Genomic DNA, 136,052 nt, shown 5'->3' on the forward strand with positions numbered 1-136,052 from the left:
AAAAGAAGCTGCAGAAGGTTGTAAATTTAGTCAGCTCCATCTTGGGTACTAGCCTACAAAGTACCCAGGACATCTTTAGGGAGCAGTGTCTCAGAAAGGCAGCATCCATTATTAAGGACCTCCAGCACCCAGGGCATCCACTTTTCTCACTGTTACCACCAGGTAGGAGATACAGAAGCCTGAAGGCACACACTCAATGATTCAGGAACAGCTTTTTCCCCTCTGCCATCCGATTCCTAAATGGACATTGAAGCTTTGGACACTACCTCACTTTTTTAATATACAGTATTTCAGTTTTTGCACATTCTTTTAAATCTATTCAATATATGTAATTAATTTACTTGTTTATTATTATGTTTTAATTTTAATTATTATTATTTTTCTCTTTGCTAGATTATGTATTGCATTAAACTGCTGCTGCTAAGTTAACAAATTTCACGTCACATGCTGGTGATATTAAACGTGATTCTGATGCAGTTCCACCTCCTGTTCACTGACACAAGCTTGGCTCTTCCACTCTGGGGCCCTTGTTGCCTGAAGTGTGGCTGGCTGGCAGACTGTGATTTTCTTGAGTGAGTAAAGATGGCCACTAGCAGCAAGGTGGGGGTGTTTGCAATGTTTTATGTGCCACCACTGGGCATACTGTGGGACTTCCTGCCATCAGATTGTGTTCCGCAAACTTCCACAACACACACAGGTGGGGTGGCTCGGTAGCTAGCGGTCACCGTAACGCTACAGGGTTCAGTTTCCACCACCGTCAGGAGCTTGTACATTCTCCCCGTGACCGCGTAGGTCTCCCCCCACGTTCCAAAGGTGTACGGGTTAGGGTTACTGAGCTGTGGGCATGCTATGCTGATGCTGGAAGCCTGGTGACACTTGCTGATTTGAGTTGATGCAAACCATACATTTCACTGTATGCTTCAATGTCCGTGTGACAAACGAAGCTCATCTTTCTCTCTTTTTCGGTGGCACAAATAACCCTGTCCTTCTGATAGAGTTTATCTGTTCTCTATACCCAGCTGTTGGTTTAATTTTCAACCTCACCGACTGTCTAGCTTTGTTATAAAACCCTCGAATAAACTTCTTGTACAATAGAGATGAGCTCTGGATCTCTCAGCCACCTCATTGTGTCCCTTGCACTTCATTGTCTACCTGCACCAGACTTTGTTACTGCAGTGAGATAATCTGCATTGTGCGATTTATCCCATTGAACTACCTCGACATGCTGGTGTTTGGGATGATCTATTTGGATAGCATGCAAACAAAATGATTTCCACTGTTTTAAACTGCGTGTGACAATGAAACCAATTGTCTTGTGTATGAGTGGTGAGGTGTCTAATGTCGGACCTCAGAGGCGAAAGAGCTGGCAAACTGAGCTTTCGTGGTGATGCAGTGGTTATGTGGCCAGGCCTGGGTTCAAGCCCAGCAGTAGAAGCTTTGGAATTTACACTCAGTTAATACTTTGGTGCTTTTATATATTTAAAAAATAAGTAATGATCACAAAGCGATGGGGTGGTCACTAAAAAGCAGCTGACTCACAGATATACTTCAAGACCCAGTCAGACATATTTGTGACTTCATACTCGTCAGCTGGTTTGTTCTTCAAATTACCCAGGTTGCCTCTTTGGTCAATGGGCAGTTAGGGGTGGAAAATAAATGTCAGCAATGCTCAGATTCCAGAAATTAATATATTTAAAAATAAGTTCATTGTGGTTCATTTATCTCCAATTAATCCTACATTTAGTTAAAACAACATACATCAAAGTTGCTGGTGAACGCAGCAGGCCAAGCAGCATCTGTAGGAAGAGGTGCAGTCGACGTTTCAGGCCGAGACCCTTCGTCAGGACTAACTGAAGGAAGAGTGAGTAAGGGATTTGAAAGTTGGAGGGGGAGGGGGAGATCCAAAATGATAGGAGAAGACAGGAGGGGGAGGGATAGAGCCGAGAGCTGGACAGGTGATTGGCAAAAGGGGATACGAGAGGATCATGGGACAGGAGGTCCGGGAAGAAAGACAAGGGGGGGGTGACCCAGAGGATGGGCAAGAGGTATATTCAGAGGGACAGAGGGAGAAAAAGGAGAGTGAGAGAAAGAATGTGTTCATAAAAATGAGTAACAGATTGGGTACGAGGGGGAGGTGGGGCCTTAGCGGAAGTTAGAGAAGTCAATGTTCATGCCATCAGGTTGGAGGCTACCCAGACGGAATATAAGGTGTTGTTCCTCCAACCTGAGTGTGGCTTCATCTTTACAGTAGAGGAGGCCGTGGATAGACATGTCAGAATGGGAATGGGATGTGGAATTAAAATGTGTGGCCACTGGGAGATCCTGCTTTCTCTGGCGGACAGAGCGTAGATGTTCAGCAAAGCGGTCTCCCAGTCTGCGTCGGGTCTCGCCAATATATAAAAGGCCACATCGGGAGCACCGGACGCAGTATATCACCCCAGTCGACTCACAGGTGAAGTGATGCCTCACCTGGAAGGACTGTTTGGGGCCCTGAATGGTGGTAAGGGAGGAAGTGTAAGGGCAGCCTCCAACCTGATGGCATGAACATCGACTTCTCTAACTTCCGCTAAGGCCCCACCTCCCCCTCGTACCCCATCTGTTACTCATTTTTATACACACATTCTTTCTCTCACGCTCCTTTTTCTCCCTCTGTCCCTCTGAATATACCTCTTGCCCATCCTCTGGGTCACCCCCCCCTTGTCTTTCTTCCCGGACCTCCTGTCCCATGATCCTCTCGTATCCCCTTTTGCCTATCACCTGTCCAGCTCTCGGCTCTATCCCTCCCCCTCCTGTCTTCTCCTATCATTTTGGATCTCCCCCTCCCCCTCCAACTTTCAAATCCCTTACTCACTCTTCCTTCAGTTAGTCCTGACGAAGGGTCTCGGCCTGAAACGTTGACTGCACCTCTTCCTACAGATGCTGCTTGGCCTGCTGCGTTCACCAGGAACTTTGATGTATGTTGCTTGAATTTCCAGCATCTGCAGAATTCCTGTTGTTTTAGTTAAAACAAAAAGGTTACCAGGCAACCTCACAGTTCCCTAAGGAAAGGACATCTATCCAACTTCCCTGCATTCTCTGTCTTTTATCCAAGTTCCTAGCTCAGTCCTTTCTTCAAAAGCTTTGACATTTGCAAGTATATCCCTAATTTGCTTTTGTAAATTGCAATCGAATTTATTTCCTACAGGTCCTGCAGTGTCAAAAGCTTCCCCTGTTCTGATGAAGGGTCTCAGCCTTGAACATCGACTATTGACAGCTGCCTGGCCTGCTGAGTTCCTCCAGCATTGTGTGTGTGTGTGTGTGTGTGTGTGTGTGTGTGTTGCTTTGGATTTCCAGCTTCTGCAGATTTCCTTGTGATTGTGCTTCCCACTGTCCTCTGATCAGTACAAGTATACCCCTTCTCCTTCCTTCTCCTCTTCTTCACATTTTAACTTTAAACTAATGAGCAGAGTGGGGCATTTAGCTTCACACAGAATTCCAGTGTACAAATAAAGCAATATACCAATCTGAACTTGGAAGAGATTTGTTCCTCCGCCTTGGTGCTTCTCTCCTTCTTTGAAGAATGTTTAGTTTTTGTTATATTACTCAAAATAAAGTCACTGGCCAACCCATCTGGACCACTCTTTGCATTTCTGTTTAGTGAGTTGGCTTCCACTTGACTGTGGAGGATGTTACAGCCAAACTTCAACATTGTATAGTGATCAGGGATATGATCTCTGCACATTTTAAAATAGTTTGACCACTTACAGTGTTAGTTTTGTAGGAATTCAGTTCAGGAAATCATGGGCCCGTACTGTCCGATCTTCTGAATTAGAATATGACCTGCATTAACAACTGTGACTGTAATTTCAGAAGAAACTAACGGGCTAACGGAAATTACTGAGCTGATCACTGTCAAAGTGGCAATCTTAAGAAGATCTAGGGAGAGGGCAGCACTTGTAAGAGGCAGATCATGTTTGATTTAATTGGATGAATCTCTGTTTGAAATAAAAGGAACACTTACTGTATGTGTGTGAATGGATTTTAAGAGAGCATTTGACAGAATCCCATTAACAAAATGATTCACAAAATCAAGTCTTAGGGTGCAGATATCAGTGTTGGCTTGGGTAAAATACTGGCTGAAAGATGGAAAATAGCCAATTGTGGTAAACTGTTGTTTTCTTGACTGGAGACGTTAGCTTGTGGCATTCTCTAATCGGATCTCTGACCATTGCTTTCTTTGTGTACATTAATGACCCTTGTGATGCTCCTGTGCTGATGGAGATTGCGGAGGAGATGTTTTTGCCAATCTGAACTGACTGAGGTCTGCAAGTGAGAAAATCGAGGATCTAATTGTATAAGGAGGTTTTGAGACCAAGGCCTTGAAGCTTATTGATTAGTTTTGAGGGGATGATAGTATTGAATGCCAGACTGTAGTTGATAAAGAGCATCCTGATGTTTGCATCCTTGCTGTCCAGGTGTTCCAGGGTTGAGTGAAGAGCCAGTGAGATGTCATTGAGGTAGGTCACCACGTTGTTCTTAAGCACCGGTATAACTGAAGCCTGCTTGATGTAGTGAGGGGTTAAAGATCTCCGTAAGCTCTCCGGTCAGTTGATAAGCACAGGTCTTTAGTACTTGGCCACATACCCCATCTGGGCCAGATGCTTTCCGTGTGTTCACCCTTTTGAAGGATGTCCTCATGCCGGCGTCAGAGACTGAAATCACAGGGTCATTGGGGACTGAGGGAGTTTGTGAAGGTTCCTCCATGTTTTGATGGTTGAAGTGAGCAGAAGATTGAGCTCATCTGGAAATGAAGCCCTGTTGTCCCCTATATTGCCTAATTTTACTTTGTAGGAGGTAATAAGAGATACCTTATAAAGATTTCAGCTGAAATTGAGACCTTTGGTGGAACTTGCTGGGATTTCCATTCCATCTTTACAAGAGAGGAGACTAAAGTGGAGAAGAATTATTTTATTATAATTGTTTGGGGAAAGTGTCATTTCAGTCAGACACCACAATGTATTTGAAAAACAAAATGAAAGCCTGCAGATGCTGTCAATCTGGAATAAATACAGAAGACGCTGGAAATACTCTTCAGGTCTGTGGAGACAGAAACAAATTGATGAAGTCAGTGTATGGTAGTGTCTCGCTGGCTGATATATGACGAAATTTATGTCAGGGAGTATTGTCTGAATGACTTATGATTGGTTGAGAAGTTCCTGGAGGCATATTTATTTCATTTTCCAAGCACTGGATTGTGTTATAGAGTCATAGAGCACTACAACATAGAAACAGGCCCTTTGGCCCATCTAGTCTATGCCTGGTCCATCCATCTGCACCCTGACTGCTTCCCCATATCTCCCTCATCCATGTGCCCATCCAAACTTCTCTTAAGTGTTGGGGCAAGTGGTAGTGTGATGCCGTTACAGCACCAGTGACCCGGGTTCAATTCCGCCGCTCTCTGTAAGGAGTTTGTAAAGTCTCCCTGTGGCTGCGTGTGTTTTCCTCCAGGTGCTCTATAATGGGATCCATGGGCCGGAGACAGTTAAAGGCTGCAGACCAGAGCACTTGTGAAGCTTTGACAAGTGGATACAAAGCTGCCAGATTCCATTCTGTTAACTTCTGAGAAACATCTGATTATAATACAAGAAGGCAGATAATTGCTTCCACATGAAGACTGTTAATTTCAAACACCAGCAGCTTCCAAGTGTCATTTCCCAGCAATGGATGGAGCACAGCCTTCCACTGTTGGAGCCAGCGGCTGCCAGGCATTCACTGTGACGTTATCAGTACACTGTCACTCTCTCACTGATCTCTGCTTGAGATCCTTTACTGGAGCTCAGAGTGAAGTGGAGACAAACATTGATAGCCCCACCATGAAGGGAGGAATTGTTCTCGTCTTCTTCATTGCAATAGCTTTGGGTAAGAGTGAAGTTCTCCTCTCGCCAGAGCTGGCCATGTGTAATTTATTGTCAGTTTAGTCGTTTCTGTGTTGTTTAACTATCTCTCTGACTCCAACAGGTATTTCAGCCTATTCATCACCAGAGAACACTGCAACACACCACAGAACCTGTGACCCATGGTGTTATGCCTGTATTTTAACCAGCTCTAAGGTCAATCTAACCCTTCCCTCCAACATCACCCTCTATTTTTCTATCACCCATGTGCCGATCTAAAGTTTCTTAAATGCCCCTAATGTATCTGCCTCTACCATCACACTTAGCAGGGCATTCCACACACCCACCCACTGTGTAAAAAAAACTTACCTTTGACATCCTCCCTATACTTTCCTCCAAATACCTTAAAATGATGCCCTCTCATATTGGTCGTTTCTGCCCTGGGATAAAGGTCTCCGGCTGTGAACTCGAACTGTGCCTCTTATCATCTTGTACACCTCTGTCAATTTGCCACTCATCTTCCTTCGCTCCAAGCAGAAAATTCCTCGCTTGCCCAGCCTTTCCTTGCAAGGCATGCTCTCCAATCCCAGCAGCATCGTAATAAACCTCTGCACCCTCTCTAAAAATTACACTTCATTGTTTACCTTTATAATGGAAATTATAACAGTGACTATGTTTCTAAATATTTATAACTAGGTGGAGACATTTGGATGTTGTGTTATGCAGAATATAAATGCACTATTTGTTTCTTACATTGACCTGAAGGGCTGTCTGTTAGAATGATGCAGGGAAAATGAAGATTAATGTGACAGCTTCCACAGACCAGATGTAGCTGGGGGTGTCTGTCCCATCTAGACAGTTTCTGTGTGGTTCTCCTGTAGAACAGAACAGATCAGGAGTGGCTGGGGTTGTCTGTCCCAGTCTGGATAGTTTCTGTGTGATTCTCCTGTAGAACAGAACAGATCAGGAGTGGCTGGGGGTATCTGTCCCAGTCTGGATAGTTTCTGTGTGCTGTCTCCTGTGGTAGAACAGTGACCTGTTCCTCATCACTGAACAACATTGTTGTGGAGCTGAACTGTTTGACCAATTATGCCAACAATAGCTCTAGGTAAGAGCCTTTGTGGTTGATCTCAGGCCCACCTCACCATTGCTCCTGGTCAGCTTTCCCTTTTCCCAAAAGTAAACCGTTTACTAAGAAAATGTTGATCATTGCTGTGGTAAGTTAGGTCTCACAAATAGGTCCAGATAATACAAATCCTGCAGTCTTCCATCACTACAGGACTCATCTATGTTCAGGGCAGACAAATGGGCAGTAAAACCATTGTGGACGCTACCCACCCTGAAAAATGCCTTTTCCAAAAGCTCCCTTCTCGAAAGTGCTAAAGGGTTATTAAAACAGAAACTTTCCTCCCCAAAGCTGCTAATCTGATCAATCGTTCTATTTACCCTGCCCATCTATTACCCTCATCACAGCACTGCTCTGTAAACACTTAAAACCACTTTTCATAATATTGTTTATATTGCAAATACATGCTGGTATTTTTAGATTATGAGAACACTCAGTCCTCTTTTATTGTCATTTAGAAATGCATACGTGCATTAAGAAATGAAACAATGTTCCTCCAGAGTGATATCGCAGGTGATATTTATGTATTTATGCATATTTCTGTCCATATCCACACTTTATTTTTGTATAATTCTTTATTCTTTATAATCGTTGAATGTTGCTTTTGTTGCATGTTGCACCAACACACCACAGCATATTCCTAATGCCTGTAAATATATATATGGTGAATAGAGTTGATCCTTGATTAGTTATATTTGCACTGAGTGTGTGAGTGTACCTTTGTGTGGGTGTGCTCCCCCAGTGCCTTGTACCCCCACCAGGCAAGCACAAGGCACTAGGGAACACCCTGCACTAGTAGCCCCTGGCCCCCTCCCACTCACATTGCTGGTCCTTCACCACTACTGGGTCTGGAATTCCCTGACCTAACAGCACCTTGAGAACTCCTTCACCTTAGGGACTCCAGCAGTTCATGGAAGTGGCTAACTACCCCGTTTTGCAAGGGTAACTCGGAATGGGCAATAACCGATGACCAGATTCAGATGATAGATTGAAAACAAAACCAAGCGCTGATGTCTTCACTTTGCTTCAAACAAAAATCAGTTTGTCTTCTGTGCAAATGTGGAATGGGGGTTTGGATGAGGAAGTAGGAGATAATGCTGTTAGCATTAGTAAAAATCAGCACATACTCTGCAGTAGCATTGTACAGGACAGATGCAGGCCCTTTGGCCCATCTTCTCCATGCTATCATACAGTATCTATGGTAACCCATTTGTCTGCATTTGGCCTGTATCGCTCTGCTCCTTTTCTGTCAAGAACTGTACCTGTCCAAATGCTGTCTAAACACTGTATTTGTACCTCCGTATAAACCTGATTCTGATTTGAAATATTTATTATTTATTTGGAGATAAAGCGTAGTTACAGGCCCTCCTAGCCCAATGAGTCCGCGCCACCCAATTACACCCATGTGACCAATTAACCCACTAACCCCATGCCTTTGGACTATGGGCGGAAACCGGAATATCCACAGGAAACCCATGCAGCCACAAGGAGAACGTACAAGCACCTTACAGACAGTAGCGGGAATCGAACTTGTGTCACAGGTGCTGTAATAGTACCATGCCAACCACTACGCTACCATGACACCCTCAATACACGCCACCTGCTCTTGGGGGGAAAAATGCCCCTCAGATATTTAAACTTCTCCCGTCTCAACTTAAACTTATGCCCTCCAGTTTTACACTGCGAGGAAGACCTGACTATCTATCCTTTCAATACGCTTCATAATTTTATAAACTGTTCTGTTAATTGGACCCGATCAGATTCTTCCAGAGTTATTCAAAAATGTTGCCGTGTGCTGGATGTCTTCACAATTCCCTCTACAATGAACAGTCATCACTTTGCTCTAAAATACACTTTGTTCATTTTTGCTCTAAATTCGTTTTCTTATAAAACCTGTTTATGATTTGAGTTTAATTGATGCGTTTCTGGTGAATGCTGCTTGTGAGATGCTCTGTGCTTGTGATGTGGCTGCAAGTAAGTTTTTCTTTGCAGCGCGCATAGGGGAGGGGGTTGTGGCACAGCGGTTAACCTCATGCTATGAATCAGAATCAGGTTTAATATCACTGGCATGTGCCGTGAGATTTGTTAACTAGCAGCAGCAGTTCAATGCAATACATAATATAGAAGAAAAAAAACAAAATAAAATAATAATAAATAAATCAAATACAGTGTATGTATATTGAATAGATTAAAAATCATGCAAAAAAACAGAAATAATATATATTCAAAAAAAATGAGGCAGTGTTCACAGGTTCAATGTCCCATTTAGGAATCAGATGGCAGAGGGGAAGAAGCTGTCCCTGAATCACTGAGTGTGTGCCTTCAGGCTTCTGTATCTCCTACCTGATGGTAACAGTGAGAAAAGGGCATGCCCTGGGTGCTGGAGGTCCTTAATAATGGACGCTGCCTCTCTGAGACACGGCTACCTGAAGATGTCTTGGGTACTTTGTAGGCTAGACGGAGCCCACTAAATTTACAACTCTCTGCAGCTTCTTTCGGTCCTGTGCAGTAGCCCCTCCATACCAGACAGTGATGCAGCCTCTCAAAATGCTCTCCACGGTACAACGATAGAAGTTTTTGAGTGCAATTGTTGACATGCCAAATACCTTCAAACTCCTAACGAAGTATAACCGCTGTCTGTCCTTCTTTATGACTACATCGATATGACAGCGTCAGAAACCTGTGTTCAATTCTGCTGACTGCAAGAAGAATGCACATTCTCCCCACGGCCACGGGGGTTTCCTTCCATGTTCCAAAACATATGAGTTAGTAGGTTAACTAATCACATGGGCATAATTGGGTGCTGCGGGCTCGATTGGCTGGAGCTGCCTGTTACTGTGCAGTATCTCGAAATGAAGGGTTTTTAGTTAGATATCCTTTAAAATACAGGAGGAACTCAGTTGGTAAGGCAGCATCTATGGAGGGAAATAGACAGTCAATATTTTGGACTGAGACACTTCATTAGGACTGGAAAAGAAGGGAGCAGAAACCAGAATAAGATGGTGGTGGGAGGGGGAGAAGTACCAGCTAGCAGGAGATAGAAAGATTTTCTTTCCATCATGCACATGTGTGGTTGTGCGAATGACAACAAACTCAACTTTGACTTTACATGATAGAAATTGTGGGCTCGACTGAGTTAGTGTGCAAGGGACTGGAAGGGGATGAAGTTTATTCTGCCAGGTTGGGCTGGGACTGAAAGGGTACGAAGTTTATTTGGGCAGGTTGGGTTGGGCTGGGACTAGAAGGGGATGAAGTTTATTCTACCAGGCTGGGCTGGGACTGGAAAGGGGTGAAGTTTATTCTACCAGCTGGGCTGGGCAGAGCAGAAGATGGCAGAAGTACAGGGTAGTATCTGTGATGAGGAAATGATCTGAGCACTGCCATTTGTGAAGGAATATTCCCTTTGAGAGATATACGCCTGACAAGGACGGGAAAGATGCTGGTGAGTAACATGATCAACACAGATCAGCAATTTGAAAACTCCCCAAGAGTGGGGACTTCAGTTACACCAGAACTGATGCCCTCATTTATTGGAACCCAGGAGACCATTTGGCCCATTGGAGCTGTGCTATTTCTCAGCCCATCAGTCCAGTTGCCCTTCTAAATCCCCTTACCCCTGCACCCAATTCCATCCCACACATCCCCATCAGCTTATCGTTGATTCTCTGTGGCCCCTTGCCTATACATGAGAGACAACTATTCCCCTGCATAATTGCTGCCTGATCTGCGGAGTTCCTCCGGTATTTTGTGTGTGGAGGTACAAGCTGTGATGTGTAAAGGAATCATGTCAACACATACAGAACGTGTTTCTGGGTGGGTTCCCTCTGACGTTGAAGGACCTAAACAATGCAGCTGAAGTGTGGTACGTGTTTGTGGAATAAGGAGCTTTCATTTCAATGTTTAATTGTGACAAAATATATTGACAGGAAACTAAGCCTCAAAGACACACTGGCTATAAAGTAGAATAAAAAGGATTTTATATGGCATATTGAGTATCGCAAAGTAAAAGAAAACAACAAGAAACTGCTGGAAACATTCAGATTAGTTATACAGTTATACAGAGAACGGTGTTATTTTGTGTCAATTCAAATCAACATTTGGATCAAAACACAGCATCTTTTCCCAAATGTCACCAAAACTGGTTTGGATGCATAGATAAAAAGATAGCCAGGGCCTTTTCCCCCAGCACGGGGAAGTTTAGAACTGGACGACCCAGGTTTAAGGTGAGAGGGGAGAAATTTAAAGAAGGTCTGAGTGGTTAATTGGATGAGGTGTTGCTTCACTTCTGGTGTCAATATGGCATGCCACAATTTACCAACCCTAGCCTGTACATCTTTGGAATGTAGGGGGGAAACTGGAGCACTCGGGGAGAATGTACAAACTCCTAACAGACATCAGAAGGAATCAAACCCCACTGGGTGATTGGTAGCATTGAAAAGTGATTGTGCTAACCGTTCACTACGGTGCTGCCTCGCACAACCAGGCAGCATCTGCCATGAGGAACACAGAGAAGGCGTGGGCTCTGGCTTTTCTGACAGTTTCCCAGTGCACCAGTTCCTCCCCGATACACGATGACTCTGAAATAACTGTGTGTGCTGTGGTCAGGAGTGTTATTGGGAGGTAGAGAGGAGGTATTGAAATCAGTCAAGTCCTCCAGCCACCGACACAGCTTCTGGTGGGGCGGGTGGGATTGGACATCATTGAACAGTTCCAGAGCTGTCATATGAGGCGAGGTTAAACAGGTATGCTCTGTATTCACTGGGAGGAGGAGAAGACTTCCCAACATATCCATGCAGCTAGAAAAAAGGCACAACGGCAGCTATATTTCATTAGGAATTTGAGAAGATTTGGTACGTCATCAAAAACACTGGCAAATTTCTACAGATGTACCATGGAGAGCATTCTAACAGATTGCATCTCTGTCTGGTGTGGCGGTGGGGGGGGGGGCACTTCACTAGATTGAAGTAAGCAGCAGAGAGTTGTAAAATTAGTCAGCTCTATCATGGGCACTAGCCTCCACAGTATCCAAGGCAACTTCAAAGAGTGATGCCTCAAAAGGGCTGGGTCAACTCAAAATGCCGAGGGAACTCAGTAGGTCAGGCAGCATCTACAAAAAGGAATAAAGAATGGACATTTCAGGCTCAGGCTCTTCATCAAGACTGGGCGTCTCTGCACAAAATATCGACTGTTTATTCCTTTCCATAGTTGCTGCTGGATTCCTCAAGCATTTTGTGTGTGTTACTCTGGCGTTCCAATATCTGCAGAATCTGTTGTATTTGCACATTAGGTGACCATGTGCACGCACTGGGAACTTGGATCAAACAAGGTCTTCCATCAGTTGCCTTTAACATATCAATATCCACAGAGAAAAGCTCCATGCCCAATGCACCAGATGCATGCAACACATTCAAAATGCCGGAGGAATTCAGCAAGCCAGGCAGCAGCCATGAAGGGGAATAAACAGTCAACTTTTTGGTTTTAAATGTCTTTTAAATGTTCTCATTGTACTTGTCTCAACCACTTTCCCAGGTACCTTGTTCCATTTACCCAGTAATCTGTGTGTGGAAAAAAATTGCCCTTCAGGTCCTTTTTAAATCCTTTCCCTTCTCACCTTAAACCCATCTCCTCCAGATTTTGCTTCCCTTTCCCTGGGAAAAAGACCTTACTAATGCATCTCATGATTATATACACTTCTAGTAAAGTCTTCCCTCTGTCTCTTACATTCCAATAAATAAAGTCCAAACCTACCCAGCTTCTCCCTATCTCAGCCCTTCGAGTCTTGGCAGCATCTTTGTAAATCTTCTCCACAGTTTAGTGATGTCTTTCCTAAACAGGATAATCAAAGCTGTCCACAATACTCCAAGTGCAGTCTTAGTAACGCAATGAAGAGGGGTAATAGAGTGCCCCAGTTTCTATGTTCAATATGAACCAGTGTTCTGACAGAATTTAAAAAAGATAAGTTATTCATGCATAGAAATGACTGTTGGATCTGGAGATGGTATTGTCCAGAAGATCGTTTGGAAGTCTAGACAGAGATGCAAATCTTGTGGTTACAGCTGTTTATTAGGTGTTCATACAAAGGAAAACACTGATCTCAAACCTCTGCTGTCTTGTGGATCTACCCACAAATGGGAAAGACCTTGGGAGTAAATCCCAAGGAAAAACCTGGAGCTGGAGTCCCCAAGGCAGTCCCACATTAAATTCAATGTTGACTGGCCACACTTGTGACGCCACTGGTGGCAAAATGTATCAGTCTCTGCTGTTCCTTTGGATTCATCAACTGCATGGAGAGTAGGAGCCTGCTGCAGGGGCAACAGCTTGCTCCCGTATTGCACTTGCTCCCTATATCGCACTGCCCTGACGTGTATCAGGTGGCTGGGATGCAACATCCATAGTCTATGCTGACCAATTCAGGCCTCCGACATAACAGAATGACAGTAACCAATGCACTCAGTAAGAACCACAAGAAAAAGACAAAGTAGTCATGGTCATCTTATACTGAAAACGCGTTTAAATTAGACAGATAAGGAAATTCTTTGACAAGAACCTCCTTTGAGACAGTTCGATTTAAGGTGTGACGCAGGCTGAAGGCAAAGATGCTACAAAAAAAAACAGAACCAGCTGTACTACAGATTACTAAAATTCCAAGGAATGTTTATAGACGAACAGATTATAAACATAAAAAAATTAAGCTACAAGAAAAATAAGAATTTAGACCCAAATCCAACATGGCTGATGCTGTTTAATTGAGGCTTCCATTTTCTGTGTCCTCTAACTCCATCTCCAGCTGTATCTTTCCAGGTCCCCATTCCATCACTTCTCTTCTCCCCACATCGTCTTTTCTCTGCAACTTAAAACTTCTGCGATTTCTCATTTTTCCCATTTCCGATGCAAGGCCATCAACATGCAACATTAATTCAGTTCCCCTCTCCACAGATGCTGCCTGACCTGCTGAGTACTTCCAGCATTCTCCAAAGTAATTATGCAAATTCAATGTTAATGCTTTTGATTTGCATTGGTCACCATGTGGAAAGGGGGCGTTCAGCCCTTGAACCAGCTGTGACCTAGTTCTTGTCACTCTCCAGTTCCAATGTACTCAGAGAAACTGTGGTTGCAGGGGAATGGTCAGCGGCGATGCGGGGCGGGGATGTAGACTGCAAGTAGCAGAAGGAACAGTTTCTTCAGAAAAGGTGAGGAGAATGTGTCTGGTGGTGGACTTTCAGAGATAGCACTGAATTGTGGCAGCACCGAAATTCAGCTGGTAGAGCTGCACCATTACAACTCCAGGCTCCTGACCTTGGACACCCCGTTTCTGTGGAGTTTGAAAGTTCTTTGTGACTACATAGCTTCCTCCTGGATGCTTCAGTTTCCTCTCACATCCCAAAGACGTCCAGGTAGGTAGCTGGCAGCTTAAAAATGCCCCTCGGTGCAAGTGGGTGATAGGAGAAAGGGCTGGGGTGTGGGGGATGGAGAAATGAGTGGAGAATGAGACAGATAGGATGTTGTGCATTTTGAGCAGAGTTCCCTAGTTACAATCCCCTTTCTGAAATTGCAGCAAAGAAGTTCAGATGGTGTAATATATCAGACATGGAACAGAGGAAGTGTGCCGAACTCTCCAAGGCTCTCCAGACAGTGCTGACTCCCAGAGCAAGGAACTCCCTCACCAAGCTGTCCTGCATCACAGCACATAATGTCGAGGACTGCATCAAGAAGATACGGGTAAGGAAGCAAAGGTCAAGGAAAGGCCCTTGAGCATATTCTGTTAGAGAAATGAACCTGTTTGCATCTGATGCTCCCACTATACCCCTCGTGGTGCTCCATCATTGTAGCAGGCTGTTGATCAGGGCGGCTCACTTGGAGAATTGTGAACGGTTCTGGGCCCCTCATCTATGAAAAGATGTGCTGGCATTGGAGATGGTCCAGAGGAGGTTCACAAGTGCGATCCTGGGTGTGAAAGGGTTAACATACAAGGAACATTTGATGGCTTTGGGCCTGTACTCACTGACGTTTAGAGGAGTGAGGTGGGGAGGGGATTTCATTGAAACATCAAATATTGAAAGGACCAGATAGACCGAACATTGAGAGGATGTTTCCAATAGTGGAGAAGTCTAGGACCACATGGCACAGCCTTGGAGTACAAGGGCGTTCATTTAGAACAGAACTGAGGAGGAATTTCTTTAGCCTGAGGGTGGAAAATCTATGGATTTCATTGCCACCGATGGCTGTGGAGACCAATGACAGGGTAAGTGGAGGCTGATGGGTTCTTGACATAGGTTCAAGGGCATCAAAGGTTACCAGGTAAAGGCAGGAGAATGGGGTCGAGAGGAAAAATAAATCCCATGATAGAATGGACAAGCAGATTAAATGGACCAAATTGCTTAGTTCTATTCCTTTGTCTTAAGATCTTATGGAATGCACAACTGCTGAGGGGGTCCCAGAGAGTGTGGAGGTACTCTGCATTGGGCAGGAGTTTTTTAGTTTGTTCCTTCTCAGGTTGTTGAAGTCACTCAATGGCAGGATTTATTGTCCGCCCCAATTCCTCCTCGAGTAGTCACTGAGATAGATATGGGTGGGCAGGAATCACACATAGACCCCGATTCTCTCTCTGGACCAACAGTCCCTGTTTCTGTGGTCATGCTCACTGAAACTGGCTTCATTTTAGCTACAGGTTACGAGAGTGCAAGTCCACCAGCTGCCTCAGTGAGGTTTGAGCTTGGGTCTCCAGAAACATCGGACAACATCCCGGTTATTATGCCATTAAGATCACACAAAGTGCTGGAGGAACTCAGCAGGTCAGGCAGCATCTCTGGAGGGGAATGAACAGTCAACATTTCAGGCCGAGACCCTTTATCAGGAGTGGAAAGTTAAGGGAAGGAAGCTACCCATTACCCCAGTAACATCCCCACCACACGGCTACGCCCTTTGTACTGGGTGAGAAGTCGGAAAGCACAATGCAGGTGACAAAATTCACCGCTCAAGTTCACCAGAGGAAGCACTTGAAAACAAAGCACCAGAACAGCCTCAAAGAGTTCAGGGTAAAGGCTCACCTTTCAGAATGAGGTTTCTTCACAGTGAATGGGAAGGTCCACAGGAATATTGTAGAGTGGGTGGGGTTGGGAGGGGGTTGGAAACTCAGTGAAATCTATCGAATATTGAAAGGTAGAGCAGACATTACAGGCTGTTTCCTATAGTGCGGGAGTCTAGGACCGGAGGGCACGGCCTCAGAGTACAAGAACGTCCCTGCAGAACAAAGAAGAGGACGAATTTCTTTAGCCAGAAGATGGTGAATGTGAAGAGATCCCTTTATGAGGAAGGTTTGGACACAAGTGCTGGAGTATCTGGGGCTGGAATCAAGACACGGTATAAAGCTGGACCAAGTAACGGGCAAAAACAAAATGCCAGACGAACTTTGGTTCAGGTGCTCTTTAAATACTCAGTTCTTGGCGCCCAAAACCTGACTGCCAATAGCCAGAGTGCGCCAGCTATCCGTACTTCGATGAGTTGGAGCGTCTAAATCCCTGAAGCTGGCACGGTTGGGAGTGTCTTGTAACAGGACCCCCTCCCCTTACGGCCAACTCCTTATGGTCCTGGCTGCTTGGAGAGATGGTGACGATGGCCGTGGGTCAGAGGCAGATCCAAGATGTCCTTTTCAGGCCCCCAGCACTGTCCCTCGCGTCAGAATCCTTCCCAGTCCACGAGGTGTTGCCAAACAGTACGGGGCTCCAAAAATCGCCTCACCATGAAGCCCTGGCCTCCATCGATAAATCTGGGTGATAGATAGTGGGGCTAAGTGGCTGGTGCAGACAGGTTTTAATCTGGTGATGTGGAAGGTGCAATTGAACGAGGGTCTTGGGGAGCTTCAAAGTGCAAGCCTCTGGTTTTACTTTCCTCTGGCTTTTGAAGGGTCCAATAACTTGGGTGCCAATTCTCTAGACTCCACCAAATCGAGTGTGGACAGCCAGGGCTGCAAAGTGGGTCCTTGCCTTATCCTTCGGTTTGCCTTGGTTTCCGTATTCTGGGTAGAGACCAGCAAAATCTCTTGCCCCGGTCCAATTTTGCTTGCAGCGGTGGATGAGATCTTTGACCACAGGGACCCTAACCTTGGTCTCCTGTTCCAGAAAGGGGTGGAACACAACCAAACTGGCACTTGAACAGCAGCATCCTGAGTGCAGAATGCTGCTAGATGTTGTGGGTGGCCTCTGCTCCCATCAGATGGTCGCACCACTCATCAGGCCTTTCTGCCGCCAGGCATCTTAGGATATTCGGTTGGTCCACTCTGTCTGGCTATTAGACTGCAGGTGAAACCCAGAGAAAAGGCTTGCAATTGCTATCAGCTTACAGAACGCTCTCCAGAAATGTGATACAAACTATGGACCATGATCCGAGACAATGTCCACCGGGAATCCATGGATCCTGAAGACCTGATCCAGGACAATTTTGGCTGTCTCTGTCGCAGACGGTAGCTTCTCCAAGGCAATGAACTTGTAGGCTATTGATCAACAATTACCATGATGACAGCCTTTCCCTCGGGTGGTAAAAGACCCGTGACAAAGTCCAAAGTCCACGGAGATGTGTGCCCATGGCCTTTTCGGAACAGGTAGGGTGTGGAGGAGCCCTTGAGGTCTGGTACTGGGCTTTTGCTCCTGGCGCACACCTGCATGTACTGTTGAACCTCTTGTCATTCTGGGCCACCAATACCTTCTGTTGATAAACTCGTCCTAGCAGTCCCTGGGTGGGCTGTCATTCTCGATGAATGGCCTCAAGAATGCATGGGGAACTCAGTGAAATGATGTTGAAAGGACTAGATACGATGGATGTTTCCTATGCTGGGGGTATCCAGAATTAGAGGACACAGCCTCAAAAGTGAGGGGCGACCTTTTAGAACAGAATTAAGGGGGATTTTTTTAAAGTCAGAGAGCAGTGAATCTGTGGAATGCTCTCCCACAGACTGCGGTGAAGGCCAAATCCATGGGTATATTTAAGGCAGAAGTTGATAGTTTCCTGATCGGTCAGGGTATCAAAGCATATGGCAAGAAGGCAGGTGTGTGGGGTTGAATGGGATACGGGATGGGCCATGATGAATGGTGGAGCAGACTCGATGGGCTGAATGGCCTAATTCTGCTCATGTGTCTTATGGAGATAGTCCAAGATTGGCAGAGCAGAACCGCAGTGGTTTGGGGCCAGCCTCATGCTAGTGGCCAAGAGATTCTGTTAACCCGCTGAATCCATGTTGGCTTAATCATACTTTGGTGAGGATGGTTTGAACTCCAAATGCTGAGGTATCTGAGGCTGGAATTGGGACATGGTATAAAGCTGGAATGAGAACTGAGCAAAAACAAAACACTAGTTAGACTTACGATTGAGCACTGAGCCTCAGTTCAGGTGCTAAATACTCAATTCTTGGACTCCCCCCCCACCAACCCCAAACATGATTGCCAGTTAGTGCGACCGTCCTGAACTCTTTAAGAGGCTATGCCAGTTATCGGTACTCTGGACAGTTAGAGGGTCTAAAGCCCGGACGCTGGTGTGGTTGGGAACATCTCATAACAGCGAATCTGTGGAATTCATTGCCACAAACGGCTGTGGAGGCCAAGTCTTCGGCTGTGTGGAATGGGGTTGGGAGAAATAATAAATTAGCCATGATGGAATGGCAGAGCAGACTTGATGGGCTGAATGGCTTAATTCTGTTCCTATGTCTTATGGTCTTATGACCTTGGAGACAAGTACGTGGTTCTCTGAGAGTCGTGTCACAGGTTGACAGGATGGTGATGAAGATGTTGGAAACACCGGCCTGGACGTAGAGCAGGTTAGGACCTTTTTCTCTGGACTGCAGTAGAATGAAAGGTGACCTTATAGAGGAATATAAGATCATGAGGGTCTTAGAGGGTGAGTGTGTACAGTCACAAGAAAAGTGTATAAGGATATGGAACAAAAACGGGCCAGTGCGAGTCACTTAGATTGGCATTTTGCTTAGTAGTGTGGAAAGGCCTGTTTCTGTGCTGTTTGACCCCAGAACTTTGACTCTTAGTGTTTGGTGAATCTGTGGAATTCTCTTCCCCAGAAAGCTGGGAGACTGGTAGAGTTTGACAGATACACTACAGAGGAGCCTGGGTGTGGGGGTGGGGCCTGTACCTTACTGTACTGTGCACATGACAACAAACTTGACTTGAATCTCCAGAATTTTCTTCCTCGGTGGATTGCGGCGGTTAGATCATTATAAGTATTTAAAATGGAGGTAAATAAATTTTCACAAAAAATTTTCTCCTTGGAGTGACGGAGGATAAGATGATGAGAGGCATTGATCTTGTGGATAGCCAGAGGCTCTTTCCCAGGGCTGAAATGGCTGACACTTAGAGGGTCATAGTTTTAAGGTGCTTGGGAGTAGGTACAGAGAGGATGTCAGGGGTGAGTTTTACACACAGAGATTGGTGGGTGCGTGGAATGCACTTCTGGTGACGGTGGTAGAGGGCAGATACAATAGGGTCTTTTAAGAGACTCTTAGATAATTAGAAAAATAGAGGGCTATGCAGTGGGGAAATTCTAGGCAGCTTCTGGAGTAGGTTACATGGTCAGCACAACATTGTGGGCCGAAGGGCCTGTAATGTGATGTAGATTTCTATGTTCTATCAGCAGTAGAGGACAATACGGCACAAGAGTTGAAGCCAGCATCAATCAGCCATGATCATAGAGAATGGTGGCCCAGCCTTGAGAAGCAGAGTGGCTTACTCCTGCTCCTATATAAAGAATGGTTCAGGTCCACTTGGAAACTTAATCCTGATTAATTAGAGCCCACTGTATTACAAAGATGCCCAACTATTTCAAGCAGACTAATTGGATGTTTGCAATGCAGAGTGGCTTAGTTTCCTTCATTTGCCTTTAACTATATAATCAGAATCAGGTTTATTATCATTGACATATGTGGTGAAACTTCTTGTTTTGCAACAGCAGTACAGAGCAATACATAACAAATACTATAAATTATAAGAAAATATATGAAAAATTAAATAAGTAGTGCAAGAAAGAGCAAAAATAGTGAGGTAGTTTTCATGGGTCCATTGTCTATTCAGATATCTGATGGCGGAGGGAAGAAGTTGCTCCTAAAATGTTGAGCGTGTGTCTTCAGGCTCCGGTATCTCCTCCCTGATGGTAGCAATGGGAAAAGGGATCTTCAGGCTCCGGTACCTCCACCCTGATGGTAGCAATGGGAAAAGGACATGTCCTGGATGGTAGGATCCTAATGATGGATGCTGATAATAGTGGACTATGAAGTAACTGGTTGTAAAGTACTTTATGTAAAAAAATAGTTCTGAATCGCTTGGAAATGTTTCCTCGATTGCAAGCTTATCCCTGATTATTTTGAGCCCAGTATAGTCCTGCGTTCTTGCAGTCAGGCGTATCGAGAGAACTAAACAGACTCTTCCTTCTGCAGGGAAATTTGGCAGATGCAATGTCTTTGGATGCCACTGATGCCTACACTGCAGCGACATTTTATGACCTCACTATTGTGGCAAAGGAAATGTATCCAGATGGTGAGTTCCTTATTCATAATCCACTGAGGTTCACACTCTCCCCATAGCAAAGGCCAGTGACCCAGGCACCTCCTGATCCCTGCCATACTCTCGAAAAAAGTCCTCTGGAAGCTTATTTTTTGTGATTTGTGCATTTTCAGGATTCAACAAGAGTATACCCTGGGCGTGACCTTGTTCATTTAGTGCCTCCGAAATGATAATCTTGTTAGAAGTACAGGTGTGGAGAAAGGGGGTTGTCCTGCTGCGTGGTCTGTGGAACCACTGGGATGAAAAGTAAAATTTAAAGACATTGACCAGGAGTTGAATTGAAATGAAAGGCAGGGAGGCACAATGAATTGGAAATTGTGTTATTTTCTTGTAGGAGCACAGAAAATGGGGCAGCAGTAGGCCATTCAGCCCATGAGACCTGCAGTGGGATCATGGCGGATTTTCCAAATTAGTACCCCCTCCCTGTCTTCTCCTTCTATCCCTTGGTCTCTTTAACCATGAATACTACATCCTTCTGAAGGTTTGGCCTTAACTACATTTTGTGTTGGAGAACTGTACAGTTCACCATTTTCTGGGTGAAGAATTTTCTCTTCATATCGGTATCCTGTGCCTGTGACCCCTGACTCCATCCCTTTGCTCCATCAGGAACATCCTTCCTGCATCTCACCTCTCCAGTGGTGTCAGGGGGTTTGGTTATTGTCACATGCATCATGCTGAGATACAGTGAAAAGCTTGTCCTGCCTACAAATCAAATCATTACGCAGTGCATTGAGGTCGAGCAAGGTAAAACAATAACAATGCAGAATAAAGTGTAACAGCTATAGAACAAGTCCAGTGCAGGTAAATGACAAAGTGCAAGATCATAACGAGGTAGATTGAGAGGCCAAGAGGCCATCTAATCGTACAAACGATAAGTTCAGGAGTCTGATAACAAGAAGCCATTCTTGAGCCTTGTGGTATGTGCTTTTGCATCTTCAGCTTGTTGGGAGAGGGAAGGAGGAAGAATGCCCAGGGTGGGTGGAGTCTTTGATTATGCTGGCTGTTTTAGTGCGGCAGCGAGAAGTATAGACAGAGTCCACAGAGACAAGGGTGATTTCCATGATGTGCTGAGCTGCGTCCACACTCTCTGCAGTTTTCGTAGCCTTACCAAGCCACTATGCATCCAGTGCATTGATTAAAATTTGTAAGAATCAACAGAGGCATGCCAACGGTCTTTATCCTCCTAAAGCAGTAAAGGCGTTGTTGAGTTTTCTTGGCTGCGATATCAGTGTGGTTGGATGAGCACAGGCCCTTGATGATGCTCACACCTGGAACCTGGAGCTCTCCATTCTCTCATCCTCATCACTGCCGATGCAGAGAGGAGCGTGTGCACTGTCCCCCTTCCTGAAATCAGTGAACAGCTCTTGTTTTGTTGACATGGAGGGAAAGATTGCTGTTACAGTAAGCTCTCTATCTCCTTCCTATACTCCAATGCATTGTCATTTGTAAGTTTTGATGAGGTCTTATCTCCTGCTTCTCAATGAACAGAAGGTCAAACACAAGTGTCTGACTGCCCTCTCAGAATCAGAACCAGGTTTAATATCACTGGTATATGTCGTGAACTCTGTTGTTTTGCAGCAGCAAGACAGCTCAGTACATCAAAAACCTGTAAATTAACAAATATACATATAAAAATACAAATATATATCTAAAAAATTAAATAAAATTTGTGCAAAAAGAGAGCAAACAAGTGAGGAAATAGGCGGTAATGTGCATGGGTTGGTTCATTGTCCATTCAAAAATCTGATGCCAGAGGGGAAGAAACTGTGGTTTCAGGCTGCTTTACCTTCTCATTGTATAAATTAGTAATGAGAAGGGGGCATGCGCTGGCTTGGGTATTGGACATCCCCATTGATCGATGCTGCCTTCACTCTAGGTTCTTACAATGTGAACGAGGCAAACGTCTGGCTGTGTGTGTTAACCATGCCAACTCAGTAACTAAATAATACCCGTAGCAGGCAAAAAGCTGCAGCTGTTACTCAGAGGCTCCATCTTCCTCTCACCCCAACCCTCCCCTCTCCACTGACACCCTCAGCCTCCCCCTTCCCCCCCTCTGATCCCAGCTCTCATCCGTGCCGGGTCTTTACCATCCCCTCTGACTTTCAGCTGTCTGAGGCAGAACGCTCTGTCCTCAGTAAGGGCCTCACCTTTGTCCCCCTTCGCCCACACCTCAGTGAGTTCTGTGTTCGCCATGATGCAGAACTCTTCTTCCGCCGTCTCCGTCTCCGAGCCTATTTCTTCGGCAAGGAGTCTTCCAACCCCACCGATGACCCCTTCTCCCGTCTTCAACCTTTCTCTTCTTCATGGACACCCCGCTCTGGTCTTCTGCCAGCTCTGGATCTCTTTATTGCCAACTGCCGACGGGATATCAACAGTCTTGACTTTACCGCACCTTGTTTCTATTCCAACCTCACTCCTTCCGAACGCTCTGCTCTGCACTCCCTCCGCACTAATCCTAACCTTACTATTAAACCCGCCAATAAGGGGGGTGCTGTTGTAGTCTGCCGAGGCACAGTGACAACTCGTGGATACCTCCTCTTATTTACCCCTCGATCGTGACCCCACTAAGGAGCACCAGGCCATTGTCTCCCACACCATCACCGACTTTACCTGCTCAGGGGATCTCCCATCCACTTATACCAACCTTATAGTTCCCACACCTCGCACTTCCCCTTTCTACCTCCTACCCAAGATCCACAAACCTCCCTGTCCTGACAGACCTATTGTCTCAGCTTGCTCCTGCCCCACCAAACTCGTTTCTGCATACCTTGACACGGTTTTATCCCCCCTTCTTCAATCCCTTCCTACCTATGTTCGTGACACTGCTCGCGCTCTTAAACATTTCGATGATTTTAAGTTCCCTGGCTCCCACCGCTTTATTTTCACCATGGATGTCCAGTCCCTATATACTTCCATCCTCTATCAGGAAGATCTCAAAGCTCTCCGCTTCTTTTTGGATTCCAGACCTAATCAGTTCCCCTCTACCACCACTCTGATCTGTCTAGCGGAATTAGTCCTTACTCTTAATAATTTCTCCTTTGGCTCCTCCCACTTCCTCCAAACTAAAGTTGTAGCTATGGGCACCCGTATGGGTCCTAGCTATGCCTGCCTTTTTGTTGGTTTTGTGGAACAATCTATGTTCCAAACCTATTCTGGTATCTGTCCCCCACTTTTCCTTCGCTACATCGATGACTGCATTGGCGCTGCTTCCTGCACGCATGCTGAGCTCATTGACTTCATTAACTTTGCCTTCAACTTTCACCCTGCCCTCAAGTTTACCTGGTCCATTTCTGACACCTCCCTCCCCTTTCTAGATCTTTCTGTCTCTATCTCTGGAGACAGCTTATCTACTGATGTCTACTATAAGCCTACTGACTCTCACAGCTATCTGGACTATTCCTCTTCTCACCCTGTCTCTTGTAAAAATGCCATCCCCTTCTCACAATTCCTCCATCTCCGCCACATCTGCTCTCAGGATGAGGCTTTTCATTCCAGGACACGGGAGATGTCCTCCTTTCTTAAAGAAAGGGGCTCCCCTTCCTCCACCATCAACTCTGCTCTCAAACACATCTCCCCCATTTCTCGCACATCTGCTCTCACTCCATCCTCCCACCACCCCACGAGGAATAGGGTTCCCCTGGTCCTCACCTACCACTCCACCAGCCTCCGGGTCCAACATATTATTCTCCGTAACTTCCGCCACCTCCAACGGGTTCCCATCACTAAGCATATCTTTCCCTCCCCCCCGCCCCACTTTCCGCAGGGATCACTCCTACGCGACTCCCTTGTCCATTCGTCCCCCCCATCCCTCCCCACCGATCTCCCTCCTGGCACTTATCCTTGTAAGCAGAACATGTGCTACATATGCCCTTACACTTCCTCCCTTACCACCATTCAGGGCCCCAGACAGTCCTTCCAGGTGAGGCGACACTTCACCTTTGAGTCTGCTGGGGTGGTATACTGTGTCCGGTGCTCCCGATGTGGCCTTCTATATATTGGCGAGACCTGACGCAGACTGGGAGATCATTTTGCTGAACACCTACGCTCTGTCCGCCAGAGAAAGCAGGATCTCCCAGTGGCCACACATTTTAATTCCACATCCCATTCCCATTCTGATATGTCTATCCACAGCCTCCTCTACCATAAAGATGAAGCCACACTCAGGTTGGAGGAACAACGCCTTATATTCCATCTGGGTAGCCTCCAACCTGATGGCATGAACATTGACTTCTCAAACTTCCGCTAATGCCCCACCTCCCCCTCGTACCCCATCCGTTATTTATGTACACACATTCTTTCTCTCTCTGTCCATCTGACTATACCCCTTTCCCATCCTGTGGGTTTTTCCTCCCCCTCCCCCTTTTCCTTCTCTCTGGACCTCCTGTCCCATGATCCTCTCATATCTCCTTTGCCAATCACCTGTCCAGCTCTTGGCTCCATCCCTCCCCTCCTGTCTTCTCCTATCATTTTGAATCTCCCCTCCCCCTCCCACTTTCAAATCTCTTACTAGCTCTTCCTTCAGTTAGTCCTGATGAAGGGTCTCAGCCCGAAACGTCGTCTGTACCTCTTCCTAGAGATGTTGCCTGGCCTGCTGCGTTCACCAGCAACTTTGATGTGTGTTGCTTGAATTTCCAGCATCTGCAGAATTCCTCGTGTTTGAGCTGTTACTTCCATGTATGTCGTATGTTAGCAGACGTGCATGATATAATACACATATGGAGAGCGGTAGGTGCACATCATTACTTGTCCAATGTTTGACTTCCCCCTTTGACAAATGAAGGAACACACAGCCCCCTCAAGTCTATCTCTGCTCTCTAATGAGCTGATTTGTCACCTCAGCTCCATATTTCAGTAACCTTCTGCCCCCAGTTTAAAGATAACCTGTCTACCCTGCTTTGAAAATATACCCGTTGGCCAATTTATTAGGTACCTCTTGTATCTAGTATAGTAGCATTCATGGTCTTCTGCTGCTGTAGCCCACCACTTTGAAATTCAACATGTTGTGCATTCAGAGATGCTCTTCTGAACATTAGGCATTTGAATTACTGTATCCTTCCTACCAACCTTGTCATCTTGAACCAGTCTGGCCATTCTCCTCTGACCTCTCTTGTTAACAAGATGTTTTCTCCCACGGAACTGACAGTCATTGGATGTTTTTTTGTTTTTTGCGCCATTCTCTATAAACTCTAAAACTGTTGTGTGTGAAAGTCCCAGGAGATCAGTAATTTCTGAGATGATCAAACCACCCCATTTGGCATCAACGATCAATCCACAGTCAAAGTCACTTAGGTCACATTTCTTCCCCATTCTGATTTTGGTCTGAACAACAACTGAGCCTCTTGACCATGTCTGCATGCTTTTATACACAGAGGTGCTTCCACATGATTGGCTGATTAGATATTTGCATTAACGTACAGCTGTACCAAATAAAAGTGTAGATTGTGAGGTCAAGAGTCTATCACTTTATTCTGCATTGTTATTGCTTTACCTTGTTCTACCTCAGTGCACTGTGACTGTGTAATGATTTCAACAGTATGTAAGACAATCTTTCCACTGTATCTCAGTACATATTAAACCAGTTCCAATACCAATATTACTTAGACAAGGACTGGGCCTGGAGATGATCTGTCCTAGAGCTGGAGCCTTGTCTGGGTGTGTGGGTGGTTGGCTGGGATGGATAGGGAAGGAGTTTGTTTTGTTTTCATGTTGCTGTTACTGCTTGTGTTGTTTCACCAGACACTGTGGGCTTGCTATGTTAATGCCGGAATGTATGGCAACACTTGTGGGCTGGCCCCAGCACATGTTTGGGTATGCTGGTTATTAATGCAAATGACACATTTCACTGTACGCTTGTTTTATGTACATATGACAAATAAATCTGAAATCTGAGATGACATTATAAATGTAAGGAAGATCATAATAGAAACATAGAAAACGTACAGTACAATACAGGCCCTTCAGCCCACAAAGTTGTGCCGAACATGTCCCTACCTCAGAAATTACCAGGCTTACATATAGCCCCATACATCAAAGTTGCTGGTGAACGCAGCAGGCCAGGCAGCATCTATAGGAAGAGGCGCAGTCGACGTTTCAGGCCGAGACCCTTCATAGCCCTCTATTTTTCTAAGCTCCATGTACCTATCCAAAAGTCTCTTAAAGGACCCTATCGTATCCGCCTCCACCACCGTTGCCGGCAGCCCATTCCACGCACTCACCACTCTCTGCATAAAAAAACTTATCCCTAACATCTCCTCTATACCTATTCCCCAGCACCTTAAACCTGTGTCCTCTTGTGGCAACCATTTCAGCCCTGGGAAAAAGCCTCTGACTATTCACACAATCAATGCCTCTCATCATCTTATGCATCTCTATCAGGTCACCTCTCATCCTCCGCCGCTCCAAGGAGAAAAGGCTGAATTCACTCAACCTGTTTTCATAAGGCATGCTCCCTGATCCAGGCAACATCCTTGTAAATCACCTCTGCACCCTTTCTATGGTTTCCACATCCTTCCTGTAGTGAGGTGACCAGAAATGAGCACAGTACTCCAAGTGGGGTTTGACCAGGGTCCCATATAGCTGCAACATTACCTCTCGGCTCCTAAATTCAATTCCATGATTGGTGAAGGCAAATACACCATATGCTGCCTTAACCACAGAGTCAACCTGCGCAACTGCTTTAAGCGTCCTGTGGACTTGGACCCCAAGATCCCTCTGATCCTCCACACTGCCAAGAGTCTTACCATTAATACTATATTCTGCCATCATATTTGACCTGAACTACTTCACACTTATCTGGGTTGAACTCCATTTGCCACTTCTTAGCCCAGTTTTGAATCCTACCAAAATCCCGCTGTAACCTCTGACAACATCCACACCATCCACAACACCTCCAACCTTTGTGTCATCAGCAAACTTACTAACCCATCCCTCCACTTCCTCATCCAGGTCATTTATAAAAATCACGAGGAGTAAGGGTTCCAAAACAGATCCCTGAGGCACCTGCCTCCATGCAAAATATGACCTGTCTACAACCACATTTTGCCCTCTGTGGGCAAGCCAGTTCTGGATCCACAAAGCATTGTCCCCTTGGATCCCATGCCTCCTTACTTTCTCAATAAGCCTTGTATGGGGTACCTATCAAATGCCTTGATGAAATCCATATACAAACGGTGATTGATAAGTTCGTTGCCTAAGGTACAAGGAGTCAATTTTAGGAAACCTAGCACATTTATTTTTCCTACATTTACACACTTAGTCCAGCGGTGTTGGAGCATTCGCATCCTTTCCTTGTAGAAGTCGGCATCTTGGACCTCCAGAAGTGGTCCACAGCAGGGGTAATTGATAAGTTCGTGGCCTAAAGTAGAAGGAAATGACGACAAACTTCAAACTTTCTGCATTTTCACTCAAAGAGTTGAACTGCACGTGCATGTAACGAGAACTGTATAACTCATCTCCTTCCACTTTAGGCCACAAACTTACCAATCACCCCTGCTGTGGACTACTTCTACAAAGAAGGGACCCGTACGCTCCATGACTGCTGGATGAAGTGTGTATCTGTAGGAGGGGACTATGTTGAAAAATAAATGTGCTATGTTCTCTAAAATTGACTCCTTCCACTTGAGGCCACAAACTTATCAATCACCCCTCATACACTGCTCTTCCTTCATCAACGTGTTTAGTCACATCCTCAAAAAATTCAATCAGGCTCGTAAGGCATCACCTACCCTTGACAAAGCCATGCTAACTATTCCTAATCATATTATACCTCTCCAAATGTTCAAAAATCCTGCCTCTCAGGATCTTCTCCATCAACCACTGAAGCAAGACTCACTGGTCTATAATTTCCTGGGCTATCTCTGCTCCCTTTGTTGAATAAAGGAACAACATCCGCAACCCTCCAATCCTCCGGAACCTCTCCATCCCCATTGATGATACAAAGATCATTGTCAGAGGCTCAGCAATCTCCTCCCTCGCCTCCCACTTTAGCCTGGGGTACAACTCATCTGGTCCCGGTGATTTATCCAACTTGATGCTTTCCAAAAGTTCCAGCACATCCTCTTTCTTAATATCTACATGCTCAAGCTTTTTAGTCTGCTGCAAGTCATCTCTACAATCACCAAGATCCTTTTCCATAGTGAATACAGAAGTAAAGTATTCATTAAATACCTCTGCTATTTTCTCCGGTTCCATACACACTTTTCCACTGTCACACTTGATAGGTCCTATTCTTTCATGTCTTATCCTCTTGCTCTTCACATTCTTGTAGAATGTTTTGGGGTTTTCCTTAATCCTGCCCGCCAAGGCCTTCTCATGGTTCTTTCTGGCTCTCCTAATTTCCTTCTTCAGTTCCTTCCTGTTAGCCTTCTAGATCTCTAACATTACCTAGCTCTCTGAACATTTTGCAAGCTTTTCTTTTCTTTTTGACTAGATTTATTACAGTCTTTGTACACCACGGTTCCCGTACCCTACCATAACTTCCCTGTCTCATTGGAACGTACCTATGCAGAACTCCACACAAATATCCCCTGCACATTTGCCACATTTCTTCCGTACTTTTCCCAGAGAACATCTGTTCCCAATTTTATCTTCCAATTTCCTGCCTAATAGCCTCATAATTCCCCTTACTACAATTAAACACTTTTCTAACTTATCTGTTCCTATCTCTCTCCAATGCTATTGCAAAGGAGATAGAATTATGATCACTATCTCCAAAATGCTCTCCCACTGAGAGATCTGACATCTGACCAGGTTCATTTCCCAACACCAAGTCAAGTACAGCCTCTCCTCTTGTAGAACATAGAACACAGAATAGTACAGCACAGTACAGGCCCTTTGGCCCACGATGTTGTGTCGACCCTCAAACCCTGCACCCCATATAAGCCCCCACCTTAAATTCCTCCATATACCTGTCTAGTAGTCTCTTAAACTTCACTAGTGTATCTGCCTCCACCACTGACTCAGGCAGTGCATTCCACGCACCAACCACTCTCTGAGTAAAAAACTTTCCTCTAATATCCCCCTTGAACTTCCCACCCCTTACCTTAAAGCCATGTCCTCTTGTATTGAGCAGTGATGCCCTGGGGAAGAGGCACTGGCTATCCACTCTATCTATGCCTCTTATTATCTTGTACACCTCTATCATGTCTCCTCTCATCCTCCTTCTCTCCAAAGAGTAAAGCCCTAGCTCCCGTAATCTCTGATCATAATGCATACATTCTAAACCAGGCAGCATCCTGGTAAATCTCCTCTGTACCCTTTCCAATGCTTCCACATCCTTCCTATAGTGAGGTGACCAGAACTGGACACAGTACTCCAAGTGTGGCCAAACCAGAGTTTTATAGAGCTGCATCATTACATCACAACTCTTAAACTCTATCCCTCGACTTATGAAAGCTAACACCCCATATGCTTTCTTAACTACCCTATCCACCTGTGAGGCAACTTTCAGGGATCTGTGGATCTGTACCCCCAGATCCCTCTGCTCCTCCACACTACCAAGTATCCTGCCATTTACTTTGTACTCTGCCTTGGAGTTTGTCCTTCCAAAGTTACCACCTCACACTTCTCCAGGTTGAACTCCATCTGCCACTTCTCAGCCCACTTCTGCATCCTATTAATGTCTCTCTGCAATATTTGACAATCCTCTACACTATCTACAACACCACCAACCTTTGTGTCGTCTGCAAACTTGCCAACCCACCCTTCTACCCCCACATCCAGGTCGTTAATAAAAATCACGAAAAGTAGAGGTCCCAGAACAGATCCTTGTGGGACACCACTAGTCACAATCCTCCAATCTGAATGTACTCCCTCCACCACCACCCTCTGCCTTCTGCAGGCAAGCCAATTCTGAATCCACCTGGCCAAACTTCCCTGGATCCCATGCCTTCTAACTTTCTGAATAAGCCTACCGTGTGGAACCTTGTCAAATGCCTTACTAAAATCCATATAGATCACATCCACTGCACTACGCTCATCTATATGCCTGGTCACCTCCTCAAAGAACTCTATCAGGCTTGTTATATACGATCTGCCCTTCACAAAGCCCTGCTGACTGTCCCTGATCAGACCATGATTCTCTAAATGCCTATAGATCCTATCTCTAAGAATCTTTTCCAACAGCTTTCCCACCACAGATGTAAGGCTCACTGGTCTATAATTACCCAGACTATCCCTACTACCTTTTTTGAACAAGGGAACAACACTCGCATCCCTCCAATCCTCCAGTACCATTGCAATCTCTTCTCTCGCCTCGTGGAGCAGCCTGGGTAAATATTCCGTCAGGCCCCGGGGACTTATCTGTCCTAATGTATTTTAACAACTCCAACATCTCCTCTCCCTTAATATCAACATGCTCCAGAACATCAACCTCACTCATATTGTCCTCACCATCATCAAGTTCCCTCTCATTGGTGAATACTGAAGAGAAGTATTCATTGAGGACCTCACTCACTTCCACAGCCTCCAGGAACATCTTCCCACCTTTATCTCTAATCGGTCCTACCTTCACTCCTGTCATCCTTTTTTTTCTTCACATAATTGAAGAATGCCTTGGGGTTTTTCCTTTACCCTACTCGCCAAGGCCTTCTCATGCCCCCTTCTTGCTCTTCTCAGCCCCTTCTTAAGCTCCTTTCTTGCTTCCCTATATTCCTCAATAGACCCATCTGATCCTTGCTTCCTAAACCTCATGTATGCTGCCTTCTTCCACCTGACTAGATTTTACACCTCACTTGTCACCCATGGTTCCTTCACCCTACCATTCTTTATCTTCCTCACCGGGACAAATTTATCTCTAAAGAGATCTCTAAACATCGACCACATGTCCATAGTACATTTTCCTGCAAAAACATCATCCCAATTCACACCCGCAAGTTCCAGCCTTATAGCCTCATAATTTGCCTTTCCCCAATTAAAAATGTTCCTGTCCTCTCTGATTCTCTCCTTTTCCATGATAATGCTAAAGGCCAGGGAGTGGTGGTCACTGTCCCCCAGATGCTCACCCACTGACAGATCTGTGACCTGACCCGGTTCATTACCTAGTACTAGATCTAGTATGGCATTCCCCCTGGTCGGCCTGTCCACGTACTGTGACAGGAATCTGTCCTGGACACACTTAACAAACTCTGCCCCATCTAAGCCCTTGGAACTAATCAGGTGCCAATCAATATTAGGGAAGTTAAAGTCACCCATGATAACAACCCTATTATTTTTGCACCTTTCTAAAATCTGCCTCCCAATCTGCTCCTCTGTATCTCTGCTGCTACCAGGGGGCCTATAGAATACCCCCAATAGAGTAACTGCTCCCTTCCTGATCCTGACTTCCACCCATATTGACTCAAGAGAGGATCCTGCTACATTGCCCACCCTTTCTGTAGCTGTAATAATATCCCTGACCAGTAATGCCACCCCTCCTTCCCTTTCTCCACCCTCTCTATCCCTTTTAAAGCACTGAAATCCAGGAATATTGAGAATCCATTCCTGCCCTGGTGCCAGCCAAGTCTCTGTAATGGCCACTACATCATAATTCCATGTATGTATCCAAGCTCTCAGTTCATCACCTTTGTTCCTGATGCTTCTTGCATTGAGGTACACACATTTCAGCCCTTCTACCTTACTGTCTTTACACCGTTTATTCTGCTTCTCTTTCCTCAAAGCCTCTCTATATGTTAGATCTGGCTTTACTACATGCACTGCTTTCACTGCTCTATCGCTGTGGGTCCCATCCCCCTCGCAAATTAGTTTAAACCCTCCCGAACCATGCTAGCAAACCTACCTGCAAGGATATTGCTCCCCCTCGAGTTCAGGCGCAACCCATCCAATCTGTACAGGTCCCACCTTCCCCAGAAGAGATCCCAATGATCTAAAAATCTAAAACCCTGCTCCCTGCACCAACTCCTCAGCCACGCATTCAACTGCCATCTCCTCCAATTCTTACCATCACTGTCACGTAGCACTGGCAGCAATCCTGAGAACGCCACCCTTGAGGTCCTGTTCTTCAGCCTTCTGCCTAGTTCCCGAAACTCACACTTCAGGACCTCATGCCTCTTCCTGCCTATGTCGTGTAAGCTATGTAAGCTTGTCTACATTTTGTGTCAAGAAACTTTCCTGAACACACCTAACAAAATCCACCCCATCTAAACCACTTGCTCTAGGGAGATGCCAATCGATATTTGGGAAATTAAAATCTCCCACCATGACAACTCTGTTATTATTATACCTTTCCAGGATCTTAAACACGAAACACTCTGCAGATGCTGGGGTCAAAGCAACATGCACAACACACTTGGGGAACTCAGCAGGTCGGGCAGCATCCATGAAAACGAACAGTCAACGTTTCGGGCCAAGACCCTTCGTCAGGACTGAAGAGGGAGGGGGCAGGGACCCTATAAAGAAGATGGGGGTAGGGTGGGAAGGAGAAGGCTGGTAGGTGCCAGGTGAAAAACCAGTAAGGGGGAAGATAAAGGGATGGGGGAGGGGAAGCAGGGAGGGGATAGGCAGGAAAGGTGAAGAAGGAATAGGAGAAAGCACAATGGGTAGTAGAAGGAGGCGGAACCATGAGGGAGGTGACAGGCAGCTGGAGGAGGGGGTAGAGTGAAACTGGGATGGGGGAAGGGACGGGGAGGGAATTACTGGAAGTTGGAGAATTCAATGTTCATGCCAAGGGGCTGGAGACTGCCCAGACGGTATATGAGCTGTGCCTCCAACCTGAGTTTGGCCTCATCATGGCAGTAGATGAGGCCATGTATGGACATATCTGAATGGGAATGTTAAACAGAGTTGAAGTGGGTGGCAACCGGGAGATCCTGTCTGTTGTGGCGGACAGTGGAGGTGCTCGACGAAGCGGTCCCCCAATCTGCATCGGGTTTCACTGATGTAGAGGAGGCCACACCAGGAGCACCGGATGCAATAGATAACCCCAACAGACTCACAAGTGAAGTAACACCACACAATGCTGGTGGAATGCAGCAGGCCAGGCAGCTTCTATAGGAAGAGGTACAGTCAACGTTTTGGACCGAGACCGTTCGTCAGGGCGCGTGGCCAAGTGGTTAAGACGTTCGTCTAGTTATCCCAAGATCACTAGTTCGAGTCTCAGCTGTGGCAGCGTGTTTGTGCCCTTGAGCAAGGCACTTAATCACACATTGCTCTGGTGTCTGTGCAAGGAGTGGCACCCCACACAGACTTCCAATCTGCGCCCTGTAAGGCATGAAATTGCCCGACGCAGGCCTCTCATGGTCTGAGTCGATGTTCCCCCCTTTGTTAGGACTAACTGAAAGAAGAGCTAGTAAGAGATTTGAAAGTGGGAGGGGGAGGGGGAGATCTGAAATGATAGGAGAAGACAGGAGGGGGAGGGATGGAGCTAAGAGTTGGAAAGTTGATTGGCAAAAGGGATACAAGGTTGGAGAAGGGAGAGAATCATGGGACGGGAGGAGAGGAACACCAGAGGAAGATGGAGAGCAGACAAGGAGTTATAGTGAGAGGGACAGAGGGTAAAAAAAGAGAGAGAAAGAAAGGGGCAATAAAAGATAATAAGTAAATAAGGATGGGGTAAGAAGGGGAGGAGGGGCATTAACAGAAGTTAATGTTCATGCCTTCAGGCTGGAGGCTACCCAGATGGAATATAAAGTGTTGTTCCTCCAACCTGAGTGTGGCTTCATCTTTACAGTACAGGAGGCCATGGATAGACATACCAGAATGGGAATGGGACATGGAATTAAAATGTGTGGCCACTGGGAGATCCTGCTTTCTCTGGCGGACAGAGCATAGGTGTTCAGTGAAACAATCTCCCAGTCTGCGTCGGGTCTCGCCAATGTATAGAAGGCCACATCGGGAGCACCGGGCGCAGTATATCACACCAGCTGACTCACAGGTGAAGTGTCGTCTCACCTGGAAGGACTGTCTGGGGCCCTGAATAGTGGTGAGGGAGGAAGAGTAAGGGCATATGTAGCACTTATTCCGCTTACGAGGATAAATGCCAGGAGGGAGATTGGTGGGAAGGGTTGGGGGGACGAATGGACAAGGGAGTCACGTAGGGAGTGATCCCTGCGGAAAGCAGAAGGGTGGGGGGGGCGCGGGAAAGATGTGCTTGGTGGTGAGATCCCGTTGGAGGTGGTGGAAGTTACGGACAATTTTATGTTGGACCCGGAGGCTGGTGGAGTGGTAGGTGAGGACAAGGGGAACCCTATTCCTCGTGGGGTGGCGGGAGGATGGGGTGAGAGCAGATGTGCATGAAATAGGAGAGATGTGTTTGACAGCGGAGTTGATGGTGGAGGAAGGGAAGCCCCTTTCTTTAGAAAAGGAAGACATCTCCTTCGTCCTGGAATGAAAAGCTTCATCCTAAGAGCAGATACGGTGGAGATGGAGGAATTGCGAGAAGGGGATGGCATTTTTGCAAGAGATAGTGTGGGAAGAGGAATAGTCCAGATAGCTGTGAGAGTCAGCAGGCTTTTTGTAGACATCTGTAGATAAGCTGTCTCCAGAGATAGAGACAGAAAGATCTAGAATGGGGAGGGAGGTGTTGGAAATGGACCAGGTAAATTTGAGAGCAGGGTGAAAGTTGGAGGCAAAGTTAATGAAGTCAACGAGCTCAGCATGAACAACAAGCACAAGTGAAGTGTTGCCTCACCTGGAAGGACTGTTTGGGGTCCTGAATGGTGGTGAGAGGGGAGGTGTAGGGACAGGTGTAGCACTTACACTTACAGGGATAAGTGCCGGGTGGGAGATCCGTGGGGAGGAAAGTGTGGATCAGGGAGTCGCGGAGGGAACGATCCCTGTGGAAAACGGAGAGGGGTAGAGAGGGAAAGATGTGCTTAGAGGTGGGGTCCTGTTGAAGGTGGCGGAAGTTGCAGAGGATAATGCACTGGATCCGGAGGCAGGTGGGGTATTAGGTGAGGACAAGGGGAACTCTGTCCCTGTTGTGGTGATGGGAGGATGGGGCGAGGGCCGAAGTGCGGGAAATGGAGGAGATGTAGGTGAGGGCATCATTGATGACGGCAGAAGGGGAACCACGATCCTTAAGGAAAAAGGACATTTGAGATGTCCTGGAACGGAAAGCCTCATCCTGGGAGTAGATGCGGCGGAGACGAAGGAACTGGGAATAGGGAATAGCATTTTTGCATGTGGCAGGGTGGGAAGAGGTTTAGTCGAGGTGGTTATGAGAGTCAGTGGGCTTATAGAAGACGTCAGTGGACAGTCTGTCTCCACAGATGGAGACCGAGAGATCAAGAAAGGGGAGAGAAGTGTCCAAGATGGACCAAGTGAATTTGAGGGCTGAGTGGAAGTTAGAAGCAAAGTCAATGAAATTGACGAGCTCAGCATGGGTGCAGGAAGCAGCACCAATGTAGTCGTCAATGTACCGAAGGAAAAGTTGGGGAGCAGTACCAGTACAGTATAGGTCTGGAGCACAGACTGTTCCACATAACCAACGAAGAGGCAGGCAAAGCAGGGGCCCATGCGAGTGCCCGTAGCTACATCCTTGGTCTGAAGAAAGTGGGAAGAGCCAAAAGAGAAGTTATTAAGTGTGAATACCAGTTCTGCCAACCAGAGGAGGGTAGTGGTGGTGGGGAACTGGTGAGGTCTATTGTCCAGAAAAAGCAGCGGAGGGCTTTGAGGCCTTCTTGATGGGGAATGGAAGTGTATAAGGATTGGACATCCATAATGAAAATGAAGAGGTCGGGACTGGGGAACTGGAAGTTATTGAAGAAGTGGAGGGCATGGGATGTATCTCAGATGGAGGTGGGGAGGGACTGAACTATGGGTGACAAAATGGAGTCCAGGTAGGCAGATACAAGTTCGGAGGGGCAAGAGCAGGCAGAAACTATGAGTCTACTGGGACAGTCAGGCTTGTGGATCTTGGGGAGGAGGTAAAACTGAGCAGTACAGGGTATGGGAATTATGAGTTTTGTGGCTTTTCTGCAGCCACACCCCCACCTCTTTTGCCTCCCTCCCCGTCCTTTCTGAAACATCTAAAACCCGGCACTTGAAGTAACCATTCCATATCTCAAACTGTCGGTCTGAGCATGTCCCTTCTCTATCACCTGCCTATCCTCCCTCACACATTGTCTCCAAGTTTTCTCTATTTGTGAGCCAATCTCCTCTTCCCCAGTCTCTTCAGTTTGGTTCCCACCCCCCAACAATTCTAGTTTAAACTCTCCCCAGTAGCATTAGCAAACCTTCTGCCAGGATATTGGTCCCCCTGGGATTCAAGTACAACCCGTCCTTTTTGAACAGGTCACACCTGCCCCAAAAGAGGTCCCAATGATCCAGAAATCTGAATCCCTGCCCCCTGCTCCAATCCCTCAGCCACGCATTTATCCTCCACCTCACTCTATTCCCATACTCACTGTCAGGTGGCACAGGCAGTAATCCCAAGATTTCTACCTTTGCGGTCCTGCTTCTCAACTTCCTTCCTAACTCCCTCTAGTCTGTTTTCAGTACCTTTTCCATTTTCCTACCTATGTCATTGGTACCAATATGTACCACGACCTCTGGCTGTTCTCCCTCCCACTGCGGGATATCGTGGACATGATCTGAAACATCCCAGACCCTGGCTACCTGGGAAGCAAACTACCATCCGAGTTTCTTTCCTGCATCCACAGAATCGCCTGTCTGACCCCCTAACTATAGAGTCCCCTATCATTACTGCCTTCCTCTTCCTTTCCCTACCCTTCTGAGCCACAGGGCCAGACTCTGTGCCAGAGGAACGGCCACTGTCGCTTCCCCCAGGTAGGCCGTCCCCCCAACATGAGTACTTATTGTCAAAGGGTACAGCCACAGGGGTGCTCTCTAGTACCTGACTCCTCCCCTTCCCTCTCCTGACTGTCACCCACTTGTCTGTCTCCCGTAGCCCCGGTGTGACCACCTGCTTGTAACTCCTTTCTATCACCTCCTGGCTCTCCCTGACCAGACGAAGGTCATTGAGCTGCATCTCCAGTTCCCTAACGCGGTCCCTTAGGAGCTGTAGCTCGACACACCGGTTGCAGATATGGCCGTCCAGGAGGCTGAGAGACTCCAGGACTTCCCACATCTGACATGGACTAACCTCACAATCTACCCCATAATGGGGTAGATTGTGAGGTTAGTCCATCTACTGTTCAACTTCAACGTTCTATGTACAAGGCACCAATGACACTCTTGGACAGACGGTACCCGCTCCTGGTGTTGTATTTATTTTTATTGAAATATGGTGCAGAACCATCCCTCTGACCGGCGCTGCCCAGCAACCCCTGATTTAACCCTAGCCTAATGTCAGGACAATTTACAACGACCAATTAGCTGACTAACCTGTACGTCTTTGGAATGTGGGAGGAAACTGGAGCACCTGGAGGAAACCCATGTGGTCTTAGGGAGAATGTTCAAACTCCTTACAGAAAATGCTTTAAGAACCCTAAACAGTGGTCCTTCCCCATGGGCCCTTTGCACTGGTTGCACTGAGCCTCAGCACATCCTCCTGCACCCTATCTAGCTGTGTTTGCATCATCCTGGGGCTACCTTGCTGTCTCCCACTCCCAGAGAGGGCCAACTCCCTTTTCATGGCCTACAATGGGATCAGACAGAACCCTTCTCTGAACTGCCCAGGAGCTGTGGGAAAGGAGGAAGGCTATGTTGCAAGAGGACAAGGAGGAGAAGGTCACGTCTCACAGGACTGACTCTGACAGCCCGGCAGAGAGACAGTAACTGGACAAGGAGAGCCTACCTTGACAACACACAGCATTGGGATCGGCCCGTCAAGATGCCCACAGCCATTCACCCTTAGCTGCTTGTCATTATCACCTCCATCAATGGCATGACCCCATGCCCAGGTCACCTAAGGTTCAACATTCTTGGGGAAGGTAAACTGAGGGCATCAATCAGAGAGCCCAGAACACACAAATATCTGACAACATCATGCATTGGCATCTCCACCTAATCCTTGCAAAGTTCCTCTGAAAGAGACACAATTCACGTGTTGAATTCCCCACAGTAGTTGTGGGAAGTGGGCACTCATAAAGACACTTTCAGTGCCGTGGAGGATCATAGAAGTTCTGTCCTAGAAACGTGGGAAGTAGAAGTGGGTTAGGCCCTTCCATATCCTGGCTAATGGCAGGTCCTCCATCTCAGTCCCATATTGTCCCTCTCTCCCCATACACCATGGTGCCTTTGCCACCAAGAAATTTATTTCTTAAACATACTGAGCAGCCAAGCATCTCCTGTCCTCAGTCCGAGTGAGTTCCGTGGGCTAAATCTTCAAAGTGAAGAAATGCCTTTCTCTCAGTCCTAAATCCCCTTTTTCTTTATCTTGTGTTCTGGACACCCAGGAGGGAAAACACATTCTCCTATGATGTCCTATGATGTCCATTCACCTATGATGTCCAGCCCTATCGGAACTTAAATCAGTTTAAACAAGAGCTCCTTTGATTTTTCCAAACTTCAGTGAATACAAATTTAGTTGGCACGATTTATCCTCACATGGCAATCTCACCAACCCAGCAATCAGTCTGATGAATCTTTGCTGCACTCTCTTCATGGCAAGAATGTCATTTCTTAAGCAGGTCAAGCTATGGTCTCATCAAGGCCCAACATAATTGCACTAAGTTACCTTGGTCTTGTACTCAATTTTTGCTTTGAATACCAGTGGTTCATTTGCCTTCTCAACCACTGCAGGTTTTCACAAATAAAATGAGGAGAGGCATTTGATGTTTAAGAAAAAACTATAAAAACTCATTTATTGAACTTCAAAAAAATGAACACAAAGCGCGTAACACACACAAAATGCTGGTGGAATGCAGCAGGCCAGGCAGCACCTATAGGAAGAGGTACAGTCGATATTTCAGGCCGAGACCCTTCGTCAGGACTAACTGAGATTCCACCAGCATTTTGTGTGTGTTCCTTGAATTTCCAGCATTTGCAGATTTCCTTGTGTTTGCGTTTTTAAATTCACAAAGTGCATAAAGTCCTTTACGTGATTACGTCATCACGTCAGACCAGCATCTTAAAGCGAACCGTAACTCAAAGTCAGTGGTTGTTTCCACCAATTATTTTACCAAACAAGTCTCTTTATACATCAGCATTTCCCAATCTATTGAAGCCCCTTCTCACAATCAACCGACCCACCTCTGTTACGTATGCGCGGAGCAAGAACAACAACGGAGTCTGAGATTAGATGTTTTTACTGAGTCATGTTAGCACGGGAGCGATGAAAAGGTGCTTTGAAAGCCGACACCAAATGCCAGAGCCCTCTGCGCGTCGCACTTGCCACATTCTCAAAATTGATCCAATACCGTTCAACCGCATTGAGAGTTGCCAGCACTTTCTGTTTTAATTTCACATTCCTGGACTTTGCAGCATGTTTTGATTTTAATCCATGAACTTTGCTGCAATCCCTTCAACGCAAGGTAGGGAGGCCAAGTCAGTGCACTATATTCTGGGGTCATCTATTCTTACCGAGTAAGACGTCATTATTTTAATGATTAAATGCCATTTCAGTAAAGGCCAACGTACCATTTTCCACCTTTATAGCTTGCTATTGAGTTCCAGTGATACATCAGCAAGGCCATCTCTGTCCCTCTGAACAACTATAGCTCTCAACTCCTCATTATTTCTAACATGCCCTCTCCACACTTGTCTCTCCCTATATGAATGAGCTCACTCCTTTGACCTGCCGTCCTATCTGCAGGAGGCTGTCTGTATTCCGTAGCAGTCACGCAGGACCAGAGCCTCGACGTTCGGCGGCTGAGGGGGAAGAGGAGCTGTCATGATGGTGCTCGGCGCACAGCAGGCTGGAATATCCCATTGGGCTTCCTGCTGTCCCATCGCTTCCTCCAGTGGAGAGAGAATCAGTCTGTGGCTGAAGGTAACTCAATGTCTGCTCTTTGACTTCTGCACGTTGTGCCAACACACCACAGCATATCTGTGGTACATGTAACACCAGATATTCTGCAGATGCTGAAAATCCAGAGCAACACACACAAAATGCTGAAGGAACTTAGCAGGTCAGGCATCATCCATGGAAATGAATCGATGTTTCGGGCTGAGACCCTTCTTGATTAGGAAACCAGTTCCTCTAAGAGCTCTTTTTTGTTTCCCTCTGAGCCCATTGTTGTAGTTTCGAGGCAGCCCTGGTGTTGAGAGGGTTGTCAATATGCAGGTAAACTGGGAAAATTAAGTTGGTGCTGGATCCCAAGAGGGAATTTGTAGAACGCCTATGAGATGGCTTTTTATAGCAGTTCATGGTTGAGCCCATGAGGGAAAAGGCAATTCTGGACTGGGTGTTGTGTAATGGCCCGGCTTTGATTAGGGAGCTTCAGGTGATGGAACCCATAGGAGTGAGTGATCACAATATAATAGAATTCCCTACAGTTTGAGAGGGAGAAGCTAAAATCAGATGTATAAATATAACAGTATAAATATAATATAAATATAATATATATATAATATATAATATAATATATAAATATAATATAAAGGGAACGAGAGCATGAGAGAGGAACTGACCAAAGTTGATTGAAAGGGGACACTAGCAGAACAACAATTAAACATAGAAACATATTAAACCTACAGCACAATACAGGCCCTTCAGCCCACAATGCTGTGCCGAACATGTACCTACAGTACTTAGAAATTACCTAAGGTTACACACAGCCCTCTGTTTTTCTGAGCTCCATGTACCTATCCAAGAGTCTCTTAAAAGACCCTATTGTATCCACTTCCACCACCATCACTGGCATCCCATTCCACACACTCACCACTCTCTGTGTAAGAAAAACTTACCCCTGACATCTCCTCTGTACCAACTTCCAAGCACCTTAAAACTGTGCCCTTTCACATTAGCCATTTCAGCCCTGGGAAATAGCCTCTGACTATCCACACGATCAATGCCTCTCGTCATCTTATACACCTCTAACAGGTCACCTCTCATCTTCCGCTGCTCCAAGGAGAAAAGGCCAAGTTCACTCAACCTATTCTCATAAGGCATGCTCCCCAATCCAGGCAACATCCTTGTAAACAACATCCACGCTCAGACCGAAGGTTTGAGATGTGTCTATTTTAATGCAACGAGTATTATGAATGAGCTTAGAGCGTGGATCAGTACTTGGAGCTATGATGTTATGGCCATTACAGAGACTTGGATGGTGCAGGGGCAGGAATGATTACTTCAAGTGTCAGGCTTCAGATGTTTCAGAAAGGACAGGGAGGGAAGCAAAGGAGGTGGGGGCATGGTACTGTTGATCAGAGGTAGTGTCAGGGCTGCAGAAAAGGAGGAAGTTATGGAGGGCTTGTCTACGGAGTCTCTGTGGGTGGAAGTTAGGAAATGGATGGGAGACAATAACTCTACTGGGTGTTTCTTATAGACCATCCAATAGTAACAGGGACATCGAGGAGCAGATAGGGAGACAGATTCTTGAAAGGTGTAATAATTACAGGGTTATGTGGTGGGAGATTTTAATTTCCCAAATACTGATTAGCATGTCCCTAGAGCATGGGGTTTAGATGGAGTGGAGTTTGTTAGGTGTGTTCAGGAAGGTTTCTTGACCAAATATGTAGATAAGCCTACAAGAGGAGAGGTTGTACTTGGTCTGATATCGGGAAATGAACCTGGTCAGGTGTCAGATCTCTCAGTGGGAGAACATTTAGGAGATGGTGTTCATAATTCTATCTCCTTTACTGTAGCATTGGAGAGGGATAAGAACAGACAATTTAGGAAAGCCTTTAACTGGAGTAAGGGGAAATGTGAAGCTATCAGGCAGGAACTTGGAAGCATAAATTGGAAACAGATGTTCTCAGGGAAATATACGGCAGAAATGTGGTAAATATTCAGGGGATTTTTTTAATATTATGATGACACACGGTCCTCTTTTATTGTCATTTAGTAATGCATGCATTAAGAAATGATACAATGTTCCTCCAGTGTGATATCACAGAAACACAAGACAGACCAAGACTGAAAAACTGACAAAAACCACATAATTATAACATATATGTAAAGGAGTTTCGTCTCTTATGTTACTGTGTAGGCTAATTAAAATGGCTTCTTTGTTATGTTATACTTGGGATGCTTCTTTGTTATGTTAAACGCTGAGAAAGTTTTTGCGCTGGCAGCTTGTTTTGGGTTAGGAGTGTGATAAGAATATGTTATGAACCAATTGGGATAGTTGTTATGTTTTTGGTGTATTTGAAGATACTGTATACGCGGGGTTTTGGGGCAGAAGGCGGGAGAGATGACAGAGGATGGACCAGGTGCTGTGATGTCTGCTAACGGGGTCGGACCCCGAGGAGGGCATTCGGCGAGGAGACGGAGACGGACTCATGTGGAGTGTCTGGCCGACCACCGTTGTTGGTCCCAGGTGGCCGGGCGAGGTGGTCCGAGGGGTCGCAGGGTGAAGAAGAAGGGTCCTGAGCTCCATCTGCTTGTGCACGAAGAGATTGAACTTTGATAAGTGTGGCTTCTTTTATTTTCCTTTTATATTGTATTCTCTATTAATTATATAGTTCCAGTAATATCTGTAAACTGTTTAATCGTATCTGGTGTATTGTCTGTTATTTGGGCAGAGTGGGGTACATCACACAGCATCCACACAAACTAATTAACCAGTTTGGCGGGGTCGAGGGCTGTTTCCCTAGACAACAGCGAGCTGAGCGACCCTGAGGTTGGCCAGTTACAACAGTGCAAGCAATACCGTAATTTGATGATGAACATACCATGGGCACGGTAAAAGAAAGTCTTAAAGTCTCTCCAAAGTCCCATCATCTCACGCAGACAGGAAAAGGAAGAAAACTCTCCCTGCCATGTGTTTCCAGCGCCGCAAACTTGCTGATACAGCATCCTGGAAGCACCCGACCACAGTCTGACTCTGAGTCCGTCCGAAAACTTCGAGCCTCCGACTAGTCCTCCGACACCGAGCACCATCTCTGCCGAGTGCTTCAACCCCAGCCCCGGCTGCCAGCAACAGGCAAAGCCGAGGATTTGGGGCCTTTTCCACCGGAGACTCTCGATCGCACAGTAGCAGCGGCAGCGAACCGGGCATTTCTGAAGTTTCTCCAGATGTTCCTCCGTGCTTCTCACGTCTGTCTCCATCAAATCAGAATTGTGTACGGCATCCTACTTACAAATACGATATCATTCACTGGAGAGACCACGCGCGTTGCGTCGCGCCGCCGTCTTCTCCTCCCTCCAGTGGAGTTCTGCATAGGTATGTTCCAATGAGACAGGGTAAGGATGGTAGGGTACAGGAACGGTGGTGGAAATCTATTCAATAAAAAAATAACTTAGGAAAGGTTGAAAAAACTAGGTAATGATAGAGACCTAGAAGATTATAAGGCTAGCAGGAAGGAGCTTAAGAATGAAATTGGGAGAGCCAGAAGGGGCCATGAGAAGGCATTGGCAGACAGGATTAAGGAAAACCCCAAGGCATTCTACAAGCATGTGAAGAGCAAGAGGATAAGATGTGAGAGAATAGGACCAATCAAGTGTGACAGTGGAAAAATGTGTATGGAACAAGAGGAGATAGCAAAGGTACTTAATGAATGTGGGGGTAGAAAGGTGGGTTGGCAAGTTTGCAGATGACACAAAGGTTGGTGGTGTTGTAGATAGTGTAGAAGATTGTCGAAGATTGCAGAGACACATTGATAGGATGCAGAAGTGGGCTGAGAAGTGGCAGATGGAATTCAACCCGGGGAAAAGTGTGAGGTGGTACACTTTGGAAGGACAGAGTACAAAGTAAATGGCAGGATACTTGGTAGTGTGGAGGAGCAGAGGGATCTGGGGGTACAGATCCACAGATCCCTGAAAGTTGCCTCACAGGTGGATAGGGTAGTTAAGAAAGCTTATGGGGTGTTAGCTTTCATAATTCGAGGGATAGAGTTTGAGTCGCGATGTAATGATGCAGCTCTATAAAACTCTGGTCAGGCCACACTTGGAGTACTGTGTCCATTTCTGGTCACCTCACTATAGGAAGGATGTGGAAGCATTGGAAAGGGTACAGAGGAGATTTACCAGGCTGCTGCCTGGTTTAGAATGTATGCATTATGATCAGAGATTAAGGGAGCTAGGGCTTTACTCTTTGGAGAGAAGGAGGATGAGAGGAGATATGATAGAGGTGTACAGGATAATAAGAGGAATAGATGGAGTGGATAGCTAGTGCCTCTTCCCCAGGGCACCACTGCTCAATACAAGGGGGCATGGCTTTAAGGTAAGGGGTGGGAAGTTCAAGGGGGATATTAGAGGAAGGTGTTTTACTCAGAGAGTGGTTGGTGTGTGGAATACACTGCCTGAGTCAGTGGTGAAGGCAGATACTCTAGTGAATTTTAAGAGACTACTAGACAGGTATATGGAGGAATTTAAGGTGGGGGGTTATATGGGAGGCAGGGTTTGAGGGTCGGCACAACAGTGTGGGCAGAAGGGCCTGTACTGTGCTATTCTATGTTCTAATACTTTGCTTCAGTATTCACTATGGAAAAGGATCTTGGCGATTGTAGAGATGAGTTATAGTGGACTGAAAAGCTTGAGCATGTAGATATTAAGGATGTGCTGGACCTTTTGGAAAGCATCAAGTTGGATAAGTCACCGGGAACAGACGAGATGTACCCCAGGCTACTATGGGAGGTGAGGGAGGTGATTTCTGAGCCTCTGGCAATGAGTTTTGCATCATCAATGGGGATGGGAGCGGATCCGGAGGATTGAAGTGTTGCAGATGTTATTCCCTTATTCAAGAAAGGGAGTAGAGATAGCCTTGGAAATTATAGACCAGTGAGTCTTACTTCAGTGGCTGGTAAGTTGATGGAAAAGATCCTGAGAGCAGGATTTATGAATGTTTGGAGAGGCATAATATGATTAGGAATAGTCAGCAAGGTGTTGTCAAAGGCAAATCGTGCCTTACGAGCCTGAATGAATTTTCTGAGGATGTGACTAAACATGTTGATGAAAGTAGAGCAGCTGTTGTGTATACAGATTTCAGCAAGGCATTTGATAAGATACCCCATGCAAGGCTCATTGAGAAAGTAAGGAGGCATGGGATCCATGGGGATATTGCTTTGTGGATCCAGAACTGGCTTGCTACAGAAGGCAGAGTGGTTGTAGATGGGTCATATTCTGCATGGAGGTCGGTGACCAGTGGTGTGCCTCAGGGATCTATTCTGGGATGCCTACTCTTCATGATTATTATAAATGACCTGGATGAAGAAGTTGAGGGATGGGTTAGTAAATTTGCTGATGACACAAAGGTTGGGGGTCTAGTGGATAGTGTGGAGGGCTGTCAGAGGTTACAGCGAGGCATTGATAGGATGCAAAACTGGGCTGAGAAGTGGCAGATGGAGTTTAACCAAGATAAGTGTGAGGTGGTTCATCTTGTTAGGTCAAATATGATGGCAGAATATAGTACTAATGGTGAGACCATTGGCAGTGTGGAGGATCTTGAGGTCTGAGTCCATAGGGCACTCAAAGCTGCTGTGCAGGTTGACTCTGTGGTTAAGAAGGCATATGGTGCATTGGCCTTCATCAACCATGGGATTGAGTTTAGGAGCCGAGAGGTAATGTTGCAGCTATATAGAATCCTGGTCAGACACCACTTGGAGTACTGTGCACAGTTCTGGTCACCTCACTACAGGACGGATGTGGAAACCATAGAAAGGGTGCAAAGGAGATTTACAAGGATGTTGCCTGGATTGGAGAGCATGCCTTATGAGAATAGGTTGAGTGAACTCGGCCTTTTCTCCTTGGAGTGACGGAGGATGAGAGGTGACATGAGGGGCATTGATCATGTGGATAGTCAGAGGCTTTTTTCCAGGGATGAGATGGCTAACACATGAGGACACAGTTTTATGGTGCTTGGAAGTAGGTACTGAGGAGATGTCAGGGCTAAGTTTTTTACGCAGACAGTGGTGAGTGTGTGGAATGGGCTGCCGGCGATGGTGTTAGAGGCGAATATGATAGGGTCTTTTAAGAGACTCCTGGATCGGTACATGGAGCTTAGAAAAATACAGAGCCATGGGTAACCCTAGATGATTTCTAAGGTAAGGACATGTTTGGCACAGCCTTGTGGGCTGAAGGGCCTGTATTGTGCTGCAGGTTTTCTATGTTTCTAAATCTCCTCTGCACCCTTTCTATAGTTTCCACACCCTTCCTGTGGTGAGGCGACCAGAACTGAGCACAGTACTCCAAGTGGGGTTTGACCAGGGTCCTATATAGCTGTAACATTACCTCTTGGCTCTTAAACTCAATCCCACAGTTGATGAAGGCCAATGTATGCCTTCTCAACCACAGAGTCGACCTGCGTAGCAGCTTTGAGTGTCCTATGGACTCAGACCTCAAGATCCCTCTGATCATCCACACTGCCAAGAGTCTTACCACTAATACTATATTCTACCATCATATTTGACCTACCACTTATCTGGGTTGAAATCCATCTGCTGCTTCTCAGCCCTGTTTTGCATCCTATCAATGTCCCGCTGCAACCTCTGACAGCCCTCCACACTATCCACAACACCCCCAACCTTTGTGTCCTCAGCAAATTTACTAACCCATCCCCCCACTTCCTCATCCAGGTCATTTATAAAAATCATGAAGAGAGGAGGTCCCAGAACAGACCCCTGAGGCACACCACTGGTCACTGACCTCCATGCAGAATATGACCCATCTCAACTACTCTTTGCCTTCTGTTTGCAAGCCAGTTCTGGATCCACAAAGCAATGTCCCCTTGGATTCCATGCCTCCTTACTTTTTCAATAAGCCTTGCATGGGGTACCTTATCAAATGTCTTGCTGAAATCCATAAAAATGATAGCTGCTGCTTTACCTTCATCAATGTGTTTAGTCACATCCTCAAAAAATTCATTCAGGCTCGTAAAGCATGACCTGCCTTTGACAAAGCCACGCTAATCATATTATGCTTCTTCAAATGTTCATAAATCCTACCTCTCAGGATCTTCTCCAACATCTTACCAACCACTGAAGTAAGACTCACTGGTCTATAATTTCCTGGGCTATCTCTACTCCGTTTCTTGAATAAGGGAACAACATCTGCAACCCTCCAATCCTCTAGAACCTCTCCTGTTCCCAGTGATGATACAAAGATCAATGCCAGATGCTCAGCAATCTCCTTCCTCACCTCCCAAAGTAGCCTGGGGTACATCTCATCCGGTCCCGGAGACTTATCCAACTTGATACTTTCCCCAAACATCCTGGACAATAGTTATCTCAACCAACATAATCTAGTCATTGAAACCCATCAAACTGTTGTTTGTGAGGTCTTGCGGTGCATACATGACAGGGTATCTTGAATATTAAAAGGCCTGTGTGGAATAGATGTGGAGAGGATGTTTCCTACAGTGTGGGAGTCTAGGACTAGAGGAATCAACCTCAGAAAAGAGGGACGTCCTTTTAGAACAGATATAAGGAGGAATTTATTTAGCCAGATGGTATAAGTGTATGGAATTCATTGCTACCAATAGTTATAGATGCCAAGTTATTGGGTATATTTAAAATGGAGGTTGATAGGTTCTTGATTAGTCAGGACATCAAAGTTTATGAGGAGAAGGCAGGAGAAAGGGTTTGAAAGGGATAATAAATCAGCCATGATTGGAATGGCAGAGCCTAATGGCCTAATTCTGCTCCTATGCCTCATGGTCTTATGGAAATGAAGTCATCGAACAGAAACTGGGAAATTGCCCACATTAATCAGTTAAATATGTGTGCATGCAGTCTGGGGCCGCAGTGAGGGGGCAGCATGGGACCTGGACCAGCACAGGGCTCTCAGCCAGAGGCAGCTGGGTGGAAACCCTGGCTGTCTCAGCTCCATGGAGCTGGGGACCGAGTCGTCAGGCGGTGGAGAGCAGCTGAAGTGTCTCATGCACGGCTTGGAAACCAGCTCCTCCCTCTCCAGGCATTTCCTGCATTCTGGTCTGGAGAATCTGAGCAATGTCCCATTTGTGACAGGCCTCTTCTTAATGCTTTCTATTACAGTACTTCTACATGGACAAACAACACGGAGGGCTTTAGCTCTTCAGATGGGTCTTGGTGAGAACCAGAAACACCCTGGCATCAGGATCATGTGGTGGAAATGTGATTAATACAGATGGATACCTACTGGCCAGCATGGTCATGACGGGCCAAAGGACCTGTTTCAGTGCTGTATGACTCTCTGGCAGGCTTGTTTTCCCTGGAAGGGTCACCTGGTATCAGAATCCGGTTGAGTGGGTCATGAAATTTGTTACTGTGGCAGCAGTACATAATAAAAACTGTAAATTACATTAAGAAGTATATATATATATATATACAAATTAAAACTGGAAATAGAAAAGGCTTGTCAGAAAGGCAGTGTTATGATAATTGTGGGGGATTTTAACATGCGAGTGGATTGGGAAAATCAGGTTGGCACTAGATCTCAAGAGAGAGAATTTGTGGAATGTCTGCGAGATGGCTTTTTAGAACAGCTTGTTGTTGAGCCCACTAGGGGATTGGCTGTACTGGATTGGGTATTGTGTAATGAACCGGAGGTGATTGGAGAGATTGAGGTGAAGGAACCCTTAGGAGACAGTGATCATAACATGATTGAGTTCACTGTGAAATTAGAAAAAGAGAAGCCGAAATCTGATGTGTCGGTATTTCAGTGGAGTAAAGGAAATTACAGTGGCATGAGCGAGGAACTGGCCAAAGTTGACTGGAAACGGACACTGGCGGGAAAGACAGCAGAGCAGCAGTGGCTGGAGTTTATGCGAGAAATGAGGAAGGTGCAAGACAAGTATATTCCAAAGAAGAAGAAATTTTCGAGTGCAAAAAGGATGCAACCGTGGTTGACAAGAGAAGTCAAAGCCAAAGTTAAAGCAAAGGAGAGGGCATACAAGGAAGCAAAAATTAGTGGGAAGACAGAGGATTGGGAAGTTTTTAAAAGCTTACAAAAGGAAACCAAGAAGGTCATTAAGAGGGAAAAGATTAACTATGAAAGGAAGCTAGCAAATAATATCAAAGAGGATACTAAAAGCTTTTTCAAGTACATAAAGAGTAAAAGACAGGTGAGAGTAGATATAGGACCGATAGAAAATGATGCTGGTGAAATTGTAATGGGAGATAAGGAGATGGCAGAGGAACTGAACGAGTATTTTGCATCAGTCTTCCCTGAGGAAGACATCAGCAATATACCGGACACTCAAGGGTGGCAGGGAAGAGAAGTGTGCACAGTTACAATTACGACAGAGGAAGTACTCAGGAAGCTGAATAGTCTAAAGGTAGATAAATCTCCTGGACCAGATGGAATGCACCCTCGTGTTCTGAAGGAAGTAGCTGTGGAGATTACGGAGGCATTAGCGATGATCTTTCAAAAGTTGATCGATTCTGGCATGGTTCCGGAGGACTGGAAGATTGCAAATGTCACACCGCTATTTAAGAAGGGGGCAAGGAAGCAAAAAGGAAATTATACACCTGTTAGCTTGACATCGGTGGTTCGGAAGTTGTTGGAGTCGATTGTCAAGGATGAGGTTACAGAGTACCTGGAGGCATATGACAAGATAGGCAGAACTCAGCATGGATTCCTTAAAGGAAAATCCTGCCTGACAAACCTATTACAATTTTTTGAGGAAATTACCAGTAGGCTAGACAAGGGAGATGCAGTGGATGTTGTATATTTGGATTTTCAGAAGGCCTTTGACAAGGTGCCACATATGAGGCTACTTAACAAGATAAGAGCCCATGGAATGACGGGAAAGTTACATACGTGTATAGAGCGTTGGCTGATTGGAGGAAACAGAGAGTGGGAATAAAGGAATCCTATTCTGGTTGGTTGCCGGTTACCAGTGGTGTTCCACAAGGGTCCGTGTTGGAGCCGCTTCTTTTTACATTGTACATCAACGATTCGGATTATGGAATAGATGGCTTTGTGGCTAAGTTTGCTGACGATACGAAGATAGGTGGAGAGGCCGGTAGTGCTGAGGAAACGGAGAGTCTGCAGAGAGACTTGGATATATTGGAAGAATGGTCAGAGAAGTGGCAAATGAAATACAATGTTGGAAAGTGTACGGTTATACACTTTGGCAGAAAAAATAAACGGGCAGACTATTATTTAAATGGGGAAAGAATTCTAAATTCTGAGATGCAATGGGACTTGAGAGTCCTCGTATGGGATACCCTTAAAGTTAACCTCCAGGTTGAGTCGGTGGTGAAGAAGGCGAATGCAATGTTGGCATTCATTTCTAGAGGAATAGAGTATAGGAGCAGGGATGTGATGTTGAGGCTGTATAAGGTGCTGGTGAGACCTCACTTGGAGTACTGTGGGCAGTTTTGGTCTCCTTATTTAAGAAAGGATGTACTGACATTGGAGAGGGTACAGAGAAGATTCACTAGAATGATTCCGGGAATGAGAGGGTTAACATATGAGGAACTTTTATCCGCTCTTGGACTGTATTCCTTGGAGTTTAGAAGAATGAGGGGAGACCTCATAGAAACATTTCAAATGTTGAAAGGCATGGACAGAGTGGATGTGGCAAAGTTGTTTCCCATGATGGGGGAGTCTAGTACGAGAGGGCATGACTTAAGGATTGAGGGGCGCCCATTCAGAAAAGAAATGCGAAGAAATTTTTTTAGTCAGAGGGTGGTGAATCTGTGGAATTTGTTGCCACGGGCAGCAGTGGAGGCCAAGTCATTGGGTGTATTTAAGGCAGAGATTGACAGGTATCTGAGTAGCCAGGGCATCAAAGGTTATGGTGAGAAGGCAGGGGAGTGGGACTAAATGGGAGAATGGATCAGCTCATGATAAAACGGTGGAGCAGACTCGATGGGCCGAATGGCTGACTTCTGCTCCTTTGTCTTATATTTATGAAGTTAAATAAGTGCAAAAAGAGAGAAAAAAAGTAACGACGTAGTGTTCATGGGTTCAAAGTCCATTCAGAAATCCAGTGAAATATTGTTGCTGTAGTGTCTTCTTTGTAACTGCATCGATATGTTGGGATCAGGATAGATCCTCAGAGATGTTGACACCCAGGAACTTGAAATTGCTCACTCTTTCCACTTCTGATGCCTTGATAAGGACTAGTGTGTGTTCCCTCGACTTCTCCTTCCTGAAGTCCACAATCAATTCTTTAGTCTTACTGACATTGAGTGTAAGGTTGTTGCTGTGACACCATCACTGAGGCCATGCCCTCTTCTCATTGTTACTGCCAAGAAGAAGGTACAGAAGCCTGAAGGCACACACTCAGTGATTCAGTAACAACTTCTTTCCCTCTGCCTCCGATTTCTGAATGGACATCGAACCCATGAACCTCACTACTTTTTTATTTATGTTTTTGCTCTGCTTATCTAAATTTAATATATATGCTCACTGTAATTGGTGTATTTTTTTCTATATTATCATGTATTGCATTGTACTGCTTCTGCTAAGTGAACAAATTTCACGACATATACCGGTGATATTAATTCTGATTCTGAAGTCAGTGACAGCTGTGCCGTATTCATTCAGACTTGAAGATGAATCCCTGAATACAGTTGAGTCCACCAACTCAAAGCAGTCCTGTAAAGTGATTCTCTGCCTCCCTTGTCCATATCTTCTTGGTCTACTCTACTGATGCTGTGGTCTTCAGTCTCTGTCTATACTCAGGCAGTAGAAGTACAGCCAGGTGATCAAACTTTACGAAATGTGGGTGTGGATAGCATGGTAAGTGCCCTTGATGGTAGTGTAACAGTGGTCCAGTGTGTTGGCTCCTCTGGTTCCACAAGTGATTTGTTGGTGATAATTGTTTAGAGGCATTTTCAATCTGATCTGAAGTGCATTATTGATAGAGAGTGCAATGTCAGAAGTTTATTCCATGGTAGGGGAATCAAAAACAAGAAGGCACAGGTTTAAAGAGGGGTGAGATTTTTACAGAGAGAATGGTGGAGTGCAATACTGGAGAAGGAGTTCTCAGAGACTTGTAGACAGACTTTGTATTGGCAAGGCATAGAAGGCTATGGTCATAATGTGGACAGGTGGGATCAATTAGATGGTCAGTTTGGACATGGTAGGATGAAGGTGTTGGTTCTGAGCTGTTTTACCCTGTGACTCTGATTCATTAAAAACCAAGGTCTCTCCAGGCCCTCTGGCCTCTGCTTAGCCCTTCAGGGACTGGTGAAAATGTGTGCTTGTGCATGCGAGTGTGAATAGAACATTATAACACAGAACATTCCCTTTGGCCCATGATATTGTGCTGACCTTTTAACCTGCTCTAAGATCAATCTAACCCTTCCTTCCTACATAGCCCTCTGGTTTTCTATCATTCATGTACCTATCTAAGAGTCACTTAAATATCCCTGATGTATCTGTCTCTACCACCACTGTGACAGGGTGTTCCATATACTTAGCCCCCTCTGTGTAAAAACAAAACTTACCTCTGATATCTCCCCTACACTTTTCTTAAAATTATGGCTACTGGTATTTGCTATTTCCACCTTGGGGAAAAGTCTCTGGCTGTCCACTTGAACTGTGCTTCTTTTCATCTTGTACATCTCCACCAATTCACCTGTCATCGTCCTTGGCTCCAAGGAGAAAAGCCCTAGCTCACTCAACTCTAGCCTCCTGATGTGGATCAGGAAGAAAGTATAGGAGCCTCAGGACCAACACCAGCAGGTTCACTAACAGTTAATTATCAGGGTCTTGAATCCGTGGGGATAACCACTTAACTTCACTCGCCCCATCACTGAACTGCTCCCTCAATCTATGGACAATCTTTCAAGGACTCTTCATGTCGTGTTCTCAATATTTATTGCTTATTTACTTATTATCATTATTTATTGTATTTGCACAGTTTGTTGTGTTTTGCACACTGGTTGTTTGTCCGAATTGATGGGTACGCTCCTTCATTGATTCTATTATGTTGCTTGGATTTTCTGAGTATGCCCACAAGAAAACAAATCTCAGGGTTCTATATGGTAACATATATGTAGTTTGATAATAAAGATACTTTGAACTTTGATCCTCTCCTCATAAGACATGCTCTCCAATCCAGGCAGCAAACTGTAAATCTCTGCACCCTCTCTAAAGTTTCCACATCCTTCCTATAATGAGGTGACCAGAACTGAACACCATTCCAAGTGTGGTTTAACCAGGGTTTTAAGGAGCTTCAGCATTGCCTTGCGGCTCTTGAACTCAATTACCAGAGATGAACACACCATATACTTTCTGAGCAGCCCTATCAAATTGAGCAGCAACTTTGAGGGATCAGTTAATGTGGATCCCAGTGTGTTCCTGTAGATAGGGTTCCAGCAGAGGCCGGAACTCTGACATTCTGGCTTTGCGGCCAAGAACTGACAACTCAGCCTGATGGGCTCACAGTCTCCATTGCTTCCTGCATTACAAAGTGGATTGTGGTGAGCACGTACCTGCAGCCTCGCAATTGGAACACAATAGCATTGGCGCAAGTCACCCACACAGCCCTGTTATGCCTCCTGTTAAGCACCAATTATTTCTAGTCTGCAGGGTTACCATGTGCCAACGAAGTGTGGTTTGTATGACCAGAGAGATCTAGCATCAGGCATGCCTACTAAAGCATCACACAATCCTCCAATCTCTAGCTGCCTCTTCCAATAGAGCTACCTGTCAGTGGTGTAAAATCACTATTTTAGAATGTGTGCTTCCTAGTTTGAATGTTTTGCACCTTGGCTTCAGAGGAATGGTGTCTCGTTCAGCTGTATCTATGTATGGTTTGAATGATAAGTAAACTTGATTTGATAAGCACTCAGCAGATCAGGCAGCAGACAAAGGGAGAGAAATAGCATCGAAATTTTAGACCAGGGGAACCCCTCTACCAATGACCTTTCATCAAAGTCGTGTTCATTCTGTTCCTCCTTCCATAGTCACTGCCTGACCTGCTGAGTGTTTCCAGCGTAATTGGTTTGGCTTTGTTGCCAAGTTTGCAGACTATATAAAGATAGGTGGAGGGGAAGATAGTGTTGAGGAAGCAGGGAGTCTGCAGAAGGATTTAGACAGATTGGGAGAATGGACCAGGGCATCAAAGGATATGGGAAGAAGGCAGGGGAATGGGGATGACTGGAAGAATTGGGTCAGCCCATGATTGAATGGTGGCACAGACTTGATGGGCAGAATGACCTTCTTCTGCTCCTATATCTTATGGTCTTATGGATAAGGAAGTGGCAGATGTAATATAGTTTAGAGAAGTGTATGGTCATACACTTTGATAGAAGGAATAAAGGTGTAGAGTATTTTCTAAATGGGGAGAAAATTCAAAGTTCAGAGATGCAAAGGGACTTGGGAGGCCTTGTGCAGAACTCCCTAAAAGTTAACTTGCATATTGGATCAGATGTGAAGAAGGCAAATGTTAGCATTAATTTTGAGAGCACTACAATATAAAAGCAAGGATGTGATGCTGGAGCTTAATTAGGCCTTGGTCATATCACGCGGAGTATTGTGAGCAGTTTTGGGCGCCTTGTGTATGAAAGGGTGTGTGTTTAGAACAGAATTGAGAGATTTCTTTAGCCGGAGGGTAGTGAGACTGTGGAATTCATTGCCATGGAAGTCAAGTCACTGGGTATACAGTGTTTAAACCAGAGGTTGATGAGTTTTTTGATTAGTAAGGGCAACAAAAGTTACGGGGAGAAGGCAGAAGATTGAGGCTGAGAGATAATAAATCAGCCATGATAATAAATCAGCAGGGCAGACTTAATGGACTGAATATTTTGCTCCTATTTCTTATGGTCTTATGTACCAAGGTACAGTGCAAAGCTTTCGTTTGCTTTCCATCCAGGCAGATTATTCCATACCTCAGTACACTGAAGAGTAAATCAGAATTCAGAATGCAGAGTTACTGTTACAGTTAAAATGCAGTGCAGGTAGACAGTGAGGTGTGAGGGCCATGGTAAGGCAGAGTAGGGGATCAAGACTTCACCTTTGTTGTATAGAACAACTCTTCAAGAACCTTATAACAGTGGAATAGAAGCTATCCCTGAGCCTGGTCATACCTGTTCAGGGATTTGTATCTTCTGCCCAATAGGAGGGGAAGTGAATGGGATCCAGAGACAGCGAGAAGTGTAGACGGAGTCCATGGAGGGGAGACTGGGTTCTGTAATGTGTCGATCTGTGTTCATGACTTTCTGTAGTTTCTTGTGGTGTCAGGTAGAGTAATTGCCATTTTCTGTTTTTATCTCAGATTACCCACATCTGCTGTGTGTTGATTTGCAGTTACGAGTTAAGCGATTTAGTTTCTGGACAACATCCGGTAGTCGTCTCTGACAACATGATTTATTGCGTTAGACTCCAAACACAACACAGCATGGATCTGAGCCAACACACTCTCTTCTCTGCACAAACATGTCAGTCTTTATTTCCTTTAACCATACACAGATGTGATCCTTTGGCCAAAGTATTTACATTCTTACTGACTACTCTAGAAATTATGCAGACACATTCTCCAGGTGAAAATTTTAAATTGATGGCAGTTCATATGTAATCCTCAACAGAAGAAATAGTGTAGCTCACCCTGTCAACACAGCGAATGTTTTTAAAAGCCTCTTCCACTCCCCTGGTCCAGTTTTAGTCGTAGTGCTGTGCCAGAATTATTTGCCCTCATTGCAAAACTGAAGTCAATTGAAGTGATGGACTTCAACCATGTGAACAGTGGAGCCAAGGGATTCTTGTCAGGTGGGAGTATCAAGGAACAATAGAACATGTTGGAAGAGCAGAATGGCCACACCTTGCTCCTGTAGTGAGACCCCAACTAGATTAGAGCGTCCCCACTATCTGCAACATGAGCAGGACAATAGTGAACATTCCACTGGCCTCCAACTCACCTACTTGGTAATTTATCAGTAGTCCTAGCAAATAAACCAGGAATGAATCTGTGTTGTGTGTACCTGTACCCCTATGCCATGTGTGCTCGACCCTGTGCCCCTGTAATTGCTTGTGTTTTGCTCCCACAGCTGCTAGCAGCTTCTTCAGTGCATCCTGTGCTCCTGGAGCCGGTGCCTCCTTCCCGAATCTTTGTGCACTCTGCCGGGGACAGAAATCCTACAACACAGCCAGAAACTACTTCTGTGAAACCACCGACAACGAGCCGTACTATGGTTCTGAAGGAGCTCTCCGGTATGTACCCGTGACAGGGTCCAGATCCAAACCTGACCCATTACCACCTGCTCCCTGTGGGTTAGAATTTCCTGAAAGTATCTCCACACCCAGGAGACTGGTCCTGGCTCTGTTCTGATTAGCCCAACTGTTCTCCCACATAACATGTCAGCCATCCTCTGTGGTCCTTACCGTTACAACTTTTCCAAACATTCTGTGGGTCAGGCATTGTCTGTGGAGAAAGAACCGGCTGACATTTCAGAATCAGGTTTATTATCACTGGCATGTGACGTGAAATTTGTTAACTTAGTAGCAGCAGTTCAAAGCAATACGTAATCTAGCAGGGAAAATAAATAAACAAGTAACTCAATTATGTATACGTGGGAATATATATATTAGTGGGAAGACAGAGGATTGGGAAGTTTTTAAAAGCTTACAGAAGGAAACTGAGAAGGTCATTAAGAGGGAAAAGATTAACTGTGAAAGGAAGCTAGCAAATAATATCAAAGAGGATACTAAAAGCTTTTTCAAGTATTGTTACGTACCCCGTAACTGGGTTGCCAAACCAGCAGAAATGGATCAATCAGATGGAGTCTGGATTACTAGAACTAAGAAAGTAACACAGTAATCGAAAGGATAATAAATGCAACAGTTCAGCAATGATAAACACACATGTGCACAGAATTAAAATAACAGCATCAATCAAGCTCTATCGTTGTCTAGGGGTAAATGACCAATTTCAAAGTGACACAAAGTTCAGTCCAATTTAGTTCAGTTCGCAGTAATCGTTGCCATGGCGATGGACAACGTGGGGGGAGGGAGAGAGAGAACAAGAACGACTGATCATTCAGAACGGCTTCCACTCACAGACCGGCGATATTGCTCACAAGCAGCTTTCGGGCGGGTCCTTGGTGATGTCACCTGAGGTCACCGACTGTGACCCCTCCTCCAGATGCGGTCAATCCTCTGCAGTGAACCCGGCACCCAAGCAAGGGCGGACACACACCGGGTTCCCGCTGATCGTACCTTTCCACCCTGTGTGTTTAAGGCTGATCCCCCGATCAGCCGTCCAAGAGCTTCCCACCGACTCGTGAGAGGCGCACCGCTTCCAGGGTCTCGTTACCTCGAGTGTCGTGTGTGTGCTGCCTTAGCGAACCTGTCCATTTTTATTCCCCTGCTGGGGTATCGCCTGTCCATCACTTCAAACAGTTCAGGGTTCAAAGGGGGAGCCGCTCTAGACAGCTCTCTCTCCCGTCCCTTCATTACACATCTCCAGATGCTGCTTCATTGTCCCTTATCTCTCCTTCCCCTGAGGACAGGTGGCAGACCAACTGCTGATACCACTGATGCTAGCCCAGGCCAGCAAACATCTTAATTTATGTGTATTCTCGTCACAGTATATAAAGAGTAAAAGACAGGTGAGAGTAGATATAGGACCGATAGAAAATGACGCTGGAGAAATTGTAATGGGAGATAAGGAGATGGCTGAGGAACTGAACGAGTATTTTGCATCAGTCTTCACTGAGGAAGACATCAGCAGTATACGGGACACTCAAGGGTGGCAGGGAAGAGAAGTGTGCACAGTCACAATTATGAATGAGAAAGTACTAGGAAGCTGAATAGTCTAAAGGTAGATAAATCTCCTGGACCAGATGGGATGCACCCGCGTGTTCTGAAGGAAGTAGCTGTGGAGATTACGGAGGCATTAGCGATGATCTTTCAAAAGTTGATCGATTCTGGCATGGTTCTGGAGGACTGGAAGATTGCAAATGTCACACCGCTATTTAAGAAGGGGGCAAGGAAGCAAAAAGGAAATTATACACCTGTTAGCTTGACATCGGTGGTTGGGAAGTTGTTGGAGTCGATTGTCAAGGATGAGGTTACAGAGTACCTGGAGGCATGTGACAAGATAGGCAGAACTCAGCATGGTTTCCTTAAAGGAAAATCCTGACAAACCTATTACAATTTTTTGAGGAAATTACAAATAGGCTAGACAAGGGAGATGCAGTGGATGTTGTGTATTTGGATTTTCAGAAGACCTTTGACAAGGTGCCACACATGAGGCTGCTTAACAAGATAAGAGCCCATGGAATTATGGGAAAGTTACATACGTGGATAGGGCGTTGGCTGATTGGCAGGAAACAGAGCGTGGGCATAAAGGGATCCGATTCTGGTTGGTGTTCCACAGGGGCCCGTGTTGGGGCCGCTTCTTTTTATGCCGTACATCAATGATTTGGATTATGGAATAGATGGCTTTGTGACTAAGTTTGCTGATGATACAAAAATAGGTAGAGGGGCCAGTAGTGCTTGAGGAAACAGAAAGTCTGCAGAGAGACTTGGATAGATTGGAAGAATGGGAAAAGAAGTGGCAAATGAAATACAATGTTGGAAAGTATATGGTTATGCACTTTGGCAGAAGAAATAAACGGGCAGACTATTATTTAAATGGGGAGAGACTTCAAAATTCTGAGGTAAAATGGGACTTGGGAGTCCTCGTGCAGGATACCCTTAAGGTTAACCTCCAGGTTGAGTCGGTGGTGAAGAAGGCGAATGCAATGTTGGCATTCATTTCTAGAGGAATAGAGTATAGGAGCAGGAATGTGATATTGAGGCTCTATAAGGCGCTGGTAAGACCTCGCTTGGAGTACTGTGGGCAGTTTTGGTCTCCTTATTTAAGAAAGGATGTACTGACGTTGGAGAGGGTACAGAGAAGATTCACTAGAATGTTTCCAGGAACGAGAGGGTTAACATATGAGGAACGTTTGTCCGCTCTTGGACTGTATTCCTTGGAGTTTAGAAGAATGAGGGGCGATCTCACAGAAACATTTCGAATGTTGAAAGGTATGGACAGAGTGGATGTGGCAAATTTGTTTCCCATGATGGGGGAGTCTAGTACGAGAGGGCATGACTTAAGGATTGAAGGGCGCCCATTCGGAACAGAGATGTGAAGAAATTTTTTTTGCCAGAGGGTGGTGAATCTATGGAATTTGTTGCCATGGGCAGCAGTGGAGGCCAAGTCATTGGGTGTATTTAAGGCAGAGATTGATAGGTATCTGAGAAGCCAGGGCATCAAAGGTTATGGTGAGAAGGCGGGGGAGTGGGACTAAATGGGAGAATGGTTCAGCTCATGATAAAATGGCGGAGCAGACTCAATGGGCAGAATGGCCGACTTCTGCTCCTTTGTCTTATGGTCTTATGGTATATTGAATAGATTAAAAAACATGAAAAAACAGAAATAGTGTACATTGAGAAAGTGAGGTAGTGTCCAAAGATTCAATGCCCATTTAGGAATCGGATGGCAGAGGGGAAGAAGCTGTTCCTGAATCGCTGAGTGTGTGCCTTCAGGCTTCTGTACCTCCTACCTGATGGTAACAGTGAGAAAAGAGCATGCCCTGGGTGCTGGAGGTCCTTAATATGGACGCTGCCTTTCTGAGACACTGTTCCTTGAAGATGTCCTGGGTACTTTGTAGGCTAGTAGACAAGATGGAGCTGACTAGATTTACAAACCACTGCAACTTCTTTCGGTCCTGTGCAGTAGTAAGTCCTCCATACGAGACCGTGATGCAGACTGTCAGAATGTTCTCCACGGTACAACTATAGAAGTTTTTGAGTGTATTTGTTGACATACCAAATCTCTTCAAACTCCGAATAAAGTACAGTCACTGTCTTGCCTTCTTTATAACTACATCGATATGTTGGGACCAGGTTAGATCCTCAGAGATCTTGACACCGAGGAACTTGAAGCTGTCACTCTCTCCACTTCTGATCCCTCTATGAGGATTGGTATGTGTTCTTTCGTCTTACCCTTCCTGACGTCCACAATCAGCTCTTTCGTCTTACTGACGTTGAGTGCCAGGTTGTTGCTGTGGCACCACTCCACTAGTTGGCATATCTCACTCCTGTACACCCTCTCGTCACCACCTGAGATTCTACCAACAATGGTTGTATCGTCAGCAAATTTATCGATGGTATTTGAGCTATGCCTAGCCACACAGTCATGTGTATATAGAGAGTAGAGCAGTGGGCTGAGCACACACCCCTGAGGTGCGTCAGTGTTGATCATCGGTGAGGAGGAGATGTTATCACCAATCTGCACAGATTGTGGTCTTCCGGTTAGGAAAATGAGGATCCAATTGCAGAGGGAGGTACAGAAGCCCAGGTTCTGCAACATCTCAATCAGGATTGTGGGAATTCAAGCAACACACATCAAAGTTGCTGGTGAACGCAGCAGGCCAGGCAGCATCTATAGGAAGAGGCGCAGTCGACGTTTCAGGCCGAGACCCTTCGTCAGGACTCATCAGGATTGTGGGAATGATGGTTTTAAATGCTGAGCTATAGTCGATGAACATATAGTCCTGACATAGGTGTTTGTGCTGTTCAGGTGGTCTAAAGCTGTATGGAGAGCCATTGAGATTGCGTTTGCTGTTGACCTATTGTGGCGATAGGCAAATTGCAACGGGTCCAGGTCCTTGCTGAGGCAGGAGTTCAGTCTAGTCATGACCAACCTCTCAAAGCATTTCATCACTGTCGATGTGAGTGCATCGGAAATGAGAAGGGAGGATCCAGAAAGTGCTGTTTCAAGCTACGGAGAAGGAATGGATAGGACAAAGGGAATATTGGTGATGGGGCGGGTTCCTCTGCCCAATGGGAAGATGCACCTTTATGTGCGTTACTACATAATTGTCCCCAATTAACTAAATGATCAGGTAAACCCTGCCTCAGATACTGTCCCATCCCTCCATCCCCGCCACCTCCTCTACAACCTAAAGCTTTCCCTGTTTTAACAAAGGCTCTGTGGCCTGAAACGTTAACTCTGTTCTCCCTTCGCAAGTGCTACCTGATCTGCTGAGCTTGCCAGCACTTCCCCCTTTTTATTTCCCATCTCCAGCTCCTGCAGGTTCCTGAGTTCCGCCCTGAGGTCCGTTCTCTGTCAATTGGAAGGTCACTAGAAGTACTAGTTTGGGATCAAACATTAAACTAAATGGGGGAGAAAATTCAGAAATCAGAGGTGAAAAGGGACTTGGGAGTCTTTGCAACACACACAAAATGCTGGAGGAACTCAGCAGGCCAGGCAGCATCTATGGAAAAAAGTACTGTTGACGTTTTAGGCCGAAACCCTTTGGCAGGACTGTACTTTTTTCCACAGATGCTGCCTGGCCTGCTGAATTCCTCCAGGATTTTGTGTGTGTTGCTCGGATTTCCAGCATCTGCAGATTTTCTCTTGTTTGGGAGTTCTCATGCAGGATTCCCTAAAGGTTAACTTGCAGGTTGAGTCGGTGGTAAGGAAGGCAAATGTGATTTTAGCATTTATTTTGAGAGGACTAGAATATAAAAGCAAGGGTGTAATGCTGAGGCTTTATAAGGCTTTGATCAGACTGCACTTGAGGTCTTGTGGGTCGTTTTGAGTCCAGTTTGTTGGCATTGGAGAGGATCCAAAGGAAGATTATGAGAATGATCCCAGGAATGAACAGGTTAATGTATGAGGAGAGTTTGATGGCTCTGGACTGTACTCACTGGAGGTTAGAAGAATGGGGGAGGGGTGATTTCTTTGAAACTTCTCGAATATTGAAAGGTCTGGATAGAGTAGATGTGGAGAGGACGTTTCCAGTAGTGGAAGAGGCTAGGACCTCAGGGCACAGCCTCGGAATACAAGGACATCCCTTTAGAACAGAGACGAAGAGGAAATTCTTTAGCCAGTGGTTGCTCAATCTGTGCAATTCATTGCCACGGACAGCTGTGGAGGCCAAGTTGTTGAATATATTTCAAGCAGAGGTTCTTGATTAGTCGGGACACCAGAAGTTATGGGAGAAGGCATAATTATCTCAACCAACATAATCTAGTCATTGAAACCTATTGAACTGTTGTTTGTGAGGTTTTACTGTGCACACATCACCTGCTACATTCTCTGTGTTACCACTGGGTGGTCAATGAAAGCTTATCAGGTGTCAAACAGTGTGGTGAAACCCGGAATAATATAGCCTATTTTAGATGCCACAATGGATGAGATTATTGGCCTTGGATCTTATAGGAGCAGAATTAGGCCATTTGGCCCATTGAGTCTGCTCCACTGATTTTGTTTTCTCAACCCCATCCTCCCACCTTCTTCCCATAGTTCTTAAATCCCTTCCCAATCAAGAAACAGTCAATTACTGCCTTAGATTCTCCTCCTTTCCTATAAACAGCCTTCCTTCTCTTGCTGCTGGACTCTGTTCTGGACAAGGTCTGGGTGCCACACTGTCCATGCATAAATACTTGCCTGCTAACTCCTCTGACCTTGGGTCATGTGGACACAGGCCAGTGGATCATCAAGCAGGAGACTGAGGGAGATATGAGTGACCCTGCCTCCTCTTCACAGTCCCGATGCATGGTAGGGTAGTGTAGTGGTTAGCGCAATTACCCAGCAGGGTTATGATTCCTCAGCTTCTGTGCATTCTCCCTGTGACTGCATAAGTTTACTCTGGGTGCTCCAGTTTCCTTTCACATGCCGGGTTAGGGTTAATGAGTTGTGGGGATGCCATGTTGGCACCAGAAGCATGGGGGATGCCTCCAGCACAATCTTTAATGATTTGACTGTGTGTTTTGATACGTATGCGACAAACGTAGTGAAAGAATCATTCTGCCTGTCTCTCCCTCCAGATCCTGGGCCGGGTGAGTCCGACGTCTTCTGCACTACTAACTGAGATAAATTGCTAGTTTTACACAAGGCCCCTTACCACTCACGTCACAGTGAAGCAGTCAGTTTCAAACACACACTGAAATGTTTACAGAAAGCTTTATCCCACGCCTGGACCCATCATGCTTTCAGCTTGATACAGTCCCTCACCTGACAAACCCACCCACACTCCTGGGCTATTTAGTCAGAGAACACAGTCATCACATTCTAGTTAACCCCACCCCCCACCCTATTATCTCAGTCACCACACTGTGAAAACTTTAAACAACTGTTTACATTGTAAATACACACTGTTATTTACGCACATTATATTCCATATAGGTATCTAACCTCTAACTTTATTTATAGTGTACTGCATATAAGTTATTCTTTATAATTGTTGGATATCGTTTTTTTTTGTTGCCCATTGCACCAGCACACCACAGCACATTCCTAATACATGCAAATGTATATTGCAAATGAAGTTGGTCTTTGATCCCGGTTTTACTGGGAGAAGCAGCCTGTAGAGATGCCTGTCAGAGAGCAGAGCTACATGCCAAGGTTGACTCTTCTTCCATTGGGTGGGATGTCTGCCTCACAGAGATCGACTGCCCTATCTCAGCAGCTGTTCATTCTGTGACTGGCCTGTCTCCTCCTCCAGAACTGGAAGGGAGGCCACGAAGGAGAAGAGGCACCCAAACTTGGGGCAAGTGATCCTCACGAGGCCTAGTACCAAAGTAACACAGCACCAAGATGGCAGCCCTGCACCCGACAGGCCTTCAGCAGGGGTGGACGAGCTTGGGCTAACAAGCCTCACTCTAAGACGTACTAATGTTTCCTTGCAGGTGTTTGGAACAGGGGACTGGTGATGTGGCTTTTCTGGACAATTCGGCCCTTGCCAGCATGAGCGGTGAGTCTGTTTCTCCTACAGTTGCCATGACAGCAGAAGAATGAAGAGGGAGAAACATGCCCACCAATCATGTTCTTCCTGCCTGATCTGCTGATCTATCCTAGGCCACCAGACAAAGCTTCGAGCCAATGTTTTCATTTTGATCAAACCTAAATGACTGGCACATAGCTCCTCCAACATTTGGATGGTGGAACAACTCTCAATCTCCACATAAGGCAATCCCTGTCAAGGGCAGGTTCATCCTGGCACTGGTAAAGTCAAGTCACTTCTTATTGTCATTTCAACCATAACTGCTGGTACAGAACACAGTAAAAACGAGACAATGTTTCTCAGGACCATGGTGCTACATGAAACAATACGAAAACTACACTGAACTACGTAAAACAACATAAAATCTACACTAGACTACAGACCTACCCAGGACTGCATAAAGTGCACAAAACAGTGCAGGCATTACAATAAATAATAAACAAGACAATAGGCACAGTAGAGGGCAGTAGGTTGGTGTCAGTCCAGGCTCTGGGTATTGAGGAGTCTGATGGCTTGGGGGAAGAAACTGTTACATAGTCTGGTCATGAAAGCCCGAATGCTTCGGTGCCTTTTGCCAAATGGCAGGAGGGAGAAGAGTTTAATGAGGGGTGCGTGGGGTCCTTCATAATGCTGTTTGCTTTGCGGAAGCAGCGTGTGGTGTAAATGTCTGTAATGGCGGGAAGAGAGACCCTGATGATTTTCTCAGCTGACCTCACTATCCGCTGCAGGGTCTTGTGATCCGAGATGGTGCAATTTCCGAACCAGGCAGTGATGCAGCTGCTCAGGATGCTCTCAATACAACCTCTGTAGAATGTGGTGAGGATGGGGGTGGGAGATGGACTTTTCTCAGCCTTCGCAGAAAGTAGAGACGCTGCTGGGCTTTCTTTGCTATGGAGCTGGTGTTGAGGGACCAGGTGAGATTCTCCGCCAGGTGAGCATCAAGAAATTTGGTGCTCTTAATGATCTCTACAGAGGAGTCGTTGATGTTCAGTGGAGAGTGGTCGCTCTGTGTCCTCCTGAAGTCAACAACCATCTCTTTTGTTTTGTTCACATTCAGAGACAGGTTGTTGGCTCTGCACCAGTCCGTTAGCCACTGCACCTCCTCTCTGTATGCTGACTCATCGTTCTTGCTGATGAGACCCACCATGGTCATGTCATCGTCCAACACGATGATGTGGTTCGAGCTGTGTGTTGCAGCACAGTCATGGGTCAGCAGAGTGAACAGCAGTGGACTGAGCACACAGCCCTGGGGGGCCCTCCATGCTCAGTGTGATAGTGTTGGAGATGCTGCTTCCAATCCAGACTGACTGAGGTCTCCCAGTCAGGAAGTCTAGGATCCAGTTACAGAGGGAGGTGTTCAGGCCCAGTAGGCTCAGCTTTCCAATCAGTTTTTGAGGAATGATTGTGTTGAATGCTGAAATGAAGTCTATGAACAGCATTGGAACGTGCGTGTCTTTTTTGTCCAGTTGTGTTAGGGCCAGGTGGAGGGTGATGGCAATGGTGTCATCTGTTGAACGGTTGGGATGGTACGCGAACTGCAGGGGGTCCAGTGAGGGAGGGAGCAGGGTCTTGATGTGCCTCATAACAATGGGGGAACTGGAATTTCTGCTGCACGTTCCAGCCATTTTGGGTGGCAATGTAGACCTGAGACAGTGTGGGGTCTTTTCTGGTTTTCCTCTGGATCACCTTGGCCGTAAAAGGAAGACTTTCAATTTGTACTAGAGAGAATACATTAAGAGGAGTGTCCTCTTTTGTAAACTTTACGGGTATTTCCTTTTCCAAGGGTAAACTCCAATCCATCGGCATTTCTATGTTTAGTTGTCCTCCTGAATTTGCTCGTGTAATTGTGTCCTCCAACAAACAGAGCCCATCTCAGCATTCGTGCTGCTGCTGCTAGTGGAACAGCCTTCTCTAGATTGAAAATGGATACTAATGGTTGATGATCAGTAATGAGTACTGGTTGAAACACTTTACACCCCAAAGCAGACTTCAGGCCTCTGTCAATTTGTGTGTAATTTTTCTCTGCAGTGGTAAGGTAATGCGATGCAAAAGCTATGCGGTGTTCATCTCCATCACTCATAACATGACTACACCTATACCATAACATGTGACATAACTGTACCTATACCATAACATGTGACATGAGGATGTGACTAAACATATTGATGAAGGTAGAGCCGTAGATGTAGTGTATATGAACTTTAGCGAGGCATTTGATAAGGTACCCCATGCCAGGCTTATTGAGAAAGTAAGGAGGCATGGGATCCAAGGGGACCTTGCTTTGTGGATCCAGAATTGGCTTGCCCACAGAAGGCAAAGAGTGGTTGTAGATGGGTCACATTCTGCATGGAGGCTGGTGACCAGTGGATCTGTTCTGGGACCCCTACTCTTTGTGATTTTTGTAAATGACCTGGATGAGGAAGTGGAGGACAGGACAGATTAGAGGGCTTGTCTACCAAGACCTTATGGGTGGAGCTGAGAAACAGGAAAGGTATGACCACATTAACGGGGTTGTAGTATAGACCACCAAATAGTCAGCAAGAATTAGAGGAGCAAATGACTGCAGACAACTTCAGGAAACATAAAGTTGTGATAGTAGGGGATTAAATTTTCCACATATTGATTAGGATTCCCATACTGTTAAGGGTCTAGATGGGTTAGAGTTTGTAAAATGTGTTAAGGAAAGTTTTCTAAATCAATATATAGAGGTACCAACTAGAGAGAATGCAATATTAGATCTCCTATTAAGAAACGAGTTAGGGCAGGTGACGGAAGTGTGTGAAGGGGGACACTTTGGTTCCAATGATCATAACACCATTAGTTTCAACTTGATCATGGATAAAGATAGATCTGGTCCTTGGGCTGAGGTTCTGAACTGGAAAAAGGCCAAATTTGAAGAAATGAGAAAGGATCTAAAAAGCGTGGTTTGGGACAGGTTGTTCTCTGGTAAGTGGGATTGGTAAGTGGGAGGCCTTCAAAGGAGAAATTTTGAGAGTGCAGAGTTTGTATGTTCCTGTCAGGATTAAAAGCAAACTGAATAAGAATACGGAACCTTGGTTCTCAAGGGGTATTAGAACTCTGATAAAGAAGAAGCAAGAGATGTATGACATGTATAGGAAGCAGGGAGCAAATAAGGTGCTTGAGGAGTATAAAAAGTGCAAAAAAAAAACTTAAGAAAGAAATCAGGAGGGCTAAAAGAAGGCATGAGATTGCTTTGGCAGTCAAGGTGAAGGATAATCCAAAGAGCTTCTACAGGTATATTCAGAGCAAAAGGATAGTAAGGGATAAAATTGGTCCTCTTGAAGATCAGAGTGATCGGCTATGTATGGGACTAAAAGAAATGGGGGAGATCTTAAATGGATCTTTTGCATCTGTATTTACTAAGGAAATTGGCATGGAGTCAATGGAAATAAGGCAAACAAGTAGTGAGTCATGGAACCTATACAGATTGAGGAGGAGTAGGTGCTTGCTATCTTGAGGCAAATCAGAGTAGATTAACCCCCAGGACCTGACAAGGTATTCCCTTGGACCTTGAAGGGGACTAGTGTTGAAATTGCAGGGGCCCTGGCAGATATACAAACATATTTAAAATGTCGGTATCTACGGGTGAGTTGCTGGAGGATTGGAGGATAGCTCGTGTTGTTCCGTTATTTAAAAAAGGCTCTAAAAGTAATCTGGGAAATTATAGGCCAATAAGTTTGACGTTGGTAGTAGGTAAATTATTGGAAGGAGTACTGAGAGATAGGATCTACAAGTATTTGGATAGACAGGGACTTATTAAGGAGAGTCAACATGACTTTGTGTGTGGTAGGTCATGTTTGACCAATCTATTGGAGTTTTTCGAGGAGGTTACCAGGAAAGTGGATGAAGGGAAGGCACTGGATGTTGTCCACATGGACTTCAGTAAGGCCTTTAACAAGGTCCCGCATGGGAGGTTAGTTAGGAAGATTCAGTCACTAGGTATACATGGAGAGGTAGTAAATTCAATTAGACATTGGTTCAATGGAAGAAGCCAGAGAGTGGTAGTGGAGGATAGCTTCTCTGAGTGGAGGCCTGTGACTAGTGGTGTGCCACAGGGATCAGTCCATTGTGATTTGTCATCTATATCAATGATCTGTGTCACGTACCCCGTGACAGGGATAAAGAAACCAGCAGAAATAGAACCACTATGGAGTCTCGTATTGCTATAAACTAATAATATTTATTAGTAACTACACAATACAGTAATATCAAAGTAAATAAATCACACAGGTTAGCAATGATTATATATAAAAGTAAGTGTGGAATATATATGTATGAAAAAACCAAGCTTCTTTAAGTCTAGGGGTAAAAAGATACAGTCTTACGATGTTGAGTAAAGTTCAGTTCAGTTCAGTTCGTGGTATGTAGTTGAGTAGTGATGGAGAGAGAGAGAGAGAGGGAGAGAGAGAGTGAGTTGAGTCTTCAGGTGAACAGATGCCGTCGATCTTCTCGTCGTCCTCCGAAATCTTTTACAAGTCACCGACTGTGACTTTAACCAGGGGTCCAGTTTTCCTGTGATGGAGCTATCACCCCGGCAAGGGTGGACACATAGACAACTCCCCACCAGTCAACCCCTTCTTCACCATTGGAATAGCAATTTGGATCAATCCGCCTGATCAATCCTCCAAAAACCCACTTGCTCTGCGGGCACAACAATGCTCATTCAGTGTCCAGATCATGTGTCTGAGGTCTGTATCATCTGACCTCCCATTTATTTCACCAGGCTGAGCATCACCTGTCATTCAAAGAGTCCCTCTCCCCTTTGTCTGTAAAGAAGTGCACAAGCAGGCAACAAGACCTTGAAAGTAACATCAACAATCTGCCTTTGGTCACCATAGCAACTTTCGAGCTGCTTGGTTCTGTCTCCAACTCCAAACTCAGTAAAAATCCAAAGTTACTTCCAATGCCTTAAAGTGACAGTCCAACCATTAATCTTTGTCTCTCTCTCTCTCTTTTCAAAAGCAACATATCAGTGGTAAATAACTCTGTCTCTCTCTCCTTTCCAAACAAACCATCAATGTCTCTCTCCAAACAGTTAATAGGGGCACTCCTGGATCCCTTCACACCTGGATGATAATGTGGTAAGCTAGATCAGCAAATTTGCTGATGATACAAAGATTGGAGGTGTAGTGGACAGTGAGGAAGATTTTCAAAGCTTGCAGAGGGATTTGGACCAGCTGGAAAAATGGGCTGAAAAATGGCAAATGGAGTTTAATACAGACAAATGGGAGGTATTGCACTTTGGATGGTCAAACCAAGGTAAAACATACAAGGTAAATGGTAGGGCACTGAGGAGTGCAGTAGAACAGAGGGATCTGGGAATACAGATACAAAATTCCCTAAAGGTGGCACCACAGGTAGATAGGGTCATAAAGAGAGCTTTTGGTACATTGGCCTTTATTAATCAAAGTATTGAGTATAAGAGTTGGAATGTTATGGTGAGGTTGTATAAGGCATTGGTGAGGCCGAATTTGGAGTATTGTGTACAGTTTTGGTCACCAAATTACAGGAAGGATATTAATAAGGTTGAAAGAGTGCAGAGAAGGTTTACAAGGATGTTATGGGACTTGAGAAACTGAGTTACAGAGAAAGGTGGAATAGGTTAAGACTTTATTCCCTGGAGCGTAGAAGAATGAAGGGAGAGTTGATAGAGGTATATAAAATTATGATGGGTATAGATAGAGTGAATGCAAGCAGGCTTTTTCTGCTGAGGCTGGGGGAGAAAAAAACCAGAGGACATGGGTTAAGGGTGAAGGGGGAAAAGTTCAAAGGGAACATTAGGGAGGTATGGGAGTGTGGAATGAGCTGCCAGATGAAGTGGTAAATGCGGGCTCACTTTTAACATTTAAGAAAAACTTGGACAGGTACTTGGATGAGAGGTGTATGGAGGGATATGGTCCAGGTGCAGGTCAATGGGACTAGGCAGAAAAATGGTTTGGCACAGCCAAGAAGGGCCAAAAGGCCTGTTTCTGTGCTGTAATGTTCTATGGTTCTATGGAAGGATGGGTTAGTAAATTTGCTGATGACACAAAGGTTGGGGGTTTTGTGGATAGTGTGGAGGGCTGTCAGAGGTTACAGTGGGACATTGATAGGATGCAAAACTGGGCTGAGAAGTGGCAGATGGAGTTCAACCCAGATAAGTATGAGGTGGTTCATTTTGGTAGGTCAAATATGATAGCAGAATATAGTATTAATGGTAAGACTCTTGGCAGTGTGGAAATCAGAGGGATCTTGGGGTCCGAGTCCATAGGACACTCAAAGCTGCTGCACAGGTTGACTCTGTGGTTAAGAAGGCATAAGGTGCATTGGCCTTCATCAACCATGGGATTGAGTTTAGGAGCCGAAGGGTAATGTTGCAGCTATATAGAACCCTGGTTAGACCCCACTTTGAGTACTGTGCTCAGTTCTAGTCACCTCACTATAGGAAGGACAAGGAAACCATAGAAAGGGTGCAGAGGAGATTTACAAGGATGTTGCCTGGATTGGGGAGTATGCCTTATGAGAATAGGTTGAGTGAACTTGGCCTTTTCTCCTTGAAGTGACAGAGGATGAGAGGTGACCTGATAGAGGTGTACAAGATAATGAGAGGCATTGATCGTGTGGATAGTCAGAGGCTTTTTCCCAGGTCTGAAATGGCTAGCACGAGAGGGCACAGTTTTAAGGTGCTTGGAAGTAGGTACAGAGGAGATGTCAGGGGTAAGTTTTTTACGCAGAGAGTGGTGAATGCGTGGAATGGGCTGCCGGCGGCGGTGGTGGAGGTGGAAACGATAGGGTCTTTTAAGAGACTCCTAGATGGTTACATCGAGCTCAGAAAAATAGGGAACTATGGGTAAAGCCTAGGTAATTCTAAGGTAAGGAAATGTTCAGCACAGCTTTGTGGGCTGAAGGGCCTGTATTGTGCTGTAGATTTTCTATGTTTCTATGACTACCTATACCATTACATGTGACATGAATATGCCTATTGCATAAGGCAAGACGTCACTGGACGATGTGGATCATTATGTGTGAGAACAGTGTCTGACTTCAACCTTTCCCCTACCTTTTAGAAAGCCTCACATTGCTTTGTCCACTACCATTTCTTCCCAATCTGTAGTAATGAGTTCAGCACGGTAATAAGTGAAGCACAGTGGCCAGGCATGGCAGAAACCTGTCATAGTAATTGATAAACCCTGAAAACAACCACAACTGTGACACATCCTTTAGTCTTGGGGCATCCACCACCGCTTGAATTTTCTCAGCACTTTTAGCGATAAGGCCCTTTCTGAGTGTTTGTGGTGAGCAATACTTTGGACTCTTTTTCCATCTCCATTTGTAGGTAGGCCTACTAAGTCCACTTTGCTGAAGTGTTTTTCTCCCAAAAGGTTTGCAAAGATATCCTTTATCCTGGGCAGAGGGTATTGATCTTCTTTCAGTACTGTGTTGACAATGACCTTAAAATCACCACAGATCTTGACAGACTCATTCTTCTTGGCTTCTGGGACCACTGATGTTGCCCATGGGCTCCACTCAACCTTGAAAAGAATTCCTTCAGCCTCCATGTGACCTAACTCACTGGCTGCTTTATCACAAATGGTGTAAGAACCGGACAGGCTTTGTAAAACTTGGGTGTGGCATTTTCAATTAACACTATTTTACGATACGTTTGAGTTTTCCAGTGCTATTCTTGAACACTGCTGTTGCATCATCCAGCACGTTTCTTAATTGGCTTTCGGTTGACTATTGCAGGGATGTGTCATGCAAATGGTAAGTGGATCTGCAATCAAGTTGTAGCTGTCTCAGCCAATCATGACCCACAATGCTGACCCTCCTGTTATCTCAGCTAATCATGACCCACAATGCTGGCCCTCCCCAATATGGCTTGTTGGTTGTTGTATTTCACTGTTATGAATGTCGTTCCCACAGGAGTTACCTTTTCTCCAGTCTGCTTTTAATTGGATATCTGCAGGCTTTAGTTCAGTATCTTTGAATGCCGTTCAAATGACTGAAACAGCCGAGCCAGTGTCCAGTTCCATTTTACTTCTGCTGTGAGCCATATTGCTTGTCTCTTATTAGTTTTCACATTGTAAATCTCAAGACTACCCAGCCCCGTGTAATCTCAGATTTTTTTTATCAACAGCATGCAGATTAGTGCTCTTTTTGAAACTGCAACTTGAGATTTTAAAAAAATCTTTTTCTCTTCCCTGTGCAGTCATGTATTTTTGTCTGCCTGAAATGTTTTTTGTATGTGTCCTACAACAGCCTATGCAGGCCTCTAAACCTGCATTGGTCTGGTGTATGTGAGCCCCTACCACAATGGTAACAGTTTGTTTGGCCAGGCAGGTTTCTGCTTAGACATTGCAATTTTGTTCACGCTCTCTTTCATTCCTGACTGTGACACAATTGCGTCTCTGTCTGCTGTTTCCATTGATACAGCAGTTTTAACTGCTCTTTTAAATCTGAGTTGTGCTTCAGGTAGGAGCCGTTTTTGAATGCTCTCTTATAAGATTCCACAAACTAATTGATCTCTCAGAGCATCATTAAGCCCATTACCAAGCTCAAAAACACAAAATAATCTGCAGATGCTGGGATCAAAGCAACACTCACAGCACGCTGGAGGAACTCAGCAGGTCGGGCAGCATCAGTGGAAACGATGAGTCGACGTTTCAAGCCGGAACCCTTTGTCAGGACTGAAGAAAGAAGGAGGGGGAAGGAGTTGAAGAAAGCTTATAGGTTCAGTTGAAAAACCAGTAATTTGAAAGACGAAGGGGTGGGGGAGGGGAAGCAGGGACGTCATAGGCAAGAAAACAATGGGTAGTAGAAGAAGGAGGCGGAACCATGAGGGAGGTGATAGGCAGCTGGGGCAGGGGGCAGAGTGAAATAGGGATAGAGGAAGGGAGGGAGGGGGAATTACCAAAAGTTGGAGAATTCTATGTTCATACCAAGGGGCTGGAGACTACCTAGACGATATATGAGGTGCTGCTCCTCCAACCTGAGTTTAGCCTCATCATGGCAGTAGAGGAGGCCATGTATGGACATATCTGAATGGGAATGGGAAGCAGAGTTGAAGTGGGTGGCTACCGGGAGATCCTGTTTGTTGTGGCGGATGGAGTGGAGGAGCTCGACGAAGCGGTCCCCCAATCTGCATTGGGTTTCACCGATGTAGATGAAGCCGCACCAGGAGCACCAGATGACTCCAACAGACTCAGAACTGAAGTGTTGCCTCACCTGGAAGGACCGTTTGGGACCCTGAATTGTGGCAAGAGAGGAGGTGTAGGGACACATGTAGCAGTTACGCTTACAGGGATAAGTGCCGGGTGGGAAATCCGTGGGGATGGACGTGCAGATAAGGGAGTTGCAGAGGGACCGATCCCTGCAGAAAGTGGAGAGGGGTGGAGAGGGAAAGATGTGCTTAGTGTTGGGGTCCTGTTGAAGGTGGCGAAGGGTCCTGACGAAGGGTCTCGGCCTGAAACGTCGACTGCGCCTCTTCCTATAGATGCTGCTTGGCCTGCTGCGTTCACCAGCAACTTTGATGTGTGTTGCTTGAATTTCCAGCATCTGCAGAATTCCTGTTGTTTGAAGGTGGCGGAAGTTGTGGAGGATAATTTGCTGGATCCCGAGACTGATGGAGTGGTAGGTGAGGACAAGGGGAACTCTGTCCCTGTTGTGGTTGCGGGAGGATGGGGTGAGGGCCGAAGTGTGGGAAATGGAGGAGATGCAGGTGAGGGCATCATTGATGACTGTAGAAGGGAAACCACGATCCTTAACGAAAGAGGACATTTGGGATGTCCTGGAATGGAAAGCCTCATCCTGGGAGCAGATGCGGCGGAGATGGAGGAACTGGGAATAGGGAATGGTATTTTTGCATCTGGCGGGGAGGGAAGAGGTATAGTTGAGGCAGTTATTAAATCATTTTTTAAAAATTTAAATAATTATTAAAAAAAAACAGAAAATAGACACCTTCAGGGAGTCAAGAAAACAGTGAGTACTGGATGATAGTAAACATAATTTTTTTTAAAGAGATGAAATGGCTGGCTTCCTCGGAAAAATAGATGTGTTTGATTGCACAAGAGATAACTGGATAGTGTATACAGAGTGAATTGAGCAGTATTTTAAAGAAAATAGAATAGTCAATGAGAAACAAGTGCCAGTTTTACTGAGATAGATTCATAGGTGGGAAAGTGTAATTATTAAATAAAAATTTAATAATTTCAATAATCATCTATTACATCCAGTGCTCCCGGCGTGGCCTCCTCTACATCGGTGAAACCCGACGCAGATTGGGGGACCGCTTCATCGAGCACCTCTACTCCATCCGCCACAATAAACAGGATCTCCCGGTAGCCACCCACTTCAACTCTGCTTCCCATTCCCATTCAGATATGTCCATACATGGCCTCCTCTACTGCCATGATGAGGCTAAACTCAGGTTGGAGGAGCAACACCTAATATACCATCTAGGTAGTCTCCAGCCCCTTGGTATGAACATAGAATTCTCCAACTTCTGGTAATTCCCCCTCCCTCCCTTCCTCTATCCCTATTTCACTCTGCCCCCTGCCCCAGCTGCCTATCACCTCCCTCATGGTTCCGTCTCCTTCTTATACTACCTATTATTTTCCTCCCTATGACATCCCTGCTTCCCCTCCCCCACCCCTTTGTCTTTCAAATTACTTGTTTTTCAACTGAACCTACAAGCACTCATCAAGTCCTTCCCCTTCCTTCTTTCTTCAGTCCTGACAAAGGGTTCCGGCCCGAAACACCGACTCATCGTTTCCACTGATGCTGCCCAACCTGCTGAGTTCCTCCAACGTGCTGCGAATGTCACCAAACTCAAAATGCTTGGACAATTTCTTCAATCAGCCACAAGTGTTGCAATGGACTCCCCTTCCTTTTGATTCTGACTATGAAACCGAAAGTGTTCTGCAATCAGCAATGGTTCTGGTTTTTCTAAATGTTCCTACATTACTTTTACAATATCAGCAAAGCTCATTTTGGCAGGTATGGTTGGAGTAGTTAAACTTCTAAGCAAAGCAACACTTTCAGTACGCTGGATGAACTCAGTAGGTTGGGCAGCATCAGTCAGAAATGATGAGTCGACGTCTTGGGCCGGAACCCTTCGTCAGAACCTTCCTGATGAAGGGTTCTGGCCCGAAACGTCGACTCTTCGTTTCTGACTGATGCTGCCCGACCTGCTGAGTTCATCCAGTGTACTGAAAGTGTTGCTTTGATCTTTTACAGCATCTACAGATTATTTTGTGTTTAAGCTTCTAAGCAATCTGTATGCTTTCCCATCTATGAATCTATCTCAGTAAAACTGGCACTTGTTTCTCATTGGCTATTCTATTTTCTTTAAAATACTGCTCAATTCACTCTGTATACACTATCCAGTTATCCCTTGTGCAATCAAACACGTCTATTTTTCCGAGGTAGCCAGCCATTTCATCTCTTTAGAAAAAAATTATGTTTACTATCATCTGGTACTCACTGTTTTCTTAACCCCCTGAAGGTGTCTATTTTCTGTTTTTTTAAAACTTAAATGTCTTCTCAGCCAAAGAAAAAAAAGTGCTGCATTTTTTAAAAAACTCTAACATCTCGCTGCACTTTTTATAACTTTAATGTCTCTTTTCCATTTGTGGAAAACAATGTGCTGTATCTCAACAGGTAGGTAGATGTTAACACAAATGATGTATTTCACTGTACACGTGATTAATAAACTTGAATCTTGTATCAAGTTGCCTATCTCAGCTGGACCCCATTTGTCTAAATTTGGCACAAACCCATCTACTTTCCTATCCACGTACCTGTCCAAATGTCTTTTAAATGTTGTATTTGTATCCACCTCAACCATTTCCTCAGGCAGCTCATTCCACATAATGAATGCTTTGTTCTTTCTCATTCCTTCCCTGAAGATAGACAAGCAACATAAACCTTCCCATATTCCCTCCCTCCTATTCAATGGTTTCAGTTTCTGAGTTGACTTTTAACAAGTCAAGTTTACTGTCATTTGGACAGGTACAGGTACAATGCTTGTAGCATGTATTCACTGGAAAGGGGGGGATCTCATTAAAACCTATCAAATGTTGAAAGGCCTAAATAGAGTACACGTGGAGAGGATATTTCCTATAGTGGGAGAGTCTAGTACCAGAGTACGCAGCTTCAGAATAGAGGGACATCCATTTGAAACAGAAATGGTGAATCTGTGGAATTTGTTGCCACAGGTGGCTCTGGAGGCCTGGTCATTGGGTGTATTTAAGGCAGATGTTAATAGATTCTTGATTAGTCAGGTTATGAAGGGTTACAGGAAGAAGGCAGGAGATTGGACTGAGAGGGAAAGATGCACCGTAGAAAGCATTCTTCTAGGGTACATCACAACCTGGTATGAAAGTTGTCCTGTCCAAGACCGAAAGAAGCTGCAGAAGATCATGAACACGGTGCAGCACACCACACAAACCAATCTTCCGTCCGTGGACTCACTTTACACCGCACACTGTCGGAGCAGTACTGCCAGGATAATCAAGGACACAACCCACCCAGCCAACAGACTTTTCATCCCTCTTCCCTCCGGGAGAAGGTTCACACGGCCAGATTTGGGAACAGCTTCTTTCCAACAATGATAAGACTGCTGAACGGATCCTGACCTGGATCTGGGTCATACTCTCCAAATATCCGGACCTACCTCTCGGTTTTTTTGCACTACCTTACTTCCCATTTTTCTATTTTCTATTTATGATTTATAATTAAAATTTTTAATATTTACTATTTTTAATATTTAATATTTGTAATCCAGGGAGTGTGAAGCACAGAATCAAATATCGCTGTGATGATTGTACGTTCTAGTACCAATTGTTTGGCGACAATAAAGTATAAAGTATGAAGTATTGATCAGCCATGATGAAATGGAGGAGCAGACTCAATGGACCGAATGGCCTAATTCTACTCCTATATTTATGGTCTTATGATTTTATAATTTATTTTCTTTATTATGTATAATTTATATTCAGAGTTTAGGTTCAGACAACACAGAACATGAATTCTGCAAGACAGTGGGGAAAAAAGACTGCTGAACAAGTTAAAAATAACTTTATTATCAAGTACTTATATGTTACCTTATACAACCCTCAGATTCATTTTCTTGCATGCAAAAACAGTAAATCCAAGAAACAGAATAGAATCAATGAAAGACCACACCCGATAAACGGACAAACAACCATTGTGCAAAAGACGACAAACTGCAAGTAAAAAGAAAAACAAAGTAACAATAAATAAATAAGCAAATGTTGAGAACATGAGATGGAGAATCCTTGAAAGTGAGTCCACAGGTTGTGGGAACAGTTCAGTGATGGGTGAGTGAAGTTATCCCCTCCGTTTCAAGAGCCTGATGGTTGAGGTTCCTCCTGAACCTGGTGGTTTGGATCCTTCTTCCTGATGACAGCTGTGAAAAGAACGCAAGGCCTGGAAGTTTTGCCCATGATAGATAGGGCTATATCCACTACTTTTTGTAGGATTTTCTTTTCAAAGGCATTGGTTTTTCCATACCAGGCTCATGATGCAACCAGTCAATGTACTCTCCACCACACAACTATAAAACTTCAGATATCATGCCAAATCTTCCAAAACTTCTAAGGAAGTAGACGTACTGCTGTGCTTTCTTCACAATGGAACTTGCATGCTGGACCCAGGACAGGTCCTCTGTGAAGATAACAGCAAGGAATTTAAAGTTGCTGACTCTCTCCACCTCTGATTCCCCAGAGGGGACTGGCTCATGGACCTCTGGTTTCCTCGCCCTGAAGTCAATAATCAGCTCCTTGGTTTGCTGACTGGTTAAGAGGTTGTTGGTCTGACACCACTCAGCCAGATTTTCAATCTCCTTTCTATATATTGATTCATCACCACCTTTAATTTCGCAGCGAAAGTGGTGTCATCAGCAAGCGTAAATATAACATTGGAGTGGTATTTAGTCACACAGTCATAAGTGTAAAGTGAGTAGAGCAGGGGCTAAGCACACAGCCTTGTGATGCACCTGTGCTGATGGAGATCGTGCAGGAGATGTTTTTGCCAATCTGAACTGACTGGGGTCTGCAAGTGAGGAAATCGAGGATCCAATTACAGAAGGAAGGCATTGAGGCCAGGGTCTTTAACCTTATTGATTCATTTTGAGGGGATGTTAGTATCGAATGCCCAGCTGTAGTTGATACAGAACATCCTGATGTATGCGTCTCCACTGTCCAGATATTCCAGGGTTGGGTAAAGAGCCAATGAAATGGTTTCTGCTGTTGACCTGTTGAGTCGGTGAGCAAATCTAAGTCGGTTCTCAGGCAAGAGTTGACATGTTTTATCACCAACCTCTCAAAGCACTTTATCATAGTGGATGTAAGTGCTATTTTGCAATAATCATTGAGTCAAGTTATCATGTTGTTCTAAGCCACCAATATAATTGGAGTCCCCTTGAAGTAGGTCGGTAACTTAGACTGCCGAAGCAAGAGGTTAAAAATATTGGTGAACACTCCAGCACGAGGAAATCTGCAGATCTTGGAATTTCAAGCAACACACACAAAAAATACTGGTGAACGCAGCAGGCCAGGCAGCATCTATAGGAAGGGGTACAGTCAACATTTCGGGCCGAGACTCTTCGTCAGGACTAACCGAAGGAAGAGATAGTAAGAGATTTGAAAGTGGGAGGGGGAGGGGGAGATCAGAAATGATAGGAGAAGACAGGAGGGGGAGGGATGGAGCCAAGAGCTGGAAAGTTGATTGGCAAAAGGGATATGAGGCTGGAGAAGGGAGAGGATCATGGGACAAGAGGCCTAGGGAGAAGGAAAGGGGGAGGGGGGAAGCCCAGACGATGAGCAAGGAGTATAGTGGGAGGGACAGAGGGAGAAAAAAGGAGACAGAGGAGAAAAAGATTAATAATAATAAATAAATAACGGATGGGGTACGAAGGGGAGGTGGGTCATTAACGGAAGTTAGAGAAGTCAATGTTCATGCCATCAGGTTGGAGGCTACCCAGATGGAATATCACCGCACCAGGCCATTGTCTCCCACACCATCACCAACTTTATCCGCTCAGGGGACCTCCTATCCACTGCTACTAACGTTATAGTTCCCACACCCCGCACTTCCCGTTTCTACCTCCTATCCAAGATCCACAAACCTACCTGTCCAGGTAGACCCATTGTCTCAGCTTGCTCCTGCCCCACCGAACTCATTTCTGCATACCTCGACACGGTTTTATCCCCGCTTGTTCTATCCCTTCCTACCTATGTTCGTGACACCTCTCACACTCTGAATTTTTTCGATGATTTTAAGTTCCCTGGCCCCCACCACTTTATTTTCACCATGGATGTCCAGTCCCTATATACCTCCATCCCCCACCAGGTAGGTCTCAAAGCTCTCCGCTTCTTTTTGGATTCCAGATCTAACCAGTTCCCCTTTTCCACCACTTTCCTTCATCTAGCGGAATTAGTCCTTGCTCTTAATAATTTCTCCTTTGGCTCTTCCCACTTCCTCCAAACTAAAGGTGTAGCCATGGGCACCAGTATGGGTCCCAGCTATGCCTGCCCTTTTGTTGGCTTTGTGGAACAATCCATTTTCCAAGCCTATACTGGTGTCTGTCCTCCACTTTTCCTTCGCTACATCGACGACTGCATTGGTGCTGCTTCCTGCACGCATGCTGAGCTCGTTGACTTCATCAACTTTGCCTCCAACTTTCACCCTGCCCTCAAGTTTACCTGGTCCATTTCCGACACCTCCCACCCGTTTCTTGATCTTTCTGTCTCTATCTCTGGAGACAGCTTATCTACTGATGTCTACTATAAGCCTACGGACTCTCACAGCTACCTAGACTATTCCTCTTCCCACCCTGTCTCTTGCAAAAATGTCATCCCCTTCTTGCAATTCCTCCGTCTCCACCACATCTGCTCTCAGGATGAGGCTTTTCATTTCAGGACGAAGGAGATGTCCTCCTTTTTTAAAGAAAGGGGCTTCCCTTCCTCCACCTTCAACTCTGCTCTCAAATGCATTTCTCCCATTTCATGCACATCTGCTCTCACTCCATCCTCCCGCCACCCCACTAGGAATAGGGTTCCCCTTGTCCTCACCTACCACCCCACCAGCCTCTGGGTCCAACATATAATTCTCTGTAACTTCCGCCACCTCTAACGGGATCCCACCACCAAGCACATCTTTCCCTCTCCCCCTTTCTGCTTTCCGCAGGGATCGCTCCCTAGGCAACTCCCTTGTCCATTTGTCCCCCCCATCCCTTCCCACCAATCTCCCTCCTGGCACTTATCCTTGTAAGCGGAACAAGTGCTACACATGCCCTTACACTTCCTCCCTCACTACCGTTCAGGGCCCCAGACAGTCCTTCCAGGTGAGGTGACACTTCACTAGTGAGTCGGCTGGTGTGATATACTGCGTCTGGTGCTCCCGGTGTGGCCTTCTGTATATTGACGAGACCTGACGCAGGCTGGGGGACCATTTCACTGAACACCTACGTTCTGTCTGCCAGAGAAAGCAGGATCTCCCAGTGGCCACACATTTTAATTCCACGTCCTATTCCCATTCTGATATATCTATCCACAGCCTCCTCTACTGTTAAGATGAAGCCACACTCAGGTTGGAGGAACAACACCTTATATTCCATCTGGGTAACCTCCAACCTGATGGCCTGAACATTGACTTCTCTAACTTCCATTAATGCCCCACCTCCCCTTCGTAACCCAGCCATATCTATCTGTCTGTCTATTTATTTATTTATTTATTTATTTATTCATTCATTCATTCATTCATTCTCTCTCTCTCTCCTTTTTTCTCCCTCTGTCCCTCTCACTGTACTCCTTGCCCATTCTCTGGGCTTCCCCTCTCCCCCTTTCTTTCTCCCTAGGCCTCCCATCCCATGATCCTCTCCCTTCTCCAGCCTCATATCCCTTTTGCCAATCAACTTTCCAGCTCTTAGAGCCATCCCTCCCCCTCCTGTTTTTTCCTATCATTTTGGATCTCCCCCTCCCCCTCCCACTTTCAAATCTCTTCTTTCAGTTAGTCCTGATAAAAGGTCCCGGCCTGAAACGTCAACTGTACCTCTTCCTATAGATGCTGCCTGGCCTGATGCATTCACCAGCACTTTTTGTGTGTGTTGGTGAACACTCCAGCCAGTTGATCAGCAGAGGTGTTTAGTACTCTGCCAGGTACCCCATCTGGGCCGGTTGCTTTCCATGGGTTCACCTTCTTAAAGGTTGCTCTTACATTGGCCTCCAAGACTGAGATCACAGGGTCACCAAGGGCTGTGGGAGTTTGTGAAGGTTCCTCCATGTTTTGATGGTCAAAATGTACATAGAAGACATGGAGCTCATTTGGGAGCGAAGCCCTGCTGTCATCTGTGTCGCTTGGTTTCACCTTGTTGGAGGTGATAGCATCCAAGCCCTCTGCAGCTGCCAACCATCCTTCAGTAATTCAGGTTTGGTCCAGAATTGCCACTTTGCAAATGAAATGACTTTCTGGGAAGTGTATCTGGACCTCTCGCATCGCCAGAGCTGAAAGCCACTGATCCGCCCCTCAGCAGATTGTCAATCTTATGGTTCATCCAGGGTTCTAATCGGGGAAGACTCTGAATGATTTTGTGGGACATACTCATCTATGACCTTTTTTTAAGAAAGTCCATGACAACCATGGTGTAGTTGTTCAGATCCTCTGATATTTGAACAAGGCCAGGTCTACCGATTTGTAGCCATTCCTCTGCCTCTTGCGATCACCTCTTTGTTGTCCTTAAGGCATTAGTGGAAAACAAACACAATCAGAGACAATTCCATGATAGTACAAAAGATTCCCCATAGAGTTTCTTTGCTGAGGGAAGGATAGGGTTGTGCAGGTCGGTTCAAGAATCTGATGGTTGAAAGGAAGTAGCTGTCCTTTAACCAGGTGACGTTGGACTTCAGGCCTGATGATAACGGTGAGAAGAGGGCATGGCCTGGATAGTGAGGATCCTTGATGGCATATGTCTCCTCCTTGAAGCACGGTATACCTCCTGTAGATGCTGTCGATGATGGAGGTGGTTGTGTCCCTGATAAACCAGTCTGTGTCCACTATACTCTGCAGTCTCTTGGGCCCCTGTGCTTTAGAACTGCTGTACCAGTCTATGATGCAACCAGTCAGGGTGCTCTCAATAGTGTTTCTGTTATGTCAGTGTTGGTGAGGTCGATTTCACCATTGCATCGTTGAAGTAGTAAAAGGAACTAGGATGTCACCATCAGTTGTTAGTAAATGGGATTGCACAGAGATACAGAGGATAAATGTTTTCCTAATACTGCAGGGAACAGCACTTCAAGGCATTGTTCAAAAGGCGAAAATGGTTTACATTTGTCCTGCACCTTCCCTGAACTCAGGTTGTCCCAAAGCATCTCAATCCCTTGGAGTAGTTTAGAATTGCTGTCTGTCTGGAAGCCCAATGGGGGCAAGTGTGGTAATAGTTCCGTTGTGCTAAGTGTGGGATAAATACCAGCTACTCACCACAGCTTGCCTCCTTTTCCTTGAATTTTTCCACGTTTTTATTTAGGGTAAAAGACATTCTCTTTTCTCCCCTCTTCTATTGAGCAGAATATACAAAAACCTGAAAGTCGTCCCACTAGGCTCAAGGACCACTTCTATTCTGCTGTTAGACTCTTGTGCATGGACCTCTTGAACGATAAGATGCACTCTTGACCTCACAATCTACCTCGTTATGACCTTGAACTTTATCATTTCCCTACACTGCACTTTCATTGCACCTTTACATTTTATTTTTGCATTGTTATTGCTTTACCTAGTTCTTTCTCAATGCACTGTTTGATGACTTGAATAGCATGCAAGTCAAGCTTTTCACTGTATCTTGGTACATGTGACAGTAATAAACCAAATTTATTTAGGGGCAGCATGAGAGTGTAGCAGTTACCATAACACTATTACCTCAACAGCAACCTGGCTTCAATTCCTGCCACTGTCTGTAGGGCGCCTGTACTTTCTCTCCCAGACCACGTGGGTTTCCTCCCATACTCCAGATATGTAAGGGATAGTAGGTCACATGGGTGTAACTGGGACACAAAGGTGAATGTAGAGATCAGCTTGACATTTACTATACTGGAGATTAAGTTGTTAAGGTGTTGTCCCTTTCTTCTCCTCAGTATCTGAAGCAGCCAAGTACAGATTGCTGTGCGCTGATGGAACACAGGCCAACGTTACCGATGGGAGAAAATGCCACCTAGGCCGCGGTCCTGGGAACGCAGTCGTGACTAGATACAACTACAGGAAGAGCGCCCGGAAATTCCTCACCCTGGTCCAGGTTCCATCTCCTCCTCCGTGTCATGTAAAACCAGAAAGATACTGGAAATGCTCAGCACCTCAGGCAGTGTCTGTGGGAAGAGAAATAGGGTAAACTTCAAACTTCAACCTAAAACAACAATTACCACAGATGCTGCTTGACCCGCTGTGTGGTTCCAGCATTTTCCGTTTAGTTTTTATTTCACTCGCTTGCTGCCCCCATGACTGTTTGACCAGGTTATAGAATATAGAATATAGCACAGTACAGTAAATGCCCTTTGACCCAAGACGCGCTGATCTAATGACCTTGTACTCTAATAATCTTATACTCTAAGATCAATCTAACCCTCCATTATTATATCATCCATCTGCCCATCTAAGAGTTTCTTAAATGTCCCTAATGTATCTGCCTCTACCACCATCCCTGGCAACACGTTCCACGTGTTCACAATTCTCTGTGTAAAAAAAATCTTACTGTACTCCTGATTTCCCCTTCACTTACCTCCCATCACTTTAAAATGATGCCCCCCATTACAATCTAGAGTATAGGAAGTTTCTCTGGCCTCTCAGATCTATGCCTCTTATCATCTTGTACACCTCTATCAAGTCACCTCTCGTGCTCCTTCACGCATTAGAATCAGTTATATTAATCTGCTGAGGGGTGTCATATAATGGACTGTTTGACCCAGATATCTAAACCCATTTAGGCAACAGGACTTGGGCTGTTCACAGACACAACGATCGATTCATATGTGAGTGGACTTTATTTCCTTGATCAATGATTGATTGGCTTACAGCACAGGACAACTGCACTGTTTTCTGAAAATGCAAATGGGTCTGGTAAATGTTAGTAAATGCAGTGAACACAGCATGTAGACCATGGACCATGAACAGGACCATGATCAGCACAGCTAATTAAGCTAATAATGCCAATTTACACTAATCCCATTTGCCTGAACAATGTCCATATCTCTTCATTCTCTGCACATTCATGTGCCTTAGAGCCTCTTAAATGCTTCTGTTGTATCTGCTTCTGTCATTGCAGAATAACTAGACTCTGAAAACTCACACTTGTTCCTCAATCACATTTTATTTAACTTCAGAATCAGGGTTTATTAAAATAAGTAATTAAATAAGTAGTGCAGAAAGAGAGAGCAAAAAGACTGAGGGAGTGTTCATGGATTCATCATCCATTCAGAAATCTGATGGAGGAGGGGGAGAAGCTGCTCCTGAAATGTGGAATGTGTGTTTTCAGACTCCTGTACCTCCTCCTTGATGGTAGCAATGAGAAGTGGGCAAGTCCTGGGTATTGGGGATCCTTAATGAAGGATGGCACCTTTTTGAGGCATCACCTTTTGAAGGTGCCCGGATGCTGGGGAGGTGAGTGCCCCCTGCCCCGCAGGGGAGCCTGTTGCAGAGCACATAAAGGCTTGTCGGCAGGTGGGGTGAGACCCTTTCCCTGGATATTACCATATATGGGCTGGTTGTACCTTCTGGCACTGACCAAACCCCTCGCAGCCGCCTTCCTCTACTTCTCCCTCTTCTTTTAAAATATTGTCAAACCACATTTTGTCTGCTGTTCAGTGTGAGAATCAGAATCAGTTTTATAATCACTGATGAAATTTTAACACAAGAGATTCTGCAGATGCTGGAAATCCAAGCAACACACACAAAATGCTGGAGGAACTCAGCAGGTCAGGCAGCATCTATGGAAGTGAATAAACAGTTGACCTTTTGGGCTGAGAACCTTCATCAGGACTGGAAAGGAAGGGGGAAGAAGCAGAATAAGAAGGTAGAGGAGGGGAAGGAGTACAAACTGAAAGGTGATAGGTGTAGCCAGGTGCGTGGGGGTCGAAGTGAGAAGCTGGAAAAGATGGCTAGTGAAGAAGGAATCTGATATGAGAGGAAAGTGGTCAACGGAAGAAAATGATGAGGAGGGGCCCCAGGGGAAGGTGATAGGCAGGTGGGGAGAAGTGGTAGGAGGGGAGCTAAAGTGGGGAATGGAAGAGGGAATGAGGAGTGAAAAATTACTAGAAGCCAGAGAATTCTATATTCATGCCATCCAGATGGAATATGAGGTGTTGCTCCTCCAAACATGGTGGCAGTAGAGACTGACATGTCAGAATGGGAATGGAAATATCATGAAATTTGTTGTTTTGTGACAGCAGTACAGTGCAAGATGTAAAAAAAAAAGACTATAATTTACAATAAAAATAAATAGTGCAAAAGAAGAATATTGAGTAAGTGTTCATGGCTTGCTGGACCATTCAGAAACTTGTGGTGGTGGGTAAAAGCTAAATGGTGAGAGTTCTTTATGATGGATGCCCCCTTCTTGAGGCACCACGTCTTGAAAATGTCATTGGTTGTGCCATCAAGTGGTGCCCTGATTTCAAAAGCAATTACTCCTGCAATTCATTTCTTTGGTTTACATTGGGATTTCCAACTCTTATCAAATCAGAGGGAGCTGAATCTTTTAAGTCTTTGAATACTTTTGAGGCAGGAGTATGTGATGCTTTATAATCAAGGAGAAAGGTTACCATGTGAAGTTAGGGATGTCAAGTTGAGGTTGCAAATGGATCAGTTGTGATCTAATTAAATAGTAGAGCAGGCTTGAGGGACTAAGTAATCTACTCCTAATGCATGTTTGGAACCCCTTCCTACATGCATAATCACTAAGCTGTCAAATCCGAGTGCTGAGACAGGAGATGCCTAGTCATAGTGATGACATCGGGCGTATTGTCCAACATATCTGAGTTTACCCGGATGTTGCTTAATTCACTTTCAGGATAATTCTGTTTACATATCAATCCCCAAATATTGATGAGAATTATTTTGCAAAGTTGATTGGATTAAACATGTCTCTGAAGTGACTATCCAGCGGTGAGGTTGATGCTGAAGATCCACATTGTGTTATTCTTTCTCCTTTGTATCGTAGCAGTTGAGCCACTTTGGAGGACAGTTAATATTCCTTATGTTCCTAGATGCTGTGATCAGAATCAGGTTTATTGCCACTGGCACATGTCATGAAAGTTGTTGTCTTGTACAGCAGTACAGTGCAAGACATAAAAGATGCTATAAATTCCAATAAGAAATATTTTAAAAATGTGTGTTGCCAGCCTGGTGCCAAGATGAATGCTATCCCCCCCCCCCCCAGTGATGGTGAGGAGTTTGCAGCGGTGGGGTGGGGGGAGGAGGGGATTATGGTGGTCCATATAGTCACAGAGCATAGAAACAGGCCCTTCAGCCCTCTGAGTCTGTGCTGACCATCCACAAATCCCATTCTCATCAGCCCTCACACCCCCCTCCCCAATTCCACCACTCAGCCACACACTACGAGGACTATACAGCACCCAATTAAATCTATTGACCTGTACAATTTGGAGAAAACCAGAGCACCCGTAGGAATCTCACTCAGGAAGTGCGTGCAGACTCCAGACAGAGAGAACCTGAGGTCGGGTCAAACCTGGGTCTCCAGTGTGGTGAGGAGGCAGCACTGACACAAGTCTTCTACCTTGAATCTGTCAAAGTAAATTTATTATCAAAGTGCATATATGTCACTGTATACTACCTTGAGATTCATTTTCTTGCAGGCATTTACAGGAAAATAAATACAATAGAATTTATGAAAAACTATAAATAACAAACAACCATTGTGCAAAAGAAGATAAATTATGCAGATAATGAGAGTAAATGAATAATACTGGGAACCGTCACTCCCCACTGCAGTATCTCTTCGGCCTGAATGGAAAGCACCGACAACTTTTCCAGTTGTTCAGCTCAGCTGGTTTCAACAGGAAGAACCTCATGTTTCGGGACACCACAGTGAAGCTGCTGCTCCTTGCCGACAACACAGACATCAGCCAGGTGTTGGGATTAGACTACGTCACTCTCTTGAAGGGTTTGGGCCATCAAGGTAATGCCGTTGGTGTTGACCAAACATTGCCTCTTGTATTATCTATAAAGATTGGAACTGTTTGCCTTATGACCTCATACCATTTAAGGCAGGTACCAAAGAACCAAAAGATTGCAACCTGGGGAGGTGGCAGTTTGGAGAGGACCAGGTGTAACGGGTTATTTCAGCCACGCTGGTGGGATGGCAGAGTGGAAGGTCTATACTCTTACCTTTATCCAATGGCCTATAGGTCCTATTGCTGAGGTTCCCACTCCCATTTAGTAAATGCTGGAAACTGAATCCTTTGAAAAGAGTTCTAGCCTCACCAAAGCAGAATGGTTCATCCAGAAGGCAAGACTCCTTGGAGGTTTCATCTTGTGTTGGCTGGTCCTTGCTGTCAGGGAGTTATACAGCAGGAAAACAGGCCCATTGATCCAGATTGTCCATGTTGACCAAGGTGCCTTCCCATTTTCCATGTTTGGCCCATATATGTTTAAACCATGTATCTGTCCTAAAGTCTTTCAACCTGCTTCTACTACACGTGGAAGCTCAGTCCATATACTGTACCCACCACCTTCTGCCCTCAGGTCCCCTTTAAATTCTTCCCTTCTCACCTTAAACCTACACCCTCTAGTTTAAGATTACCCCTATCCAAGGAAAAAGACTGATCATCCACTATATCTATGCCCCTGATAATTTTGGTAACATCCATGTGAATTGATTCAGTGCTCTCCCTAGTCTAATCATATCCTTCCCAACTCCATGATCCAGAAGGGCAGCTTCTCTGCACAGAGGGTCATATGTAATTGGAACGAGCTACCAGAGGAAGGAATTGAGACAGGTACAACAATATTCAAAAGACATTTGGGTAGATACATGGATAAGAAGGATATGGATCAAATGCTTGCAAATGGGATGAGCTTAAATACACATCTTGGTTGGCGTGAATGAGTTGGAGTGAAGTACTGACTTCTGGGCTGTGTGACTCTCACTAACATTCTGTATAGATGTAACATGATGCCCTAACTCTTGTACTCAATTCCCTGTCTGATAAAGACACCTTCATTACCATCCTGTCTACCTGTATCACCACTTTTAAGGAACTATATATTTGTACCCTTTGGTCTCTTTATTCTACAACACTCCCCAGGGCCCTGTTGTTTACTGTGTATGACCTGTCCTGGTTTCATTTTTGAAAATGCATCACTTCACATCTGTCTGAGTTAAATTGCATCTGCCATTTCTTTGCCCACATTCCCCAGTTGAAGCCTAGACAACCTTCTTCACTGTCCATGACTCCACTAATTCTGGTGTTGGCTGCAGACTTGCCAACCATTGCGCCCGTACTTTCATCCAAATAGATCATATATGGACAAACAACAGTACCAAGTCCTGTGCACACCACTGGTCACAGACGTCCAGTTTGGAACACTACAACACAGTGTAGGCCCTTTGGCCTGTGATATCCTACCAGTCTTTTAACCTACTCAATGATCAATCTAGCCCTCCTGCCCTAGATAGTCCTACATTTTCCTATTATCCATGTGCCTACTTAAGGGTTTCCTAAATATCCCTAATGTATGTATCTCGACCATTACCTCTGGCAGGGCGCTCCACCTACCTCTGACACTCCCCCCTGTGCTTTTCTCCAATCATCTTAAAGTTATACTCCCTTGTATTAGCTGTCTCTGCCTTGGGAAAAAGTCTCAGCTTATACCTCGAATCATCTTGTACACCTCTAGTAAGTCATCCTTCATCCTCGTTCGCTCCAGAGAGAAAAGCCCTAGCTCATTCCACATATCCTCATAAGACATGTTTTGTAATCCAGGCAATATCCTTGTAAATCTCCTATGCATTTATATCCTATAAATCTCCAAAGCTTCCATACCTTTCCTATAATGAGGTTACCAGAACTGACACACTATTCCATGTCTGGTTTATAGAGCTGCAACATTACCTCATGGCTCTTGAACTCAAATCTCCTGACTAATTAAAGCCAAGACACCATACATCTTCTTAACCACTCGATCAACTTGCATGGCAACTTTGAGGGATCTGCGGAGGTGGACCTGAGGTCTCTCTGTTCCTCCACACTGATAAGAATCCTGCCATTAACCCTGTATTCTGACTTCAAATTCCACCCTGATAATGACAAATTAATAAAGAATCCCCTGCCAACACCTCTGACTCCTTTCACTAAACTAATTTTGTATCAGATTGGCTAGCTCACCATGTATCCCATGTGTCAATCAGTTCCTTGTTCTTTCCTGGGGTCTCACCAATCATTGTGTATACCCTAGACTTGTTAGGCACAGGGAGGACATGCCATGATGGAATCGCCTGGAGTTCATACAGCCAGACTTAGCTATTGAGGGGAGTGCATTGCTGTGGGTCAGCTTGGTGGTCTGAGGGCTGAGCGGAGCACGTTCTGATGGTGGCCTTGTGCTGTGGTTTCTGTCAGGGAGCTCTCTGGAGAACAGCATTGTGCGGTGGTGCTGTATAAGCAAAGCGGAGCAAAGCAAGTGCGAGGACTGGGCACTGAATGCAAAGTCCACACTCCTGGTCTGCATCAGAGCAGCATCAGCAAGCCACTGCATAGAAATGATAAAGGTACTGACTTCAGTGAATGTAATCTAGTCCATGCAACATCCACCACTGGTTCTAAATGACCCAGGGGTACACCTTCCTAAGTCTGCTCTACCACACTTTGATGAAAATAGTTCTGCACATAGTCATAGAGCATGATTTCACAGAAACAGGCCCTTCAGCCCATCTAGTCCATGCCAAACTACTATTCTGCCCAGTCCCTTTGACCAGCACCTGGACCATCACCCTCCATACCCCTCCCCCATCGATGTACTTATCCAAACTTCTCTTAAAAATTGCAGTTGAACTTGCATCCACCACTTCCACTAGCAGCTCATTCCACACTCGCACCACCCTCAGTGGGTAAGTTCTTCTTCAGGTTCCCCTTAAATATTTCACCTTCCACTCTTATTCTGAGAGGTTTTCTTGGGTCCAAAGAACTTATTCCTCAGATCTACCTCCTGCATCCCACCCACCAAGGAGAGACCTCCTCCTGGTTTCAACCCCTCATGAGTCATTGGAGAACCTTTCTCATTGTGGGAAGCTTTGTTACATCACCCTGACTATCTAAACTTGGGTCCCGTGATGTTCTGCCCAGGGATACCAGTAAATTACCCACCATGCTGCTTCTGTTCCCTCTAGTGTCATGTTTCCATTCACTCGGTCTCTAGTTAGTAGCAGGTCTCAATGAGCCTGGCATCAACATTCTGTGGAGCCTGCACCTGAGCTGCCTTATCCAGGTACCTGCCAGCAGGGTCCATCCATCGGTGTATACTTCATGGCTGTTGCATGCCAGGGATAACCATGGCTACACTCTCCAGGAATGATTCCAGGCCAACCACACATTTTGGCTGAATTTTATCTCAGATTTCCAGCCTGTGTAGTGTTTGATTCCTATTGACTGGAAAAATCCCTTCCTCCAGACTGGGAAATTATTAGCCACAGAATTTCCTTCTATTTTCCAGAGGGATGAGGTGGACGCAGCTTCTTTTGATGCTACTCATGCCTACATCGCTGGGAAGTGTGGTCTGGTTCCTGTGGTAACAGAGCACTACGGTGAGTGACTGGTCCCTTTGACAAACTCCCTCAACGACAAGAAATAGAACCATAGAACCATAGAAACTACAGCACAGAAACAGGCCCTTTGGCCCTTCTTGGCTGTGCCAAACCATTTTCTGCCTAGTCCCACTGACCTGCACATGGACCATATCCCTCCATACACCTCCCATCTATGTATCTGTCCAATTTATTCTTAAATGTTAAAAAAGAACCCGCATTTACCAACTCGTCTGGCAGCTCATTCCATACTCCCACCACTCTCTGTGTGAAGAAGCCCCCCTTAATATTCCCTTTAAACTTTTCCTCCCTCACCCTTAACCCATGTCCTCTGGTTTTTTTCTCCCCTTGCCTCAGTGGACAAAGCCTGCTTGCATTCACTCTATCTATACCCATCATAATTTTATAAACCTCTATCAAATCTCCCCTCAGTCTTCTACGCTCCAGGGAATAAAGTCCTAACCTATTCAACCTTTCTCTGTAACTGAGTTTCTCAAGTCCCGGCAACATCCTTGTAAACCTTCTCTGCACTCTTTCAACCTTATTTATATCATTCCTCTAATTTGGTGACCAAAACTGAACACAATACTCCAGATTCAGCCTCACCAATGCCTTATACAACCTCATCATAACATTCCAGCTCTTATACTCAATACTTCCATTAATAAAGACCAATGTACCAAAAGCTCTCTTTACGACCCTATCTACCTGTGACAACACTTTCAGGGAATTTTGTATCTGTATTCCCAGATCCCTCTGTTCCACTGCACTCCTCAGTGCCTTACCATTAACCCTGTATGTTCTACGTTGGTTTGTCCTTCCAACGTGCAATACCTCACACTTGGCAGTATTAAACTCCATCTGCCATTTTTCAGCCCATTTTTCCAGCTGGTCCAAGTCCATCTGCAGGCTCTGAAAACCTTCCTCACTGTCTACTACACCTCCAATCTTTGTATCATCAGCAAACTTGCTGATCCAATTTATCACATTATCATCCAGATCATAGATATAGATGACAAATAATAATGGACCCAGCACTGATCCCTGTGGCACACCACTAGTCACAGGCCTCCACTCAGAGAAGCAATTCTCTACCACCACTCTCTGGCTTCTTCCATCGAGCCAATGTCTAATCCAATTTACCACCTCTCCATGTATACCTAGCGACTGAATTTTCCTAACTAACCTCCCATGCGGGACCTTGTCAAAGGCCTTACTGAAGTCCATGTAGACAATATCCACTGCCTTCCCTTCATCCACTTTCCTGGTAACCTCCTCGAAAAACTCCAACAGATTGGTCAAACATGACCTACCATGCACAAAGCCATGTTGACTCTCCCTAATAAGCTCCTGTCTATCCAAATGCTTGTAGATTCTGTCTCTTAGTACTCCCTCCAATAACTTACCTACTACTGATGTTAAACTCACCGGCCTATAATTTCCCGGATTACTTTTCGATCCTTTTTTAAACAACGGAACAACATGAGCCACTCTCCAATCCTCCGGCACTTCACCCGTAGACAGCGACATTTTAAATATTTCTGCCAGGGCCCCCGCAATTTCAATACTAGTCTCCTTCAAGGTCCGAGGGAACACTCTGTCAGGTCCCGGGGATTTATCCACTTTAATTTTCCTCAAGACAGCAAGCACCTCCTCCTTTTCAATCTGTACAGTTTCCATGGTCTCACTACTTGATTCCCTCAATTCCATAGATTTCACACCAGCTTCCTTAGTAAATACAGACGCAAAAAACCTATTTAAGATCTCCCCCATTTCCTTTGGTTCCACACAAAGCCGACCACTCTGATCTACAAGAGGACCAGTTTTATCCCTTACTATCCTTTTGCTCTTAATATACTTGTAAAAGCTCTTTGGATTATCCTTCACTTTGACTGCCAAGGCAACCTCGTGTCTTCTTTTAGCCCTCCTGATTTCTTTCTTAAGTATTTTCTTGCACTTCTTATAGAAACATAGAAACATAGAAACATAGAAAATAGGTGCAGGAGTAGGCCATTCGGCCCTTCGAGCCTGCACCGCCATTTATTATGATCATGGCTGATCATCCAACTCAGAACCCAGCCTTCCCTCCATACCCCCTGACCCCTGTAGCCACAAGGGCCATATCTAACTTCCTTTTAAACATAGCTAATGAACTGGCCTCAACAGTTTGCTGTGGCAGAGAATTCCACAGATTCACCACTCTCTGTGTGAAGAAGTTTTTCCTAACCTCGGTCCTAAAAGGCTTCCCCTCTATCCTCAAACTGTGACCCCTCGTTCTAGACCTCCCCAACATCGGGAACAATCTTCCTGCATCTAGCCTGTCCAATCCCTTTAGGATCTTATACGTTTCAATCAGATCCCCCCTCAATCTTCTAAATTCCAACGAGTACAAGCCCAGTTCATCCAGTCTTTCTTCATATGAAAGACCTGCCATCCCAGGAATCAATCTGGTGAACCTTCTTTGTACTCCCTCTATGGCAAAGATGTCTTTCCTCAGATTAGGGGACCAAAACTGCACACAATACTCCAGGTGTGGTCTCACCAAGGCCTTGTACAACTGCAGTAGTACCTCCCTGCTCCTGTACTCGAATCCTCTCGCTATAAATGCCAGCATACCGTTCGCCTTTTTCACCGCCTGCTGTACCTGCATGCCCACTTTCAATGACTGGTGTATAATGACACCCAGGTCTCGTTGCACCTCCCCTTTTCCTAATCGGCCACCATTCAGATAATAATCTGATAATTATACTCCTCAAGCACCTGATTTACCCCCTGTTTCCTATACATTTCATACAACTCCCTCTTCTTCTTTATCAGAGTTGAAACATTCCTTGAGAACCAAGGTTCCTTATTCCTATTCAATTTGCCTTTAATCCTGACAGGAACATTCAAACTCTGCACTCTCAAAATTTCCCCTTTGAAGGCTTCCCACCTACGAATCACATCTTTGCCAGAGAACAACCTGTCCCAATGCACGCTTTTTAGATCCTTTCTCATTTCTTCAAATTTGGCCGTCTTCCAGTTCAGAACCTCAACCCTAGGACCAGATCTATCCTTGTCCATGATCAAGTTGAAACTAATGGTGTTATGATCACTGGAACCAAAGTGCACCCCTACACAGACTTCCGTCACTTGCCCTAATTCGTTTCCTAACAGGAGATCCAATATTGCATCCCCTCTAGTTGGTCGCTCTGTATACTGATTTAGAAAACTTTCCTGAACACATTTTACAAACTCTAAACCATCTAGACCCCTAACAGTATGGGAGTCCCAATCAATGTATGGAAAATTAAAATCCCCTACCACCACAACTTTATGTTTCCTGCAGTTGCCTGTTATCTCTCTGCAGATTTGCTCTTCCAAGTCTCGTTGACTATTGGGTGGTCTGTAATACAATCCCACTAACGTGGCCGTACCTTTCCTGCTTCTCAGCTCCACCCATAAGGACTCAGTAGACAAGCCCTCTAATCTGTCCTGCCTGAGCACTGCTGTAATATTTTCCCTAACGAGCAATGCTACTCCCCCACCTTTCATTCCTCTGCCTCGATCACATCTGAAACATCGGAACCCTGGAATATTAAGCTGCCAGTCCTGCCCCTCCTGTCGCCAAGTTTCACTAATTGCTACAACATCATAATTCCACGTGTCAATCCACGCCCTCAACTCATCCGCCTTCCCCGCAATACTCCTAGCATTGAAATATATACACCTCAGAAGATTTTTACCACCACTCAAAACCTTTCTATCAGCGGATTTGCTTAAACTTTCAATATTATTTATTTTCACCCCAGCCACGCTGTCAGCTCTGGCACTCTGGTTCCCATCCCCCTGCAAATCTAGTTTAAAGCCTCCCCAATAGCACTAACAAACCTCCCTGAAAGGATATTGGTCCCCCTGTGGTTCAAGTGTAACCCGTCTCTCTTGTACAGGTCCCACCTGCCCCAGAAGAGGTCCCAATGATCCTGAAATCTGAAACCCTGCCCCTTACACCAGTTCCTCAGCCACTTATTCCTCCTCCAGAGCATCCTATTCCTACCCTCACTGGCACCTAGCACAGATAGCAATCCTGAGATTACCACCCTTGAGGTCCTGCTTTTCAATTTCCTACCAAGCTCTCTATACTCACTGTCCAGGACCTCTTCACTCTTCCTTGCTATGTCATTGGTACCGATGTGCACCACGACATACTTGACATACTTATACTTGTGAATAACACAACCATTGGACCAAGGACGAGGATCCAGGATCAACTTTCTGCACCACATACATGTATATGTATTAGGAAGTTGCTGTAGTGTGTTGGTCGGGGTGCAACATACAACAAATCACAACATTCAGAATTCAAATTTATTATCGAAGTATGTCTATCATGTACAACCTTGGGATTCAACTTCTGGCAGGCAGCCACAAAACAAAGAAACACGATAGAATCCATGAGGAACCACACAGAACAAGGACCAACGAACATCCATTGGGCACAGAGGACAAATAGTGTAGATAGTCACAAAAAAGTAAACAAATAATTAATATTCAAAAATTATAAAAAAATTGAGAATTATATAAAAAACAAAGTTAGTTGTTAAATTACAAATGTGGAATAAAATATACATATACAGTGTTTAAAAAGTATTCATCCCCCACCTCCTGGAGGTTTTTGTGTTTTATTGTTTTACTACATTTAATTTGGCTTTTTTTTAGACACTAATCAACAGAAAAAGACACTTTCATGTCAAAGTGAAAACAGATTTCTACAAAGGTTTTAAAGGTACAATTTAATGTCAGAGAACTGTATATAGTACAATATACATCCTGAAATGCTTTTTCTTCGCAAACATCCACGAAAACAGAGGAGTGCCCCAAGAATGAATGACAGTTAAATGTTAGAACCCCAAAATCCCACCCACCAGCTCCCCTCCCTCCCTTGCGTAAGCAGCAGCAAGCAACAATCCCCCCTCCCCCCCACTGGCAAAGATAAAGCACACCCACTACCAGCACTCAAGCGTGAGAAAAGCAATAGCAAAGACATAGACTTGCAGTTACCCCTAAAGACTACATTATTTACCCGGTAATTCGACAAGTTGCATGCTCTCTCTCTCCGAAAAAGGGAGAAAGAGGTGACTCCATTTTCCAATGAGCGGGGAGACATAACAAGCAACTCTAAATGAATTACAAATATAAAACACAAAATAATTGATTGCATAAGTATTCACCCCTTTAATATGACGCACCAAATCTTCACTGGAGCAGCCAATTGGTTTTAGAAGTCACATAATTAGTTAAATGGAGATCACCTGTGTGCAGTCAAGGTGTTTCAATTGATTGTAGTAAAAATACACCTGTCCAACTGCTGGTGAGTCAGTATCGTGGCAAAAATTACACCATGAAGACAAAAGAACACTCCAAGCAACTCTGTGAAAAGGTTATTGGAAAGCACAAGTCAGGAGATGGATACAAGAAAATTTCCAAGTCACTGAATATCCCTTGGAGTACAGTGAAGTCAATCATCAAGAAATGGAAAGAATATGGCATAGCTGTAAATCTGACTAGAGCAGACCGTTCTCAAAACTGAGTGACCGTGCAAGAAGGGGACTAGCGAGGGAGGCCACCAAGAGACTTATGACAACTCTGGAGGAATTACAAGATTCACTGGCTGAGATGGGAGAGACTACACATCTAAAACTGTTGCCCCTGTGTTTCACCAATCACAGCTTTATGGGAGAGTGGCAAAGAGAAAGCCTCTGTTGGGAAAAAAAACACATGAAATCTCAGCTACAGGTTGCCTGAAGGAATGTGGGAGACTCTAGAGTCTGCTGAATGAAGGTTCTATGATCCGAAACCAAAACTGAGCTTTTGGCCAACAGACTAAATGCTATGTTTGGCGTAAGTCAAACGCTGCATTCATCAAAAACACACCATCCCTATCCTGCATCATGTTGTGAGGATGCTTCACTGCAGCAGACCCTGGAAGGCTTGTGAAGGTAGAGGGTAAAATGAATGCAGCAAAATACAGGGAAATTCTGGAGGAAAACCTGATGCAGTCTGCAAGAGAACTGCAACTTGGGAGAAGATTTGTTTTCCAGCAAGCCAATGACCCCAGGCATACAGCCAGGGCTACACAGGAATGGCTTAAAATCAACAAAGTTAATGTCCTGAAGTGGCCAAGTCAGAGTCCAGACCTCAATCCAATTGAGAATTTGTGGCTGGACTTGAAAGAGGCTGTTCACCCATGATTCCCATGCAATCTGACAGAGCTTGAGCAGTTTTGCAAAGAAGAATGGGGAAAAATTCTGGTGTCCTGATGTGCAAAGCTGACAGAGACCTATCCACACAGACTCAAGGCTGTAATTGCTGTCAAAGGTGCACCTACTAAATACTGACTTGAAGGGCATGAATAATTATGAAATCAATTATTTTCACTTTGACATGAAAGAGACTTGTCCTGTCGATCAGTGTCAAAGAGCCAGATTTAATCCACTGTGATTCAATTTTGTAAAACAATAAAACATGTAAACTTCCAAGGGGAGTGAATAGTTTTTATAGGCACCATATACCAGCATGCATTTGCAATATAAGCAGCATTATAATGAATGATTTAAACAGAAGTGGAGTGTAGATTCTAATTGGCATCCTGGTTTATTATCAAACTTTGAGTATTGTCAGCTTTTACTCTCCTTATTTCAAAACCCTGGACCCAACACTATTCCACATATTCCCTGCATCCCTTTCTCTGCAACTTACAACATGCTTATTTTCTCACTTTTCCCCTTGTTTATTTACTTAACCCAGACAAGAAATGACTGGGGTGTGGAACTGGCATTTCTCTAACTTGCAGTACAGCTGGTTTTCAAGGAGATGCTGAACGACTGAGCAGATGTGACAGATATGGTCTTGGGGAAGATGAGGATGCCTTCGAGGTAAATAAACACATAGCTGTGTAGCATGCCATGGAGGATCTTGTAAATGAAAGCTTGGAAAACACTGGATCGTTGGAAAGTACAAAAGGCATCACCAAGTATTCTTAGTGGCCAGTGTGTGTATGAACCCCGTATTCCACTCATTCCCCCCCCCCCCACCCCCGGTGGATCAAATCTGGTTGTAAATTCTCTGTAGATCCAGTTTGGTGAAGATCTGGGCTCTTCAGAGTTTTTTGAATGTGCTACCTGTCAAGGAGAGAGGGTAGCAGTGCTTACTGGTGATTTTATTGAGTCCACTGTAGTCAATACAGGGATGAAGTCCCCCATCTTTCCTTTTGACAAAGAAGAATCATGCACTAGCTGGTATGATCTGTGAGGTGGCAGCGTGTTGTCTTCCCTTTTATTGAAGGCAATGACTAAGTCATGGTATTCCTGCGAGAGTTTGGTGAGGTTGAAGGTTTCCTCACTCTCCACTGATTTACGAGTTGCAGCCTACAGAGGTTGCAGGCAGGTGGGTCCCCGACTCAGCGGTGAACTGGATGACCAGTCGAAGTGAGGCTTGTGAGTGGGGAGCCAGGGGTAACCCAAGATGAGAGGAGTGTTGAGTGAGTCAATCAGGAGGAATTGGGTGGACTCGTGGTGCTCTCCGATGCCCATGTGCACAGGCCATGTGCACGCTCTGACCATCCCAGATGCCAAGGGATGTCCATCAATGGCTGTGATGTGGACAGGCTGAAAGATGGGCTCTGTTGTGAGTCTAAGCTGCACACACAGAGTCCAGTCTAGAAAGTTGCCCACTGTATTGGAATCCACCAGAGCCTCCTGTGCACGTAGAGCAGTCGGTGTGTAGGGGAGAACAGAGAGAGCGAGTTGGACAATGGTGCTGGAACGAGGGGCTGGGGGAAGACCCCTCATCTCTACCTGGTGACACTGTTTTCCCAGACGCAGTAGAAAAGTTGTATCTCCGCCAATGCTCACGCTCTTGGGAGGTGAGAACAGGCTAAGGGAGCTCTCCCTAACTGCACGGGACCTGCAGCCTGAAATGGTTTGGGGAATGGAACTGGGCTTCTGGCTGGTGATCTGGATGGTCGTTCAATAAGGTGCTTGGAGGGTCTGAGAGACGAGGCTTTCATGGTTGGTGTAGACATCTTTCAAGGACTCTGAGATGCCGTGATGGTAATGGGCCAGGAGTGCTTCTACACTCCATCCACGCTCCGCTGAGAAGGTCTTGAATTCCATGGTGTAATCCAGCTCCAAGCATGAAGGTGAGGTATCCGATCTACTGCCTCCCTTCCATTTTCCAGGTGGTCAAAAACCCGGCACATCTCAGCTTCCTACTTATTGTAGATTATAGTTTAATTGTCCCAAGTTAGTGGTGGCCCAAATCAGAGCTCGCCCAGTCTGTAGAATCTTGGCCCAGTCTGTAGAACACAGAGGTGGCTGCAACTCAAAGTGCAAGATGCGCTGGGACAGGAAGTTGCAACAAGGGAGGAGGTTGACTGGTTCTGGGTTGCTGTAATGAGATCGAGAGTTGGTTGAGAGTGGTGAACAGAAGGTCGATGGTCTCCTGCTGCTTCTGGTCTGTGTACTCATTAAGGTGGATGACTTCCTCTAGGTGAGCAAACTCTGATTGGTCAGTTGCTAGTTCACCCATCCTATCAGGAAAAATAGAGGAGGCTTGACTCAAACGCAGAGCCACGGAGACTATTCAGCAGCGAATGACCACATTAATACTAAACTGCAAAATAAGAAGCCACGAGGGGTCACAAGATAAGAGAGGATGGATATTAACACAAGGTAACTGAAGGCTAGGAGCAACTGGTTGAGGCTGGCTGGTTCAAGAACTGTGAATAGGAGCTGGGTTTAAATAGGTTGAAGGTGATGAGTTGAAAACAAGAGGCAGGTGACTCTTGTTAGCTGGGTGGAGACTGGGTGCTGCCTGCCTGTGCAGGCTTGAAAACCTTTGACACCTGGAGTAATCAAGAACCTGTCAACCTCTGAATGTTCTCAATAACTTGGCCTCCACTGCCATCTGTGGCAATGAATTTCGCAGACTCACTATCTCTAGCTAAAGAAATTTCTCCTCATCTCTGTTCTAAATGGATGTTCCTCTACTCTGAGGCCCTCTGGTCCTTGACTCCCCCACTATAGGAAACATCATCTCCACATCCACTCTATCTAGGCCTTTCAATATGCGATACGTTTCAATGAGATTCCATCCCCCCCCCTCCCCATTCTTCTGATCTCCAGCGAATACCGGCCCAGAGCCATCAAACTTTCTTCATATGCTAACCTGATCATTCCTGGAATCATTCTTGTGAACCCTCCTCTAGGCCTTCTCCAATGCCACTGAATCTTTTCTTAGATAGGAGGTGGAAAACTGCTCAGAATACTCCAAATGCAGTCTGACTAGTACCCTATAAAGCTTCAACATTACATCTCATGCTGTTATATTCTAGTCCTCTCAGAAAGAAAGCGTTATCACCAACTGAATCTGCAAATTAACCTTTAGGAAATCCTACACATCTCTTTGCACCTCTGCTTTTTGAATGTTCTTCCCATTTAGAAAATAGTCTACACCTCTATTCCTTTGACCAAAATGTACACTTCACTGCATTACATTGCATCTGCCACTTCTTTGCCCATTCTCCCAAATTTTATAAGTCCTTCTGCAGACTCCCTACTTCCACGATACTACCTGTTCCTCTACCGGTCTTCATATTGTCAAACAGCCACAAAGCCATTCAAGTCATTGACATATAACACGTGCCACCTTGTCAAAGACCTTCTGAAAATCCAAGTGAGCAATTTCCACTGACACACCTTTGTCTATCTTGGCTGTTATTTCCTCAAAGAATTCCAATAGATCTGTCAGGCAAGATTTCTCCTTAAGGAAACAATGCTGCTGTTGGCCTATTTTATCATGTTCCTCCAAGAACCCATCCTTATTAATGGACTCCAACATCTTCTTCACTGAAGTCAGGCTAACTGATCTATAATTTCCTTTTTTCTTCCTCCCTCCCCTTAAGAGTGGAGTGACATTTGCAATTTTCCAGTCTTCTGGGACCATTCCAGGATCTAGTGATTCTTGAAAGGAGACCCTTGCCCCATTCTTCTAAACTCCAATGAGTACAGGCCCACAGCCAACAAATGCTCCTCATATGCTCCCCCGTTTCATTCCTGGGATCATTCTCACAAACGTCCTCTGCAATGTCAATACATCCTCTCTTAGATATGGGGCCCAAAACTGCTTGCAATACTCCAAATGTGAATGCCCAATGCCCTGGTGTATGATGTACAAAGTACATACATAGAGCAGAGCAGAGACATTGGATTCCAGGTTGATACCATTCCCTCTAGAATGAAGTGTGTGGATCTATATACTCTGAACAGTATGGAGTCATTGAGTTGTACAGCACTGAAACTCGCCCTTTGGCCCATCTATTCTACACTGACTTTAATGTCTAATGTATTTCAAAGGTTCAAAGGTTACTTTATTACAACTCTGAAATTCTTCTTCTCCAGATAGCCACAAACCCAAGAAAGAAAAGAATGGCAGCATGATTCCCTCCTCCCCGCACAATTATAGGAAGAATGTAGAAGCTTTAGAGAGGGTGCACAGGAGATTTATCAGAATCCTGTCTGGATTACAGCACGTCTTATGAGGAAAGGTTGAGTGAGCTTGAGCTTTTCTCTTTAGAGAGAAGGAGTACAATGGATATAGATCAAGTGGATAGCCAGAGACTTGGATGCATAGAACACCCAGCCAGGGGTGGTGGTAGGGTCTGATATATTAAGGACATTTAAGAAACTCTTAGTTAGGGATATAGATGATAGAAAAACGGAGGGCTCTAAAGGAGAGAAAGGTGGGGAATCTTAAAATAGATTTAAAGGTTGCATAAGATCATGGGCTGAAGGGCTTGTACTGTGCTGTAATGTTCTATGTTCTACGTGCCAACAATGCTGCTGCAAAGTAAGTTTTTCATTGCACTGGTGCATACATGTACTTGTGCAGAGGACAATAAACATGACTTTGACTTTAACACGCTAATCCCGATTGACAATATCTCTCGACTCCTTTCCGATCTAGGTTCTTGTCCAAATGCCTTGGTAGTGTAGTTCTATCTGCTGCCACCTTCTTCTCAGGCAGCTCATTACAGATATTCACTATCCCCTGTATGAAAAATTCAACCATTGTTATCAGACTCCCGAATGTATTTCTTGTATAGTAAAAGAAGAACTCTTGATCTCTCAACCGAATAGCCTTGAAACTTGTGTGCCTGCCTGTGCTGCACTTTCTCTGTAACTGTAACTCTGCATTCTGTTATTGTTTTCCCTTTTCTAGTTATGTTTTGTACCTGTGTACAGAATGATCTGTGCATGGTATACAAACAAAGGGTTTATGCAGTTTCTTGGTACCTGTGACAATAATATACCAATTATCGATTGCTCTTAGTCATTCTGTAACTCTGTGTTATGGGTACATTCTCACAAAGAACACCGTAACGTACCAGAGAGTGTGGCAGTAAGGTAAGTCATGTGTAAAATCTCCCGCTTATGTGCCAGCTCCGAGACTTCACTGATAATGGGATGTTGCTTCTGTCTTCTCTGGGGGAGCTGTGCATCAGGCAGTGAGAGCAACAGGGACGTTCACAAGGTAGAGTACTTGGGGAATTTAAATCATATACTATATGTGTAGAACCTGAATGTTTGAGCAACGTGGACATTGCCTCTGACTCATTGTTGACTATTTTCAATGAGTCCCATTTGACTATGCAGCAAAACTGTCCAGTGAGGGTATAGTGGGCTGAAGGGCCACTTGTATAGAGGTGTACAAGATGATAAGAGGCATAGATCGAGGGGATGGCCAGGGACTTTTTATGGAACTGGCTAATACTGGGGGGCATAATTTTAAGTTATAGGGGGATGTCAGAGGTAAGTTCTTTACACAGATTGGTGAGTGCATGGAACTCCCAGCCAGGGGTAGCGGTAGAGACAAGTACAATAGAGATATTTATGAACTCTTAGATAGGCACAGGTATGATAGAAAGATGTAAGAGGGAAACTTAGATTTATCTTGCATTATGTTATAAGATTGGCTCAACATGATGGGCCAAAGCTCCTGGAATGTGCTGTAGTGTTCTATGTATGCTGGATGTTCCTATGCTCTCTGATAATACCCCAGTTTCATGCGGAGTTTCACTGGAATATCTCCAGCTTACGGTTGCTCAGAGGCGTCTGTGTTCTCCTTGTGCTTCATCACCTTCTTCAGCTCTTTCCTCCTGACATGATGCAAAATGAACAGAACACTGAATATAAGTACAAAGTGCTCAGTGCCTCAGAGACTGCCCATATATCCAGGACTTGTAATTTTCAGCTAACGACCACCTTACAGAATTTCTCCATCATCAAAACCACTAGGTGTGTCATAGAACATAGAAAACTACAGCACAGTACAGGCCCTGTGCTGACCTTTTAGCCTACTCCAAGATCAATCTAACCCTACATAGTCCTCCATTTTTCTTTCATCCATATGCCTATCTAAGATATTTCTAAATGTTCCTTGTGTATCTGCCTCTACCACCACCTCTCTCTCTGTGTAAAGAACATAGCTCTGATATCTCCCTATACTTTCCTCCAATCACCTTAAAATTATGCCCCTCCTATTAGCTGTTTCCGCCCTCAGATAAAGCTTCTGGTTGTCCACTCAATCTCTGGCTCTTGTCATCTTCTACACCTCTGTTAAGACATTTCTTAAGAAAGGGTGCAGAGGAGATTTACAAGGATGTTGCCTGGATTGGGGAGCATGCCTTATGAAAACAGGTTGAGTGAACTCGGCCTTTTCTCCTTGGAGCGATGGAGGATGAGAGGTGAAGCGTATAAGATGATGAGAGGCATTGATCATGTGGATAGTCAGAGGCTTTTTCCCAGGGCTGAAATAGCTGCCACAAGAGGTCACAGGTTTATGGTGCTGGGGAGTAGGTACAGAGGAGATGTCAGGGGTAAGTTTTTACGCAGAGAGTAGTGAGTGCTTGGAATGGGCTGCCAGCAACAGTGGTGGAGGCAGATATGATAGGGTCTTTTAAGAGACTTTTGGATAGGTACATGGAGCTTAGAAAAATAGAGGGCTATGGGTAAGCCTAGTAACTTCTAACGTAGGGACGTGTTCGGCACAACTTTGTGGGCTGTAGGTTTTCTATGTTTCTATCTCTCATCTTCCTTCACCCCAGAGAGAAAAGTTCTAGTTATTCAACCCACCCTGAGATTAGTGTAAATAGATGGTTGGTGGTCAGCACAGATGGGGTGAGCTGATGGGCCTGCTTCCATACTATATGGCTCTCTGACACTGGACCACCAAGCAGCTGCTTGGTGTGAGAAGGCAGGAAGTCACCCATCATCTCCTACCATCTGCAGCCAGTTGTCCTCAGAGGGAAAGGGATGCAGTGATGACAGGAGAAGGGGAGCTGGGGCTGGTGGTGGTGGATGGTCAGTGAGAAGTTGAGGATGAAAGAGTTACTGACTGACCACTGGGCAGCTGAAAGTGGGCAGCCAACTTGCTGATTCAGGTGAGTCAGTGCCTGATGACAGGTGCCCATCACAGGGTGAGGCAGTGATAATGGTTGTCATCCTTCTCACTTCTAGCATAATGACCAGTGGGTTTGATACAACATTGTGGATGAAAGGGTCTGTTCCTGTGCTTACTGTTCTATGTTCTATGGTTCTCTTACCTTGAACTGTAGGGCCACTTCCTGTCTACGCAGTCTCAGTGGTGAAGAAGGCATCCTGGGGCAAGAACTTATTTAACCTGGCAGGGAGGCGAAGCTGTCACAGCCATGTGTACAGCCCCGCTGGATGGCTGCTGTTGGCGAAGTTCACTGTCCACTCTCACAACAACGGCACGAATACCTGCGACATCAATGAAGGTGAGGGTGCCTTGAGAAACTCTGTAGGCTCTGTCTCTGTCTCTGTCTTTCTCTCTATCTCATGAGATAGAGTTGTGTTTGTGTGTGTAAGTAGCTGAAGAGACTGTGGAGATATTAGTAATCTTTTAAGAAGCACTAGGTTCTGGAATGGCTCCAGGGAACTGGAAAATTATAAATGGCACTCCACTCTTTAATAACGGAGTGAGGCAAAGCACAGGAAATTATAGGCTAGTTAGCCTGACTTCAGTGATTGGGAAGGTGTTAGATCCCATTATTAAAAATGAGGTCTCAGGGTACTTAGAGGCACATGATAAAACAGGCAAAGACAACATGTCCTTAAGGGAAAATCTTGCCTGTTGGAATTCTTTGAGGAAATAACAAGCAGGATAGACAAAGGAGAGTGAGTGGATTTTGTTTACTTGGACTTTCAGTAGGCCTTTAATAAGGTGCCACACATGAAGCTGCTTAACAAGGTAAGAGCCCACATGGTACGACAGGAAAGATACCAGCATGGATAGAAGATTGGCTGACTGGCCGGAGGCAAAGAGTGGGAATAATGGGGGCTCATTCTGGTTGGCTGTTGGTGACTAGTGGTGTTCTGCAGGGGTCTTTGTTGGGACTGCTGTTTTTTACGTCATATGTCAATGATTTGGATGATAGAATAGATAGCTTTGTGGCCAAGTTTGTGGATGATACGAAGATAGCTGGGGGGACAGGTAGTGTTTAGGAAGTGAGGAGTCTGCAGAAGGTTTTAGACCAGGGGTTTCCAATTTTTTTATGCCACGGACCCCTACCATTAACTGAAGGGTCCATTAACCAAGGAACCCCTGATTTAGACAGATTAGGAGAATGGCAAAGAAGAAGCAGACAGAGTATAGTGTAGAGAAGTGTATGATCATTCACTTTGGTAGAAGGAATAAAGGAGTAGACTATTTTCTGAATGGGGAGAAAATTCAGAAATTGTCATGGGAGTCCTCATGCTGATGCCAAAACCCTCTCACTCCTCATGCTCACTCTGGTTGCCTCTTTGCTCCTTAGGATGGACCATGGTCACCCAACACCTGGTCCACTGGTCAGGCGGACATGCCAGGGTCAGGCGGACATGGTCACCCAACACCTGGTCCACTGGTCAGGCGGACATGCCAGGGTGTTCCAGGTTAAACTCCAGCGCACTGTATCAAACACCCAGGAGTAAAGTCACAAGAGCAATGACAGAATTCTGTGGTTGCTTTCTATTATTATTTCATTCGAATACATTAGATCATAGAGTAATTGGATTGGAGATGGGTGAAAGGTAGTTGGAAGAGGTAAACGTTTTTGAGGGTGGGAGTGGCAAGACCTCCAGGGTTATGTGTGTCTTCGGCAGGTTCTCTATTCCCTCCTGTGTCCATCCCTATCCCCCTCTCCCTCCCATTCCTAGCCTAGCCCTGAGTCCGGAGAGTGTCTTCATACGGCTGTCAGGATAATAACTCCCACAGTGCTGGCACACTGTTGTACTATAGAAGTCATTATCCTGACACCCACACGCAGCCACTGTTATGTACACATAGAGCAAGAATGGCAATGGAGAAGCAGGATTAAACATTTATTGAATCACGGTACACACAGGGCAACTTGCAGTGTGGGAGTGACGAACTATGCCCACAGAGATGAAAATATATGCACTCAAATACCCACACATAAAGAGAAGAGCCTTGCGTGCATAGGAGGCCCGGTCATTCGAATCACCGAGTGGTGAAATGGGCACATACACACTTACCTCATTCTTACAATCAACCTAAAACCATCCAGCTATCACAGGAGAGGTACTGTTGGCAGTAGGCAGGAGGCATGAAGCACCAAATGAACTTTGGCCCTTCAGCCTCTGGGAAAGTCCACGGTACCAGATGCCAGTACGGTTAGCCTCAATCATACTCAACCAGCCAATGTTCCCAGAGGTGCCCAATGCACATTCTGACCAAACACCTCTCTCTCACTGACCTACAGCCTACACAAGTTACTTCCGTAAGGCTTGCATGCCTGGCTCCAGAAGTATGGGCAAACTTTGTAAAGTCTGCGTTGGCAGGGAGCAAGCTGGTTCAAAGATCTCCGGTCTGCGGTGTGCTGCCAACCACGATGAACTCTACTATGGAAACTTGGGCACACTGCGGTAAGTACCACTCCAGGTGTTTTTTGGTATTGGTTTATTATTGTCTCATGCCCAGATACAGAGAAAAGCTTGTCCATAGAGCATATGGTCTATGCTGATCAAGTCATCACACAGTAAATGACGTAAAACAGTAACAATGCAGAATAACGTGTAAAAGCTATTGAATAGGTGCAGTGCAGCTAAACAATAAAGTGCAACACCATAACAAAGTAGATTGTGAGGTGAAGAGTCCCTCTTATCGTACAAAAGGCCCATTAAAGAGTCAGATAATAGTGGAATGGAAACTCTGATGGTACATGTTTTCAGGCTTTTGTACTTCCTGCCTGCTGGAAGAGGTAAACTTAATGCCTGTTTTTATTCATTTCAGCTGCCTGGGCAGCACTTGGACCACCCAGATAGACAGGACAACCGTGCAAGTGTAAGACTTCTGTGTTGCTTGTCTTCTCTCAGATTTTTCAGGATGGCACCAAGCTGTGGTCTCCATCAAGATTGTGGCTCAGAGCTAGTTGTTTATCTTCAGGATCAGAGGGATGGTTTTTGGGACAGAGAGAGTAGTTAGAAGTCAGATTAGGGACAAGAATGTGGGGAGGTATGGGGTCAGGCCTCCATTCTGCTCTGTGTTCCGCAATCAAAGTCCAGACAGGTGAAGGATATCAGTCCAGGTCTTAACCCTGTGCTCAAAGGCCAGTGGCCAGGAGTCCACACAAGCAAGAAGCCCAAGGGCTGGCTAATTGGTATGTCCAGAGTTTGAGCCTGATGTTCGGGGTCCCATCATCAGTTAGTCCAGTGGTCAATACTGAAGATCGGAGCCAGTAAGTCAATCGGTACCCTGGCGCCGGAGGACTGTCTGTGTACGTGGGTGGGAAAAGGGTTTGCTTTGCTGTCTGTTCTGTTTCATTGTGTTCTTTATTGTTCCACTGAGCACTCTGGGCATGCTATGTTGACGCTGGAATGTACAGCAACACTTGCAGGCTGTTAAAACACGTTACTGTAGGTTTTGATGTCCATGTGATAAATGCATCTGAATCTGAATGGTGAAAGGACGCAGAGGCCATGAACCTGCCCCTTTGGGTCCACCCCCTTCTCTCATGCTCTGAGTTAGGGAGAAGACATCAGAGTTCTCCATCTGGAATCCTTCCCATACATAAGGGTGGGCATAGAAGGATGCCATTTCTACCTCTCCTATACCTGGGGCAATAGACCTTCAGTTCCAGAGCAAGCTGGCTTCTGAATGCATGTCCAAGTCTCAGCCCACAACACACACTGTTCAGGGAACAGCTGCGTTGAGGACGAGATTATTGCCTATCTCCTCGCAGGCTGTGCGTTTGCAAAGCTGTGGAGATGGACGCAAGGATCCATGTCCCAAGACATCCAGAGCAGCTGCCTAACAGCTGATCTATGGGCTGTTCCCAGGGACACACACATAGACAACATCAAGTGCTGCTGGAAGATCATCAACTCAGTGAAAGATGCTCTTTGGTCTGCCTGTTGGTCTTCCCATTCACCGAGGTGTCTGTGAGGACATGCTGAGGGGTGCACTCAAGCTCAGTGCAACCACTGCTAAGGTTTTGCTGGGGAAGAACAGCTATCTGGGGTTCTGCTGTTACTGAACACTGAGGGGCTGTAACTCAGTCCCTTATCATGTGTCCTGTTCAATCTCCACGGGTCGTGCCCACATGCTGCTCATCAGCCACCTGTAGTCAGCCTTCCCAGGGAACCCAGATCAGCCACCAGAGCTGGAGCTGTGACAGACTGGAAGTGGTGGATGGCAGAGTGTAAGTTTGATCATAGGACACAAAGTGGGGTATAAGTGGGAAGAAGTATCACAATGAACAGAGGGAGAGATTAACTGCTGGTCTTTCTCCAGGTGTTTAGTTGGGAATTCCAATCAGAAAAACTTTGGAGACGTCGCCTTCCTGGAGCATCACAACTTAATGGAAAACATTGAGGGTAAGATAGATTTCAGCTTCTGTTCTAAATAGGTTAAAAAATGAAAGTGTGTCAGCTGTGAACAGATGGGAATGTATGGCGATGATTGGATTGGGACGGGGGTTACACTGTTCAGAACCAGTGGAATGCAGGGCAGTAGATATAAGGAGAGTTTAGATACAAAGGGTTTGTTCTCACTGGAACGATGGGGGATAGAGGAGACCTTGCAGAGATTTATAATATTATTAGAGGCATAGATAGGGTAGATAGAGAGTATTTTTCTCACAAGAGGGGAGGCTAGAGCAAAAGAGCACATGTGTGAGGAGAAATTTAAAGGCGATCTGAACAGTTTCTCTCACACAGGGTGTTGGAATTGTGGAAGGAGCCTGCATACTAAATGATGGAGGTGGATTTTATTCCAACGTTGGAACAGATACCTGGACAGGAAAGGATAACAAGGAAATAGACAGGAGCGAACAGGGAGTGGAACAAATGGCTGAGGTCTTCCCAGAACCAGCATCACACATTTCATGGGTTCACTGTGATTCCACCTCTGTGAACAGATTCATGTTGGCACAACCTGAAGGACAGAAATTAGGAATTACTGAAATTCTTCTCAGCTTTCAAATGAATGATGTTCATTAATTGAGGTCCTTCCCCTGCAGCTCTGGGCAGGAGTGGCTGGGCCACAGGTTGGACTGTTGATGACTTCGAGTTGCTCTGTCCGGGTGGAGGCCGCACCCCAGTCACAGACTGGGACTCTTGCAACCTGGGAGCCATCCCTCCAAACATGGTCATGACCAGGTCTGTCATCGCCACCAAAACGAAAGACTTCCTGATGAACTCCCAGGTTTGTATTTGATCAGTGACATACATCTCATCATTTCATCCTCAGGGATCAGGCGCGGTGGTGGCGGGGGTTGGTGGTGTCAGGAGGAGGAGAGAGGGGATAGTGAATTTGTTACAAAGTCAAAACTAGAGTCATGGAGATCTACAGCACAGAAACAGGCCCTATGGCCCAATTCATTCACGCTGCCTACGTTGTCTTACTGAGCTAGTCCTATTTGCCTGCATTAGGCCTCTAAGCCTTTCTTATTCTTGAACTTGTCTGAATGTTGTAATTATAGCTACCTCAACCACTTCCTCTGGCAGCTCATTCCACCTACCTGCCACCCTCCGTGTGAAAAAGATGCCCCTCAGGATGTTTTAAATCTTCCTCTCTCACTGTGATGCTCTATCCCTCGTTTTGGACTCTCTACCTGGGGTAAAAGTCTGTGACCATCCCCCTTATCTATAACCTTCAGATTTTATAAACCTCTATCAGGTCAAAAGAGAGCAACCTGACAGGGGCAGCATGTGCTGTGCCCTGAGCAGTCCCTGCTATTGATAAGTAGGCCATTTGGCCCATTAAGCCAGTTCTGCCATTCAATAGGATCATGGCTCATGTGACCATGGACTCAGCTCCACCTCCCTGCCTTTTCCCCAGATCCCTTAATTCCCAGTCTAACTGCGTCTCAAGTGTCTCAGGTACCCTCCACTGTATCCCGAGGCAGGAACCCCACAGATTCTTTTCTCTTTTACAAAAGCAATTTCTCTTAATCTCCATCCCAAATCAACTGCCCTGAATCTTGAGGCTAGATCCCCTACTTCTAGATTCTTCCGTGCCCTGTATCTTCAGAGATCCAGCCCCTCTGAGAGAAGAAATTTCTACATATCTGCTTCCAATGACTGTGTATCATTACATAAACCTCTACCCTAAAAAGCCACCCCCCCCATTTGAATATCCTCACCCCTCCTCCTCCTAAGCTCAAAAGAAAACTGGGCCAAAGTACTGAGTTTCTCTTTGTAAGATTTGAGATATTGTCAGACAACTTTGTTAGTTGCTCACTTGACTGGTTTGGACTGGTAATGAGGTACCAACAGCCCCAATGGCACAAGCTGCCCCAGGTACGAATATTACTGCTGTCTCAGGCAGTGGCAGCGCCAGAGATTTTTTCTTGCTGGTGCTACAGTGGGGCTGAATTATTCAGTGATGGTGCTGAGGGATGTACCCTATGGTAATAATTATTCGCAAGGCCAGACACGTGGCATTCAAAAGTCAGTTTCAAGCATTATGTGCCTACTATAAATGCCTCTGTTGATTCACAAGCAACAGCAATTGATAAATATAATATAGAAGTGAACTGTGACAGTGTCAACAGCATCGGAGACAACCCGGGCTACACAGAGCACAAACAAATCAACAAAGCACCCGACCCACAGTGCACAACGTGAATCACGCACCAATCCCACAATCAGTGTCAAATGCGTGCTTTTCAACTGAAAAACACAACACTAGCCCACAATATCCACAGCTATTCACATTACATAAACAGACAATGCCGAAAGATACACCGTTATTAAAGTCAGATAAGGCAAACAACAGATGCAAGGCTTTACCAGGAGTTGGACAAATCATACTCTGACCATGCAATACCTCAATTAATTCGGCTATTGAATTTAAAACAAAAATCAACAGAATCACCGCTTGGAAGTCTAAGCAAAACCAGTAGGCTTAATAGCAGTAAATGTAATAGTTCAGGATTTGCAGGAAACATAAGGACTATGGGGTATCCACCACAAAATAATAATAATAATCAGCATTAGTCTTGCCCCAAATTTTTAAAAAAATCAACTGCACTCACCATTGATGTTTTCAGAGAAGCTCAATCCATTTGCTGTTGTGATTGGTGGCGAAAGCATCACTGATTTTCTGGATGTCAAGTGCTTTGGTCCTCAGGCTGTTTATGGCCAACAGGGCCAAGTTGCTGTTCTGAGCATCACCGCTGCTATTCCTTAGGTAGTTTTTGAGGCATCTGAGGCAAGAGAAACTCCATTTGCATGAGGCAGATGTCACAGGTAGAGACAGTGATATGCAGATTAGTTTGTATAAATCTATAAATGCATCGTGGTAGGGTCTCATTAGAGCTAGAAATTCCACTGTGTCATTCACTGTCTGTCCTTGCTAGAGACTCAACCACAGCTCTCATAAACTCATGATTTTCTTGGACAAACTTTGCATGTCCTTTGTCAAGCATATTTCCCAATCTTGAACCGTCTTGTTTTCTCAATCTGAGTTCCGCCCGTGCCTCCATAACAAGCTTCTGAGCTGCAATTACATGGTGGGATTTGAAAGCTGTTGTAGTTTTCCGCCAGTTGCGGTAACCGGTGACAGTGAAGGTAGACTCAGAATGGAGCCCATGTCCTCCACACGGGAAATGCTGCATGCGAAGCAGAACGTAGTATCTTTCGTGATCGAATATTCCAGCCAGTCAAAGCAGCCATGAATAAAACTCCTTTGCTGATTGCTAAACTGTTGCGTGCAGCAAAGGGTACTTTTTCAATGCTGGCCGACGGGGTCCTTCCTCAGGCTGCTGGCTAACATCGCCAACAGTATTCCCACTAAGTATTCCCACTAAGAGCAGCTTCATCCACGTTCTCTTCCGAATCCCGCTCCATTTCTTGTTCCTCTACCTGGCCCTCACACTTTCGATGAACTGCTGTTGTCCTCATCCCCACTTACTTCTTTTTGCATGTCACTTTCAATTAGGACAGGCTCAGGCTGAGACACCACTGATTCCTCTGGATGAAGTCGTTTTCTCACTAAAAACCGATCCATTCTTCACACCACAAAAAATAATGCACGTGGTAGGCCCACGCTAGCTTGTAAAAGTACAATGTGTGTGTGTGTGGCATCTGTTAGTCTCGCGAGACCACGGATCTGCGCCTGGATGTATACTATCAATCTCTCGTGTGAGTGAGAGTGAGTGACATCACCACCTTAAGTGATCTTAGATCAGTTTAACTGATCTGAGGACAGTAACGGCGAGACATTGACAACAAACGAAGTGTAGAGTGGATCTGACAGAGTTTATAACTTTATTACTGCGTGGGTGATATGGTAACTGGGGGCGCTGTTTCACGAGATCAACTGGAGAAACAAGCTGTATTCAAAACTATACAGAGAAAGCAGAGCAGCTGCAATTTGTATGTGAAATTTCAGTTATTTTCTTGGTGGTGCTACGCTGGTGCTATTGCAATTTCTGCTGGGGCTATAGCACCACCTTAGTGCCACCCCTGGTCTCAGGACCTACTGCTCTCAAGAGCTGCTCACCAGTTCCTTCCCATCTTTTTTCAGGAACATTTTGGGCCCAGCTCCCTCTCGGAATTCCAGCTTTTCCAGTCCAAAAAATATAAGGAGAGTGACCTGCTCTTCAAGGATGCAACCCGGTCTTTGAGCCAAGCAGCTCACCTGAGTTACATTGACATCCTGGGCGATGCATTCGTCAGCCTGGCCGAGTCTGTCTTCAGCTGCACGCACTCAGGTAGCGTTCTCATGTAACTGCAGGATTATCACAATCAATAGTCATCTCCCTCCGAAAGATTTCAAACACATCTCCCATCCTGTTACTCCACAGAAATCCTGGAATTCTGTCACCAGGACGTTTGCAGCCATTGGTGAAGCTGGTGTCAGCAGTCACAGGGGGAAGAGCCCAGAACCTCCCTGCTCCACACTGCCCCATGTTCAATTCCCTCTCCATCCAGACTGGACATTGACAACACTCCTCACTGGTGTCCTGAATGAAATGAATAATCATAGCTAAGGGCCTAGGGGGTGGGGGAGGTTGTGTAAAATGGCGGGGGGCATTGAATTAACTTCTCTGTTTGCTTCTGCACTTGCCCGCCGTTGGACACACAAGTCACTGTATTACCCCTTGACAGACTGACAGGATGGGATCCCACCCACTGAATCTGCAGGAATGTTGTTTGTCCATCCTCGTTGTCGATGGTGTCCATGATGGTGCTGAGTCTAGCGCGTGATTTAGATTTAAGTGAGGGAGAGTTGCGCAGCATCAGCCTCACTCTCTCTTCCCAATTCCCATCTGGATCCGGTGGCAAGACAAGAGTCAAGACGGCTGGAGATGGGACTAGGCGCAGTGGATGACCAGGACGTCTTCAGTGTCTTGTCGTGTTCTACACATTCCATGACGCTTGCAGAGACTGCCTTCTTGACCGTTGAACCTTCCATTGGTCTCGTCCACTCAGTCTGCCGGAGTCTGTCTTCACATGCTGGGATAGACAACTCCCCATCTCACCAAGGGTTTGAGACCCGTCGGCTACCGTCACCTGGTTTAGCTGGCTTGTCGAAGCTGTTGCCCAGTGAGTGGCCGCTGTCGCAAGCAAACAGCTACAGGGAGTCACAGGTGAAAGCTGAGTGCCAGGTGGGGACCAAAGGTGGACTAACCACCTTGAAAAGGACGCGACATGCTCCCCCACCAGAGGTGCTACCCCTCCCTGACACCCCATCGTCAGGAATAACAGTGACCTTGTCAGCCCTGGTTCCTGAATTGTGGCCCAAGGGGACCAGTCTCCTGGATAGGTTGGAAACCCAGGAGAGGCTGGACCTCTCCAAGCACAAGATCGACAGCTGGAGGTGATTCCCCAGCCTGCAGAGTGAGAGAGGACGCTGCTGTTCCCACTGACCCCCGACCAACATACCCTCTAACTTTTACTTACAGCTGAGTAGACCGACCATTGCTCTGAGCAGGAAGCTTTTAAACGGCCTGAAAACTGTGCGCCATATTATATGAAAGAAAATCCCAGCTGCACAGCAACGAAGGCTGTGTGTGTGGGAGCATTTCAGTTCCTGTGCAGCCGGGAACAGTGCCCCCGACCGCAGCCAGGTGTTCCTGGTATTGAGAGCCACTGAGCTGGCTTGGAAGCTCCTCCAAGTAAGGGTTGAAGCAGGGTGAGGACCAAAGAAAGCTGTTCCAGTCTGTGCAGAATGAACCTCCATACTTGAATGAGTTTAACTGGATCATGCGGATGTGCTACAGTAGTGGCGGGGGCGGGGGGGAGCGGGGCAGAAGGGAAACAGTTTCCTGCCTCATTCTACACAGTTGGACATAGATTTCTCTTATGTCACTGCCACGACACTAAATACACAACAGAGAACAGAAACAGTCCCACATAAGAGATTCTACAGATGTTGGAAATCTAGACACACACGTGCACAGCACTAGAGGAACTCAGCAGGTCAGGCAGCATCTATGGAGGGAAATGAACAGCTGACGGTTTGGGCCAAGACCATTGGGGCTCAGAACCAGGCCCTTCAGCCTAAACCATAATAGCAGGTTAACACCACATCTGCTTGTACACACGTGGTCCGTATCCCTAATTAGGGACAGTCAGCGTGACTTTATGTAGGCCAGGTCATGTCTTACTAACCTGATTGAGTTTTTGAAGAGGTGATGAATGTAATTGATGAGGGTACAGCTGTCGATGTTGTCTACATAGATTTTGGTAAAGCATTTGACGTGGTCTCTTATGGTAGGTTCATCCACAAGGTGAAAATGCTGGGGGATCCACAACGAATTTAACCATAAGACCATAAGACAAAGGAGCAGAAGTCGGCCATTCGGCCCATCGAGTTTGCTCCGCAATTTTTTTTTCACTGCAAATTTATTGCACTGCAACTCATCCCAATGGCTACAAATTTGCCCCATCACCTGCCTGTCTCTCCTGACATCTTTACTGCCCACTATCTTAGATTTATTTCTGTTTTCCCCTTCCTCTGCTCTGTCATTCCGGTTCCCATCCCCCTGCCAAATTAGTTTAAACCCTCCCTAACAGCTCTATTAAACTTTCCCGCCAGGATATTGGTCCCCTTCAGGTTCAGGTGTAACCTGTCCTTTTTGAACAGGTCATACTTCCCCCAGAAGAGATCCCAATTATCCAAGAATCTGAAGCCCTGCCCCCTGCACCAGTCTCTCAGCCACGCATTCATCTGCCTGATCCTACTATTCTTGCCCTCGCTAGCATGTGGCACAGGTAGCAATCGCGAGATTACTACCCTGGAGGTCCTGCTTCTCAGCTTCCTTCCTAACTCCTGGAAATCTCTCTTCAGGACCTCCTCCTTTGTCCTATCTATGTCACTGGTACCAACATGTACCAAGACAACTGGCTGCTCACCCTCCCCCTTCAGAATATTCAGGACCCGATCTGAGACATCCCGTACCCTGGCACCTGGGAGACAACATACCATGCGGGTATCTCTGTCAGGCTCACAGAATCTCCTGTCCATTCTCCTGACTATGGAATCTCCTATGACTACCGCATTCCTCTTCTCCCTCCTTCTTTCCTGCACAACAGCGCCAGGCTGAGTGTCAGAGACCCTGTCACCGTGGGCGTCCCCTGTCAGGTCATCCCCCTCAACAGCATCCAGAACAAGATATTTGTTGCTGAGGGGGACAGCCACAGGTGTGCTCTCCACTATCCGGGCATTTCCCTTCCCTCTCTTGACAGTGACCCAGTTTTCTGACCCCTGTAGCCTAGGCATGACTACCTCCCTGTAGCTCCTGTCTATCACCTCTTCACTTTCCCTGATAAGCAGTAGGTCATCAAGCTGCAGCTCCAGATTCCTAACACGGTCTCTGAGGAGCTGCATCTCGGTGCACCTGGCGCAGATGTGGCCATCAGGGAGGCTGGAGGTCTCCCAGGATTCCCATATCTGACACGTTGAACAAAGCACTAACCCTGCAGGCATGCTATCTAATTCTACAGGAATGAAACAGGAAAAATAAGTCTACTCACCCACTTACCTTGCCAAACAGATGAACTTATTAAACTGTTAGCTCGTACCGTTAGCTGTGAGAGCCCTGCTGTTCCTGTCTGTCTGGGCCGATTCGCGAAAGCGGGGGGTGGGGAGGAGAAAAAAAGAGTTGGTGCTTTGCTCTCGCCTCTGCCCATTTACCGCCGAAGCCCGTTGAAGCCAAAGCCAAAGCCCTACACACTGCTCCCACTCACTCTGCTGCCCGCTGTATAGGGTGGTCTCCTTTTTAAACTTTCCGCGCTGTCCTATTGATGTCACGCGCCTGCACAGTCTTGTTCTTCTTGCACTCGAAGAAGTTTTTAAAAAAAACTGCCTTCCTTCAGAATTCAGCTCCCACAACGCTCTGTAGTCTCGATCCAATTTGCCACTTGATTCAAAAAGGCCTTGCCCAAAGAAGACAGAGGGTGGTGTCCATAATTAGTCATCTGCAGGGATCTGTACTCAGACCTCTGCTGCTTGTCATGTGTATAAACAACTTGCTTGAAAATATGGACAGGTGGGTTGGTGAATTCAGAGATCGGTGGTATTGTTGATAGTATAGAAGATTGCCAAAGGCTACAGCAGGACAGAGATGGGTGGAGAAATGGCAGATAGTATTTAATCTAGAAAATTGTAAAGTTTTGCAGTTCGGAGATTAAATGTAAAAGGGAGAATACATTGTTCATGACAATGCACGAACAACAGTGATGTACAGAGGGATCTTGGGGGCCAAGTTGACAGCTCCCTGAAGGTGGCTGCACAGGTTGATAGGGTGGTGAAGGAAGCACCATCCTTGCCTTAGTGAGCTGAGGCTTTGAGTTAAAGTCAGGAAATTATATTACTTCTTTATGGAACTCTATTCGGCCACAGAGTGTTGCATTCTGATGTGGTAACCCCATTACAGGAAGGATTTGGAGGCTTTAGAGAGGGAGCGGAACAGGTTTACCAAGATGCTGTCTGGAGCAAGGCATGTGCTGTAAGGAGATGGATAAATTTGGGGTTGTTTTTCCTGGACTGGTGGAGGCTGAGGAGTGACTTAATAGATGTTAATAGGATTATGAAAAGCTAGTATCTACCCCCCCCCCCCGAGTCAAACTGTCTAATACTAGAGGGTATGCACTTAGAGAGGGGTAAGTTGAAAGGAGATGTGCAGAGCAAGTTTGGTGGGTCCCTGAAATTTACTGCTAGAGGTAGTGGAGTAGACAGATACAAGGTGTTTAAGAGGTTCATAAGATGGGAGGATGTAGGCAGAAGGGACTGGTTTAGATAGGCGTCTCATTACTAGCTTTATTAGTTGAACACAACACTTTTGGGCCGAAGGGCCTGTCCTGCACTGTACTGCTCTTTGTTCTACTCATCTCGGCAAATTCATTGGATAACAACCATGAAAGTCCACCTGGATAATAGAAGAACTGAAAGTAGTTACCGGAGCAAAGATAAAGATAAAAGAAAATGATAGTTGAAAGTGGAAGAGGAGGAGAATGAGTAGACACTCAACTTCCACTGTTGCTGACTACTGACCATTCAAGAGGAGGTACCCTGGAGTGGACTAAGTGGGGATCACACAGGGTGCGACCACCGGCCGGGGTATCTGCTCCCAGCAGCTGGAGGTAGAGGTCGCTGCTACTGGGAAGCAGGTGGTAAGAGCCAAGGTAGCTTTTCAACAGGAGCCACGGAGAACCGGCTGAGGATTTAAAAGATCCTTCCCCGTGGGGCGAGTGAGAACTCAGAGGAAAGGGACCCAGTGCAGGGGTGGGGTCGGAAGCACCGAGGAGCGTGAAACGGAGAGCGCGGAGTGACCGATCGGAGCTTCTGGGACTGTTATGGAACCACAGGCAGACCCGAGTCGCAGCCCAAGAGACGATGGGCTTCCTCTGACTTTGCGTTTCTCCCACTTAACATAGCTGTCTGCAAGCGGTGACGGAACCAGTGTTGGTTTCCTCACTCAGCTAAAGCTGCCTGGCTTGGAAATACATCTTATGCCAATGGTGGGAAAGTGGCGTGGCTGAATCAGACTCCCTCTCCGTATTTAACAGACCTGTTAAAGACACATTTAATTTTTCCACTATAGCAGTGGATTATTATATTTCCATGCTGCAGAAAAGGAAACCGATGGATCTTGTGACCTGATCAGTCTGAATAGGCTTAATATCACTGGCACGTGTTATAATGCGGCAGCAGTGCATTGCAATACATAATAACATTCAGTTACAGTAAGAGTGTATGTATATTTAAAAACTTAAACAAGTAGTGGAAAAAGAGGGGGGAAAAAGGTAGTGAGGTTGCGTTCATGGGTTCAATGGTCATTCAGAAATCTGCTGGCAGTGCCATAAAGGAGCTGACTAAGTTTACAACTTTTTGCAGCTTATTTCAATCCTGTACAGTGCCCCCTCCCCATATGAGAAGGTGATGCAGTCGGTTAGAATGCCCTCCATGTTACAGCTGTAGAAATTTGCAAGTGTCGTTTGTGACACACCAAATCTCCTCAAACTCCTAACTGTTGTGGTGCCTTCTTTGTAACTGCATCAATACGTTGGGCCAAGGACAAGTCCTTAGAGGTGTTGACACCCAGGAACTTGAAATTGCTCACCCTTTGCACTTCTGATCCCTTTTTGAGGATTGGTGTGTGTTCCTTTGAAGTCTACAATCAATTGTTCAGTCTTACTGATGTTGAGTGAAGGGTTGTTGCTGTGACACAACTCAACCAGCTGACCTAGCTCACTCCTGTACACCTTCTCGTCACCATCTTCAGTTCTGCCAACAGTAGTCATGTCGTCAGCAAGTTAATAGATGTCATTTGAGCTGTGCCTAGCCACAATATCACTCTTTCTGCAAAACACCCCCTCCCCTTTCCATTGTTCCCTTAATTTCTTCGGTGAGCAGTTTTAGGTCTAAGAGCAGCAGTCAAATGGAGATCCGAAGTGCGAGAAGACGTAGCTCACTCAAGTTTGCTGATTAAGTACATGAGGCATAGATTCACAGCAGTTTGATGTTCTGAGCAGGGGCCAATCAGCAATGAGGATTGTTGGAATGGATCGAGTTAGAGTGGGGTTTTGAGATTTTAGCTCTTTGAGGCTTCAGTCAGAGAAAGCAAAAAGCTGTAGGTCATTCCCCCCCCCCCCAGTCTATTGTATTTCCTTCTTTTTATTTTCTCAGTTAAAACAGTAGAGATGCTCTTCTTGGTGGATATGAGAAGGCAGGGAGACCTCCAGTCTCCCTGACAACTACAACTGCGAGAAGTGCATCCAGCAGCAGCTTCTAAATCTGCATTAAGGAGTTGGAGCTGGAACTGGATGAACTCCAGATTATTCGAGAGGCTGAGGGAATGATAGATAGGACATATAGAGAGGTAGTTGCACTGGAGACTGGGTGATGGTCAGGAAGGGAAAAGGGCTTAAACACCTAATGCAGAGTACCCCCGTGGCCGTCGCCCTCAACAACAGGTATACCACTCTGGATACTGTTGGGGGTGGGGTGGAATGACCAAGCAGAGGAAAGTCACAGTGGTCGGGTCTCTTGCACTGAGTCTGGCTCTGTGACTCAGAAGGGAAGGAGGAGAAGAGGCATGCTGTGGCGATAGGGGATTCATTAGTCAGGGAAACAGAAAGGAGGTTCTGTGGATGAGAATGAGATTCCTAGATGGTATGTTGCCTCCCAGGAGCCAGGGTCCTGAACTATTTGGATTGGGACCTCAGTAGGAGGGTGAATAGCCGGAAGTCATGGTCCATGTAGGTGCCAATGACATAGGTAAGACAAGTGACGGGGTTCTGCAAAGTGAGTTCAGGGAGTTAGGTGCTAAGTTAAAGGGCAGGAACTCTAGGGTTGTGATCTCAGGATTGCTACCTGTGCCGTGGGTTTGGAGACAGATGTTGTTAAGACCTCAGACAAAGTTAGGAATCAAAAGGTTGAGTAGGGTGCGACTAATATCCTCAGCTGCATATATCTTAAAGCAAGGAGTATTGTAAGAAAGGCAGATGAGCTCAGGGATCAACACCTGGAATTATGATATTGTAGCCATTTAGTGAGACTTGGTTGCAGGAGGGGCAGGACTAGCAGATCAATATTCCAGGGTTCCATTGTTTTAGACCTGACAGAGTGGGAGGGGTTAAAGGAGGAGGGGTGGCAATACTAGTCAGTGAAAGTGTCATGGCAGTTCTAATTCAGAACAGACTGCCAAACTCATCTAGTGAGACATTATGGATGGAACTGAGGAAAAAGAAAGGTATGACCACATTAATGGTTCTCTATTACAGCCAACCCAACAATTGGCAGGATTTAGAGGAACAAATTTGCAGAGAGGTTGCAGATTGCCGCATGTTTGTTATAGTAGGTGATTTTTACTTTCCACCTGTTAACTAGGACACCCATACTGTAAAATGACGAGATGGGATAGAGTTTGTCAAATATGTTCAGGAAAGTTTTCTTGTAACCATATAACCATATAACAATTACAGCACGGAAACAGGCCATCTCGGCCCTTCTAGTCCGTGCTGAACTCTTACTCTCAGCTAGTCCCCCCGACCTGCACTCAGCCCATAACCCTCCATTCCTTTCCTGTCCATACAGCTGTCCAATTTAACTTTAAATGACAACATCGAACCTGCCTCAACCACTTCTGCTGGAAGCTCATTCCACACAGCTACCACTCTCTGAGCAAAGAACTCATGTTACCCCTAAACTTTTGCCCTTTAACTCTCAACTTATGTCCTCTTGTTTGAATCTCCCCCACTCTCAATGGAAAAAGCCTATCCACATCAACTTTATCTATCCCCCTCATAATTTTAAATACCTCTATCAAGTCCCCCCCTCAACCTTCTACGTTCTAAAGAATAAAGACCCAACTTGTTCAACCTTTCTCTGTAACTTAGGTGATGAAACCCAGGTAACATACTTGTAAATCTTCTCTGTACTCTCTCTATTATGTTGACCAAAACTGTACACAATACTCCAAATTTGGCCTCACCAATGCCTTGTACAATTTCAACATTACATCCCAACTCCTATACTCAATGCTCTGATTTATAAAGGTCAGCATACCAAAAGCTTTCTTCACCACCCTATCCACATGAGATTCCACCTTCAGGGAACTATGCACCATTATTCCGAGATCCCTCGGTTCTGCTGCATTCTTCAATGCCCTACCACTTACCATGTATGTCCTATTTTGATTAGTCCTACCAAAATGTAGCACCTCACATTTATCAGCATTAAACTCCATCTGCCATCTTTCAGCCCACTCTTCTAACTGGCCTAAATCTCTCTGCAAGCTTTGAAAACCTACTTCATTATCCACAACTCCACCTATCTTAGTATCATCTGCATACTTACTCATCCAATTTACCACCCCATCATCCAGATCATTAATGTATATGACAAACAACATTGGACCCGGTACAGATCCCTGAGGCACACCACTAGTCACCAGCCTCCAATCTGACAAACAATTATTCACCACCACTATCTGGCGTCTCCCATCCAGCCGCTGTTGAATCCATTTTACTACTTCAATATTAATACCTAACGACTGAACCTTCCTAACTAACCTTCCGTGTGGAACCTTGTCGAAGGTTCATATAGACAACATCCACCGCTTTACCCTCGTCAACTTTCCTCGTAACCGCTTCAAAAAATTCAATAAGATTTGTTAAACATGATCTTCCACGCACAAATCCATGTTGACTGTTCCTAATCAGACCCTGTCTATCCAGATAATGATATATACCATCTCTAAGAATACTTTCCATTAATTTACCCACCATTGACGTCAAACTCACAGGCTGACAATTGCTAGGTTTACTCTTAGAACCCTTTTAAAACAATGGAACAACATGAGCAATACGCCAATCCTCTGGCACCATCCCTGTTTCTAATGACATTTGAAATATTTCTTTCAGAGCCCCTGCTATTTCTACACTAACTTCCTTCAAGGTCCTACGGAGTATCTTGTCAGGACCCGGAGACTTATCCACTTTTATATTCCTTAAAAGTGCCAGTACTTCCTCTTCTTTAATCATCATAGTTACCATAACTTCCCTACCTGTTTCCCTTATCTTACACAATTCAATATCCTTCTCCTTAGTGAATACCGAAGAAAAGAAATTGTTCAGATTCTCCCCCATCTCTTCTGGCTCCACACATAGCTGTCCATTCTGATTCTCTAAGGGACCAACTTTATCCCTCACTATCCTTTTGCTATTACTATAACTGTAGAAACCCTTGGGATTTATTTTCACCTTACTTGCCTAAGCAACCTTACATCTTCTTTTAGCTTTTCTAATTTCTTTCTTAAGATTATTTTTACATTCTTTATATTCCTCGAGCACCTCATTTGCTCCATGCTGCCTATATTTATTGTAGATATCTCTCTTTTTTCAAACCAAGTTTCCAATATCCCTTGAAAACCATGGCTCTCTCAAACTTTTAACCTTTCCTTTCAACCTAACAGGAACATAAAGATTCTGTACCATCAAAATTTCACCTTTAAATGACCTCCATTTCTCTATTACATTTGTAGCCCCCCTGGCCACCCTCAGGGTCGCTCGGCTCACTGTGGTCTAGGGAAACAGCCTCGGCCCCACCAAACTGGGTAATAGTTTGTGTTGATGCTGTGTGATGTACCCCACTCCGCCCAAATAACAGACAATACACCAGATATGATTAGGTAATTAACAGTTTAAAGATATTACTGGAACTATATACTTAATGGAGCATAAAATATAAAAGGAAAATAAAAGGCGCCACACTTATCAAAGTGCAATCTCTTCATGCACAGTTGGAGCTCGGGATCCTTCTTCTTCACCCTGTGACCCCTCGGACCCCTCGACCGGCCGCCTGGGACCAACAACGGTGGTCGACCAGACGCTGCACACGAGTCCATCTCCATCTCCTTTCCTCACCGAACACTCTCCTTGGGGTCTGACCCCGTTAGCGGACATCACAGCACCTGGTCCATTCTCTGTCTCTCTCTCCCACCTTCTCCCCCAAAATCCCACGCATACAGTATCTTCAAATACACCAAAACCATAACAACTATCCCAATTGGTTCATAACATCTTCTTATCAGTAACATGATTCAACAAACTGCTAGTGGGAAGAACTTTCTCAGCGTTTAACATAACAAAGAAGCATCCCAAGTATAACATAACAAAGAAGCCATTTTAATTAGCCTCCGCAGTAACATAAAAGACGAAACCCCCTTACACTCTCACCCCACCAAATAAAGTCATGTCCTCATGACTTCTAAATAACTCGTCAACCAGTCCTGCAGACACACAACACACATATAAACAGATACACACAGTGACAGTACTCCCCAAACAGTGGACCTTCCGCCCGTCCCACGGGCGCTACATAGGCCAACCTATCTGGCAGCTTCTTAACCCTCCGACACCTCCGTACCCCCTCACCTAAACCCAAAAGGCTCAGACACTACTAGGGATACCTCGGGCCTGCTTGCCAACTCCTCTCTCACTCAGGCCACCATTACAGCTCGGAGCCCCCTGTCCTGTGTCCGGGACCCCGCTTCTTTTCCTTCCTGATCCTGCCATAACTCAGACTGCCCACAGCTAGCCCTCCCCACTACACCTGACTCAGTGGGAGAAGGGCCAAAGGTCTCTTCCTCAATCACGGGGAAGTTAGCGAAAGGCAACATGTACCACATGTGCAGCACATCATCCTTCGAATCTGTATTCTTCCTCATTCCCTCAATCGGTAGCTGCTGTTTAAGTCTCTCTAAACTGAAACATTTAGCCGGGGCTACCCCTTCAGCCTCCTGCAGTCGAGACGTCAGCTTCTTCAGGGACTCCTTCAACTCTCGCCACAGCCTCCGCAGTTCTGACTCAGGTTTCTTGACCATCTCCATCTGGGACGCAGCTACCCCACCAGCTTCTTCCACCCTGACTTGAAAAGCAGCAGTTAAATCATTGCAACACACCAATATCACTGAAACAACACACATCAAAGTTGCTGGTGAACGCAGCAGGCCAGGCAGCATCTCTAGGAAGAGGTACAGTCGACGATTCGGAGGTATTCTCTGACGAAGGGTCTCAGCCCGAAACGTCAACTGTACCTCTTCCTAGAGATGCTGCCTGGCCTGCTGCATTCACCAGCAACTTTGATGTGTGTTGCTTGAATTTCCAGCATCTGCAGAATTCCTCGTGTTTATGTTTTTAATATCACTGAATCAGTGGGAGCCCTGGGCTTGTTTTCCTGCAACAAGATGGTCCCATTGAGGGGTGACGGGAGACAGCGATACTCGAAGGGAGTTCCTTATGCCCAGTCTATTCTGCAATTTAGTTTTCGTTGCATTCATTGCAGAAAACTCCGCTTCGCAGAAAAATGTTGGAAATGGAAGCAACGTTTTCAGTGGCTATCTCAGGATATTTAGCCTTGACTTTGATCCAGAATGCCGGCAGAGATGTTATGTCAAGCATACCTTTTAGCCCGCCGTCATCTACAAGCTTGAGGAGTTGATCTCCTTCCCACGCTGACATGGATGACGCGCGGGTAATGACCTCACGTGCGTTCAAGCTCAACAGTGCGTGACAGGGAATGAGGAAAGGTGCAGCTGACTCATATCACCAAATCATATCGTTTCCTCGCGGCCCGGTACAGCATGCTTTGCAGCCTGGTACCGGTCCGCGGCCTGGTGGTTGGGGACCCCTGCCTTAGCAGACAAGATGAAGGATAATTCTAAGGGTTTCTACAGATATGTTAAGAGCAAAAGGATTGCAAGGGATCTACCTCTGGAAGATCAGAATGGAGCCAAAAGACATGAGGAAGATCTTAAATGGATTTTTAAAATCTGTATTTGCTTAGGAGACCGACACAGAGTCTATAGAAGTGAGGCACAGCAGCATCGACTTCATGGACCCTGTACAGATTACAAAGGAGGAGGTGTTTGCTGTCTTGGGGCAAATTAAGGTTGATAAACCCCCAGGGTCTGACAAGGTGTTCTCTTGGATCCTGTGGGAAGCAAGTGCAGAAATTGCAGGAGCCTTAGCAAAGATGTTTAATTCATCCTTAATAACAGGTGAAGTGCTGGAGGATTGGAGGAATCCAATCCATTGTTTAAGAAAAGCTCTAAAAGTAAACCAGGAAATTATAGACCGGTGACCCTGACATCAGTAGTGGGGAAGTTATTGGGACATATTCTAAGGAACCGGATATGAGAGTATTTGGATGGGCAAGGACTGATTAGGGAATGTCAGAATGGTTTCATGAGTGGTAGGTCATGTCTATCTAATCTTATAGAGTTTTCAAGGAAATTACCAGGAAAATTAATGAAGGGAAGGGATGTTGTCTACATCAACTTAGCAAGGCATTTGACAAGATCCCACATGGGAGCTGGGTTAAGAATGTTCTGTTGTTCAGCTTTTAAGATGTTGTAGTAAATTGGATTAGGTCTTGATTTTGTGGGAGAAGCCAGAGAGTGGTAGGAGATGGTTGCCTCTCTGACTGGAGGCCTGTGACTAGTGGAGTGCCGCAGGGATCGGTACTGGGTCCATTGTTGTTCGTCATCTATATCAACAATCTAGATGAAAATGTGGTAAACTGGATCAGCAAATCAAAGTATAGAGTACAGGAAATGGGATATTATGTTGAAGTTGTGTAAGACGTTGGTGAGGCCCAACTTGGAGTATTGTGTGTGGTTTTGGCAGAAAAGATTTAAATAAGGTTGAAAGAATACAGAAAAAATTTATGAGGATGTTGCCAGGACTGGAGTACCTGAGTTATAAGGAAAGATTTGAGTAGGTTAGGTTTATTCCTTGGAATGTAGAAGATTGAGGGGAGATTGATAGAGGTATACAAAATTAGGTTGGGTATAGATAAGGTAAATGCAAGCAGACTTTTTTCACTGAGGTTGGGTGTGACTGTCATGGGTTAAGGGTGAAAGGTGAAAAGTTTACAGAGAACATGAGAAATTTCTTCACTCAGAGGGTCATGAGAATGTGAAATAAGTTGACAGCACAAGTGGTGCATGCGAGCTCAATTTCAATGTTTAAGAGAAGTTTGGATGGTAGGGGTATGGAGGGCTATGGTCCTGGCGTGGGTCAATGGGAGTAGGTGGGTTAAATAGTTTCAGCTCGGACTAGATGGGGTGAAGGGCCTGTTTCTGTGCTGTGTTTTTCTATTACTCGAAAAGATGTGCTGGCATTGAAGAGGGTACAGAGGAGGTTCACAGGAGTTATCCCAGGAAGGAAAGTGTTAACATATGAGGAGCGTTGATAATGGTTCTGGGCCTGTGCTTGCTGGAGTTTAGAAGAATGAGGGGTATCTCTGTGAAACCTATCGAATATTGAAAGGCTTAGATAGAGTGGATGTGGAGAGAATGTTTCCTAGAGTGGGGGGAGTCTAAGACCAGAGGATATAGTTCAGAATACAAGGACATCCATTTAGTACAGAGATGAGGAGAATTTTCTTGAGTCAGTGGGTAGTGAATCTGTGGAATTCATTGCCACAGACGGTTGTGGAGGCTGTCATTGGGTATGAGAGGCATTGATCGTGTGGATAGTCAGAGGCTTTATCCCAAGGCTGAAATGGCTAACACGAGAGGTCACAGTTTTAAGGTGCTTGGAAGCAGGTACAGAGGAGATCTCAGGGGTAAGATTTTTATGCAGAGAGTGGTGAGTGCGTGGAATGGGCTGCCAGCGATGGTGGTGGAGGCGGATATGATAGGATCTTTTAAGAGACTCCTGGATAGGTACATGGAGCTTGGAAAAAGAGGGCTATGGGTAACCCTAGGTGATTTCTAAAGTAAGTACATGTTCAGCACAGCATTGTGGGCTGAAGGGCCTATATTGTGCTGTTAGATTTTCTATGTTTCTATTTGAAACAGAGGTTGATAGATTCCTGATTAGTAAGAGTGTTAATGTTTACAGGGAGGAGGCAGGAGAATGGGGTTGAAGGGGTTAACCACTGACTGGACAAAAAGTTGCCTCTTCCTCCCTCTCCTTCCGTTTCCAAAGGAAAAGCCCCTAACTCACTCTCCATTCACTTTCCAAAAATCTTTCTCAAGCACAATCTCCCTTTGGTTACATCTATCTATGTAGCTCCAGGGAGAAGACGTTCTCTGATGTCCCCATAGAACTGAATTCCATTTACTCAAAACTCCATTCTAAACCAAGAACGTCCCTGCAGAAGCCCCGATGATTTACACGTCCAGTCTACATTGTACACTCAGTGTAGTCACATTTTAATGAATTCGCTTTTACTCCCACTATTTTTCACATGTGGGAATAGGTGACAAGCCTGAATATTCTGTGCATATTATTGCTTGAACTTGCTGCTGACACTCACCAAACCACCCAATACGCAATGTTAAACTCAGACAGCACGTGCTTCCGATCAGATTTGGACAAGAAAGTAGTGCTGGAAGATACAGCACAAAGATTTTATTGATTTACTTTATTGATTTACCTGCATTATGCCAATGACCCTCTAAATTCCTTCCACCCCTAGTACCTGTCCAAACGTCTTTTCAACACTGTAGCTGTATCTCCTCCACTTCCTCCTCTGGCAGCTTGGTCAAGGCTCAACAAGAACCAATTATAAAGAATGATATAAAAATCATGTTTGAAGTCAAAGTACAGATATGAATAAAATGTGCAAAAAATATTTGCATTTATTTACAATGTAGGCAGCATTATAAAAAAGTGTTTTCAGTATTTGCAGTACAGTGATTGAGATAATATTTGGAAGGAAGATGGAGAATGGTTGGGGAAGAAACTTAAGGTGTGAAGATTTTGCTTCAAGCGCCTTGAAGTGCTTTCCAGAAGGGAGATTTTAGAAAAGGCAGTTTGCAGTGTGGGTGGGGTCCACAATGATTTTCCTGCCCACTTCTTTGTCCTGGACACAAACAAGTCCTGCAGGCAATGACCTTTCTGCTGACCTGACAGTTCGTTGTAGCCTTTGCATATTGTGAGAGTAATGGCTGATGCGAGAAGGCTGTATGCCTGGCAGTGTCAAATTGCATCAGTATGTTTTGGGAAGATGGAGTTTTACTGACTTACAGGTACTTATCACCTTCTCTATGAAAATCTTACACTTCATATCTCCTCCAAATATCTCCCCTCTCACCTTAACCCTGCCACACCTGGGGACACATCTATACCCCTTGTAATGTTTTACACCTCTATAAACTCACTCCTCAACCTCCCATTTTCCAGTGAGAACAACCCCAGTCTATCAAACCTCTCCTCATAACCCCTGCCCTTCATTCCAGGCAACGTCCTGGTGAATCTCTTCTGCACTCTCTCCATGGCTACCACACCTTTCCTGTGGTGTGTTGACCAAAACTATACATAATACTCAAAGTGCAGTCTAACCAAAGTCTTGTATAACTGTAACAGGACGTCCCAACCCTTACACTCGATGTCTCAGCCTAGGAAGACAAGTATTCCAAATAATTTAAACTCCCCTGGAAGTCATAAAGCACTCCAGTACAGAAACAGGCCCTTCAGCTCTCTTAGTCTGTGTTGAACCATTATCCTGTCCCTTCTTCTGTATTTTCTAAATTCAGGTACCCGCCCCCCCCGCCCATGTTCCTTTCTGCCTCCCACCTGTCTATCCAGGGTCTTTCATTCTGTTCCCATTTTAAATCACCCTAGACTCTATAGCCTTCCCCACCGTATTTCATCATCCCCCGTTCCCTCTTCATCTTGTTCCACCTTTCACCCCGCAACCCCTGTCCCTTTGCCTCTGCGATGTGGTCTGATCGATAGTGTGTTTTTGTTCACGGGTTCTTATCACCACTGCTGTACAAGTGTGGGCTACGTCAATGTGAATAGTGCCCAAGTCCCTTATCTAAGAAAGGATATGGAGGCACTGCAGAGGCTCCAGAGGAATTTACAAGAATGAAAGGGTGAATGTATGAGGAGCGTTTGATGGCGCTGGGCCTGTACTCACTGGAGTTTAAGAGAATGAGGAGGATCTCATTGAAATCTATCGAATATTGAAAGGACTAGGCCTCCAACCATTTTATAGATGCTGCCTGACCTGTTGAATTCCTCCAGCATTTTGAGTGTGTTACGATTGATAGAGAAAGGATACTTTCTAAAATGGGGGAGTCTAGGACTAGCCAGCATGGCCTCAGAATGGAAGGACATCCCCTTCGAACAGGAATTTCTTCAGCCAGAGGGCTGTGAATCTGTGGAGTTCATTGCTACAGATGGCTATGGAGGCCAGGTCATTGGGTATATTTAAAGTGGCGGTTGATAGATTCTTGATTAGTTAGGGTGGCAAAGGTTGCGGGAGAATGGGCTTGAAAGGGAAAATAAATCAGTCATGATCGAATAATGGAGCAGACTCGATTGGCCGAATTGTCCAATACTGCTCCTGTGTTTTATATTCTAATTTGAGGGGCTACAAATTTTTGGCTGGCTTCCGCATCCCAGAGCAACTGCTACATTCGGAGTGGGAGGTGGGGTTTATCCTCCAGCACAGAAAATTCCTCAAACAAACGTGCCTCACATGGGTGGGCGAAGCCACCGAGAGTCCCTCACCGACTGCTGCTCATGTCAGCACAGGGGAGTCGCGGAACAGAAGGAATGATGAAAGTTCAGGGACAACGGCATGGCAGATCTGAACAAGAATGTGGGCTTGCTGGTGATTCCGATGAGATGGAACTAGCCGAGATCATTTCACTAAAGTCAGGGCTGATTTTCCTGCTGTTCGGAAGTAGCCCGACCTAACACCGTGAACACAATGTGGGGAACGTATGGAACTTGTTAGGCATTGAAAGGGAGGCGAAAGTCCTTTCAGATTAGAAGCCTTCCTAATCGCAAATGATTCATCCGCGATGCTGACGACGGACGATACTGAAACTGGTAAAATATGGGAGCTTCCTGTGCAGCATTTCCATCTTGCGCACCCCCACGCCCGGATTTCTCGCAAGATCATGGGAAGTTGATGTAATTTTAACCGACATTGTTACCAGACATGACCATGCGTTGTGGGAGACAGCTCTGAACCACACTACCGAAAATACCTCTTTCAGTAGCTTTCCCATTCAATTCCTAGGTGAACTGAATTATACTTTTATCATCTTATGGACGTAGTATTCGGGTTTTGTGTCTGACCCCGTTAACCCGATGTACAACTCGAAGATCAGCATTTAAATTGCATTCCGTGCTTCAATGCATCACTGCGAGTATGCGAAGCCACGCGGCAACTGAAATGCTCCCCCGCCCATAGCCTTTTTGCTGCCATGCAGCTGAAAAGTTCTTTTATATAACATGCCTTGCAGTTTTCAGGCCCCGTAAACATTTCTTGTTCAGAGCAATGGTTGGTCCGCGCAGCTGTAGAAGAAACTCGAGGGAATGTTGTGCGCACCCAAGACGAGCTACTGGGGGGGGGGGGGGGGGCGCTCTTTGACAGGCAGGAAGACAGTTTTGCAACAATTCCTGGAGAGCGAAGGGCACGACAAGGCACAGAAGACGTCGTGGTCGTCTACTGCAACCAAGGAAGACGACTACTCGTACAACTGGACCCAGGCTTCCGCGGTAGAGGGATTGGAACTGCCCCAGTACAACAGCTTCTCCACTTTAAACTCTACTGCAGAGGTTTCTTCGTGCAGAGACCACAACACCATGGGACATAGGAATAGAACTAGGCCGCGCGGTCCCTTGAGTCTGCATCACGGCAGATCCCTTTCTTTCTCAAACCCATTCTCCTGCCTTGTCCCCGTAGCTTTTCATATCAAGAACCTGTCAACTTCCACCTTAAATACACCTAATCGTCTAAGCCTCAGCAGCCGCCTGTGGCAATGAACTCCAAATTCACCACCCTCTGGTCCTAGACTTCCCCACCATACTTAACATCCTTTCCACATCCACTCTACCTCGGCTTTTCAATGAATGATCTATGCGTTTCAATCCCTCACCCCCATTCTTTTAAATTACAGTGAGTGAAATCCCAGAGCCATTAATCACTCATAGGATAATCCCGGGATCATTCTCGTGAGTCTCCTCTGAACCCTCTCCAACTTCAGCGCAAGCTTTCTTAAATAAAGGGCCTAAAACTACTCACAATACTTTGTGTAGTCGCATTGCTGTCTTACAAAGCCTCAGCATTACATCCTTCCTTTTGTATTCTAGTCCTCTTGAAATGAATGCTAGCATTGCATTTGCCTTCCTCACCACTGACTATCTACTGATTGTAAAGGCTGAATAGGTTAGGATTTACTTTCTGGAGCATGGGGAGGAGGTGGATTTGATAGAAGTATATACATTTATGAGGGGTATAGATACAGTAAATGCAAGCAGGCTTTTTCCACTGTTGTTGGGTGAGACTCGAACTAGAGGTTATTAGTTAAGGGTGAAAGGTGAAATATTTAGGGGACCAGATTTAGATGTGAGGAATGAAGTTTGCCCAAATGACTTTGGCGTGAGGTTACCATTGGACAGTCACCACCCAGAACATTCAGTACTGCACTGAACGGGACCTCGCATCACAGTTGACATTCACTGTAGGAATTCACAGTCTCAGGCACCCAGCTAATTACCCGAGTACTGTATCATGTAATAGGTTTAGAACATAGAACACTACAGCACAGTACAGGCCCTTCGGCCCATGATGCTGTGTCAACCTTTTAACCTACTCTGATCAATCTCACCCTTCCCTCCTACATGGACCTCCATTTATCTGTCATCGATGTACAGTACCTAAGAATTTATTCAATGCCCCTTATTATACCTGCCTCTACCACACCCCTTGGCAGGGTGTTCCACACACTCAATTTTTAAAAAACCTACTCCTAACATCCCCTTATACTTCCCTCCAATCACCTTAAATTATGTCCCCTCTTGTTAGCCCTTTCCACTCCGGGGGGAAGTCTCTGGCTATTCACCATCATTCTGTACATCCCTATCGTCACCTCACATCCTCCTTCAGTCCAAAGAGAAAAGCTCTAGCTCACTCAACCTCGCCTCACTTTTTAAACCACCTCTCTAGCCTGCCAGACCATGGTCCCAACAGTCCCAGGTGAAGGCGGCAACAATGCAAAGCCACACTCCCTAAGCAACTGCAACACAAGGGTTAGGGAGAACTCAAAATTAACTTTCACCACATCAGATTTTTGATTTCAGATTCAACCCTGACCAGTTCTCCTTTTTCATGCTCACCACCCAAGGAAACACGACTTTAAATGGAGTGCTCGGAAGCAGATGTCCACACAGAGTTGATGTAGATACGGAGCTCCCCAGAAAAGGTTGTAGTTCCGAGCACTGGGCACACGTGTGGGTGGGGTGGAGGGGAGGATTGGACCAGCAGCAATGGGCCGAACAGCTTCACCTGTACTCTCCTCAATATAACGTTTTCTTTTGAACATTGTTTCTCCACTTTGTGTTTTTTTTCCAGAAAATTTATTATATTTCTTTATTTTCTGTAAATGCCTGCAAGAAAATGTATCAGTGAAATATACATATTTGATAACAAACTTACTTTGACTCAATAGTTCACGCACCTGGACTGTGGACGTCACCTCAACCCCTCAAGGGGTGGTCCCAGTGCTAGCATCCCCCCCTTCCCCCTCAGGAGGTAATCCCATGCCAACCCCAGGACTCTATTCTTCCCCCTCACCATCTTAAGGATCCCTTCCCTACAAACTTTGAATTAGACAAAAATTAAAAAAAACATTTTTATTAGTGTCATTGAAAATATACAGGACAACTCTTGAACAGAACATAATAGAAGATCTACAGAGAGGGCACACAAATGACTCAGGTACACAAAAGGTACCAGTTAATTACATTTACAATAAAAGCACTATAATGGATTAGAAGCTGATCAAATGCACAACGTTCTGATCAACAAGACCAATCCAACTTAGTAACCAGCACTATCCATGAGGTATAGTATCCCTGGTGTCAAACCAACGGTTGGAACCTCCAAAACAACATTTAAAGGCAACAAAGAGATGGAGTACAATACCTAGTCTCTCCATGAGCAGAGACGCACATGCATAAAGGTGGGAGATTCCCAATGTCTCTGCATTGGCTGGAGCTCCAGGGATTTGCTCGCAGGCTTTGCTTTGCTAGCTGGTCCTGCACTGGAGATTTCACATTCGCCCCAAGCTGGGGCAATTCAAAAGGTGCACAATCACCTGCTCTACGTCTCCAGATGGACAAGTGGAGCAGGTGAGGCAGCTCAGATGCCCACAGGCAAAACAGTCCACAATTCCTCACATGCCTGAGCGTTGGTGTGTCCCAGAGCTGTGGAGGGCGCTCAAGGCCACAACACAGCAGGGTGCAAGTTACAGAGATCATGGGTCTAGGGACGAGGTGGAGAGTCAATTCAAAACCTAGTGCCCACTGTGGAGATTACACCCAACTTCCTCCAGGGGTGGGGGGCACATTAAAGGGCAGAAGAACATCAAGAGGTAAGCAGACACACTTTATAGATGGCTAAACTCTATGGCCGCCCTTACCTTCATTCCATGCACATTAAATAAGGAACGTTAGCAATTCAAATAAAAATTAACAGGTTCACAGTGTAATTTTAAAAGACCACACACACACATGAAGATAAAAGGTTAGTGTTGTGTGCTGTAGTTGCATCATTAGTTTGAGAACACTGGTCAGTGATGTGAAATCGACTTCTGGTTTAAACACAACAGCTGTGTGAGAGATCCGGTTGCTCCCACCACCGTACAGGTTTGACACTCTAAACAAGCCACCAGTAAACAGTGACACAATAGGTTGATAACCTCAAAACCTGCATCACCAGAGATACTTGGTAACAGGTGGAAGTTAGTGGAGAGAATTAACAGGAAAGTTAAGCTAAATGACTCCAGGCGGCTACTTGCTAGCTTATGTTAAAGGTTTCCTCTCATTCCACACGTGCTTTCACATTTACAAGAGCAACAGCAATGGATGAGGATTGGCAGAAGTATTTCCTGGCCAGAGTGCAGAGACAGGGGTCACAGTCATGAAAAAAGGGGCTGAGCATTCAACACTGAATAGAAGGACGAAATTTCTTCAGCCAGAGAGTGAACCTTCAGCATTTCCCTGCCCAAGAAGCCTGTGGAGGCTCGGCTGCTGTGAACAAGACAGTGGGTAGATCTTCAGATGGCAAAATCAACCATGATCTCAGGCTTCCAGAAATCCAGGTGAGCTAACCCCAAATAAACACTGCACCAGATCTGAAACCAGAAGTAGGGAGGAAATTCTTCCTGACTTGTGAATTGGACTCCGCCTAGTTAAAGTGGAAAATGGAAAATGGGGATGAGGGCGGGGTGTGGGGGAAGAGAATCTCCCAGCACAAGGAAGTAGGTGTCTACAACTACAAGGGCACTGTTGGCATGAGGTGCAGCATGGAACATTGCCATGCTGGTGTTCTGAGCTGTACTGAAGGGGGTGGTGCACTCCCCTTTGAAGGATGCTTACTGAGGCCGTCAGCGTAGGGATGAAAGGATTGTTAAGATTTCTCATGACCATCCCTTATCACTTGACCACTGGAGCCACATGTTTCCAATCCACTGCGCATCTCATATTGGCTAACTGCTTCGATGTCAGCTGATTAGATGACTTGTGGAGCCCTGTCAGTGAACACATCAACTGACCATAAAGACACAGGAAGCTCCCAAGGTACAAAAGTTGATAAATGTGAGTTCTTTAAGCTGAAGCAATCCCACAGAGCTGAGAATTCCACTATAGGCATCCCAAAATGAAACCACTGTCTTGTGCATCTAAACTACACCTCCCCAAATGGAAGGATGGGGGCAAGAAAGGAAACTTGATCTGTTCTAGCTCATTCATTCAGCAGCTCACAGTCCCACTTCCTGAACAAGGATTACACTAGCTGGAAGGCCATTCAACTGAAGCACATTAATTCTTGTGTGAACTCCCTGGGATAATTCAAGCATCGGCCACGCCCAGCTCCTATTCACGCTGGGGTTCATCATACACTGAATACTGAAGTTTGATGTGGGAGAGAGCAAGTGCAGCCACAGAAAAGGCTTGGATTAAGTGGTACTTTCCACACTTAATCCAAGTCTGTTCTGTAAATGCTCGATCTTTCTGATGGAATGCCAGGGCAGGCTCAGCCCGTCCCGACGGAACGCCGGGGGAAGTTTAGCAGCTACATCACTGTTGGCTGGAGTGTTAACAACAGCCTGGGTGCAAGCTCCTGCGGTTGTGAAAGCACTCTCTCCGTGGCCACTGTTCATACAATAGCATCTCCAAATGGATAAACTCAGAGCACTGGAAGACCAAATGTGGACTAAATTTTCAATCTACAGGAATTCTGCAGATGCTGGAAATTCAAGCAACACACATAAAAGTTGCTGGTGAACGCAGAAGGCCAGGCAGCATCTATAGGAAGAGGCGCAGTCGACGTTTCAGGCCGAGACCCTTCGTCAGGACTAACTGAAGGAAGAGTGAGTAAGGGATTTGAAAGTGGGAGGGGGAGGGGAAGAGCCAAAATGATAGGAGAAGACAGGAGGGGGAGGGATGGAGCCAAGAGCTGGACAGGTGATAGGCTCTATCCCTCCCCCTCCTGTCTTCTCCTATCCTTTTGGATCTCCCCCTCCCCCTCTAACT

General features: G+C 45.5%; 1 protein-coding gene across 1 annotated transcript; it reads left to right on the forward strand.

Annotated features, from left to right (window-relative positions):
• Nucleotides 1-5,816: 5,816 nt before the first annotated feature.
• On the forward strand, nt 5,817-113,385 carry sxph (saxiphilin). Its single transcript, XM_063069274.1, has 16 exons — nt 5,817-5,898; nt 14,555-14,718; nt 20,429-20,528; nt 40,207-40,383; nt 56,418-56,580; nt 64,057-64,121; nt 83,300-83,457; nt 87,162-87,348; nt 89,789-89,937; nt 90,879-90,969; nt 104,624-104,806; nt 106,793-106,955; nt 108,823-108,905; nt 109,550-109,734; nt 113,062-113,248; nt 113,342-113,385. The coding sequence occupies exons 1-16, from the start codon at nt 5,853-5,855 to the stop codon at nt 113,383-113,385; spliced, it is 2,145 nt and encodes a 714-aa protein (XP_062925344.1). The 5' UTR covers nt 5,817-5,852.
• Nucleotides 113,386-136,052: the final 22,667 nt, after the last annotated feature.

The sequence above is a fragment of the Mobula hypostoma genome, chromosome 2, assembly GCF_963921235.1.
Source record: "Mobula hypostoma chromosome 2, sMobHyp1.1, whole genome shotgun sequence".
Taxonomy (NCBI): Eukaryota; Metazoa; Chordata; class Chondrichthyes; order Myliobatiformes; family Myliobatidae; genus Mobula; species Mobula hypostoma.

Excerpts from the sequence above, each read along its gene's own strand:
- sxph (XM_063069274.1), top strand. The coding sequence starts at position 5,853 with ATGAAGGGAGGAATTGTTCTCGTCTTCTTCATTGCAATAGCTTTGG. Across the intron at positions 87,349-89,788 it reads GAAGGGTTTGGGCCATCAAG|GGAGCTCTCTGGAGAACAGC; the intron begins GTAATGCCGTTG and ends GGTTTCTGTCAG. Across the intron at positions 90,970-104,623 it reads TGTGGTAACAGAGCACTACG|GGCCACTTCCTGTCTACGCA; the intron begins GTGAGTGACTGG and ends CTTGAACTGTAG.